A 144179-nucleotide genomic window follows, 5' to 3' on the forward strand; every position below is an offset into this window, starting at 1 on the left:
AACATAGGATTGTAAGCCAATAACTAGGTCTTTGTTTAGATCACCTATATATTTACCAATCATTTCTAAAGGATCATTAACAACAAATAGAATAGGGCGACCATCCAGTTGCCGCACGGCCTATAGCCAGATGGCAGCTGGGCGAACAGCTCGTCCCTCTGGGTGGACGGTATATGGCAATCTTTCAGCAATGCGCACTGCGCATGCCCGCAGAGTAATGCTGCAGCAAGATCTGGCACCGGCCGTGTACCTCGAACACAGCCGATGACAGATCTGTGTATTGGCCCTGATGCCAGTACCATGTGACCTGCTGTGACCAATCACAAACCTGAAAATTGGCCTGGGCAGGAAGGGGGTAAAAGTGTCCGGTATGGAGGTGGTTAAGTGGGTTCTTGTGGATTTTTGGGATCACATAGAAAGTAGGAATGTTATATGTATCAGTTTTGAGCATATCATTTTCCTCTTTAGTTAACAGGTTACCTTTATATGCCCAAATTATTTGTCAGGGTCCTGTCCACGGCAGAAGTTCTGGAAGATCTGGCATTTCTGCCAGTACCCTGCATGGCCGCAGAATCATGCATCAGCCTCAGTTTGGTACCAGATGGCCTTTATAAGGAGGCTCATCACTTCCTCAAGTTGCTGGATGATCTCTAGCTCCTTGTGCCCTGTTCCTGTTTCCTGTGACCTGTTTCCTGTGTTATTGTGACCTGTGATTTCCTGATACCGACTCAGCTTGCTCTTGGACCTGTCTACTCTATTTAACCCCTTAATTGACCTCGGCTTGGCTTACGGATACTCTCGCTCCTCCATGTATGACCTCGGCTATCCCATCTGACTACGTTTGCTCTGATTCCCACCTGGTACCTGACCTTGGCTTGAACCGGTTATCCAGTAAATGTCTAAATCCTGGAAGGGCTTGCATACCACGCACAGACGCCACCTGTCTGCAGACCTATCTCCGTGCATCAGCTGTGCTTCTAGGAGGACCACCAACCAGCACTCCTACAGGTGACCTGTGCAACTTTGGGCCTGACTCCCGCTGTCCCACTCTCAGGGGAGTCTGGAACTTAGCCACAAGAGAAGCCCTCTCTCCATTGGCCTCCATCACCAGGTACGTGATATTATTTTACGATTCAGAATATTAACTATTTTTGGAAATGGATTTTCAGATCATTTAATACAAGTTCTTAAATTGTTTAGTTGTCTTTTAATCTCATTTTCATAGTCATCACTAGAGATGAGCGAAGAAATGAAAAATTCGATTCGGCTGATTCGGCGAATTCCAGTGTGAAATTCGATTCGATGCGAATTTCTTCGCTACGAAGATGACTTATTTAAAGGGTTTCTAGGCTTCAGAGAGCCTTTAAATTAGTGCAGAACACTGTACCTTTAATTTAAATGCCCTTGGAGATGAGGAAGGAGAAGGAGAAGGATGAGAAGAAGGAGAAGGAGAAGGATGAGAAGAAGGAGAAGGAGAAGGATGAGAAGAAGGAGAAGGATGAGAAGAAGGAGAAGGATGAGAAGAAGGAGAAGGAGAAGGAGAAGGAGAAGGATGAGAAGAAGGAGAAGGATGAGAAGAAGGAGAAGGAGAAGGATGAGAAGAAGGAGAAGGATGAGAAGGAGAAGGATGAGAAGAAGAAGGATGAGAAGAAGGAGAAGGATGAGAAGAAGGAGAAGGAGAAGGATGAGAAGAAGTAGAAGGAGAAGGATGAGAAGAAAGAGAAGGATGAGAAGGAGAAGGATGAGAAGAAGAAGGATGAGAAGAAGGAGAAGGATGAGAAGAAGAAGGATGAGAAGAAGGAAAAGGATGAGAAGAAGAAGGATGAGAAGAAGGAGAAGGATGAGAAGAAGGAGAATGATGAGAAGAAGGAGAAGGATGATAAGAAGGAGAAGGAAGAGAAGAAGGAGAAGGAGAAGGATGAGAAGAAGGAGAAGGATGAGAAGAAGGAGAAGGATGAGAAGAAGGAGAAGGAGAAGGATGAGAAGAAGGAGAAGGAGAAGGATGAGAAGAAGGAGAAGGATGAGAAGAAGAAGGATGAGAAGAAGGATGAGAAGAAGGAGGAGAAGGATGAGAAGAAGAAGGATGAGAAGAAGGAGAAGGATGAGAAGAAGGAGAAGGATGAGAAGAAGGAGAAGGATGAGAAGAAGGAGAAGGATGAGAAGAAGGAGAAGGATGAGAAGAAGGAGAAGGAGAAGGATGAGAAGAAAAAGGATGAGAAGAAGGAGAAGGAGAAGGATGAGAAGAAGGAGAAGGATGAGAAGGAGAAGGAGAAGGATGAGAAGAAGGAGAAGGAGAAGGATGAGAAGAAGGAGAAGGATGAGAAGAAGGAGAAGGATGAGAAGAAGGAGAAGGAGAAGCAGAAGAAGAAGGATGAGAAGAAGGAGAAGGAGAAGGATGAGAAGAAGGAGAAGGAGAAGGATGAGAAGAAGGAGAAGGATGAGAAGAAGGATGAGCAGAAGGAGAAGGATGAGAAGAAGGAGAAGGATGAGAAGAAGGAGAAGGATGAGAAGAAGGATGAGAAGAAGGATGAGAAGAAGGAGAAGGATGAGAAGAAGGACAGTTCTGTGACAGTTTCTGTCTATTTCTGACAGTTCTGGGACATTCACTCCATACAGCGGTTTCAACCGCTGTATGGAGGGAATGTCATAGAACTGTCAGAAATAGACTATTAATGACAGTTCTGGGACTGTCCTTCAATGCAGCGGTTGAAACATTGTATGTATTTGTTTCCATAAATGGATCCATTTATGGAAACAAATACATACAATGTTTCAACCGCTGTATGGAAGGACAGTCCCACAACTGTCATTAATAGTCTATTTCTGACAGTTCCATGACATTCCCTCCATACAGCGGTTAAAACAGCTGTATGGAGTGAATGTCCCAGAACTGTCATAAATAGTCTATTTCTGACAGTTCTGGGACATTCACTCCATACAGCGGTTTCCGGCAAAAAGTGTATGTGCAGAGTTCCTCTATTCTGCAGATACACTTAGAGGAGCTCTGCAGATACACTTAGAGGAGCTCTGCACATACACTTTTTTCCGGTTTGGAATTATTCTTATTTTCATCCTACTTCTTCTTCTTCTTCTTCATCCTCATCCTCATCCTCTTCTTCTTCTGAGGATGAGGATGAGGATGAAGAAGAAGAAGAAGAAGAAGAAGTAGGATGAAAATAAGATTAATTCCAAGCCGGCAAAAAGTGTATGTGCAGAGCTCCTCTAAGTGTATCTGCAGAGCTCCTCTAAGTGTATCTGCAGAATAGAGGAACTCTGCACATACACTTTTTGCCGGCTTGGAATTATTCTTCTTTTCATCCTACTTCTTCTTCTTCTTCATCCTCAGAAGAAGAGGATGAGGATGAGGATGAAGAAGAAGAAGAAGAAGAAGAAGAAGAAGAAGAAGAAGAAGAAGTATAATGAAAAGAAGAATAATTCCATGCCGGAAAAAAGTGTATGTGCAGAGTTCCTCTATTTCTGACAGTTCTCTCACAACTTCTTCACATGTACAGTGGTTGAAACATCTGTATCCTAAATGTAAACTAATAGATACAATGTTTCAACCGCTAAACATGTGTTCCTTCTGTCAGAGAACTGTCAGAAATAGCGGAGCTCACTGCAGGGACACTTTTGCCGGCTGATCGGGAAATGTTCGATTCACGCACCCGAAGTAGGCAAAATTTCGGTTTCGACACGAATCGAATATTTCCTGAAATTCGACTCGAATTCCGGTTCGCCTAGTTCGATTCGCTCATCTCTAGTCATCACTATCCATAAGCACTACGTTACCTCCCTTATCACTTCTTTTAATGACTATTTACATGGCATTACGTAATTCACCGAGAGCAATTCTCTCATTTTTGGTTAAGTTATCGGGGCGATTTTTTCCCCAATTAATTTTCCGTAGATCTTTATGGACTAGGTCAAGAAAAAGACTAAGCCATTTTGAATCTGATTTAATATTGATACCATACTCATGAATGGGGTGATTCTTTATCTATAAATCATTCACTACTCATGTTGACGTCCCAGGATTCTTTCTTCATGTCACTCCTAAGACGTTAAAGAGATATCGGTCGATTGAGGTTGGAAACATATTGACAATTCTTCACATCTGCAAGCCATTCATGATGATGATGAGATATGATGAAGGTAATACATATTTTAGAATCTAGTCTTTTCCTCTACACAGCATCAATAACATATATTTTGAATCTGATTTAATATTGATACCATACTCATGAATGTGGTGATTCTTTATTGATAAATCATTCACTACTCATGTTGACTTCCCAGGATTCTTTCTACATGTCACTCCTATATCCAGAATTGATGACCATACAAATGAGGTGACAAGGTGTATCCTCCTACAGTCATGTCATTATTGGAGTCCAGGTTACTATATGATCGAGATTCCTGATATCTACATGCTATTCATATTTTGAAGATTTATATCCTTTATGCTAATAGGAGGACATCTTCTTCATTGAAAACAGATCATAAGATATTCTCTCTTTATACATGTCCGATCACGGACTTTACTGGGGTATAAATCTTACTATATATCTTAGTATCCATTTATGATCTCTTTTTTCATTCAATTAATATGCTTATGTTATTTATTTTAGATTTAGCAATATATTGCCATTAACAGATGTCGCTCCCTAAAGATATATCAGCCGGTTGAGGCTGGAAACATATTGACAATTCTTCATATCTGCAAGCCATTCATGATGATGATGATGATGAAGGAAATACATGTTTTAGATTCTAAAGTCTTTTCCTCTATAGATCATCAACAACATGTATTTTGAATCTGATTTAATATTGATACCATACTAATGAATGTGGTGAATCTTTATTTATAAATCATTCACTACTCATGTTGACTTCCCAGGATTCTTTCTATATGTCACTCCTATATCCAGAATTGATGACCATACAAATGAGGTGACGACATGTATCCTCCTACAGTCATGTCATTATTGGAAGTCAGCGAGGAACACTAATTGTGAAAGCAGAATCACAGATCATATTGGAAGTAGACTTTCCATACACACTACAACCCCTCCTAGATGAAGATCTTTTTTTATTCATATCCTTCAGTTTCCCAGCCATGCACTTCATCACCATGATTCAGCTAAGTGTACACGCAGGACGTGTTTTTGTTTTTAACTCACTGTTTTGATTGACTATGTGTTCACCATGTCATATGCCCACCTTTTCAGAGGATGCTAGTGATTATAATAAAGAAATGATTTGCATCTATTACTGATGTGTTTGTTTACATTGGATGTAAAATACCATCTTTTTTTGCAGTTTGCTCTAGTCAACTGCTTACCTTTTCTTACTGCGATGCACCCCACCTATAAACTGGTCCTGCAGACAGAAGGTTTTTTGATGCGGCTTTATGGTGCCTGCAAGGACCTGAAACCTGATTTGATTTGTAATTTTATGTTTTGTTATTTCAAATTTTGTATGTCATTTATAATAAATGTTTTTTCTTTTTTTTGGTGAGCTATAGAATGGTGGAGTTGGGATGATGGTCAGATGGTGGAGTTGGGATGATGGTCAGATGGTGGAGTTGGGATGATGGTCAGATGGTGGAGTTGGGATGATGGTCTATCCTGGTCAAGAAAATGAAGAAGATATGAGAGATCACATGAGTGTGCAAACGCGAGTGGTTTTCTTTCTTTTTGGTGAGCTATAGAATGGTGGAGTTGGGATGATGGTCAGATGGTGGAGTTGGGATGATGGTCAGATGGTGGAGTTGGGATGATGGTCTATCCTGGTCGAGAAAATGAAGAAGATATGAGAGATCACATGAGTGTACAAACGCGAGTGGTTTTCTTTATTTTTGGTGAGCTATAGAATGGTGGAGTTGGGATGATGGTCAGATGGTGGAGTTGGGATGATGGTCAGATGGTGGAGTTGGGATGATGGTCAGATGGTGGAGTTGGGATGATGGTCTATCCTGGTCAAGAAAATGAAGAAGATATGAGAGATCACATGAGTGTACAAACGCGAGTGGTTTTCTTTATTTTTGGTGAGCTATAGAATTGTGGAGTTGGGATGATGGTCAGATGGTGGAGTTGGGATGATGGTCAGATGGTGGAGTTGGGATGATGGTCTATCCTGGTCAAGAAAATGAAGAAGATATGAGAGATCACATGAGTGTACAAACGCAAGTGGTTTTCTTTATTTTTGGTGAGCTATAAAATGGTGGAGTTGGGATGATGGTCAGATGGTGGAGTTGGGATGATGGTCAGATGGTGGAGTTGGGATGATGGTCTATCCTGGTCAAGAAAATGAAGAAGATATGAGAGATCACATGAGTGTGCAAACGCGAGTGGTTTCCTTTCTTTTTGGTGAGCTATAGAATGGTGGAGTTGGGATGATGGTCAGATGGTGGAGTTGGGATGATGGTCAGATGGTGGAGTTGGGATGATGGTCTATCCTGGTCAAGAAAATGAAGAAGATATGAGAGATCACATGAGTGTACAAACGCGAGTGGTTTTCTTTATTTTTGGTGAGCTATAGAATGGTGGAGTTGGGATGATGGTCAGATGGTGGAGTTGGGATGATGGTCAGATGGTGGAGTTGGGATGATGGTCAGATGGGAGTTGACCTCTGATCTACCCTGGTCAAGGAAGTGAAGAAGATATGAGAGATCACATGAGTGTTCAAATGCAATCACAGAATCTGTTTAGCCAATCATACACCGATGCCTGATTTGTTCCTAGATTGCTGTGTGTAGAACATCCAAATAACGCTGATTTTGTGTCTTTTAATATTGAGGGGGTACTACTAGGGGCTTTAGCCCTCTGCTCGCAGAAAACGGGTCACAGGAGTGCAGAATGAACCTGCACTCCTGTGATTCAAAGGAGAACCAAAGCCAAAGTAGCTTTGGCTATACTTCTCCTTTAATTAAAGATTTCTGAGACTTTATGTAAAGTCTTGAACTATTGCAAGTTCTCTCAGCTGAAGACACGCAAATCCTGGAATACAATTCAAGTAACACTGTACTTCTCAATAGAGTTCTCAAATAAGAGAAATACGCATTTCTGCCACTAGACGGCACTACAGGGGAAAGGATCTAGTTTAGTCTTCTTTAATCAAAGATTTCTGAGATTTTAAACTTTACATAAAATACCGTCTTTTTTTGCAGTTTGCTCTAGTCAACTACTAACGTTTTGCTAATATTCGTTTTTTAATCCACACCTCAATATAGGGCGAGTCAGAGAAATGGGTGGTTACACCCTGTATGTTGGCATTTTCTCTTTTTGTTAATGCATCGCAGTAAGGCTGCAATAACCCACACAGTCCAAGTGTCATGAAACAACCTGCATTGAAATGATGCAAAAACAGTTCACAATATACCCGGGGGGAAGACAGCCCAACTGGGAACACTCACGGGTCCAAGGGCATGTAGAGATCAGGTTTCAGTCAAACTGACAGCGCCTGTTAGGAGGGGCAGAATGCAGCCTGGCCATCGACTGTCCTAGTGGGAAGATGTCCAGAGAAGTTGCGAGCCTTACGCTTTCCCTCCTCATCAGGAACCTTTTCCTGCCTCCAGTTTTGTCCCCACCAGGCGGGTTACCTGTCCCTACTCTACCCACTCGCAAAATATGTGCCAAGCCTGGGAGTCGGGGCCTTTAATAGGCTCTACCTGACCCAAGATAGCTTCTAGAGTCACATGGGACAGCAGCATCCAATTGGATAGCTTCCGCAATGACCCAGGGAACCATTAGCAAACCATGTTCCTCTTGACTTCCTCTCCAGCTGCAATGCCGCTGGGGAAGAGCACCACCTACAGTTGAGCAAATAGACTGCACCTGCCTACAAATTAGTTAAAGCGGAGTTCCACTTAAAAAATAAAAAATAAAAGTCAGCAGCTACAAAAACTGTAGCTGCTGACTTTTAAAATACAACCACTTACCTGCCCCTCGGTCCAGCAGTGTCCTCACCACAGCTGGTTTCACCGACTGTCTTCTCTCCCTGGCGCTGGCATTTTCAGTGTGCGCACCTGGCTGTGACAGCTTGCAGCTTTACAGCCGGGTGCCAACTGCGCATGTGCGAGAAGCACTGTGCTTTGTGAATGGCCCTGCAGTCTTCTGGGACCTGTCACATGTCTCAGAAGACTACGGGGAGGGAGGGACAACTTCCGCTTCTGATCACCTAGGTAATCGCAGTGGAAGTGGGAGCGGGTACCTGTCAAATTTGGGTACCCGCTCCCCAAAGGTGCCAATCCTTAATGGGGAGCAGGGGACAAAGGCTTCAAGTGAAACTTCCCCTTTTGGGTTGAGCTCCGCTTTAAATGATGCCTCCAGCCCCAAAACACCACCTCATTTGATCTCATACATATGCTGGTCTACAACTGCCTGGTCACTATGAGTTGACCAGACCAACTAGAGGATGTAATACCGATGTTGGGTCCCTACCATTTTCTCCAAAACACAGGATATCACCATAGGTTTCTATGGAAACAATAGACTCCAAAGCAAAAATAGATCCTCACCAGTAACAGTAGATCCCCCAGCAGCCAGCATAAATAGACCTTCCAGCACAGCCCAACACCCCTTGCCATTACATACATTCAGTGCAGGAGATGCCAGAAAAAAAAGCCCAGTCACGGTTTTGTTTTTTATGTATGGGAAAATACATTGCTGACCACAGAGGAGCTCTCAGGTCTCACTACCTCTTCCCCTCTGGCTAGAGGGACCACAGGACAGAGTTCCTCTGCCTGCAGAGACAGCATGAAGGAGGATGCCGAGTCTGCCTGGAGGAGCGCACAGAAAGCAGGTAACCCAGGAATGGATGAGGGGGAACACTGTGGGTACAGAATTATCAGATCTGACATTGGGGGGGCAATGATGTGCCCAAACCCAGAGTGACCAATTACAGATCAGCTACTGTGAGGGTTGGGTAACTGATGGAGGTTATTACTAGACTCTGCTCCTTGGACTTCACCAGAATTCTACTGATGGGTAGAATGTACTTAATATTTGGGTAGATCATATCTCACTATGAATTAGACCCTCTGTGATCCCCATCGTTTATATCATTTGGAAGGTTTTCTGTCCATGAGCTCAGAGCCTCCGTATCTAATATTCCCACAAGAGCTGGAGTAGCAGAAGGTACAACGTCTATGAAGAGTCCAAAGTTGTTCCCTTCTTAGTAAATGTGCCGTTTGTCCAGTTCCCACCAACATCTGGTAAGGTAACTAAACATGGATTCAGCAGGATATCGGGAAGAGCCACACTAACCTTATGTTTGCTATAATTTCATCCAACCGAAAATACCTTAAATGTCCTCATTGTGAAAACGGGATTTACAAAATGGATTTGTATGTGATGTCATCCAAACACCCTCACTCTTCACCTCCATCAACCCCAAGCCCTCCCTGAATCTCTGAATCCAAATATCTTACCCAAAGCACCATCGTCCAGGAAAACACAAAATTTAAACGGGATTAAACCCAACACCAGAAATGTCATATATGGCAGGTTTTTTTTAATGAGCTGGTATTGCCAATCCATCATCACCGCATCCCTATGAGATAAGTCCAAAAAGATATGAAAAGGTATGTGGGACTTCTAAGGTGCTCCCATACCCTCAGGAAAAATACTCAGGCATACAAGAATAGAATAAATATATATATACCGTATTTGCCGGCGTATAAGACGACTTTTTGACCCTTGAAAATCTTCTCAAAAGTCGGGGGTCATCTTATACGCCGGTACACGTCAGGGAGCACTTTTTAGGGGGGCCGCCGTCCCCCCCCTTCTGACGGAAGGGACACCAAGTACAGGGGCGGGCAGAGGGCTGCAGTCTCTTACCTGGCTCCCACGACGATCCATCCAGGAAGCGCTGCTCCTTCAGTCACTCCGGCCACTCCCTCACTCCTGCCGCTCGGCTCCGCCTCCTCACAGGCGGCCAATCACGGGCGAGGAGGCGGAGCCGAGTGGACCCGCAAAAATTGAGTGAGGGTAAGTGTGCAGTGCAGAGGTGCTGCTGCAACCACATATGCTGGCTGCTGCAGCACCATACTAGAACAGGAGTCAGCAAGTGTCATTGGTGTCAGTGGGAGGAATAGTGCCCCATCATTGGTGTCAATGGGAGGAATAGTGCCCCATCATTGGTATCAGTGGGAGGAATAGTGCCCCATCATTGGTATCAGTGGGAGGAATAGTGCCCCATCATTGGTATCAGTGGGGGGAATAGTGCCCCATCATTGGTGTCAGTGGGAGGAATAGTGCCCCATCATTGGTGTCAGTGGGAGGAATAGTGCCCCATCATTGGTGTCAGTGGGAGGAATAGTGCCCCATCATTGGTGTCAGTGGGAGGAATAGCGCCCCATCATCGGTGTCAGTGTGAGGAATAGTGCCCCATCATTGGTGTCAGTGGGAGGAATAGTGCCCCATCATTGGTGTCAGTGGGGGGAATAGTGCCCCATCATTGGTGTTAGTGGGAGGAATAGTGCCCCATCATTGGTATCAGTGGGAGGAATAGTGCCCCATCATTGGTGTCAGAGCAACGAATCATGCCCCATCATTGGTGTCAGTGGCAGGAATAGCACCCCATCATTGCTGTCCGTGGGAGGAATAGCGCCCCATCATTGGTATCAGTGGGAGGAATAGTGCCCCATCATTGGTATCAGTGGGAGGAATAGTGCCCCATCATTGGTGTCAGTGGGAGGAATAGTGCCCCATCATTGGTATCAGTGGGAGGAATAGTGCCCCATCATTGGTGTCAGTGGGAGAAATAGTACCCCATCATTGGTGTCAGTGGGAGGAATAGTGCCCCATCATTGGTGTCAGTGGGAGGAATAGTGCCCCATCATTGGTGTCAGTGGGAGGAATAATGCCCCATCATTGGTATCAGTGGGAGGAATAGTGCCCCATCATTGGTGTCAGTGGGAGGAAGCGTGCCCCATCATTGGTATCAGTGGGAGGGAGCGTGCCCCATCATTGGTATCAGTGGGAGGGAGCGTGCCCCATCATTGGTATCAGTGGGAGGAAGCGTGCCCCATCATTGGTATCAGTGGGAGGAATAGTGCCCCATCATTGGTATCAGTGGGAGGAATAGTGCCCCCATCATTGGTATCAGTGGGAGGGAGCGTGCCCCATCATTGGTATCAGTGGGAGGAATAGTGCCCCCATCATTGGTGTCAGTGGGAGGGAGCGTGCCCCATCATTGGTATCAGTGGGAGGAATAGTGCCCCATCATTGGTATCAGTGGGAGGGAGCGTGCCCCATCATTGGTATCAGTGGGAGGAATAGTGCCCCCATCATTGGTGTCAGTGGGAGGAATAGTGCCCCATCATTGGTATCAGTGGGAGGGAGCGTGCCCCATCATTGGTATCAGTGGGAGGAAGCGTGCCCCACCATTGGTGTCAGTGGGAGGAATAGTGCCCCATCATTGGTATCAGTGGGAGGAAGCGTGCCCCACCATTGGAATACCATACCGTATTGAAATCAAATCTGATGTTTTTTAATTTTTGGTGTGCGTTGGAAGAGGGGTAGTCTTATACGGCGAGTATAGCCCAAACACTATATTTTAACAGGAAAAGTAGGGGGTCGTCTTATACGCCGTCAAATACGGTATATATATATATACACACATATATATAACTATCAGATTTTGTTACATAGTGAAAACCATAAAAACATAAATAACAATCCTCGCCTAAAGCCATTTGGTGGCAATATCAAGCCTTCAGTATAGTGAACCCATAAACACCTTTCTCGTTGAAAGTTAATATATTGATAACATAGAGTCACTCAGTGGAGAGAAAGTAGAATTTAGGAAGGTGATACGATGGTTAAAACCAACACGTTTCGCCAAATGGACTTCTTCAGGGTTCAAAAGAGGAGGAAACACTACAAATACAGAAGGAATCATAAGACACAGTGCAAACAAATCATCATCTATATTTACATATGTTGCCAATAGTTTTTGACATCATATATTGTCAGAGGAAACAAAGTATGAATATTGACGTAGCTACAGTAGTCATATGTATGGCAGCTTATTGATCATTCCATGTGGCGGCTGCGTTAGCTTTCTTTTTTTAGTCTTTTTTCCCTCTGTTTACACCTGCTGATCTGGCCAGTAACACACCCCCTGTATTAGAGCGCCTCCACTCTGGATGAAGGAGCATAGCAGCATTGTCAGTCTGGGGGGAGGGGAGTGTTAGATGTACTAGCAAATTTAGATACGCTAGCAAAAAGAAGCCAAACTCCAGATCACACTTTATTAGCAGTTACAGCAATCAGTTTTGTTTTTTTTTTTGAATAATTTTACATAAAAAAATAAAATCCGATCATTGCATAAGCAGTGGGAAATGGTTTGTCTCATTCCTGTAACTGATACAATCTGCAGGAGAGATTGTTTTTTTGAAAAACAAAAGACCTCCTTATCCAAGTCCAACCACTCCACCAAGGCACTCCAACCCGAATATTAGCCAAGGTTCTTTTAGCTAACCAGCCTCTTTCAGTCCAAACCCTTTACTCAACTCAAACACCAACACTCAGGGGCAGACTGACAACTCATGGGGCCCCCGGGCAATAGGGGATCATGGGGCCCCTGTGTCCTTGCCCAAACTCAAAAAAGCCTATGAAAAAGGTACCAGGGGCATCTCATGGGGCCCCCTACTGACCCCAGGCCCTTGGGCAGTGCCAAAGTTTCCAAATGGTCAGTCCACCCCTGCACACTATATTGCCAAAAGCCTTTCCACACACATCACCTTTAATGGCCTCCCAGTCTTAGTCCGTAGGGTTCAATATTGAGTTGCCCCGCCCTTTCCACACACATGACCTTTAATAGCCCCCCAGTCTTAGTCCGTAGGGTTCAATATTGAGTTGCCCCGCCCTCTCCACGCACATGACCTTTAATGGCCCCCCCAGTCTTAGTCCGTAGGGTTCAGTATTGAGTTGGCCCCGCCCTTCCCACACACATGACCTTTAATGGCCTCCCAATCTTAGTCCGTAGGGATCAATATGGAGTTGGCCCCACCCTTTGCAGCTATAAGAGCTTCAACTCTTCTGGGAACCACAAGGTTTAGGAGGGTGTCTATGGGAAAGTTGGACCATTCTTCCAGAAACACATTTGTCAGGTCAGGCACTGATGTCGGGGGAGGAGGCCTGGCTCGCAGTCTCCGCTCTAATTCATCCCAAAGGTGTTCTATGGGGTTGAGGTCAGGACTCTGTGCAGGACAGTCAAGTTCCTCCACCCCAAACTGGCTCCTCCATGTCTTTATGAACATTGCTTTGTGCACTGGTGCGCAGGTCATGTTGGAACAGGAAGGGGCCATCCCCAAACTCTTCCCACAAAGTTGTGAGCAGGAAATTGTCCCAAATTTTGCCTTAAGAATTCCCTTCACTGGAACTAGGGGAGCAAGCCCAACCCCTGAAAAACACCCCCACACCATAATCCCCCCTCCACCAAACTTTACAATTGGCACAATGCAGTCAGGCAAGTTCAATTCTCCTGGCCACCGCCAAACCCAGACACATCTATCAGATTGCCAGACAGAGAAGCTTGATTGGTCACTCAAGGAAACATGTCTCCACTGCTCTAGAGTCCAGTGGTGGCGTGCTTTACACCATGGCATCCGACGCTTTGCATTGTACTTGGTGATGGAAGGCTTGGATGCAGCTGCTCGGCCATGGAAACCCATTCCATGAAGCTCTCTACACACTGTTGTTGGGCTCATCTGAAGGCCACACCAAGTTTGGAGGTCTTTATCTATTGACTCTGCAGCCAGTTTGCAACTTCTGCGCACTGTGCGCTTCAGCATGCACTGACCCCGCCCTGTCATGTGACGTGGCCTACCACTTGGTGGCTGAGTTGCTGTTGTTCCCAGTTGCTTCCACTTTGTTATAATCCCACTAACAGTTGAGCGTGGAATATTTAGTAGCCAGGAAATGTCACGGATGGACTTATTGCCCAGGTGGCCACCTATCACGGGACCACGCTTGGAGTCACTGAGCTCCTGAGAGCGACCCATTCTTTCACCAATGTTTGTAGAAGCAGTCTGCATGCCTAGGGGCTTGATTGTATACACCTGTGTCCATGGAGGGGATTGGAACACCTGAATCACATGATATGGAGGGGATTGGAACACCTGAATGACATGATATGGAGGGGATTGGAATACCTGAATCACAAGATATGGAGGGGATTGAAACACCCGAATCACATGATTGGGAGTGGATTGCAACACCCGGATACCTTGATATGGAGGGGATTGGAACACCCGAATCACATGATATGGAGGGGATTGGAGCACCTGAATCACATGATATGGAGGGGATTGGAATACCTGAATCACAAGATATGGAGGGGATTGGAGCACCGGAATCACATGATATGGAGGGGATTGGAGCACCGGAATCACATGACATGGAGGGGATTGGAACACCTGAATCACATGATATGGAGGGGATTGGAGCACCTGAATCACATGATTTGGAGGGCAGAGACAATACCTTTGGCAATATAGTGTATATTTAGCATCTGACCCAAAGCAAGGCATGATTACTCACTACAAACTTACACGGCCTAATCTCCCCAGCCAAGTTGTCTGCCTTATCCAAACCACTGAACTGTCCCAAATGCTCTCATCAGCCAAGACATCCTCACAAATCCAACCTCAAGCAAATCTCATCCGTCAAATACTCATTCCCTATAACCATGTTGATACAATGGAATGCCATTGTAAAGACTGCAAGCAAAGCTCATTAAATCCTTCTCATTGCTCCATGCAGATGTCATTACTATGTCCTTCTCATTGCTCCATGCAGAGGTCATTACTATGTCCTTCTCATTGCTCCATGCAGAGGTCATTACTATGTCCTTCTCATTGCTCCATGCAGAGGTCATTACTATGTCCTTCTCATTGCTCCATGTAGAGGTCATTACTATGTCCTTCTCATTGCTCCATGCAGAGGTCATTACTATGTCCTTCTCATTGCTCCATGCAGAGGTCATTACTATGTACTTCTCATTGCTCCATGCAGAGGTCATTACTATGTCTTTCTCATTGCTCCATGCAGAGGTCATTACTATGTCCTTCTCATTGCTCCATGCAGAGGTCATTACTATGTACTTCTCATTGCTCCATGCAGAGGTCATTACTATGTCCTTCTCATTGCTCCATGCAGAGGTCATTACTATGTCCTTCTCAATGCTCCATGCAGAGGTCATTACTATGTCCTTCTCATTGCTCCATGCAGAGGTCATTACTATGTCCTTCTCATTGCTCCATGCAGAGGTCATTACTATGTCTTTCTCATTGCTCCATGCAGAGGTCATTACTATGTCCTTCTCATTGCTCCATGCAGAGGTCATTACTATGTACTTCTCATTGCTCCATGCAGAGGTCATTACTATGTCCTTCTCATTGCTCCATGCAGAGGTCATTACTATGTCCTTCTCATTGCTCCATGCAGAGGTCATTACTATGTCCTTCTCATTGCTCCATGCAGAGGTCATTACTATGTCCTTCTCATTGCTCCATGCAGAGGTCATTACTATGTCCTTCTCATTGCTCCATGCAGAGGTCATTACTATGTCCTTCTCATTGCTCCATGCAGAGGTCATTACTATGTCTTTCTCATTGCTCCATGCAGAGGTCATTACTAGTCTTTCTCATTGCTCCACGCAGAGGTCATTACTATGTCTTTCTCATTGCTCCATGCAGAGGTCATTACTATGTCCTTCTCATTGCTCCATGCAGAGGTCATTACTATGTCCTTCTCATTGCTCCATGCAGAGGTCATTACTATGTCCTTCTCATTGCTCCATGCAGAGGCCATTACTATGTCTTTCTCATTGCTCCATGCAGAGGTCATTACTATGTCCTTCTCATTGCTCCATGCAGAGGTCATTACTAGTCTTTCTCATTGCTCCATGCAGAGGTCATTACTATGTCTTTCTCATTGCTCCATGCAGAGGTCATTACTAGTCTTTCTCATTGCTCCATGCAGAGGCCATTACTATGTCTTTCTCATTGCTCCATGCAGAGGTCATTACTATGTCCTTCTCATTGCTCCATGCAGAGGCCATTACTATGTCTTTCTCATTGCTCCATGCAGAGGTCATTACTATGTCCTTCTCAATGCTCCATGCAGAGGTCATTACTATGTCTTTCTCATTGCTCCATGCAGAGGTCATTACTATGTCCTTCTCATTGCTCCATGCAGAGGTCATTACTATGTCCTTCTCATTGCTCCATGCAGAGGTCATTACTATGTCCTTCTCAATGCTCCATGCAGAGGTCATTACTATGTCCTTCTCATTGCTCCATGCAGAGGTCATTACTATGTCCTTCTCAATGCTCCATGCAGAGGTCATTACTATGTCCTTCTCAATGCTCCATGCAGAGGTCATTACTATGTCCTTCTCATTGCTCCACCTATTTGAGACATCATATGTATGTGGATTTTGGTAGTGTTGAGTATTCCTGCAAAAAACCACTACTGCCCGTCTCTGTGAAATATTTCCACACAAGGCAGATCTTCATATTGGGCTCAACTCACTAAAGGTTATCTCATGAGTTAACTCCGTCACCTGACCACATATTTCATGCGATACTGAAAATGTCAATTCACTATTGCTAGTATGCGGTATTTACAGAAAATAGCAAAAATACAGCATAAAAACACCTTAAAGCGGAGCTCCACCCAAAAGGGGAAGTTCCACTTTAATGCCTTGCCCCCCGCTCCCAATTAAGGAGTGGCACCTTTGGGGAGCGGGTACATGAATTTGACAGGTACCCGCTCCCACTTCCGCTGCCGATCACCTAGGTGATCGGAAGTGGAAGTTGTCCTCCCTCCCTGTAGTCTTGATGGGTCCCAGAAGACTACGGGGCGATTCACAAAGCGCAGCGCTTCTCCTGCATGCACAGTGGGCATCCAGCTGTGAATGCCGGAAGCTGTCACAGTCGGGTGCCCTCACTGAAGACGGCCGGTGAAACCAATGGTGGTGAGGACACCGCTGGACCGAGGGACAGGTAAATGACTGTATATTCAAAGTCAGCAGCTACAGTTTTTGTATCTGCTGACTTTTTTTTTTTTTTTTAGGTGGAACTTGTCAATTCACAAAAGGAAAAAAATAATTAAATGCATGCGGTAATTAAGTAGTGGTCCAGGCATGCGGTATGTACTGGTAACTGTCATGGGTTGTTCCCCACTGACAGGTGAATGTAAAAAAAAAAAAAAATTGCCGGCAATTAAAAAATAATTTAAAAAACAGCGTGGGGTTCCCCCCGCCCCCATCCATACCAAGCCCTTCAAGTCTGATATGGGTTTTGAGTGGAACCCGCACGCAATTTGTTTTTAAAAAAATGGTGCGGGGTCTCGCCAAAATCCATACCAGAACTTTATCCGAGCATTCAGATCGGTAGTTCAGGAAAGGGGGGGGGACAAGCCAGCGCTCGGTGGGAAGGGGGATTCCCCGCAAAGCACCCTGCCCCATGATGATGGGGACAAGGGCCTCTTCCCCACAACCGTGGCCGGTGGTTGTAGCTGTCTGTGGATATGGGGCTTATCAGAACCTTGAAGCCCACTTTAACAAAAGGGCCCCCAGATCCCACCCCCCCGTAATATTTTTTTTCATTGCTGGCAATTTTTTTTTTACATTCAGCTATCAGTATGGAACCCCGCTGACAGCTGAAACATTAACGCATGGTTGTCACTACTAAAATAGCACATGGATTCCTAAAATAACTCATGCGGTATTTAAGTAGCGTTTTTTTGTGAATTCAAACTTTAAAAACAATAAATTTTGTGCAGTATTGTGCCGCGTACTCAGACGCAGTAAGATACCACTTAGTGAATTGTGCCCACTGTCTGCGGTTGCTAACTGCTCCCAGCTAATGTTTCAAATACTGTCAGTGGAGGGGATGGAGAGATCCATTGAATAACATATACTGTATATACTCATCAGAATGTATCATGACCACCATTGATAATTCAATGTTCTCTGTGTTTTTCCAGGACCTTCTTCTGAGCATGTTGCCCCTGATTTACCCAGCTGCCACCAGGAGGCTCCGAAGGAATCTCATTTTGTGCATGTGGCCCCCGCATCATACAGTGATAAGCATGTGGCCCCTGGATCATCCTGCAGCAATTGCCTGGTCCCTGCACTGCTCATGGCTTTGCTGTTGATGTGTGCCGCTCTGCAGTCCGTACTGATATTTCTCAAAGTCTCAGGTAAAGGACTCCTCGGGGGTGGGGCTCACGCATATACTGACTAAATCTGAAAGATGCTATTGGGTGAAAACCAAAGATGGCTGTCAATATAATTTAATCGGGGGGATTCGATTCCGTTTAGCTCCTACGGCTCATTCCAGCAATGAATCATTTTCCTACGAACTCCTTTTCTGGTTGTACACTTCTAACTGCACCTATTGGAGAGTCCAAGTTTCTTGACTCGATGGAGAGAGGATTATCAAAGATACTTTTGTGCAAATTTGGTTGGTGCTTAATGGTAATCTCAACTGGTATTGACAGAGGTCAACCATGCATGAGGCTGGGACACCCAGGAACAGCCCAAGTAGGTTGGTCCTGCACAGCAGACCAGCAGACCCAATGAGCTCATATGGCTCATTCCAGCAATGAATCATTTTCCTATGAACTCCTTTTCTGGTTGTACACTTCTAACTGCACCTATTGGGGAGTCCAAGTTTCTTGACTCGATGGAGAGAGGATTATCAAAGATACTTTTGTGCAAATTTGGTTGGTGCTTAATGGTAATCTCAACTGGTATTGACAGAGGTCAACCATGCATGAGGCTGGGACACCCAGGAACAACCCAAGTAGGTTGGTCCTGCACAGCAGACCAGCAGACCCAATGAGCTCCTATGGCTCATTCCAGCAATGAATCATTTTCCTATGAACTCCTTTTCTGGTTGTACACTTCTAACTGCACCTATTGGAGAGTCCAAGTTTCTTGACTCGATGGAGAGAGGATTATCAAAGATACTTTTGTGCAAATTTGGTTGGTGCTTAATGGTAATCTCAACTGGTATTGACAGAGGTCAACCATGCATGAGGCAGGGACACCCAGGAACAACCCAAGTAGGTTGGTCCTGCACAGCAGACCAGCAGACCCAGTAGTACCGGAGGGCTTTGTACAACGCAGAAAACAAACAAAACATCTGCTTGACCGAACTACTAACTAAACCTACTAACATTAGCTTGGCCGGGCATTTCTAACAAACAGGTTTTGATTTTTCTGTAAGAACTCTCTTGCTGCCTCGATACAAGTAGCGGTAGGGGGTCTCTCACATACTAAACTCTGGTATCGGATGTTTCTGGTGAGTCTGCTGAGAACTTTCTGGACCTTATGGGGTTGTACTAGGTTAGCATAGTATTTTTGGAGGGGCTTCCTCTGTCTGGATCGGTGTTCCCTCTGATCCCATAGAGATCCTGTGACTTTACCCAAGCCTCCTGGGTTAAAGGTTCTGATTTAGGCAGAGTGGTTAAAAGTTGTTCTGTAGAGCAGCCTTTCTCAACCAGGGTGCCCAGGCCCCCCCCTGGGGTGCCTTGAAGTTTCTTCAGGGCTGCCTTGGCAAAATGTCTAAAAATTGCCCAAAACTTGTATACAAGCCAGCGGGTGGACAGGTCTGCCTTTAGTTAACCACTTCCCATCCGGCTGTTGTATATAAATGGCCAGACGGTGGCAGTGCAGGGTCAGGTGGACATTTATATACGGCCTCCCCGCACCCTGCTTGTGCGCGCTCCCTGAGATCCGGTGCCCGCTGTGTCCTCCAGACACAGTGGAACACCGATCGTCGGACGGGACCTCTGTGTGAGGTCCCGATCATGTGATCACTGATTGACCAATCAGTGATCACATGCAGAGTAGTAAGCAAGATGTCACTTCTGACCAGGGGCGGACTGACCATTCGAGTACTCAGGCACTGCCCGAGAGCCCGTGGGTCAGTAGGGGGCCCTATGAGATGCCCCTGGTACCTTTCATTGGCTTTTTCATAGGATTTTTTGGTTGTGAGCAAGGACACAGGGGCCCCATGATCCCTTATTATTGCCCGGGGGCCCCATGAGTTGTCAGTCCACCCCTGCTTCTGACATCATTGCTTACTACGTGTGAAATCTGTGAATGATCACAGAAGTCACATGGTACAGGGCCATTCACAACAGCATTGTACCATGTGAAAAGGTGTGACCAATCACAGCTCACACAGTATTTCTCAGTGGCTGCAAGAATGCAGCCAGAGAGGAGAAATGATTGCTTTTACAGTCTTTATGGGTGTAAAAACAATCAGTGTAAAATAAAAAAAATAAAAAAATCTTCATCGCCCCCACAAGTAGTACATAAAAAAAAATAATAATAATATAAAAAAATAAAATAAAAATGTAAAAAACATTTTTTGAAAAATTATCTTTTTAGTAAAAAAAAATTAACCAAAAATTATAACTGAATAATTTTGGCCAAGATTTATGAAGAAAGATTATTTAGTTTTATTATGTAGTATTATGTAGTTCTCAATGGTTGCAGGAATGCAGCCAGAGAGAAGGAGAAATTATTGATTTTACATCCTTTATGGGTGTAAAAGCAATCAGTGAAAAAAAAATCTTCATCACCCCCCACAAGTAGTAAAGTGTCACCATGGTGACATTGTACTGCTAGGGTGGCAGTATGTAAAACAACAAAAAAAACAAAAATAATATAAAAAAATTAAAAAAAATTTAAAAAAATTTAAAAATTATAATTTTTGGTTATAAACTAATTTGGGTTATTTTTTTTTTACTAAAAGATAATGGGATACATTTTGGCAAAGATTTATGATGAAATACTATTTATTTGCAAAATTTTATAAGAAAAACACTTTTTTCAAAATTTTTGGACATTTCATTTACATAGCAAAAAAAATAAAAATCCCAGCGGTGAATAAATACCACCAAAATAAAACTTTATCTGTCTCAAAAAAAATGGTAAAACATTCATATGGGTACATTGTCATTCAAAGTGTTATAGCACTGAAAGCTGAAAATTGGCCTGGTCAGGAAGGGGGTGAAAGTGTCCGGACAGGAAGGGGGGGGAGTGTCCGGACTGGAAGGGGAAAGTGTCCAGACTGGAAGGGGGTGAAAGTGTCCGGACTGGAAGGGGAAAGTGTCCAGACTGGAAGGGGGTGAAAGTGTCCAGACTGGAAGGGGGGGAAAGTGTCCGGACTGGAAGGGGGTGAAAGTGTCCGGACTGGAAGGGGGGGGAGTGTCCGGACAGGAAGGGGGGGAGTGTCCGGACTGGAAGGGGGGGGGAGTGTCCGGACTGGAAGGGGGGGGGAAAGTGTCCACACTGGAAGGGGGGGAAGTGTCCGGACTGGAAGGGGGGAAGTGTCCGGACTGGAAGGGGCTGAAAGTGTCCAGACTGGAAGGGGGGGAAAGTGTTCAGACTGGAAGGGGGGGAAAGTGTCCAGACTGGAAGGGGTGAAAGTGTCCGGACTGGAAGGGGGGGAAAGTGTCCGGACTGGAAGGGGGTGAAAGTGTCCGGACAGGAAGGGGGGGAAAGTGTCCGGACTGGAAGGGGGTAAAACTGTCTGGACTGGAAGGGGGGGAAGTGTTCGGACTGGAAGGGGGTGAAAGTGTCCGGACAGGAAGGGGGGGAAAGTGTCCAGACTGGAAGGGGGGGAAGTGTTCGGACTGGAAGGGGGGGAAGTGTCCAGACTGGAAGGGGGGGAAAGTGTCCAGACTGGAAGGGGGGAAAGTGTCCGGACAGGAAGGGGGGGGGAAGTGTCCGGACAGGAAGGGGGGGAAAGTGTCCGGACTGGAAGATGGGAAAGTGTCCGGACTGGAAGTGGTTAATAAATCACCTCTAACGTTGGGGGTCCTACATGCGTGGATGTTGCTGCATTATAAAGACTATTAGAATAGTTTCTCACATTTTAGAATGGGGTGCCTCTACACTGTCCATAATTTTTAAAGGGTGCCTCGGGACTACCCATCATTTTTAAAGGGTGCCTTGACTGAAAAAAGGTTGGGAAACACTATTGTGGAGACTAATATTAGGATCTGGAGACCAGGTAAGGTGTGGACCTAGGAATGGAGCTCTAAAAACCTCTGCACTACAGGACCCAGAAAGAACTTGTTAAGATTCTGAGAAAACAAAACATTTGTTTTCTCCATATCAGTGAAAAACCCTGGAGCCCCTCACCATGTGTAGTTGAGAAATCTAGGGGACACATATGTAGTGCTCAACGGCCTGCTGTTTGGGTCCCAAGGTTCCATGGTTAGCATGCTAGCAGCCAGGAACACAGTCATAGTTAGGCATGTGCAATTTGTTTCGGTCTGAATCTAAATTTGGATAAATTTTTGGTTATTCAAAATCTCAATAACAAGAGTAACTAAAATTTTTTTTTTAGTTTTTTTCTAACGAATTTCAAATTCGAATCGGTCAAAAATGTATTGACCAATCCAAATTCTGTGTTATTAACCACTTCCCAACCGTGCTATAGCCAAAAGACGGCTGAAGTATGGTCAGCTAGTTCTGGAAAGGCGTCCGTGGACGTCCTCCCAGAACCACACCCCCGCACACCCCCAGCTGATCACAGGTCCAAGTAAAGGGCCAATCAGAGCTGCCTTTTACCATGTGACCAGCTGTGTCCAATCACAGCTGATCACAGTGTAAATAGGAAATGCCAGTTATCGGCAGTCCTCTCCTCACATTGACAGTGCTTGAGGAGAGGAGAGCCAATAAGCCGGATTTCTCAGGGGGAAATCTATACTGATCATCAGTGCCCTGATGATCAGTGTAGCTCCATTGGTGCCTATCAGTGCAGCCAATAGTGCCCATCTGTGCTGGCTTTCAGTGCCCATCTATGCTGGCTATCAGTGCCCATCTGTGCTGGCTTTTAGAGCCCATCTGTGCTGGCTATCAGTGCCCATCTGTGCTGGTGTTCAGTGCCCACCTGTGCTGGCTTTTAGAGCCCATCTGTGCTGGCTATCAGTGCCCATCTGTGCTGGTGTTCAGTGCCCATCTATGCTGGCTATCAGTGCCCATCTGTGCTGGCTTTTAGAGCCCATCTCTGCTGGCTATCAGTGCCCATCTGTGCTGGTGTTCAGTGCCCATCTGTGCTGGCTTTTAGAGCCCATCTGTGCTGGCTATCAGTGCCCATCTGTGCTGGCTTTTAGTGACCATCTGTGCTGGCTATCAGTGCCCATCTGTGCTGGCTTTTAGAGCCCATCTGTGCTGGCTATCAGTGCCCATCTGTGCTGGTGTTCAGTGCCCATCTGTGCTGGCTTTTAGTGCCCATCTGTGCTGGCTATCAGTGCCCATCTGTGCTGGCTATCAGTGCCCATCTGTGCTGGCTTTTACAGCCCATCTGTGCTGGCTATCAGTGCCCATCTGTGCTGGTGTTCAGTGCCCACCTGTGCTGGCTATCAGTGTCTCCTCAGTGATGCCTGTCAGTACCCATCAGTGCCACTTATCAGTGCAGCCTCATTAGTGCCTCCTCAATAGTGCCCATCATTGCAGGCTATCAGTGCCCATCAGTGCAGCCTCATCAGCACACATCAGTGAGAAAAATCACTTATTTACAAAACTTTATAACAGAAATTACGAAAATAGTTTTTTTTCAAAGTTTTTGGTCTTTTTTTGTTTGTTTAGCAAAAAATAAACATCCCAGTGATGATTAAATACCACCAAAAGAAAGCTCTATTTGTCAAAAAAATTATAAAAATTTAGTTTGGGCACAGTGTTGCATGACTGCACAATTGTCATTCAAAGTTTGAGAGTGCTGAAAATTATCCTGGGCAGGAAGGGGTTAAGGAAAGGGCTGAGAAACCGGCCGCTGGGTCCATAACAACCTATGATTTATCAGCTGTCAGTGATTTTCCTCTGACAACTGAATGTAAAATAAAAGAATTGCCGGCAATAATTAAGAAAAAAAAATGTTGTGGGGTCCCCCCCACTATCCAAACTGGGCCCTTCTGGTCTAGAATGGCTTTTAAAGGGAACCCCATGCCAAAATGTTTTAGAAAATGGTGTGGGGTCCCCCCAAAATCCATACCAGACCCTTTTCTGTGCATGCTTCCCGGCAGGTCAGGAAAGGGGGGATGAGCTAGCGCCCCCTCCCCTCCTTAACCATACCAGGCCACATGCTCTCAAATTGGGGGTGCTTTGGGGTAGGGAATGCTCCCCTCCAAAGCATCTTGTCCCCATGTTGAGGAGGACAAGGGTCTCTTCCCCACACCCTGGGCTGTGGTTGTGGGGGTTTGCTGGCATGGGGCTTATCAGAATCTGGAAGCCCCCTTTAACATGGGAGCCCCCAGATCCCCCATGTGGATGATTATGGGGTACTAATCATTCAACAAAAAAGTGTAAGAAGTGAAAAAAGGCCAGTTTCTGACAAATCCTTTATTAAAAAATATCCCCCGAAGCAGATCCAATGTCATTGATGATGAAGGCCAGCGCCGTCAACCTGAAAAAACAAAAACAAATGCTCCGCCCTCCACAAAGGCCCTACTGTCTGCCAAACAGAACAAAAAAAACACTCCTCTCTACAAAGGTCTGCCAGCTCTGCCGTTTGACAGTTCTAAAATAACAGAGGGGCGGGCCACCCAATGTTGGTGCCAGGTGACCCCACCCCCTTGGGATGTCATCGACTCAGTATGCCCCCAGTGGATGACATAACAAGGGGGTGATGTCATTGGCACCGCCCCTTTTTTATTTAAGAACTGTCAAACGGCGGAGCTGGCAGGCCTTTGTAGAGAGGAGTGTTTTTTTGTTCTGTTTTTCTGGGTCGGTGGCTGCGGTCATCGTCATTGGCATTGGATCTACTTCCAGGGACATTTATTTTTTAAAGGATTTGTCAAAAACTTTTTTTTTTTTTCACTTCTTACACTTTTTTGGTGAATGATTAGGGGTACTATGCATCCACTAATCATTCACATGGGGGGCGGGAATTGGGGGTCCCATTAAGGGGGCTTTTAGATTCCAATAAGCTCCCCACCCGCAGACCCTCACAACCACAGGGTTGTGGGGAACAGACCCTTGTCCCCAACAACATGGGGAAAAGGTGCTTTGGGGGGGAGCCCCCCCAACCCTAAAGCACCCCCAACCCTAAAGCACCCCCCCATGTTGAGGGCATGTGGCCTGGTATGGCGCTCGCTCACCCCCCCCCCCCCCTTTTCTGACCTTCCAGGCTGCATGCTCAGATAGGGTTTTTTTTTTATAATTTTATGGATAGTGGGGGGGGGGGAGGGGGAACCCCATGCCATTGTTTTTCCTAATTGTTCATTGCCGGCAATTTTTTTTTAACATTCAGCTGTCGGTTGTTAAGGACGCGGCGACCAGCTTCCCGGCCCTTTCCTTAACAACCAGCTATTCTTCTCTCTTCTGGAATTCGGATCAGTTGATACATTTTCAAACAATTTGACTTTGAATCATTCCGAAAATTTGAAATTCGTTTGAAAATGAATAAATGAAACAAATTCTGAAACAAAACAAAACGAATTCTGAAACATATCCATTGCACAAAATTAGTAACGTAACAAATCTATCCAAAATAAAACATATTTTTCCATTCTGCGCAGGTCTAGTCACAGTCACTCTTCCAGCTCAATGATACCTCTAGGGGTATACTTTTTCAGGGTTTATTGAAGAACTTGAACTTAGATGGGTGCAGGGTCACCATGGGATATTCCAGAAACGTTAAGCAGAAGCTTGAGGACACTAATCTTCCTCCTAGCGATTCTGGGCACAGTACTTGCAGCAGCACATAATGGACTGAGCTACAATGGGACATCATGAACAATGTCCTCTTTTAAGCATCAGCTGACTCTGGTGCGTAGGGGATATCAGCAGACAGTTACTGGGATCTCACACTCCGATCTGTGCTGACTAATGTCCTTGGATAGTTGGATGCCTCCTTCCAATATCTTCCAGACACCTCTGCTGTCAATTCTTCAGACCAGATCCCAAAAAGAAGTCCCTCAGTCAGCTCCAGCAAAGATTAGTAGGATAGACCCCCCCAACCAGCATAGCTGGGACCTCGATGAGCATTAGAAAAACACAGCTGTACTGTCGAGAAGGGCAGTGGCCCTTCAAGCTGGGATACCCTCCTCCTAGAGAAGAACCCCTCTATTCTAGGCACCAAACTATTTATGTTAATTCCCAGCCACCATCTGGGCACCACTCCCCAGGGATTGGCTTGGATTGCATGAATATTATCAAAATATAGCCCATTAATTTCTAGGATAATCACAAGCAGCCCAACGTATTACAGTGGAGCTAAGAACTAAATTTACCCAGCACCTATCTTGGAGGGAACTAAACATTACATTTTGCACAATCCTGCCCAGGGGCGGACTGAGAACTCATGGGGCCCCTGGGTAATAGGGGATCATGGGGCCCCTGTGTCCTTGCCCAAACTCAAAAAAGCCTATGAAAAAGGTACCAGGGGCATCTCATGGGGCCCCCTACTAACCCGGGCCCTCGGGCAGTGCCCGAGTTTCCAAATGGTCATTCCGCCCCTGGTCCTGCCATCCAGTGCCTCACACTAGATACACAGACTCAGAAAATTGAACCCTTGGTGCTGTATTCTTCCTCATTTACTCACTCTTAGTTTGAATTAGCTTTATGGCTAGTCCAGGTACTTATTGGAGACGCTCCCAAACAGGAAAGGACTGGGTTGGGCAGAATTTGCTCCCGGGGCCAGTATTGTTAACATTTGTTGGGTTGTGGCCTTTATAGTTCACTATTTAGACATCAATCGCAGTGGGACCCACAATCAGGGACATTTCTGTCCTCACCATGAAGGGGCCAAATGGTTGTAGTTGCTGCTTTGCAAAAAAGGAGGTTTTCCTTCACAGTCTAAAATGTTGGTTTTGCTTCCCGTCATACACTTTGTTCTTCTTTTCAGTGAAGTAGGCAGATAAAATGATGGTGATTAGTTGCTGCATGGAGCTTGGGCAAAAAATAGTACAGGAAAAGGCAGAGACAGGACAATGCTGAAAGAATAAAACAATTGATGGAAAAGATGATGAGATGAGCCTAAAAGTTGAACAATGGACTAAACTCTGAAATATAAAGTGTGTCAATGTTTTCTTAACAGCATTATATGTTTCCATTTACCAAGTGCCCATAGCTGCTCCTTACCATAGTTACATAGTTAGTCTGGCTGAAAAAAAGACAAAAGTCCATCCAGTTCGACTATTAAAAAAAAATATATATAATCCTATACCCACAGTTGATCCAGAGGAAGGCAAAAAAACCAGCAAAGCACGATCCAATCTGCTCCTGCTGGGGAAAAAATTCCTCCCTGATCCCCCGAGAGGTGATTGGATATTCCCTAGATCTACTTTTCCATTATTGTGTACTGTCTGCAGATACTGCACAGGGGAAGATGGATTTGTCACCAGTAACTTCTCCAATCTACAAAGAAGTGCATCAAAGGCAGAACTTGGGAAATGTCTCAAATACCTCATTGAGACAATCAGACTAAACTAGGCAAAGCAGAAAAATGTAACTCTAACATTTCTGACTGATATTATCAGCATCTGCTGAGGATTCCTGCTGGACTTTGATGAGAGGCCAGGAAAGTTAGAGATCAGTATCAGAAGATTGTTCTACAATGTCCTCATCACCCTCCCCTCCCATCACCAGAAGGCATCCTCTCTTCCTATCACCTACCAGAAATCATCCTCTCTTCCTGTCACCTACCAGAAATCATCCTCTCTTCCTATCACCTACCAGAAATCATCCTCTCTTCCTATCACCTACCAGAAATCATCATCTCTTCCTATCACCTACCAGAAATCATCCTCTCTGCCTATCACCTACCAGAAATCATCCTCTCTTCCTGTCACCTACCAGAAATCATCATCTCTTCCTATCACCTACCAGAAATCATTCTCTCTGCCTATCACCTACCAGAAATCATTCTCTCTGCCTATCACCTACCAGAAATCATCCTCTCTTCCCATCACCTACCAGAAATCATTCTCTCTTCCTGTCACCTACCAGAAATCATCCTCTCTTCCTGTCACCTACCAGAAATCATCCTCTCTTCCTATCACCTACCAGAAATCATCCTCTCTTCCTATCACCTACCAGAAATCATCATCTCTTCCTATCACCTACCAGAAATCATCCTCTCTGCCTATCACCTACCAGAAATCATCCTCTCTTCCTGTCACCTACCAGAAATCATCCTCTCTTCCTATCACCTACCAGAAATCATCATCTCTTCCTATCACCTACCAGAAATCATCCTCTCTTCCTGTCACCTACCAGAAATCATCCTCTCTTCCTATCACCTACCAGAAATCATCCTCTCTTCCTGTCACCTACCAGAAATCATTCTCTCTGCCTATCACCTACCAGAAATCATTCTCTCTGCCTATCACCTACCAGAAATCATCCTCTCTTCCCATCACCTACCAGAAATCATTCTCTCTGCCTATCACCTACCAGAAATCATCCTCTCTGCCTATCACCTACCAGAAATCATTCTCTCTGCCTATCACCTACCAGAAATCATTCTCTCTGCCTATCACCTACCAGAAATCATTCTCTCTGCCTATCACCTACCAGAAATCATCATCTCTTCCTATCACCTACCAGAAATCATTCTCTCTGCCTATCACCTACCAGAAATCATTCTCTCTGCCTATCACCTACCAGAAATCATCCTCTCTTCCCATCACCTACCAGAAATCATTCTCTCTGCCTATCACCTACCAGAAATCATCCTCTCTTCCTGTCACCTACCAGAAATCATTCTCTCTGCCTATCACCTACCAGAAATCATTCTCTCTTCCTATCACCTACCAGAAATCATTCTCTCTTCCTATCACCTACCAGAAATCATTCTCTCTTCCTATCACCTACCAGAAATCATTCTCTCTTCCTATCACCTACCAGAAATCATTCTCTCTGCCTATCACCTACCAGAAATCATTCTCTCTTCCTATCACCTACCAGAAATCATTCTCTCTTCCTATCACCTACCAGAAATCATTCTCTCTGCCTATCACCTACCAGAAATCATTCTCTCTTCCTATCACCTACCAGAAATCATTCTCTCTGCCTATCACCTACCAGAAATCATTCTCTCTTCCTATCACCTACCAGAAATCATTCTCTCTGCCTATCACCTACCAGAAATCATTCTCTCTTCCCATCACAAACCAGAAATTGTTGTCCCTTCCCACCACCAACCTGAAGTCCTCCTTGCTTCCCATCATAAACCAGAAATTGTCCTCCCTTTCCATCATCAAGAAAATATCCTTACTTGCCATCAGCAATAAGAAATTGTCCTCCCTCCTCGTTCTTAATCAGAAATTGTCCTCCCTTCCTATCACCATCCAGAAATAATTCTTACTTTCCATCATCATCCAGAAATCATCATCCCTTCCCATCACCATCCTCTTATCCCATCACCATCCAGAAATCATCCTCCCATCCCATCGCAGTCCAGAAATCATCCTCCCATCCCATCACGGCCCAGAAATCATCCTCCCATCCCATCACCATCCAGAAATCATCCTCCCATCCCATCACCATCCAGAAATCATCCTCCCATCCCATCACCATCCAGAAATCATCCTCCCATCCCATCATCATCCAGAAATCATCCTCCCATCCCATCACCATCCAGAAATCATCTTCCCATCCAATCACCATCCAGAAATCATTATCCCTTCCTATCACCATCCAGAAATTATGTTCCTTTCCCACCACCATCCAGAAATCATCCTTCCTTCCCACTACCATCTAGAAAACGCCCTCCCTTCCCTTCTCCATCCAGAAATTATCCTTGCTACCCATAACCATCCAGAAATCATCCTCCCATCTCATCATCATCCAGAAATCATCCTCCCATCTCATCATCATCCAGAAATCATCCTCCCATCCCATCACCATTCAGAAATCGTCCTCCCATCTCATCCAGAAATCATCCTCCCATTCCATCACCATCCAGAAATCATCCTCCCATCATCATCCAGAAATCATCCTCTCTTCCCATCACCATCCAGAAATCATTATCCCATCTCATCATTATCCAGAAATCATCCTCCCTTCCCATCACTGTCCAGAAATCATCCGCCAATCCCATCACCATCCAGAAATTATCCTCCCATCCCATCACCATCCAGAAAGCATCCTCCATTCCCATCGCCAACCAGAAATCATTCTCCCATCCCATCACCATCCAGAAATCATCCTGCCATCCCATCACCATCCAGAAATCATTATCCCTTCCTATCACCATCCAGAAATTATGTTCCTTTCCCATCACCATCCAGAAAAAATCCTCCCTTCCCATCACCATCCAGAAATCATCCTCCCTTCCCATGACCATCAGGAAATAATTCTTGCTTCCCATCAGCAAAACAAAAAAGTTCTCCTTTCCCATCATCAACATCAAGAAAACATCCTTCCTTCCCACTATCATCTTGAAAACGCCCTCCCTTCCCTTCTCCATCCAGAAATCATCCTCCCATCCCATCACCATCCAGAAATCATCCTCCCATCCCATCGCCATCCAGAAATCATCCTCCCATCCCATCACCATCCAGAAATCATCCTCCCATCCCATCACCATCCAGAAATCATCCTCCCTTTCCATCACCAACCAGAAATCATGCTCCCATCCCATCATCAACCCCAAATCATCCTTCCTACCCACATGCAGCACTAGGATGACATGTTCCTCCTCCTCAATGAAGGAGCCAGATAAAGTGATGGCAATTAGCTGCTGGATGGAGCTTGTGCAAAGATAAGTGCAGGAAAAGGCAGAGATAGGACAATGCTGAAAGAAAAACACAATTAATGGAGAAGATAATGAGATGAGCCTCAAATGTGAGCAAATGGAGTAATCTCCGAAAACTCATGGGGCCCCCGGGCAATAGGGGATCATGGGGCTCCTGTGTCCTCACCCACACTCAAACCACACTAAAAAAAGCCTAGGAAAAAGCCTATGAAAGGTACCAGGGGCATCTCACGGGGCCCCCTACTGCCCCGGGGCCCTCCGAACTGTAAATTAGGCCAATGATTTCAGAATAGCATTGTGTTTTTAGTAAACCATGTGTCCAGAGCGGCTCATTATTGTGTATTGTCTTTAGGTACAAGGGGAGGTGGATTTGTCACCAGTAACTTCTCTGACCTACAAAGAAATACTTTGAAGCAAGAACTGGAGAAATGGCTGGAATTCCTCCTGGAGAACAATCAGACAAAACCAGGTAAAGTGGCAAAATGTAACCCTAACATTTCTGGCTGGCATTAGCAGCCTCTGCTGAGGATGAGTGCTGAGGACTCTTAGAGATCAGTATCGGAAGATCGTTCTACAATGTCCCCATCATCCTCCATTCCCATCACCAACCAGAAATTGTCCTCCTATCCAGGACTGGGACAAAAAATAGGACGGGAATCAGATTCTTCTTTTGGCAAAAGTGTGTGGGATCTGAGAGTACTTCACACTCTGCCAGTAGATCACAAAATCTTGGTAGCATCTTCACATAATGTTCCTCACCAGTAGTCTCATCTCATACCGTTTAGTGGTCAATAACCACAATCCTACCCAGGGCAGACATCAGACATTTTGGAGCCCCTTACGTTAGGCCTGGGCCCCCCAGGCCTGACCACCAACATTCCCAGGGCCCACCCACTGGATAATCCACTGAATCCACCCACTGGCCATCCCACGTGTCTTTCAGTGCACCCACTTGTACTTTAACACTCTTACAACTTAATATATGAAATTGATAGTTGTATTCCAAGTCATCGGTGCACTCAAAATTTAACAATAAGGAATTATATTTTGGGCAAAGAGCAGCAAAGAGAAAGCCTCGTATATTCAAGAAAGAGATAGCAAAAACCAGAAAAGAGAAATCCTCATATATTCAGCAAAGAGACAACTTCAAATATTCAGCAAAAAGACATCCCCTTTATAATAAGCAAAGAGATATCCCCTATATATTCAGCAAAAGATGGCCCAATCCATCAAAGAGATAGCCCAATCCAGCAAAGAAACAATCCCATATATCCAGCAAAGAGACATCCCCAAATATTCAGCAAAAAGACATCCCCTTTATAACAAGCAAAGACACATCCCCTATATATTCAGCAAATAATGGCCCAGTCCATCAAAGAGATAGCCCAATCCAGCTAAGAAACAACCCCATATATCCAGCAAAGAGACATCTTCAAATATTCAGCAAAAATACATCCCCTTTATAATAAGCAAAGAGATATCCCCTATATATTCAGCAAAAGATGGCCCAATCCATCAAAGAGACAGCCTCATATATCAAGCAAAGAAACATCCCCAAATATTCAGCAAAGAGACAAAGCCTATATTTTCAGCAAAGAGACAGCCAAATCAAGCAAAGAGACAGCCCCATATTTACATCAAAGACACATCACCATATATTCAGCAAAGAGATGGCCCAATCCAGCAAAGAGACATCCCAATTCTGCAAAGAGAGATCTACATATAGCAAAGCAACAGCCCAATGCAGCAAACAGACTTTCTCATATAGGAAAGAGATGTCCCAATCTAGCAAAGAGACAGCCCCATCTGTCAGAGAGACATCCCATATAGCAAAGAGGCAGCCCAATCCAGCAAACAGACACCCCCATATAGCAAAGAGACATCCTCATATAGAAAATAGAGGAACCAATCCAGCAAAGATACAGTCCAGTCCTGCAAATAAACATCCTCATATAGCAAAGATACATCCCAATATAGTAAAGAGACAGCATAATCCAGCAAAGAGACAGCCCAATCTAGCAAAGAGACATTCCCATACAGCAAAGAGACAGCCCAATCCAGCAAAGAGACATCCCCATATAATAAAGAGACAGCACAATCCAGCAAAGAGACTGCCCGATCTAGCAAAGAGACATTCCCATATAGCAAAGAGGCAGCCCAATCCAGCAAAGAGAAATTCCCGTGTAGCAAAAAGACATCCCCATATAGCAAAGACACAGCCCAATCCAGCAAAGAGACAGTCTAATCCAGAAAAGAGACAGCCTAGTCCACTAAATAAACATCACTATATAGCAAAGAGACAGCCCCATATAGCATCCATTAATGCACCCCTCAATAGAGGTCTCTGCATCAGTGCACCCCTCATTAGAGGTCTCTGCATCAGTGCACCCCTCATTAGAGGTGTCTCTATCAGTGCACCCCTCATTAGAGGTCTCTGCATCAGTGCACCCCTCATTAGAGGTGTCTCTATCAGTGCACCCCTCATTAGAGGTCTCTGCATCAGTGCACCCCTCATTAGAGGTGTCTCTATCAGTGTCCCCCTCATTAGAGGTTGCCCATGAGTGTCCTCCACGTTGAATTCCTTTAGTCCGCCCTTACTGAGAGCTAGATGGGAATAGCCTAAATTTCATGGGTGGGATTTAGAGGGTGGGACTCGGTGGGTGGGATTTGGTGAGCTCGGGAACACAGTGGGGGTTTTTTTATATTCAGTGTGCCTAGTGCAGTTCTGTCTGAGTCTTCAGCCACACCTAAAGCAGGAGGAGAGGTGAGGCACAGGCAGCAGCCAGGTCTGGAGGAGGAAGTTCTGTTCTCCTCCACTGGATGATGGGGTGGCCCAACCACCAGGGTGGTGGGACTGCATCGGCAGAGCTGCAGGTAAGGCAAAAGAAGAATCATTCAAGTTTAAAACACTTCCCCAAATTACCCCTACTAGAACAAATCTTACATCTGCACCCCCCAAATTCCCCCTCCAAGCAAAAATCCCCCCACCCACCAGAGTTCCTTTCTTAGCACAAGTACCCTCCAAATCCCCCCAACTAGAAGTAATCATCTTCTCCCTCCCCCTCCTAGGACATTGTACACACACACATGTTAGATTAACACATTTAACCCTTTGATTGCCCCGTCACACAGCGAGTGCTATTAGTAGTGTCAGAGTATAGTATTTTCTACTGATCACTGTGACATCAGATAGCGTCAGGGTCAGTTAGCGCCCCTCCCATCCTGGGTCAGTAAGCGCGCCTCCCATCCTGGGTCAGTAAGAGCCCCTCCCATCCTGGGTCAGCTAGCAATAGATTGCCCGCACATCATCGCACTCACGCTATAGTTCGCTGATCACCGCCATTACTAGTATAGTGTTTGTTTGGATTAATATATTGATCAGGAACAGAATTATACCAGTGCTTCCTTAGTATAGTGTCCCCAAATACGCAGTGTTAGCAGGATCAGCCCCGCTCCCTGCCAGCGCTAGCGTTTAGCCCCTCTGCTATTATTCCCTATTACAGGACGGTCTCTCCTGTGTCCGGCTGTCTCTCCATCATTACTGACTGTCTCTATTATTCCATATTACAGGACGGTCTCTCCTGTGTCCGGCTGTCTCTCCATCATTACTGACTGTCTCTATTATTCCATATTACAGGACGGTCTCTCCTGTGTCCGGCTGTCTCTCCATCATTACTGACTGTCTCTATTATTCCATATTACAGGACGGTCTCTCCTGTGTCCGGCTGTCTCTCCATCATTACTGACTGTCTCTATTATTCCATATTACAGGACGGTCTCTCCTGTGTCCGGCTGTCTCTCCATCATTACTGACTGTCTCTATTATTCCATATTACAGGACGGTCTCTCCTGTGTCCGGCTGTCTCTCCATCATTACTGACTGTCTCTATTATTCCATATTACAGGACGGTCTCTCCTGTGTCCGGCTGTCTCTCCATCATTACTGACTGTCTCTATTATTCCATATTACAGGACGGTCTCTCCTGTGTCCGGCTGTCTCTCCATCATTACTGACTGTCTCAATTATTCCATATTACGGGACGGTCTCTCCTGTGTCCGGCTGTCTCTTCATCATTACTGACTGTCTCTGTTATTCCATATTACAGGACGGTCTCTCCTGTGTCCGGCTTTCTCTCCGTCATTACTGACTGTCTCTGTTATTCCATATTACAGGACGGTCTCTCCTGTGTCCGGCTGTCTCTCCGTCATTACTGACTGTCTATTATTCCATATTACAGGACGGTCTCTCCTGTGTCCGGCTGTCTCTCCGTCATTACTGACTGTCTATTATTCCATATTACAGGACGGTCTCTCCTGTGTCCGGCTGTCTCTCCATCATTACTGACTGTCTCTATTATTCTATATTACAGGACGGTCTCTCCTGTGTCCGGCTGTCTCTCCATCATTACTGACTGTCTCTATTACTCCATATTACAGGATGCTCTCTTCTGTGTCCGGCTGTCTCTCCATCATTACTGACTGTCTCTATTATTCCATATTACAGGACGGTCTCTCCTGTGTCCGGCTGTCTCTCCATCATTACTGACTGTCTCTATTATTCCATATTACAGGACGGTCTCTCCTGTGTCCGGCTGTCTCTCCATCATTACTGACTGTCTCTATCATTCCATATTACAGGACGGTCTCTCCTGTGTCCGGCTGTCTCTCCATCATTACTGACTGTCTCTATTATTCCATATTACAGGACGGTCTCTCCTGTGTCCGGCTGTCCCTCCATCATTACTGACTGTCTCTATCATTCCATATTATAGGACGGTCTCACCTGTGTCTGGCTGTCTCTCCATCATTACTGACTGTCTCTATCATTCCATATTACAGGACGGTCTCTCCTGTGTCCGGCTGTCTCTCCATCATTACTGACTGTCTATTATTCCATATTACAGGACGGTCTCTCCTGTTTCCGGCTGTCTCTCCATCATTACTGACTGTCTCTATTATTCCATATTACAGGACGGTCTCTCCTGTGTCCGGCTGTCTATTCATCATTACTGACTGTCTCTATTATTCCATATTACGGGACGGTCTCTCCTGTGTCCGGCTGTCTCTCCATCATTACTGACTGTCTCTATCATTCCATATTACAAGACGGTCTCTCCTGTGTCCGGCCGTCTCTCCATCATTACTGACTGTCTCTATTATTCCATATTACGGGACGGTCTCTCCTGTGTCCGGCCGTCTCTCCATCATTACTGACTGTCTCTGTTATTCCATATTACAGGACGGTCTCTCCTGTGTCTGGCTGTCTCTCCATCATTACTGACTGTCTCTGTTATTCCATATTACAGGACGGTCTCTCCTGTGTCCGGCTGTCTCTCCATCATTACTGACTGTCTCTATCATTCCATATTACAGGACGGTCTCTCCTGTGTCTGGCTGTCTCTCCATCATTACTGACTGTCTCTATCATTCCATATTACAGGACGGTCTCTCCTGTGTCCGGCTGTCTCTCCATCATTACTGACTGTCTCTATCATTCCATATTACAGGACGGTCTCTCCTGTGTCCGGCTGTCTCTCCATCATTACTGACTGTCTCTATCATTCCATATTACAGGATGGTGTCTTAGATGTCCTGATCTCTGGATCCCCATCCATGATAAATGTTATTTCTTCTCTGAGAACAAGATGACATATCTACTTAGCAATGAAGACTGTGCAGAACGTGGCTCCAGACTGGCCATGGTGAAGGAGAAGACCATACGGGTCAGTATGAGGGTCACCTGGTGTTAGGGGTGGACATCAGCTGGTGGTCCATATATTGGGATGCTTTATTGGAGACACTCTCCCTCTTAGTTGAGTTTTGCTCAGACAATTCTGCAATGGGGTCCCAGCTATTGACGAGGAGACCCAAAACTCAAGTGATTTCAGTAACTTTGACTGCTGAATCCACATCTAAAAAGTGAAGCTATTTATTGTACAAACGTGCAGGGAGAGCAGCAGGCAATAGAGTATTGTGTTCAAAATGAAATCCAGTTACTGTTCTGTGGGACGCTGTTGTCTGGAGCCTTTGGGAGATGATAGAAATATAGTTAATGTTCTGCTGTGTATTGTGTTATCCAGAAACTGGTGACCATCACAGGAAAGGAATTCTGGGTTGGATTAATCCAATTTTACAGACATGGTGGAGTGTGGACAGGAAAATGGACAGACGGCAGCATGGAGTAAGTATCACTGGACGTTCTTCAACATTAATTAGCAGACACACCACTCTTCAGTAGAAGTATCTCTGTATGATGTCATGCTTCCTCCTCCTTCCTCCTCCTTCCTCTTTCTGGTTAGCACTTCCACCTGGCAGCACTAGGGTTGTTGGTTCAAATCTCAACCACGGCAGGACCTGTCTAGAGTTTGCATGTTCTCTCTGTACCTGCGTGGGTTTTTCTCCCACGTTCCAAAGACCTGCTGGGAAGTTAATTGCCTCCGGTGTAAATTGGACCCGGAATGTGTATGTATGAATGTGAGTTAGGGACCTTAAATTGTACACCCCTTGAGGATCAGGGACTCATGTGAGTGTACAATATATTGTCAGCCCCTGTGGTGTTGAGCGCTTGTAGATAGTCACTTGGAGTTCCCCAGGGCGTGGAGTCAAAGCCCCAGCTTGCTTCTTCACCAGAGCCCCTGATGGTGGGGTTGGACTTGCAGCAAGCTGGGACCAGGTCACGGCCCCCGGGTATGCCTAGCTGAGGATGAGGAGACCGCTCGCAGGAGCAGAGTACAATGGGAGGAGACAAAATGAATCTGATAGACTAGCTGAGGTCAGGACGGGTGGAAAACAAGCACAGTCAGAGAACGAAGCCAGGGTCAGTACACGAGTAGTCAATGCAGGATACAGGAGATAGCAACACACAGGAGCTCCGACAACTAGGAAGTTGCTCAGGCAAAGTGGCCTAGACTGAGCATGTCTTATATAGGCAGGAAAACAAGGAGGTGGGACAGGAAGTGATGGAAGGGAAGGAAATAAAACCCAGAGGACAGCAGACGACACCCATAGGTGAGCACAGACAAACACGTGAAAGGGATCAGGAACAGCACTGCAGCAAGGAGGTAAGAATACATAGAAACTGCAGGCCAACTTGTGACATATATGTAAAGCACTGTGTAAATTGACGGCGCTGTATAAGTACCTGAAATAATAAAGATTTGTATACACTCTGGCTGGATGACAGAACAGCTTTTCTCTTTACTGAACCCTGACAGACTATGAGAAACCAATTAGTAAGTACACATAAGTGGTGTCTTGTTAGCAGCCCAGGGCAGGACAAATGGAGGAGCTCTTGTGGTCACTCCCTTAGGGCATCTCATATAGAAGACGTTCTTTGGCATCTTTCATATGGGACCTCCCCACTTTGGAAACTTTCTTATGGTATTTCTTCTATGGAAGCTCTCTTACATGGTGGCTCTCTGATGGTAGCTTCCTATGACAGTCTTCTGTTGGCACCTCTCCTACAGCAGTTCTCAGTAGGACAGTTTCTGGCACTAGTAACTCATCTGTAGCACTCATGTGACCTCATTCACCTGTAATAGGACTGAACACGTCTGATGTCTGTCGCTCCGATTGGGTGATTCCATCAGAGCACTGCTTCCTCACAACTGGGACACAAGACCAAGGTATTATAGCTGGACATCGCACCCAAAACTAGGCAACACCAGCTTAGGTGAAGAACTGGATCATCTTTATTGAACAGGAACACAGGCTTTTATATAACATAAACACACAACTCATATGGTGTTGTAGTGGCGCTAAATAAACATGTGAAGTGACTACCACAAAATAAATGTGACCAGAAACGTATGAAACATCCACGATTGACGTGCTAAAAAATTAATTTAAATTAAAGTGATCCAAAGTTCATAAAAAGCATCATAAAGTGATCCAGAGTCCATAAAAAGCATCATAACGTGATCCAGAGTCCATAAAAAGCATCATAAAGTGATCCAGAGTTCATAAAAAGCATCATAAAGTGATCCAAAGTCCATAAAAAGCATCATAACGTGATCTAGAGTCCATAAAAAGCATCATAACGTGATCCAGAGTCCATAAAAAGCATCATAAAGTGATCCAGAGTCCATAAAAAGCATCATAAAGTGATCCAGAGTCCATAAAAAGCATCATAACGTGATCTAGAGTCCATAAAAAGCATCATAACGTGATCCAGAGTCCATAAAAAGCATCATAACGTGATCTAGAGTCCATAAAAAGCATCATAACGTGATCTAGAGTCCATAAAAAGCATCATAACGTGATCCAGAGTCCATAAAAAGCATCATAACGTGATCTAGAGTCCATAAAAAGCATCATAAAGTGATCCAGAGTCCATAAAAAGCATCATAAAGTGATCCAGAGTCCATAAAAAGCATCATAACGTGATCTAGAGTCCATAAAAAGCATCATAACGTGATCCAGAGTCCATAAAAAGCATCATAACGTGATCTAGAGTTCATAAAAAGCATCATAAAGTGATCCAAAGTCCATAAAAAGCATCATAAAGTGATCCAGAGTCCATGAACTCAATTCTTCTCCTTCACCACGTGCTTTAGACTGATAACCGAGTGCTTCACAGAAATCCCCCACATGGACGTACACTCACCACAGATAATTGCCTTCCACTCGTGGTTGGCAAACAAGCTTCCTGGGATAATCTTCCCAATTATAGATGACGCTTATATATTGCATAAGAAAGAGACTCCACTGCCTCGAGATCAACCATGTAAAACATACACAGAAAGACGCTCCAATGGTATAGTAAAACCCAGATTCTTTGATTTAGCGAATGGACATTACTCACAGCAAACTAATAAAACAATCCCAAACCATTTGACAATGGATAAGCCTGAAGCGATCATAGACCAGGTGCTCTCACCACCTCCGGTTTGTTTTTATCTGACGCCGTCACTTCCGGTCATGGTCCACGTCACTTCCAGTCGCCGCACCATCACGCCATGACGCGTTTCATCACTGCCAACTTATTCATAGGGGCCCAGAAGTGACGTGGACCATGACCGGAAGTGACGTGACGGCGTCAGATACCAACAAATCGGAGGTGGTGAGAGCACCTGGTCTATGATCGCTTCAGGCTTATCCATGGTCAAATGGTTTGGGCTTGTTTTATTAGTTTGCTGTGAGTAATGTCCATTCACTAAATCAAAGAATCTGGGTTTTACTATACCATTGGAGCGTCTTTCTGTGTATGTTTTACATGGTTGATCTCGAGGCAGTGGAGTCTCTTTCTTATGCAATATATAAGCGTCATCTATAATTGGGAAGATTATCCCAGGAAGCTTGTTTGCCAACCACGAGTGGAAGGCAATTATCTGTGGTGAGTGTACATCCATGTGGGGGATTTCTGTGAAGCACTCGGTTATCAGTCTAAAGCACGTGGTGAAGGAGAACAATTGAGTTCATGGACTCTGGATCACTTTATGATGCTTTTTATGGACTCTGGATCACTTTATGATGCTTTTTATGGACTCTGGATCACTTTATTTTAAATTAATTTTTTAGCACGCCAATCACGGATGTTTCATTCGTTTTTGGTCACATTTATTTTGTGGTATTCACTTCACATTTTTATTTAGCGCCACTACAACACCATATGAGTTGTGTGTTTATTTCATTTATTATGGTTTATATAAAGTGTCAGCTTTTCACATATTGATCACATTTAGCGTAATATAATAGGTGTTGATAATTGTCACGATTGTATTATCACATTTGTTTCTCTTTATTCTTACAGGTTTTTATATACTTTAGAAATAGGGGCAGTCCCCACATGAGTAATAAAACAAATATTATTATTATTACATTAGGATAAACATCCCACACTGATTAGATAACGAGGTCAAGTTGACACCAGTCTACCCCATCATATAGGAACCTCGAGGGGGACTCCCCAACAGACAGAAACAATAGGTGACTCAATTAACCAATGGGAGCAAAGACACAATGGTAACACCAGGGGCGGACTGACAACTCATGGGGCCCCCGGGCAATAGGAAATCATGGGGCCCCTGTGTCCTCACCCACACTCAAACCACACCCAAAAAAGCCTATGAAAGGTACCAGGGGCATCTCATGGGGCCCCCTACTGACCCCGGGCCCTCGGGCAGTGCCCGAGTTCCTAAATGGTCAGTCCGCCCCTGGGTAACACACATCACCCCTTAATAAACAGAGTCCTCAGCATCAGGTTGTTTTGAGCTGATTAATCAGGGAGTCCACCCAGACAGTCCGGAGCCTACATGGGAATACACAAAGTACATTACACGTTCTGTATTTGAGGTGTTTGCTTTCATCATAAGACAACACTCGTACTCTCAATATTCCACCAGTCTGAAAAAGTGGCATTCCTCCATAGATTACTTGAGGGGGATTACTGACAAATATTTCTGTCCCAAGTGGAGGAGCTTCTCCAACCCAGTCTGCAGGAGGGCCCCATATTTCCTTTGACCATTAACCTATACAAGATGAATATTACACCTTTCCATCTGTTCCAGAAGGGAAGCTGTATTGTCTTTACTCAGAGGAGTAATCCAAGCCTCGCTCTCAGCATTCATCAAATGGTTGTCTATCATTAGAGAATGATCTGCTCTCTCCATCGGCCATATTACGTGGATAGAAGGCTAGCCCCTGTCCTGGTTGGGTCTGTCACAGTGTCCTCTATGGTTCCTCATCACCAGAGACTCAAGTATAGCAGCCTGTTTGTGTGCCAAACCCAACTACATATGTGGAGGCTCCTGGACATACTCTATTTCCTCTTGATCTCCTCTATCTCCCCCCATTACTATGCATCATCAATGCTTGTGGGACTTCTCTCATCAGATTCTATCTCCGATCTAGAACTATCACTGAAGGGATTGGAAGCTGTGCCAAGCTGGGATCTCATCTGACACTGGAGAACTGTTTTACCGAACTGATCTATATCTGTGAGAGAAGCTGTGTGACCGCACTGATCTGAGGAACGCTGTGTGACCGCACTGATCTGAGGAACGCTGTGTGACCCCGCTGATCTGAGGAATGCTGTGTGACCCCGCTGATCTGAGGAACGCTGGGTGACCCCGCTGATCTGAGGAACGCTGGGTGAATGTTCTGGTCATTGTATGAATATTATGAATTGTATATAAAATAGAGGCAAAGTCATAGTTTTATGTTGCTGTTTCATATTTGTTTCTGTATTTGTTGAGTAATAAAATAATTGATACCAATAAACGTATACTGATTCTTGTAGGATTAAAGGATTAGGACACTTTTCTTACGCCATCCTCAGCTGCTAATAAGTTAGTATACATTTTTGTCCGACTCGCTGGAGATGGTGCCGAACACATTGGACACCTTCATCTGTTATTGTGCTCTACTGGGATTCCAATGCATCCCTGAATCTTTAGGATGGAATGGGCAGCCTCCGGTTATCCCTGCCGTCAATTTATTCATTGCTATACAATAAATTCTCCAACATGGAGACCCTCATAGGTTAGAGTTAGGACTAAACTATAGAGAGGGGCCATATCAGGGCCATAACATGGGACCTCTGCTGTGTCTGGCAATGTCTCTTCTTGCTGAGCCACCTGAAATGCTGGACAACTTACTGGACAATTCCTTGAATGATCCTGCTTTGACCTTGTTTGTTGTGAAGCTTGAACCCTTTGCTCCTCCCATGAACTTCCTGATTTTGATCAAGTCTCTGCACTTCCTTTTTGCCAGATTATTGTGCTCTCTCCAGCCAATATCTCACTCGTGTCTCTCCTGCTGCCATCCAAAACTTTGCTATCACTCATTACTGATCTTTGGCTTGTTCCTCAACTAGACTTCTGCTTGATTCCAACCTGCAATTACTTGTTACCAACTTTCGCCTTGTTTACTGACTATGCTCCTGTTTGATCCCTACCTGCTATTGCTAGTGGACCCTGGCTTGCTCCACCATCAGGAACTCTGGTGAACTATGCTCCTGTTTGATCCCTATCTGCTCCCTCATTTCCACCCCCTCTCTTCTCCCTTCACCCCTCTCCACCCATCTCATTTTCTAACTCCTCTATCTTATCTTCTCCTCTTCCCATCCTTCCACTTTTCTCATGGCATGTCATGGTCAGAAATCAGGCTCAGAGACCAGTAGCTATAGCAGTTGAGGGACCCCCACCGACCAGCAGGATTGGCATGCAAGCAGGTCACACCAATAAAGTCGCACCCGAAGGGCAGAGTCTAAGTACTAACCAGCCGTTAGTTAGTTAGTACTTAGTTAGTTAGTTAGTACTTAGACTCTGCCCTTCGGGTGCGACTTTATGTTGGTTATGTGTTATAGAAGACACTGGTAGTGATAAGCAGAATTATGACTTTACTTGTGTGGCTTAAGTTACAAACATACAGAGCACATTTCATCAGACATATTACAGACTCATTACTTCCTGAAGAGATGATAGAGAGACAGAGAACCATGAAGTCTTACACATACACAAACTGATAACCTTAGTGTACAGTGCCATCTACTGGTCAAGTGATATTAACATACAAATACAGTATATAGTACATGCTGTTGCATTCCCAACACCCCTTCTCAACGGCATGTGCATAATTATATGACTTTTAGTCTCTTTTGTAGAAAACAATAACGTTCCCTTGTTTTTGGATAATCTGGTTCCATTGGTGTTTTCGCTTCCTTTGCATCTTGCATGTGAAACTGTTCTAACATTTCTGTAATTTTCTGACTTTGGTTAAGAAGATAGCTTCCATCCTCTTCCCGCTCTATTTGAATTCCTAGGTAGTGAGTAATGTTCCCCAACTCTTTAATTTCAAAATTTTGTTTCAGTTTGTGAACTATTTGGTCATAGTCCCCTTCTTGTTCAAAACACGTCAAGATGTCATCGACGTATATTAGGATGTATGTCCATTTGTTTCCGATGGTTTTGCGACCAGGAGGGAGTTCTGTTAGTGACCAAGTTTTATTTTCTTGAAGTGATTTTATTTCTTCTTCAGCTGCTTTTCTCCACTGATCGGCTTCCCTTCTCGGCAAAGTTTCTATGTCTTCCCAGGATGTTGGCTCCTGTGTTTGATGTGTTTTAGCAGCGTATGATAACCTGCGGGGTGGGATCCCTTTTGTCATTCGTGAGGATCTTCTGATTTCTTGTTGTTCAGTGGATTCTATTGGCTCGTTGATTGTAAGTTCCACTTCTTGTTCTGGCTCTTGTCCTGCTTCGCATGGGTCAGTGTCTCTTGCCGATTCAGCGTGTAAATCCTCTCCACATTTTTCAAGAATTGTATTATCTGGTGCTTTACTTTCATCAAAATAAACACTGCGGCTTACTGTGACCTTGTTGGTCTTTGGACAAAGGATTCTATATCCCTTCCTCTGCTCACTGTAGCCCACCAGAATGCCTTCTATGGCTTTGTTCTCCAACTTGGAGCGTTTCTGACTTGGAATGTGGGCATATGCTTTACAGCCAAACACTTTGATGTGTCCTACGTTAGGTTTTGATCCATTCCACAGTTCATATGGTGTACTCTCAATAGCTTTTGATGGGAGCCTGTTTTGTAGGTATGTTGCAGTCATTATTGCTTCTCCCCAGTATTTGTTAGGTAAGGCAGCGTCCGTAATCATACATCTGGTCATTTCTACAAGAGTGCGATTCTTTCTTTCCGCTACACCGTTTTGCTCAGGAGTGTATGGTACGGTTGTTTGGTGTATAATACCTTGTTTCTTTAGGTATGATTCCATCTCTTTATACATATATTCCCCTCCATTGTCAGTGCGTATTATTCCAGGTTTCCTTTGGAACTTGTTGCTTGTCATAGCTACAAACTCTTGAAGTTTTTCTAATGTCTCACTTTTGTGCTTCATTAGATACCTTATTGTGTACCGGGAATAATCATCAATGAAAGTCAGTAAATATCTGTTCCCGCCAGGTGTGATGGTTTTCATTGGTCCTCACACATCACTGTGTATCAGTTCCATGGGTTTAATGGTTTTACTCTGACTGGTCTGTGGAAGAGAGGTTCGGGTGGCCTTTGCTTTGATGCAACACGTGCACTTGCTGAGTGTGTGGCAAGGCAATATTTTCATGTCTTCTGATAGACCTCTCTTTGCAAAGTCCTTTATAGCTTCTGGGTTTCGATGCCCCAATCTTCTATGCCACAGGTGGATGCACTTGTCATGTGGGTTATGAGTTGCCACATTAGCCTTCTCACTTTCAGTGATGAGTTTGTACAGATGTTCATTTAATCTTCCTCTTGCTAGAATTTGCTTTCCATTTTGAATTGTGCATTCATTACCTCTGAACTGGACAGTGAGTCCATTGCTTACAAGGGTTTTTACTGATAGGAGGCTTCCTTCTAGGCTTGGAACATATAGAACATTCTTTACAAGGATGCTCTGCTTGCCCCCTGATGGCGTTTTGCAGTTCAGAAATCCCTGACCTTTACCTTCTGCTGTAATACTTTTCCCATTTGCTAGGAAGACTTTATCTTTTACACTAAAATCAATTTCTGTGAAGAATGTCTCGTCACTTGTCATGTGACTTGTTGCCCCTGAATCAATGTACCATCCATGTGAGGTACTATTCTGAGTCACTTTAAAAGTACCACTCCATGACGCACTTTCATTTTCTTTCATGACCGCTTTAGCTCTTTCTCTTGTGGGTAGCTCCCGCTTTCGCTGCTCAGCTTTCCAGATTGAACAGTTCTTTTTCAGGTGACCGGCCTTTTTGCAGCGAAAACATACCCTGGTTTCTTTGCTTTGTCTTATGCCTTCCTGCACCTTCAGAGCTGCCTCTGGTCTCTCATTCTCTTCACTATGCAAATTTTCCTTTCTTCTGCTGTATTCATCAATTAATTTTCCCTTAACATATTCTAGCGTCAGTTCAGTTTCCGGTCTAGTTTCTAGAGCATTTATAAGGGCACTGTATGATTCTGGAAGGCTGCATAGCAGTAGTGCCACAACATGGTTGCCTTTTATTTCTTCACCTATTGCACCCAGCTTGTCCACAATTTCTAGCATAGCATTTACATGTTCACCCATTTCCTGCCCTTTTTCCAGCCTCATCTTATACAGTTTGCGTAGCAGATATAGTTTACTGTTTAGGTTTGCACGTTCATGCAGTGTTTGTAATGCAGTCCACATACCTTTAGCTGTGTGTTCTTTCCTTATATGAATGAGATGATTGTCCTCCACTAACAGGCTTATGACTGCTTTTGCTTGCCTGTTTCTCCTGTCCCATTCTTCCGGGTTGTCATTGGGTCTGTCCCATTCTTCCGGGTTGTCATTGGGTCTGTCCCATTCTTCCGGGTTGTCATTGGGTCTGTCCCATTCTTCCGGGTTGTCATTGGGTCTGTCCCATTCTTCCGGGTTGTCATTGGGTCTGTCCCATTCTTCCGGGTTGTCATTGGGTCTGTCCCATTCTTCCGGGTTGTCAATGGGTCTGTCCCATTCTTCTGGGTTGTCATTGGGTCTGTGTGTATCTAGTACCGGCCACAAGTCATCTTTGGATAACAGCATTTCAAGCTTAAACTTCCATAGCTGGTAGTTGGTGTTGTTGAGCTTTGCTATTGTAAACTTCATATCTGAAGCACTTGCCATCTTTCAGTGAATTGGATACAGCTCTTGTTTCCTCACACAGGATTTGATAGGATTTTAAATGCAGCACTTACTTGCTTGTAGTTTTCCTTTTTCCAGTGTCTGGAGCTGGGCCCATAACATGTTGGTTATGTGTTAGAGAAGACACTGGTAGTGATAAGCAGAATTATGACTTTACTTGTGTGGCTTAAGTTACAAACATACAGAGCACATTTCATCAGACATATTACAGACTCATTACTTCCTGAAGAGATGATAGAGAGAGAGACAGAGAACCATGAAGTCTTACACATACACAAACTGATAACCTTAGTGTCATCTACTGGTCAAGTGATATTAACATATAAATACAGTATATAGTACATGCTGTTGCATTCCCAACACTTTATTGGTGTGACCTGCTTGCATGCCAATCCTGCTGGTCGGTGGGGGTCCCTCAACTGCTATAGCTACTGGTCTCTGAGCCTGACTTCTGACCATGACAGGCCATGAGAAAAGTGGAAGGAAGAGGAGAAGATAAGATAGAGCAGTTAGAAAATGAGATGGGTGGAGAGGGGTGAAGGGAGAAGAGAGGGGGTGGAAATGAGGGAAGGGGTGTATTGGAATTAGTGACAAGAGCAGAGGAAGCAAGAGGGAGGGAAAGAAGGTTGGAAATATTGAGGTGGTAAGGGAAAAGGAGGAGAGAGAGATGGAGAAGAGTAAAAGGGTAGTGAGAGGACTCAGAGGAGAGAAGAGGTGTGTCATGTACCTGATAGGAGACTGAAGAGACCAGGTTAGCCTCTTTAGTATCTCCGGCCAGAACACCATTGGAAGTGAAACAGATAGTGCAGAGGGACAGGAGGATCACAAGTGTCTGTAGATGTTGGTGGCAGAACCTTGGTCTGAAGATGCTCAGAAGATCAAGCAGAACATCTGGCTCAGCACCACAAATAGAACCAGCGACCATTAGAGGGGAACTCTGATTTCACTGCAGATTCAAAAGTGGAGTCCATTAATGCTCTCAGTGAGCTTGCAACAGGAACACACAGGAATTACTGGAGCTGGTGCTGAATGCAGCCAGTGCAGGTGCTCAGTAACAGTGTGGAGCAGAAGGGTAGACACATAGGAAGCCAAGATCAGCAGCAAACCAGCAGCAAGGTACAGAATCAAATCAGGGTCATAGATGGAGCCGAGGACAGGAACTTGTATGGAAAGTTACAGACCACCCAGAGTTGACAAATATAGCAGGAGAGAAGGACACTCACACAGAGACTTCAGATCTCAGCCCACTTCTTGTAACCAATCCAGTAAGTTCCTTTACTTTTATTATTTTTAAACCATTGAACTCCATACTGTCTGATTCCTTTCCACCCAGTCATGTAGGCCCTGTGCTTAATCCACTTCCCTCATATCTCCAGAGCTGTTATTAGTAAATCAGCCCCATTGCCTCTAATAGGTCATATTCTTGTTCTTGCTGTCCTCATACATAGCTGACCACAGTGTGCAGACACAGAGGAGCTCTCAGGTTTCACTACCTCTTCTCCTTCAGATGCAGAGATCACAGAACATCATATGAGAGCAGAGACAACATGGAGGAGGATGCCGAGTCTGCCCTGAGGAGAGCTCAGAAAGCAGGTAACCTGGGGAGGGATGTGGGAGAACACCGTGGGTACTGGGGGCCCACAACTGTATTCTATGATAGGGGACAATGATGTGCTGAACCTAAAAGTGGCCAAACATAGATCAGCTACTGGAAGATTTGGGTAGTTGACGAAGGGTATTGCTGAACTCAATCATCTCTGATTCTTGTACTGTACGATCCTAAATAATGTATGATTACCTCATGGGGCACTACAGAAGGGGAACTTAGAGAGCTTTGTCAGGAACGTGTGTAGAGATGTCTTGGAGAACTGTTCCTTTGTTACCTTTAACTACTTTAGTGAAAGAACTTTGTTGTTCAGTTTAACTGCCTAGTCTGAACTCAGTAAAGGGTTTCATGCATGGCATATCAAAGAACAGGGCGTATTCCGGGGGATAAGAAAAGTTAAAGAAGACACAGAACAGAGGTCTAACGAGCAAAGAGCTGTCCTTAGGAGGCTATACCGCCATTACTAATGAATACCGCACTTGTTTCATGCTTAAGCCAACCAACCAGGAAACAGGTGACATGGCTAAAGAGACGTAGACATTGGTAGTGAAGGGATTTGATGCTTGCCCCCTTTCCTGGCGACCAGTTCCCCAAACACTGGGACTGACTTTCAGACACAGAGTACCTAGGGACCTAGCTTGAGAGTCTCGAGAGTTGTGCTGAGGCTTTGAGAGGAGAACAAGCATGGGTTTATAGAAGTATGCTTCCTGTATCCAATTATATACATAGGAGGTGCAGCGCTAAAACAAATTCTTAAATAGATTTTTCCATATAACAAAAATTCCAATCCAGAGCTTTTATATAGAGAGATAAAAAATGAATCAGCCAAGACCTGACAGATATCCAGTATCCACCTAGCAAGGAGTTGGAAGTAGAATAGCAGTTGTTGCAATTTGGATTCAGAGCCTTGTCTGGAAACCTGGTTGCCTGTCTGAGACTGCATCCCTGGGTGACATTTATTCATGTGTGTCTGTAAGCTTTATATTGAAGGAATATATTCAGTCCAGTGGTCGCTTCCAGGAAGCACACAGCGTATATTGACCTTTCCTTTGGAGGAAAAGTACAATCCAGCCAAGACCCGACAGATATCTGATAGGTGCCCAGGAAACCACCAAAGGGAGAAATCCTTCACCAACATCAATCACACCGTCCCTTACCAGATGGTATTGACCCCCAAAGGAAAGGTCAATATCCGATAGGTGCCCAGAAAACCACCAGAGGGAGAAATCCTTCACCAACACTAATCACACTGCCCCTTACCAGATGGTATTGACCCCCAAAGGAAAGGTCAATACCCGATAGGTGCCCAGGAAACCACCAGAGGGAGAAATCCTTCACCAACACCAATCACACTGCCCCCTATAAGATGGTATTGACCCCCAAAGGAAAGGTCAATATCTGATAGGTGCCCAGAAAACCACCAAAGGGAGAAATCCTTCACCAAAAACAATCACACTGCCCCTTACCAGATGGTATTGACCCCCAAAGGAAAGGTCAATATCCAATAGGTGCCCAGGAAACCACCAAAGAGAGAAATCGTTCACCAACAACAATCACACTGTCCCTTACCAGATGGTATTGACCCCCAAAGGAAAGGTCAATATCCGATAGGTGCCCAGGAAACCACCAAAGGGAGAAATCCTTCACCAACATCAATCACACTGTCCCTTACCAGATGGTATTGACCCCCAAAGGAAAGGTCAATATCCGATAGGTGCCCAGGAAACCACCAGAGGGAGAAATCCTTCACCAACACCAATCACACTGCCCCCTATAAGATGGTATTGACCCCCAAAGGAAAGGTCAATATCTGATAGGTGCCCAGAAAACCACCAAAGGGAGAAATCCTTCACCAACACCAATCACACTGCCCCCTATAAGATGGTATTGACCCCCAAAGGAAAGGTCAATATCTGATAGGTGCCCAGAAAACCACCAAAGGGAGAAATCCTTCACCAACACCAATCACACTGCCCCTTACCAGATGGTATTGACCCCCAAAGGAAAGGTCAATATGCGCTGTGTACTTCCTGGAAGTGACAACTGGACTGAATATATTCCTTAAGGATCCTGGTCTTCAATATAAAGCTGTAGATACACCTGAATAAATGTTATGCGGGGATGCAGTCTCAGACAGGCAACCAGGTCTTCAGACAGGGCTCTGAATCCAAATGGCAGCAACTGCTATTCCCGGAAGGAGGTGGCTATCGGGTATCTGTCAGGTCTTGGCTGATGAATTTTTTATCTCTATATATAAAAGTTCCGGATTGGACTATTTGTTATATGGAAAAATCTATTGAACAATTAGTTTTAGAGCTGCACCTCCTATATATATATATAAGTATTGTAACCTGCAATACTGTGCTAGCTGCTTATGTAGGGTATAAGTACTGAGCTTGAACGGACCAGAGTGCGATATAGTATATTTTTTATTGTTCCTGTATCCAATAGCAACATGTGGATCATGGTCACTGGGAGTGAGGAGATGGGACTGCTGTATTATTGGAGACCGGTACAAGCTATGCGGTACTGGCTTAGAAATGCTGAACACCTGCAGAGGGGCAAAGTCTAACAGAAGTGTGCCCATAGTGCATACGTGTACAAAGTGTAGGAGTTTGGCCATGGATTGCAAAGAGTCAACAGTGCTCTCTTGGAGGAGTCTCGCTTCTCATTTAGAGCACTGCTTTAACATGGATTTCATGTGACCACAACTTCTGCCACCACTGAGGGCACAAGTGAGATCTCTCTTTCAGTTCCCCAACTGAAGACCTGCCCACAATTAACTATCCCAAATGCTTTCACCAGCCATGATATCCTCACAAACCCAACCTAAGCTGATCAATCAACCAAATCTCATCCTTCAACTACTCATTCCCTACAACCATGTCAAAGCAATGGAATGCCATTGTAAAGACTGACAGCAAAGCTCATTATTAAATCCTTCTCATTGCTCCATGCACAGTCCATCATTATATCCTCATTGTTCCATGCACAGTCCATCACCATATCCTCATTGTTCCATGCACAGTCCATTATATCCTCATTGTTCCATGCACAGTCCATCATTATATCCTCATTGTTCCATGCACAGTCCATCATTATATCCTCGTTGTTCCATGCACAGTCCATCACCATATCCTCATTGTTCCATGCACAGTCCATCACCATATCCTCATTGTTCCATGCGCAGTCCATTATATCCTCATTGTTCCATGCACAGTCCATCATTATATCCTCGTTGTTCCATGCGCAGTCCATCATTATATCCTCATTGTTCCATGCACAGTCCATCACCATATCCTCATTGTTCCATGAACAGTCCATCATTATATCCTCATTGTTCCATGCACAGTCCATTATATCCTCATTGTTCCATGCACAGTCCATCATTATATCCTCCTTGTTCCATGCACAGTCCATCATTATATCCTCATTGTTCCATGCACAGTCCATCATTATATCCTCATTGTTCCATGCACAGTCCATCATTATATCCTCATTGTTCCATGCACAGTCCATCATTATATCCTCATTGTTCCATGTACAGTCCATCATTATATCCTCATTGTTCCATGCACAGTCCATCATTATATCCTCATTGTTCCATGCACAGTCCATCACCATATCCTCATTGTTCCATGCACAGTCCATCATTATATCCTCATTGTTCCATGCCCAGTCCATCACCATATCCTCATTGTTCCATGCACAGTCCATCATTATATCCTCATTGTTCCATGCACAGTCCATCACCATATCCTCATTGTTCCATGCACAGTCCATTATATCCTCATTGTTCCATGCACAGTCCATCATTATATCCTCATTGTTCCATGCGCAGTCCATCATTATATCCTCATTGTTCCATGCACAGTCCATCATTATATCCTCATTGTTCCATGCGCAGTCCATCATTATATCCTCGTTGTTCCATGTACAGTCCATCATTATATCCTCATTGTTCCATGCGCAGTCCATCATTATATCCTCATTGTTCCATGCACAGTCCATCATTATATCCTCATTGTTCCATGCACAGTCCACCATTATATCCTCATTGTTCCATGCGCAGTCCATCATTATATCCTCATTGTTCCATGCGCAGTCCATCATTATATCCTCATTGTTCCATGCACAGTCCATTATATCCTCATTGTTCCATACACAGTCCATCATTATATCCTCGTTGTTCCATGCGCAGTCCATCATTATATCCTCATTGTTCCATGCGCAGTCCATCATTATATCCTCATTGTTCCATGTACAGTCCATCATTATATCCTCATTGTTCCATGCACAGTCCATCATTATATCCTCATTGTTCCATGCACAGTCCATCACCATATCCTCATTGTTCCATGCACAGTCCATTATATCCTCATTGTTCCATGCACAGTCCATCATTATATCCTCATTGTTCCATGCGCAGTCCATCATTATATCCTCATTGTTCCATGCACAGTCCATCATTATATCCTCATTGTTCCATACACAGTCCATCATTATATCCTCATTGTTCCATGCGCAGTCCATCATTATATCCTCGTTGTTCCATGTACAGTCCATCATTATATCCTCATTGTTCCATGCGCAGTCCATCATTATATCCTCATTGTTCCATGCACAGTCCATCATTATATCCTCATTGTTCCATGCACAGTCCACCATTATATCCTCATTGTTCCATGCGCAGTCCATCATTATATCCTCATTGTTCCATGCGCAGTCCATCATTATATCCTCATTGTTCCATGCACAGTCCACCATTATATCCTCATTGTTCCATGCGCAGTCCATCATTATATCCTCATTGTTCCATGCGCAGTCCATCATTATATCCTCATTGTTCCATGCACAGTCCATTATATCCTCATTGTTCCATACACAGTCCATCATTATATCCTCATTGTTCCATGCGCAGTCCATCATTATATCCTCATTGTTCCATGCACAGTCCATTATATCCTCATTGTTCCATACACAGTCCATCATTATATCCTCGTTGTTCCATGCGCAGTCCATCATTATATCCTCATTGTTCCATGCACAGTCCATCACCATATCCTCATTGTTCCATGCACAGTCCATTATATCCTCATTGTTCCATGCGCAGTCCATCATTATATCCTCATTGTTCCATGCGCAGTCCATCATTATATCCTCATTGTTCCATGTACAGTCCATCATTATATCCTCATTGTTCCATGCACAGTCCATCATTATATCCTCATTGTTCCATGCTCAGTCCATCATTATATCCTCGTTGTTCCATGCGCAGTCCATCATTATATCCTCATTGTTCCATGCAGAGTTCCTTACTATACCCTTCTCATGGTTCCACCTATTTGAGACATTTGGATCTTGGTGGTGTGGCGTATTCCTGGAAATGACCACTACTGCCCATCTTTGTGAAATACTTCCACACAAGGCAGGTCTCCGTATTGTATGTCCTTGTTCATTGCTTCCAACTGACATTAACAATGCTATAAATAGAGGATCTGGAGAGATCCATAACCTAACAAACACACTCATCGGAATGCACCATGACCATACATTACGTCTGGAGGAAAATACATTTCATCTCCAAACACGGAAAGGTTTCTTCACAGTAAGAGCTGTGAGAATGTGGAATAGACTCCCTCCAGAGTTGGTTGTGGCCAGCTCAGTGGATTGCTGTAGGAAAGTCCTGGATTCTTTCTTGGATACACAGAATATAACTGGATATAACATTTATATGGAAAGCTGATCCAGGGAATATCCGATTGCCTCTCGGGGGGTCAGGAAGGAATTTTTTTTCCCTGCAGCAGCAAATTGGATCATACTTTGCTGGGTTTTTTTCGCTTTCCTCTGGATCAACTGTGGGTGTAGGATTGTAACTTTTTGCTTTTTTAAAGAGGATTGGAACCCCTTTGAGCACTTATTAGATACACGGGGAGATGGGAAGCACGGGATTTTTACAATATATAAGATTCTCACAGGATTAAGCACGACTATAAGGCCACCATTTATAGAGAATTGAGAAAGGGATTTAGGAGTAATAATTGATGAGGGAAAACAAAAGAAAATGTATAGATTAATTCACGGGAATGTAAACATGAAGGAAGTTGAAATGAACTATAAATGTTTGGTAATATGGTATATCACACCGAATGTAGGACATAGAATACGTAGAGACAATTCACCTTTATGTTGGTGATGATGTGTGGTTAGAGGTACAATATTTCACTTATGGTGGGAGTGTCACAAAATCCAAGATTACTGGGAGGGTATAGTACGTATAATACAGGAAATAACAGAGGTCAGTACCCCAAAGGATCCAGAGACTTGGCTTCTCTATGGTATGCAGCGAAGGGATTGATACCCAAGTTTTGGAGGGAACAACAGGTGCCGAAGGTAAAGGATTGGGTAGAAAGGGTGGAGAAGATATATAGAATGGAGGAACTTTACCACATGGAGGAAGATACAATGGAGATTTTCAGTACAAGGTGGGAAAAGTGGGAAAAATTTAACCACATGCTGCCCAGCCACTGTAGAAATACATTGGCAGGGCGGCACGGCTGGGCAAAACCACGTTTTAAATCGTGTGTTTGCAAAACAAGTAGGAGGCGCGCGAGAGGCGCGCCACCGCCCTACCTGTCCTGCTGATCATGGCCGCGGATGTCAGTCGCCGGGTCACAGCCGGTCGTTACCGATTAGTGGCTATCACTGACAGAGAGCAGAGCTGCAGTAGCTCTACTCTCTGTCAGTTCCCTGTCAGTTCCTGACATGCTGAGCCGGAGAGAAGAGTTTATCTCACATACACACCCCCGCCCCCTAGTAAAACACTCCCTTCACACAGTTAACCCTTTCAGTAAATAAAAATGTTAACCCCTTCCTCCCCAGTGCCATTAGTACAGTGTCAGTGGGGTTTTTTTTGCACTGATCAGTGTATTGGTGTCACTGGGGATGTCAGTGACCCCAAGTCAGTTCCCCCCCAGTGTCAGAATGTCCGCCACAGTCCCGCAATCCCGCCATAAGTCGCTGATCGCCGCCATTATTAGTATAAATAAAAATTAAAAATCCCAGTATCTTTCCCGCCATTTGTAAACGCTATAACTTTCATGTAAACCAATTAATTTACACATATTGGGTTTTTTTTTTTAGCAAAGACATGTCGCAGAATGCATTTTGCCAGAAATTTATGACGAATGTTGATTTTTAATTTTTTTTTACTGGACATGTTTTATAGCAAAAAGTCCAAAATATTGTTTTTTTTTCTCAAAAATTACAGCCTTTTTTTTTATAGCACAAAAAATAAAAACCGCACAGGCGATCAAATACCACCAAAAGAAAGCTCAATTTGTGGGGAAAAAAGGATGTAAATTTCTTTTATGTACCGTATTGCATGACCGCGCAATTGTCCATTAAACTAGCACAGCGCTGTATAGCAAAAAAATGGTGTAAATTGCAGTATCTCTCCCATAGTTTGTAGTCTCTATAACTGTCACACAAAGCAATCAATATACACTTATTGGGATTTTTTTTTACCAAAAACATGGAGCAGAATACATTTTGGCCTAAATTTATAACCAACTTTGAGTTTACTATATATTTCTTATAGCTGAAATTAAAAAATATTGTTTTTCTTCAACATTTTTGGTCTTTTTTTGTTTATAGCGTGAAAAATAAAAAGCGCACAGGTGATCAAATACCACCGAAAGAAAGCTCTATTCGTGTGAAAAAAAGGATGTAAATTTCGTTTGGGTGCAGCGTTGCATGACCGCGCAATTATCAGTTGAATTAGTGCAGCGCCGAGTAGCAAAAAGAGGCGTGGTCATTAAGGGGGGTAAATCCTCAGGAGGGCGAGGGGTTAAAAAGTCAAGTTTATACGTAGAATATGTGAAATAGAGAAAAGAAGTCATAGGGGACAAAAACAATATAATATCAGTATAACTCCAGGAACAGAATCTTTAGAATGAGGGGGAAAGTGCACAATCAAGGGGGATTTGGAGGGGAGGGGGGAGGGGTAAAAGATTACCAAGATTAATATTATATTTTGATAATGTTAGACAAATTTGAGTAACTTATTTTGTCTATTTTACTAACTTTTGTATATCCAAAATGGTCATTTGAAAAGTATTAATAAAATATTTAAATGATAAAAAAATAACTTTTTTTCTTTTTTAATGGTTGAACTGGATGGACTTTTGTCTTTTTTCAGCCAGGCTAACTATGTACCGTATTTGCCGGCGTATAAGACGACTTTTTGACCCTTGAAAATCTTCTCAAAAGTCGGGGGTCGTCTTATACGCCGGTACACATGTTAGGGGGGCTGCGGCATTAAGTACAGGGGTTTGCAGGGGCTGACGTCTCTTACCTGGATCCAGTCCCACGACGATCCGGTCCAGGAAGCGCGGCGTCTCCTTCAGTTCGGCCACTGGATGTTCGTGCGGCTGCGCGGCTCCGCCTCCTCACCGGTGATTGGCCGCCAGAACTGTAGCTCAGGAAAGGCACACAGGCGGCCAATCACCGGCGAGGGGGCGGAGCCGAGCGGCCCCGCGAAAATTGAGTGCCGGAGCAGCAGGTAAGTGCTCTGTGTAGAAGTGCTGCTGCAACCACATATGCTGGCTGCAGCAGCACCGTACTAGAACAGGGTCAGCAAGTGTCAGTGGGAGGAATACTATTCCTCCCACTGATACCAACGATGGGGCACTATTCCTCCCACTGACACCAATGATGGGGCACTATTCCTCCCACTGATACCAACGATGGGGCACTATTCCTCCCACTGACACCAATGATGGGGCACTATTCCTCCCACTGATACCAACGATGGGGCACTATTCCTCCCACTGATACCAATGATGGGGCACTATTCCTCCCACTGATACCAATGATGGGGCACTATTCCTCCCACTGACACCAACGATGGGGCACTATTCCTCCCCCCCACTGACACCAACGATGGGGCACTATTCCCCCCCCCCACTGACACCAACGATGGGGCACTATTCCTCCCCCCACTGACACCAATGATGGGACACCATTCCTCCCACTGACACCAATGATGGGGCACTATTCCTGCCACTGATACCAATGATGGGGCACCTATTCCCCCCACTGATACCAATGATGGGGCACTATTCCTCCCACTGATGCCAATGATGGGGCACCATTCCTGCCACTGATACCAATGATGGGGCACCTATTCCCCCCACTGACACCAATGATGGGGCACTATTCCTCCCACTGACATCAATGATGGGGCACTATTCCTCCCACTGACACCAATGATGGGGCATTATTCCTCCCACTGACACCAATGATGGGGCACTATTCCTCCCACTGATACCAATGATGGGGCACTATTCCTCCCACTGACACCAATGATGGGGCACTATTCCTCCCACTGACACCAATGATGGGGCACTATTCCTCCCACTGATACCAATGATGGGGCACCTATTCCTCCCACTGGTGTGCATTGGAAGAGGGGTAGTCTTATACGGCGAGTATAGCCCAAACACTACATTTTAGCAGGAAAAGTAGGGGGGTCGTCTTATACGCCGGCAAATACGGTAACTATATAACCATCATTCACGGTTCTTTGTTCTCCGTGTATTTCCAGGAACTGTTTCTGAGCATGTGGCCCCTGATTTATCCAGCTGCAACCAGGAGGCTCCAAATTCATTTCATTGTGTGCATGTGGCCCCTGGACCATCCTGCAGTATTTACCGAGTCCCTGCGCTGCTCATGGCATTGCTGTTGACGTGTGCTGTTCTGCAGTTAGTACTGATATTTCTCAAAGTCTCAGGTAAAGGACTCCTCAGGGGTGGGGCCATTACATACGGTATACTGCCATTGGCTTAAAGCTCCTTGGGCTGTAAATAGATCTTGATTCAATTGATTGCTGCTGGCTCTCCAGTACATTTCAGAGGTGATCATTCAGTTTCTCACACACCCTTTTCGGATTGCGCACTTCTAATTGAACCTATGTTGGTGTCCAAGTTTTTCGATCTGATCTGAAGAGTTTTAACAAAGGTCATTTTTTTGCAAATTTGCTGGAATTTTGAGAATGGCTGGTGCTTAATGGCAATCTCATCAGGTAGTGGCAGAGGTGAACCATGCAGGAGACAGGGACACCCAAGGACATTTCAGGTAGGTTAGTCCTGCACTTTACTCCAGTGACACAGCAATCTAACACAGGTTCAGTGCAGGACATCTTCGTACAACAAGTCCATAACAGAACAAACAAAACATCTGCTCATCTGAGCTATTAAAAAAGCTCACAAAAATTTGGATAGGTATTTCTGAAAACACCCTTTGATTTTTTGACAATTACCTCTCACCCCCTAAATCTGAGTATCAGACAGGGGCATACCTACAGGGGTTGCAGGGGTCACAATTGCGACCCGGTCTTATGCTCCAGGGAGCACTGTGCGGCTCCCCTGTACACCTGGATAGGAGGAACCAACGTCCTTCCTTTTTCTCCTGCAGTCACGGAAAGCCTGCTTCTCCTCCTCTCCCTCCCAAAGGCATTCAGTAGCTGCAGGGGGAAAATGGAGGGGGTTGCCTCTTTTATATTCCACCCTGCTGCCCCTCCTATCCAGGCTCCGCTGCCACCGGGCCCCTGTGTGCTCTCCTGGTCCCCCTCACCCCCCTGCATTGCTCCCAGCTTCCCCCCTTCCCTCCTTCACTGGCTGCTGGGGGTGGATACTTTCAGGGAGGAGAGCAGGAGATGGGCCAGTAAATATGTAATTTGACACTCCCTTCCTTTTCTGAATGGACAAAGTCAGTGATCGGTACTGATCACTGACTCCGTCCATTCATAACTGAAACATAGTAAACTGTATTTACTATGCTTCAGTTTGTGAATGGAGGGGAAGCTCTGTACAGAGTTATTCCTGTCCATTCATTCTGTGCAGCTGAGGCTGCAGAGAAGGCGATTGAGGGCTGTGTCCTCAATCTCTTTTCTCTGTCTTAAAGGTGAAAAATCAGAAGCCCGTTTAGACCCCAGATATTTCACCAAAGCCCTCCAACAGGGCGCCTAAAACTTTTTTTTAAAATTGTAAAAAATAAATTTGTAAAAAAAAAACCCAAAATGCTAAAAAAATTTAATTCAAATATAAAACTACTGGCATCAGTGGGTGGCAGAACTATCAGAGTCACAAATATTGCACTTGCACCCGGACTCTGGCATTCCGCCACTGTAGGGGGGGGGCCCTAAGGCTTTTGTGGGTTAAATGATCTGATTCTAGAGTGGTTATAAGCTACTTTGCTAAGGCTACCAGGTATGATGTGGACCTGGAAATGGAGGCTTTTCCCACCCAAAGCTCTATAAAGCCCCTTCACTCCAGGACCAGTGAACTTGTTGAGATCTGATTTTTTTTTCAAATCTTTGAGCCTTTTACCTTGTGTAGGTGAGAAACCTAGCTGGCATACACTATATACATTGAGCACAGACCTGTCAGTGACTGTTTTTCAATGGATACACAAATCTGTACAATTAAATCCTTGGTTCATATAGTTCTTCATCATTTACTCACTTTTACTTATTCCAGGTTTGTGTTAGCTTAATGGCCAGTCTATTCCTGAGGATCCAGGAGATGCTGCCACACAGGGAAGGACAGGACTGGGGGCATTTGCTATCTGGGTTAGTATAATTATGACATGTTGGGTTGGTAGCTCTTTAGTAGAGGAACATCATCATTCCAACATCACTCACAATAGGACCCATAACCAGTGAGACATATGGGGAGACTTGTTAAAGGAAAGTCCTCAAGCACTGACTTCCTTTGCTACACTAGAATGTCATGAGAGTGAATGCCCAGGGAGTGGCCAGAGTTACTCTTTAACAATATTGTGTACTATTTTCAGGTATAAGAGAAGATGGATTGGTCACAAGTAACTTCAATTTACAAAGACGTCTGTCAAAGGAAGAACTGGAAAAATGTTTCAAATTCCTCCTTGAGACCAAACAGGCAAAACTAGGTAACATAGCAAGATTTACATTTAACATTTCTGACTGAAGTTTGTAGCATCTGGTAATGATTCCTACTGGACTCTAGTGAGGACGGAGGATTGTTAGAGATCAGTATCAGAAAATTGTTCCACAATGTCCTCAACATCCTTTGCTCCTGTCTCCAACCAAAAATCATCCTCACATCCCATCAGCAACCAGAAATCATGCTCCCTTCCCATCCTCAACCAGAAATCACCCTCCCCTCCCATCATCAACCAGAAATGATTCTCCATTCCCATCATCAACCAGAAATGATTCTCCCTTCCCATCATCAACCAGAAATGATTCTCCATTCCCATCATCAACCAGAAATGATTCTCCATTCCCATCATCAACCAGAAATGATTCTCCCTTACCATCTCTGAATGGTAATTGCCCCTCCTCCTCATAACCATGCAATAATTGAACTTCCTCCCATTCACCAATCATAATTCATCCTCCCATCCCATCACCAATCCTAAATTGATATTATTTCTCATCATGAACCAGATACTGTCCTCCCATCATATGACCAACAAAAAAATAATCCTCTCTTCCTATCACCATCCAGAAATCATCCTCTTTTCCATCACATCCAGAAATGGTCCTCCCAACCCATTACCAACCAAAAACCATCCTCCCTTCCCATCCTCAACCAGAAATCTCCCTCCCTTCCCATCCTCAACCAGAAATCACCCTGCCTTCCCATCCTCAACCAGAAATCACCCTCCTTCTCATCCTCAACCAGAAATCACCCTCCCTTCCCATCCTCAACCGAAAATCACCCTCCCTTCCCATCGCCATCCAGAAATCAACCTCTTCCAACTACTGTACCATCCAGAATTTCTCCCCACTTCCCATCACCATCCAGAAGATTGTCCCCCCTTCTCACCACCACCCAGAAAACGTTCTATCTTACCATCAGCATCCAGGAAATTGTCCCCTCTTCCCATTACCATCTAGAAATAGTCCTCTCTTCCCATCACCATCCAGAAATCATCCTCTCTTCCCATTACTAACCAGAAATTGTCTTCCCTTCCTATCAACCGGAAATCATCCTCCCTTCCCATCACCAACCAGAAATAGTCCTCTCTTCTCATCACCATCCAGAAATCATCCTCCCTTCCCATCACCAACCAGAAATAGTCCTCTCTTCCCATCACCATCCAGAAATCATCCTCTCTTCCCATCACCAACCAAAAATTGTCTTCCCTTCCCATCATCAACTAGAAATCATCCTTCTCCTCATCATCAACCAGTAATTGTCTTCCCTTCACATCGTAAACCAGAAATAATTCCCTCTTCCCATCTTTTCATCACCATCCAAAAAATAGTTCTCTCTTCCCATAACCACCCAGAAATCATCCATTCTTCCCATCACCATCCAGAAATCATCCTCTCTTCCCAACACCATCCAGAAATCATCCTCCCTTCCCACCACCAACCAGAAATAGTCCTCTCTTCCCAACACCATCCAGAAATCATCCATTCTTCCCATCACCATCCAGAAATCATCCTCTCTTCCCATCACCATCCAGAAATCATCCTCTCTTCCCATCACCATCCAGAAATCATCCTCTCTTCTCATCACCATCCAGAAATCATCCTCTCTTCCCATCACCATCCAGAAATCATCCTCCCATCCCATCACCATCCAGAAATCATCCTCCCATCCCATCACCATCCAGAAATTTTCCTCTCTTCCCATCACCATCCAGAAATCATCCTCTCTTCCCATCACCATCCAGAAATTGTCCTCTTTAACCATCACCATCCAGAAATCATCCTCTCTTCTCATCACCATCCAGAAATCATCCTCTCTTCTCATCACCATCCAGAAATCATCCTCTGTTCTCATCACCATCCAGAAATCATCCTCCCATCCCATCACCATCCAGAAATTTTCCTCTCTTCCCATCACCATCCAGAAATTGCTCTCCCTTCCCATCACCATCCAGAAATTGTCCTCTCTTCCCATCAACATCCAGAAATTGTCCTCTCTAACCATCACCATCCAGACTGAAAGACCAGATGCTTAACCTCCCTGGCGGTCTGATTATTTCAGATTTTTGGTGCTGAATGCGGTACATTTTTTTGCTTGGAAATATGTAGTTTTTTTATTGTAGGCTGTAATTCTTAGGAATAACTCACTGAAATCTGTCTGAACAAGAGTCTAGTAAACATCCCGGGGAGGATAAAACTTGAAACACGAAATCATAAATTATAATGTAATAAATAATCATAAAAAATAATAATATAATAATAATAAATTTAACTCAATAATATAATCAAACCAGAAACACTGAAATGTGAAATAGAGCGCCAAGTTCGCACGTCGCTGAGCAAAGTCGCAGAATCGTTTTCAGTGTCTGATGAGGAATTTCCCCCACCAATCATTATCACTCAATTCTGCAAGTGGTTCTGATTTACTATCGCTGTTCTCTAGCCGGTCTAAAACCGCGTCTGACCTAAAGGGACGCTTTTTGGACGCCATAGACATTTCTCAGTTTCCAGGCGGAAAGGGCGGTAAAAATGCAGGCAGGGCGCCGGACAAAGCACTCGGGACAAAATGTATGTGAAATGGTTTGAAACAGCAATGTTTTGCTAAGTAATATTTGTTTACAAAAAAATGACAGTTTTTAAAATTTTTAATTTGCCGCTTGTTCCGACCCCCATACTTCCCGACGTCACAGGGACCGGAACACAGAAGCCGGATGCCGGCATCGGCCGGAGGAGATGGTCGGGGACGCTGCAGGGGACACAACACGGGAGCGAAGGACAAGGTAAGCGCTACAGGGAATCCCTGAGCAACGCCGCATGGTAAGCACAAATGTTGCTCGGGGATACCACTTTTGGTATTGAAATTTCTCCCCGAGCTACACTCGGGAATACCGCCAGGTATATCCATAAGACCGACAGACAAAGATACCTTGGGTCAAAAAAGCAAACAGAAATACAGTGGGGCAAAAAAGTATTTAGTCCCCACCAATTGTGCAAGTTCTCCCACTTACAGAGATGAGAGAGGCCTGTAATTGGCATCATAGGGAGACCTCAACTATGAGAGACAAAATGAGAAAACAAATCCAGACAATCACATTGGCTGATCTGGAAAGAATTTATTTGCAAATTATGGTGGAAAATAAGTATTTGGTCACCTACAAACAAGCAAGATTTCTGGCTCTCACAGACCTGGACCTTCTTCTTTAAGAGGCTCCTCTGTCCTGCACTCATTACCTGTATCAATGGCACCTGTTTGAACTTGTTATCAGTATAAAAGACACCTGTCCACAACCTCAAACAGTCACACTCCAAACTCCACTATGGTGAAGACCAAAGAGCTGTCGAAGGACACCAGAAACAAAATTGTAGACCTGCACCAGGCTGGGAAGACTGAATCCGCAATAGGCAAGCAGCTTGGTGTGAACAAATCAACTGTGGGAGCAATAATTAGAAAATGGAAGACATACAAGACCACTGATAATCTCCCTCTATCTGGGGCTCCACCCCGTGGGGTCAAAATGATCACAAGAACGGTGAGCAAAACTCCCAGGACCACACGGGGGGACCTAGTGAATGACCTGCAGAGAGCTGGGACCAACGTAACAAAGGCTACCATCAGTAACACACTACGCCGCCAGGGACTCAGATCCTGCAGTGCCAGACGTCTCCCCCTGCTTAATCCAGTACATGTCCGGGGCCCGTCTGAAGTTTGCTAGAGATCATTTGGATGATCCAGAAGAGGATTGGGAGAATGTCATATGGTCAGATGAAACCAAAATAGAACTGTTTGGTAGAAACACAACTCGTCGTGTTTGGAGGAGAGAGAATGCAGAGTTGCATCCAAAGAACACCATACCTACTGTGAAGCATGGGGGTGGCAACATCATGCTTTGGGGCTGTTTCTCCGCAAAGGGACCAGGACGACTGATCCATGTACAGGACAGAATGAATGGAGCCATGTATCATGAGATTTTGAGTGCAAACCTCCTTCCATCAGCAAGGGCATTGAAGATGAAACGTGGCTGGGTCTTCCAACATGACAATGATCCCAAACATACCGCCCGGGCAACGAAGGAGTGGCTTCATAAGAAGCATTTCAAGGTCCTGGAGTGGCCTAGCCAGTCTCCAGATCTCAACCCCATAGAAAACCTTTGGAGGGAGTTGAAAGTCCGTGTTGCCCAGCGACAGCCCCCAAAACATCACTGCTCTAGAGGAGATCTGCATGGAGGATGGGCCATCATACCAGCAACAGTTGTATAGGTAAAAGACACACAGTGAGCGCTCTCAAAGAAACAGCAGATGAACATCCAGGATAAACGCATATAAAAATCCTCAATAAAACATATACATATAAAATGCAGCGCTGTAAAACGATCAAATCATGCAAATCAACACAATAATAGTCCTGAAAAGGTGCTCAATAATTCCCAGTGCCAATGGAAAGAATGCAAACTAACCAGAAGCGTATTTAAAATACGCATGTGTGTAAGAAATCCTGGAGATTCCCCTCCCTTCCTCTGGTCAGAAAATGGATATGTGCTGAAATGGATGACGATAACGCCCTCTTGTGGAAAAGCGAAATCCTGCAGGCCAGGAAGCTCCCAGGATAGGATATTCCTCTTCAATGGCACCAGGGCTGGGATTGAAATCACTCTGTGGCTGTGAAATTGGGAGAGGGACCCCTCACAGAGAACACAGAGAGATACTCATAGTGTAGTATATTACTTCAATTTATTTAAAAAAAACAAGTAAAAAGCATGTAATCAGGTGGCAAGTGAAAGTGACCCACTGACCCTCTTAAAATTAAAGGTGGCCGCCGGGCCTCCACATGGCACCGGCGGCGTAGTGTCAATGATGTCCACAGGCTCCCTCTGATGCGTTTCGTGCGCACGCACTTCTTCTGAGGTAGAGCAAGTTTGCTAGAGAGCATTTGGATGATCCAGAAGAGGATTGGGAGAATGTCATATGGTCAGATGAAACCAAAATAGAACTGTTTGGTAGAAACACAACTCGTCGTGTTTGGAGGAGAGAGAATGCTGAGTTGCATCCAAAGAACACCATACCTACTGTGAAGCATGGGGGTGGCAACATCATGCTTTGGGGCTGTTTCTCCGCAAAGGGACCAGGACGACTGATCCATGTACAGGACAGAATGAATGGGGCCATGTATCGTGAGATTTTGAGTGCAAACCTCCTTCCATCAGCAAGGGCATTGAAGATGAAACGTGGCTGGGTCTTCCAACATGACAATGATCCCAAACATACCGCCCGGGCAACGAAGGAGTGGCTTCGTAAGAAGCATTTCAAGGTCCTGGAGTGGCCTAGCCAGTCTCCAGATCTCAACCCCATAGAAAACCTTTGGAGGGAGTTGAAAGTCCGTGTTGCCCAGCGACAGCCCCAAAACATCACTGCTCTAGAGGAGATCTGCATGGAGGAGGAGATCTGCATTGAGGATGGGCCAACATACCAGCAACAGTGTGTGCCAACCTTGTGAAGACTTCCAGGAAACGTCTGACCTCTGTCATTGCCAACAAAGGATATATAACAAAGTATTGACATGAACTTTTCATATTGACCAAATACTTATTTTCCACCATAATTTGCAAATAAATTCTTTCCAAATCAGCCAATGTGATTGTCTGGATTTGTTTTCTCATTTTGTCTCTCATAGTTGAGGTCTCCCTATGATGCCAATTACAGGCCTCTCTCATCTTTGTAAGTGGGAGAACTTGCACCATTGGTGGTGACTAAATACTTTTTTGCCCCACTGTACCTGCAGAAAGAAGAGGCGACATACTTATCATTCTGGCCGCCTACACTTATCCTAGCCCCCAGTACATACAGTGCCAGTGGAAGGAACTACTGATTGTGATAAGGAAAAGGATATTCACCTCATTTGGCCCATCGAATACTTGTGATGGATAGATTAGCAGTATTTCAGCACATGGACGCCCAATATAAAACGTTTATTGCCTCTGGTTTTGCCTGTATGCTCCTTTGACCTTGAAGTGATAAAGATTTTTTTTTGCCTGAATATCTATGGATTTGGTTACTCAGTGATACCGCACTCTCTATTCCATATCACAGGAAATTCATCTAGATGTCCACATCTTTGGATCAACATTCATGATAAATGTTATTTCTTCTCTGAGGACCAAAAATACCATGAAGACAGCATTAAAGACTGCACAGAACGTGACTCCAGATTGGCTCTGGCAAAGGAGGAGAGCATGCGGGTCAGTGTCAAATGGGGTGTGAGATGGAGAACAGTTTGTGGCATATATACTGTATATTTTTAGTTCTAGTAATATTATTGATATCTCAAAATTTTATTTGCCTCGTGATTCTGACCCTGGTTCAGCTATGGGATTAGAAGCAGCAGCATCAGAACCATAGCAGGAATAATCCCCCCTGCAGCTGTAATGGGGGTCCCAGGGATGGGGTTTCAGTCGATGTCTTAGATCTGGTGGAAGAAAAGCTCCTCTTGTTTTGCTGCACAGATTCAGCGCTGCAGCAATCCACAAGAAGGAAGCTGAGTCTCACACCAGGCCTGGCGCCATCACAATAATTCCAACAGATTGACTACAGTTTGACACTTTGGGGTTTATTTACTAAAGCTGGAGAGTCCAAAATCAGACTCCCTTCTGCATAGAAACCAATCAGCTTCTAACCTCAGCTTGTTCAATGAAGCTTTGGCAATGAAACCTGGAAGCTGATTGGTTTCTATGCAGAAGGGAGTCTGATTTTGGACTCTCCAGCTTTAGTAAATAAACCCCTAAGTGTCAGGATCTCAAGTAGGACATGGGCCTTAGACTACAGCTTTAAATTGATGTCACCGAAGTTTGGTTAGTTGTCACCGTTGTCGGGATCATTGAAGCATGAACCTTACACTACAATGGCCTTTTATACTGTGTAAAGAGGGATTTATCATAGGCTATCTGGGGTCCATTAAAAATGTTCAAATTCTAGATACATCTCTGGAAAGAAAGTGTCCTCCAGGTCACACAACACAGCCAGGTGGAAAATTTTGTTGAGTTCTGCTACAATCTGAATGGCATAGGCCAGTGGTCGGCAAGCCGCGGCTCGCGAGCCACATGCGGCTCTTTACAAACTTCAATGCGGCTCTTCTGTGTGCCGGGCGCCCGCTCCCCTCCCTCCTCTCGGGCGGCCGGCTGCCCCCTCCCCTCCCCTCCCTCCTCTCGGGCGGCCGCCCCAAAAGTCAGGATTCTGTAGCTGTCAGGATGTAGGCGGGGCAGCCAGGATGTAGGCGGGGCAGCGTGACGAACTCCTCTCCTCTCACAGTCCGCCCTGAAGACCAGAACGGCGCGGGAACACGGCGAGAGGAACGCGCGGAGCAAAGGTAAGTGAATTGACACAGGGGGGACTTACTATATGGGGGATGAATTACTATATGGGGAATGAATTACTATATGGGGGACTTACTATATGGGGGATGTATTACTATGGGGGATGAATTACTATATGGGGGGATGAATTACTATATGGGGGATGAATTACTATATGGGGGATGAATTACTATATGGGGGATGAATTACTATAGGGGGGATGAATTACTATATGGGGGATGAATTACTATAGGGGGGATGAATTACTATATGGGGGATGAATTACTATATGGAGGATGAATTACTATGGGGGATGAATTACTATGGGGGATGAATTACTATATGGGGAATGAATTACTATGGGGGATGAATTACTATATGGGGGATGAATTACTATATGGGGGATGAATTACTATGGGGGATGAATTACTATATGGGGGATGAATTACTATGGGGGATGAATTACTATGGGGGATGAATTACTATGGGGGGTGAATTACTATATGGGAGATGTATTTTCAGTTTTAAAAAAGTGGCTCTCAAAATAAATTTCAATTGTGGTTTTGGCGAGATTTGGCTCAGTTGAAAAAAAAGGTTGCCCACCACTGGCATAGGCCGATTGTACATGAACTCCTGAAGCCATGGAATGGCCCCATTCAGAAAGCCTAGGCGCTGCAGCTCCCCATAGATAGAAATGGCAGTGTGGTGTACTGGTGTGGTGTATTTAAGGTGGCATTTCTCAGGGGGGTAAGCACTGCCCTTCAGAAGAAGGGACAGAAAAAGGGACACACACTGCCTGGGGATCTGGTGGGTTCCAAGAGAGGCTGCAGGTTTCATGATGTTGTATGCACAGCCAGGCTCACTCCTGGGGATGTATAGAGCTGTGAACGTGAGTGTCTTTCTCTCTCTCGCCATGGGGGATGGTGGCTGGTGTATGGTGGGCAGTGGTAGGGGAAGGCTCTCTCGGAAGGGAGGAAGGGGTGTATTTACCACAGGGCATTTGCCTAAGGTGGCATTTCTCAGAAGAAGGGACGGAAGAAGGGACATACGTGGCATGGGGACCTGGTGGGTTCTGAGAGAGGCTGCGGGCTTCATGATGGTGTATGCACAGCCCGACTCTCGTTCCCGGGGATGTCCAGAGCTGTGAAGGTGAATGTCTTTCTCTCTCTCGCCATGGGGGATGGTGGCTGGTGTATGGGGGGCAGTGGTAGTGGAAGGCTCCCTCGGGTAGGAGGCAGGGGTGTATTTACCACAAGGCATTTGCCTAGGGTGGCATTTCTCAGAAGAAGGCACGGAAGAAGGGACACATGTGGCATGGAGACCTGGTGGGTTCTGAGAGAGGCTGCGGGCTTCATGATGGTGTATGCACAGCCCGACTCCCGTTCCCGGGGATGTTCGGAGCTGTGAAGGTAATTGTCTTTCTCTCTATCACCTTGGAGGATGGTGGCTGGTGTATGGGGGGCAGTGTTAGGGGAAGGCTCTCTCGGGTGGGAGACAGGGGTGTATTTATCACAAGGCATTTGCCTAGGGTGACCTTTCTCAGGGGGACAGCACTGCCCCTCAGAAGAAGGGATAGATGAAAGGACACACGCGGCATGGGGACCTGGTGGGTTCCAAGAGAGGCTGCGGGCTTCATGACAGTGTATGCACAGCCTGACTCTCATTCCCCGGGATGTACAGAGCTGTGAAGGTGAGTGTCTTTCTCTCTCTCGCCATGGGGGATGGTGGCTGGTGTATGGGGGGCAGTGGTAGGGGAAGGCTCTCTCGGGTGGGAGGCAGGTGTATTTACCGCAAGGCATTTGCCTAGGGTGCCATTCCTCAGGGGGGGCAGCACTGCCCCTCAGAAGAAGAGACAGAAGAAGAGACACAGGCAGCATGGGAACCTGGTGGGTTCCAAGAGAGGCTGCGGGTTTCATGACGGTGTATGCACAGCCCGACTCTCGTTCCCGGGAATGTCCAGAGCTGTGAAGGTGAATGTCTTTCTCTCACTCGCCATTGGGATGGTGGCTGGTGTATGGTGGGCAGTGGTAGTGGAAGGCTCTCTCTGGTGGGAGTCAGGGGTGTTGTTGGTCAATATCAGGCTCTCTCTGTGGGGGGGGGCAATTTTTGTGTTGCCTAGGGCAGCACAAAACCTAAATACATCACTGAGTATATGCATATGAGGTATGTAAAAAATAAATGACAAACTCTTCTAAGCTCAAGTGTGAAGCCTCTAATGAGCGTAGATGGTAAATATTCCACTGGAAGGGTCCCAGGCACCACATACAAACAAGCTTTGCAGCAGTCTATGCAGGCAGGGAAGGTGCAAAGCTGCACAGTATAAGAAACAAAGGAGGGCATACCAGCCTAATCACAGTATACATCCTAGGTTGGCTCAGATGACATCCAATAAACTCAACGCATGTAGCGCCTTCGTCTAGTCAGGCTACAAGGTCACATTTCGTTTTTGGCTGCACTGTAGTGCGTGGAGCAATGACTGAATTCTGTGATCTGTACAGGGTTTCTTGAGATGGACTTTGATTTGTTTGGCCTGTTTTTGGAAGACGTTTCAAGAGCACAGAGCAGGGAGATTCAGACTATCATCTGAATATTCATCATCCCCCAGCCAATCCCTAAAAGGAAGATTCAGAAGGTGGCTGGGGAAATGTGCAGAAGGCCTAAGCAGATTGTCTTTCCTCTCCAAGGAAGGTTTTGGTATCCTGGAGGGGGCAGCTGCCCCTGGGAGAGAGAGATACTGAGACAAGAGATTGCAGTCTGGGCCTCAGCATGGGCAAGACTCACCATTTAGGACCACATCAAGGAAAATCCTGATATGGAATCTAAAAGGACCACATGTCAATGACTTTATGTGTCTTCATGTATATGCTGTACAAGAGCAAATTATTTAAAATTCATCATCAGACAAGACCCAGACATCGGCCCTAATTTTGGACGCATCTCATAAAGAATTTCCTCCATATTATTGGGCAATGCTGGAAGACTCCAAGGGAAGGCAAATGTAACATAAGTCCTCTATATACTGTAGGTGACTGGCTTGGAAAGTGTTGGAAAATTGAGCCCCTTCCCAATTGGCAACCATAGCCCACTCACCGGGGCCACTATTAGTCACAGAGGAATGCTCCATGCGACATAGACTGCTGTTGCTTGACAAGAGAGACTCCAGCTTAAACACAGTCCAATTGCCCACATTTACTTCATAATAAAGGGACAAAATAGACACCTTCTATCATTTATATTTCCAGCTGGAACACTGTTGTCTGGGGCCAGTAGAAGGTGCTGGGAGTACAGATGATCAGATGGTGAATAATCTGCTGTGTATTGTATTCTCCAGAGAATGGTGACCATCACAGGAAAGGAATTCTGGATCGGATTAACACAATATAACACCCATGATGCAACGTGGGCAGGGAGATGGGCAGACGACACTACGGAGTAAGTAACACTTAGCATTTAGTAAATATCCTCAAAACATATTTTGGTTTTCAAAACAGAACTAAGAAATACAACATCTAAATAGGTCTCTTCCATTGTTTCTGGGGAGAAGATCTCACTTGGACAATGCACGCGTCCCATTCATATCATCAAACCAGATTGGGTGATCCAGGATTCAGTGTCGATCAGTGGGATGTGCTTGATGCTGATTCCCATCACCTGCACCTGGTGTTCCTCAATAGACTAGGCTAGATGTCTAGGACCAGGCTAGTTGTCTAGGACCAGGCTAGGTGTCTAGGACCAGGCTAGGTTCTAGGACCATGCTAGGTGTCTGGGACCAGGCTAGGTGTCTAGGACCAGGCTAGGTGACTAGGACCAGGCTAGGTGACTCGGACCAGGCTAGGTGTCTAGGACCTGGCTAGGTGTCTAGGACCAGGCTAGGTGTCTAGGACTTGGCTAGGTGTCTAGGACCTCGCTAGGTATCTAGGACCAGGCTAGGTGTCCATGACCAGGCTAGGTGTCTAGGACTAGGCTAGGTGTCTAGGACTTGGCTAGGTGTCTAGGACCAGGCTAGGTGTCTAAAAGCAGGCTAGGTGTCCATGACCAGGCTAGGTGTCTAGGACTAGGCTAGGTGTCTAGGACCAGGCTAGGTGTCTAGGACCAGGCTAGGTGTCTAGGATTAGGCTAGGTGTCTAGGATCAGGCTAGGTGTCTAGGACTAGGCTAGGTGTCTAGGACCAGGCTAGGTGTCTAGGACTAGGCTAGGTGTCTAGGACCTGGCTAGGACTTGGCTAGGTGTCCATGACCAGGCTAGGTGTCTAGGACTAGGCTAGGTGTCCATGACCAGTTTAGGTGTCTAGGACTAGGCTAGGTGTCTAGGACCTGGCTAGGTGTCTAGGACCAGGCTAGGTGTCTAGGACTAGGCTAGGTGTCCATGACCAGGCTAGGTGTCTAGGACCAGGCTAGGTGTCCATGACCAGGCTAGGTGTCCATGACCAGGCTATGTGTCTAGGACTAGGCTAGGTGTCCATGACCAGGCTAGGTGTCTAGGACTAGGCTAGGTGTCTAGGACCAGGCTAGGTGTATAGTACTTGGCTAGGTGTCTAGGACTAGGCTAGATGTCTAGGACCAGGCTAGGTGTCTAGGACTTGGCTAGATGTCTAGGACCAGGCTAGGTGTCTAGGACCAGGCTAGGTGTCTAGGACCAGGCTAGGTGTCTAGGACCTGGCTAGGTGTCTAGGACCAGGCTAGGTGTCTAGGACTAGGCTAGGTGTCCATGACCAGGCTAGGTGTCTAGGACCAGGCTAGGTGTCCATGACCAGGCTAGGTGTCCATGACCAGGCTATGTGTCTAGGACTAGGCTAGGTGTCCATGACCAGGCTAGGTGTCTAGGACTAGGCTAGGTGTCTAGGACCAGGCTAGGTGTATAGTACTTGGCTAGGTGTCTAGGACTAGGCTAGATGTCTAGGACCAGGCTAGGTGTCTAGGACTTGGCTAGATGTCTAGGACCAGGCTAGGTGTCTAGGACCAGGCTAGGTGTCTAGGACCAGGCTAGGTGTCTAGGACTTGGCTAGGTGTCTAGTAAATGTAGTTCTCCTGGATGATGATGATGATTATTATTATTAATAATAATAATAATCTTCCTCTAATAATAATAATAGTAAAACAGTTTTATTATTATTACATCATCAAAATTATCATCATCATCATAAAAATAATATATTTTTTCTGCTTCTTCTACTTCTTTGTATTGTTAACAATAATATTAATAATAATGTTGCTGTTGTCGCTATTATTATTATTATTATTATTATTATTTATGTAATTTTATCTTCCATCCAGAAATGTCACCGATGGAACGGGAAGCTGTGCCAAGGTCGGATCGCGCCTTAGCTGGGAGAACTGTTATACTGCCCTGAGGTGGATCTGTGAAAGAGATGCTGAATGATTGCCCTGATCTGTGACAGAGACCATGTGTGACCGCTCTGGTCTGTTAGAACTGAGTGATTGAACGGATTTGAGGAATGCTGTGCGAAGGTTCTGCTCACTGGGTGATGATGCTGTGAACGGATCTGAGGAATGCTGTGTGAAGGTTCCGCTCGCTGGGTGATGATGCTGTGAATGGATCTGAGGAATGCTGTTTAAAGGTTCCGGTCACTGGGTGATGATGCTGTGAACGGATCTGAGGAATGCTGTTTAAAGGTTCCGGTCACTGGGTGATGATGCTGTGAATGGATCTGAGGAATGCTGTGTGAAGGTTCTGCTCGCTGGGTGATGATGCTGTGAACGGATCTGAGGAATGCTGTGCGAAGGTTCCGCTCGCTGGGTGATGATGCTGTGAACAAATCTGAGGAATGCTGTGTGAAGGTTCCGCTCGCTGGGTGATGATGCTGTGAACGGATCTGAGGAATGCTGTGCGAAGGTTCTGCTCACTGGGTGATGATGCTGTGAACGGATCTGAGGAATGCTGTGTGAAGGTTCCACTCGCTGGGTGATGATGCTGTGAATGGATCTGAGGAATGCTGTGTGAAGGTTCCACTCGCTGGGTGATGATGCTGTGAACGGATCTGAGGAATGCTGTGTGAAGGTTCCACTCGCTGGGTGATGATGCTGTGAATGGATCTGAGGAATGCTGTGTGAAGGTTCCAGTCACTGGGTGATGATGCTGTGAATGGATCTGAGGAATGCTGTGTGAAGGTTCCGGTCACTGGGTGATGATGCTGTGAATGGATCTGAGGAATGCTGTGCGAAGGTTCCACTCGCTGGGTGATGATGCTGTGAATGGATCTGAGGAATGCTGTGTGAAGGTTCTGCTCGCTGGGTGATGATGCTGTGAACGGATCTGAGGAATTCTGTGCGAAGGTTCCGCTCGCTGGGTGATGATGCTGTGAACAAATCTGAGGAATGCTGTGTGAAGGTTCCGCTCGCTGGGTGATGATGCTGTGAACGGATCTGAGGAATGCTGTGCGAAGGTTCTGCTCACTGGGTGATGATGCTGTGAACGGATCTGAGGAATGCTGTGTGAAGGTTCCACTCGCTGGGTGATGATGCTGTGAATGGATCTGAGGAATGCTGTGTGAAGGTTCCACTCGCTGGGTGATGATGCTGTGAACGGATCTGAGGAATGCTGTGTGAAGGTTCCACTCGCTGGGTGATGATGCTGTGAATGGATCTGAGGAATGCTGTGTGAAGGTTCCGGTCACTGGGTGATGATGCTGTGAATGGATCTGAGGAATGCTGTGTGAAGGTTCCGGTCACTGGGTGATGATGCTGTGAATGGATCTGAGGAATGCTGTGTGAAGGTTCCAGTCACTGGGTGATGATGCTGTGAATGGATCTGAGGAATGTTGTGCGAAGGTTCCGGTCACTGCGTGATGATACTGTGAACGGATCTGAGGAATGCTGTGTGAAGGTTCCACTCGCTGGGTGATGATGCTGTGAATGGATCTGAGGAATGTTGTGTGAAGGTTCCGGTCACTGGGTGATGATGCTGAATTGTATATAGAATACTATTGGAGCCATGGCTGTATTTGTACATTTTCTGAGTGATACAATCATTGATACTGATATGTGAAGACTGATTACTGCAATAATAAAGGAAGTCTCCTCCCAGCCAAGACTGTTTGTAATATGAGCTCCACAGAGGAGAGCAGAGCTGGGGAAGGCAGTTTTCTGACCCTACAGGTCTTAGAGTGCAAGAACTCCAGGGTTCAAACTCCGTAAAATGTTTAGGGGAGGTCCAAGCTGCAAGACCATGAGGCAGGTGAGATCCAAGCTGCAAGACCATGAGGCAGGGGAGGTCCAAGCTGAAAGGCCATGAGGCAGGGGAGATCCAAGCTGCAAGACCATGAGGCAGGGGAGATCCAAGCTGCAAGACCATGAGGCAGGGGAGGTCCAAGTTACAAGACAATGAGGCAGGGGAGGTCCAAGTTACAAGACAATGAGGCAGGGGAGGTCCAAGTTACAAGACAATGAGGCAGGGGAGGTCCAAGTTACAAGACAATGAGGCAGGGGAGGTCCAAGCTACAAGACAATGAGGCAGGGGAGGTCCAAGTTACAAGACAATGAGGCAGGGGAGGTCCAAGTTACAAGACAATGAGGCAGGGGAGGTCCAAGCTACAAGACCAAGAGGCAGGGGAGGTCAAAACTGCAAAACCATGAGGCATTGGAGGTCCAAGCTGCAAGACCATGAGACAGGGAAGGTCCAAGTTACAAGACAATGAGGCAGGGGAGGTCCAAGCTACAAGACCAAGAGGAAGGGGAGGTCAAAACTGTAAGACCATGAGGCATTGGAGGTCCAAGCTGCAAGACCATGAGGCAGGGGAGGTCCAAGCTGCAAGACCATGAGGCAGGGGAGGTCCAAGCTACAAGACCATAAGGCAGGGGTGGTCCAAGCTACAAGACCATAACATAGGGGAGGTCCAAACTGCAAGACCATGAGGCAAGGGAGGTCCAAGCTGAAAGACCATGAGGCAGGGGAGGTCCAAGCTGCAAGACCATGAGGCAGGGGAGGTCCAAGCTACAAGACCATAAGGCAGGGGTGGTCCAAGCTACAAGACCAATACATAGGGGAGGTCCAAGCTGCAAGACCACGAGGCAGGGGAGGTCCAAACTGCAAGGCCATGAGGCAAGGGAGGTCCAAGCTGAAAGACCATGAGTTAGGGGAGGTCCAAGCTGCAAGACCATGAGGCAGGTGAGGTCCAAGCTGCAAGACCATAAGTTAGGGCAGGTCCAAGCTGCAAGACCATGAGGCAGGGGAGGTCCAAGCTGCAAGACCATGAGGCAGGTGAGGTCCAAGCTACAAGACCATGAGTCAGTCTCCAGATTCTACAAGTGGAATGGAGGTGATGTTGCCCTGACAAAATTTCCCCTTTGCTTTTGAAATCTTCGATATATCAAGAAAGGCAAAGACTGCAAACTCCTTTCATTAAAGGAGACTTCTGAAGAGGTCAGGCTATTTGTTGGAAAAACAAAAAATCTCCAGGTAAGGCAACATTCCCAGCTCATTGGTCTCATGGTATGATTCTTGCTTTGGGTGTGAAAGATCCTGGATTCAAATCCCAGATGAGCCCACAAGGCAATGTTTTTCATCCCTGTGGAACCCGTCACCAAAGAGTTGGTTTTACTGTCACTTGCAGGTAGCGGTCATCGCGTAACCCTTTCTCAGGGCAGTCAGTCCAGCTACATTCAGATGGTTTTCCCCTTTTTTTGACAAAACACTTCAAATGGAGCCTGCGGCCTTCTTTCAACACATCTGGTGACAATGTACGTGGCATAAAGCTGGAATTGCATCCATAGCTTGACCCTTAGTATTGCCATGTTCAGTTTCTACAAAGATCCTGCTGCCTTCTCTGAGCTTGCTGCCAACAATTTGAGTTGCATTCAGTTGAAATTGCACCCAAAGCTTAGCCCTTAGTGCTACCATGCTGACTTTCCACATGAAGTGCAAGAGGTGCTGACCAGCCCCGTTCACTGCTGGGACTTTTTAACCGCCTCCCGCCCACCATATAGTGTAAAGAGGGACACAAGGTGGTTCTCTCAATCTGTGAGGAGTCATATGACGTCCTCCCGTTCTCACCTCACATGCGCTGCTCAGGGAGTGTGCAGCGTGGCGATCGTCAGTGCGCTGTGTCCCTCGGACACAGCAGATCACCGATCCACGGAAAGCCGAAGATGTTGGCTCGGTCATGTGATCAGCTGTGTCCAATCACAGCTGATCACATGTAAACAGGGAAATGCCGGTTATCAGCATTTCTCTCCTCTCGAGCTGTCACACTGACAGAGGAGAGGAGAGCTGGCATTCGGTTTTCCTTGGAAGGGACATGTACACTGATCATCAGGGCACTGATGATCAGTGTGCCCTGATGATCAGTGTGGCCCCAGAAGTGCCACCTGCCAGTGCTCATCAGTGCCACATCAATGCCACATATCAGTGCCCATCTGAGCTGCCTTTCAGTGTCACCCATCAGTGCAAGTCAGTGACGCCAATCAGTGCCACCTATCAGTGCTGTCAATCAGTGCCACCTATCAGTGCCAGTCAGTGCTGCCTATCAGTGCCAGTCAGTGCCGTCTAACAGTGCCAGTCAGTGCCACCTAACAGTGCCAGTCAGTGCTGCCTATCAGTGCCAGTCAGTGACGCCTATCAGTGCCGCCTATCAGTGCCATATATCAGTGCTGCCTTTCAGTGCCCATCAGTGATGCCTGTCAATGCTCATCAGTGCCACCTACCAGTGCCTCCTCATCAGTGCCTCCTCATCAGTGCCGCCTATCAGTGTCCATCAGTGCTGCCTATCAGTGCCAGTCAGTGCCGCCTATCAGTGCCGCCTATCAGTGCCATATATCAGTGCTGCCTTTCAGTGCCCATCAGTGATGCCTGTCAATGCTCATCAGTGCCACCTACCAGTGCCTGCTCATCAGTGCCTCCTCATCAGTGCCGCCTATCAGTGTCCATCAGTGCAGCCTATCAGTGCCCATCACTGCAGCCTCATTAGCTCACATCAGTGAAGGAGAAAAATCACTTATTTACAAACTTTTAATTAAAAACTAAGAAAAAATGTTTTTTCGGACCAGCCCGTGTTTAGCCTACGATTCGGCATTCTAAAGAGAGGTGCGGTTTAGATGGTGGACGGAATCCCTGCCAGGAAGCATGCTTGCAGTAGCCAAAAGTGTGTAAAGGCTCTTGCATCTCCAAAGTGCGGAACAGATACTTCTGAGAAAATTGACAAACTGTGCCTCTTGGTTTCTTCCTCTTCTTTCTTTTTCTTTTCATTCATTTCTTCATTTTTTTTTTTCTTGATTCTTTTCTTGGCATCCAGAGCATGAACTCGGCTCAGTGATTGGCTTCCTTTTGGTCCAGAGTATTTATTGGGTTCAGTGCTGGGCTTATTGGAATCGAGGGTATTAACTGGGCTCAGTGATGGGCTTTCTTGGGGTTCAAAAGATGTACTTGGTTCAGTGCTGGGTTTACTTTGGGTTCAGGGGGTAAACTAGGCTCATTACTGGGTTTACTTGGGCCCGAGAGGGAACTTGACTGAGTGCTGAGTTTTCTTGGCATCCAGTGAATAAACTGGGCTCAATGATGGGCTTTCTTGGGGTCCAAAGGATTTACTGAGTTCAGTGCTGGGCTTACTTGCAGGCCAGGGTATTAATTGGGCTCAGTAATGGGATTTCTTGGGGTCCAGAAGATGTACTGGGCTCAGTGCTGGGTGCACTTTGGGTCCATGGGGTAAACTGGGCTCATTACTGGGTTTACTTGGGGCCCAGAGGGAACTTGACTCAGTGCTGGGCTTACTTGGCATCCAGAGCATGAACTGGGCTTAGTGATTGGCTTCCTTTGGGTCTAGAGGATTTATTCAGTGCTGGGCTTATTTGGAGTCAAGGGTATTAACTGGGCTCAGTGATGGGCTTCCTTGGGGTTCAGAAGATGTACTTGGCTCAGTGCTGGGTTTACTTTGAGCTCAGGGGGTAAATTGGGCCCATTACTGGGCTTTCTTGGGGTCCAGAGGATGTACTGGGATCAGTGCTGGGTTTACTTGGGGCCCAGAGGGAACTTGACTTAGTGATGGGTTTACTTGGCATCCAGCGCATGAACTGGGCTCAGTGATGGGTTTCCTTGGGATCCAGAGGATAAATTGGGCTTAGTGATGGGCTTACTTGGGGTCCAGAGGATGTACTGGGCTCAGTGCTAGGGTTTACTTTGAGCTCAGGGGGTAAATTGGGCCCATTACTGGGCTTTCTTGGGGTCCAGAGGATGTACTGGGATCAGTGCTGGGTTTACTTGGGGCCCAGAGGGAACTTGACTTAGTGATGGGTTTACTTGGCATCCAGCGCATGAACTGGGCTCAGTGATGGGTTTCCTTGGGGTCCAGAGGATAAATTGGGCTTAGTGATGGGCTTACTTGGGGTCCAGAGGATGTACTGGACTCAGTGCTGGGTTTACTTTGGTTCTGGTGAAAACAGGGCTCAGTGCTGGGTTTCCTTGGGGCCCAGAGGGAACTTGACTCAGTGCTGGGTTAACTTGGCATCCAGAGCATGAACTGGGTTCAGTGATGGTCTTTCTTGGGGTCCAGAGGATTTATTGGGTTCAGTGCTGGGCTTACTTGGAGTCAAAGGTAATAATTGGGCATCCAGAACATGAACTGGGCTCAGTGATGGGCTTCCTTTGGGCTCAGAATATGGACAAGGCTCTGTGATACGCTTTCTTGGGGTCCAGGGGTTTCAGTGGGCTCAGTGGCTTTCCTGGGGTTCAGATGATGGAACTGGACTCTTGTGCTGAGTGTGACAGCAATACCTCCAGGTATGGGGTGGGTATCACGGACACTGTGTCCTCTTCCTGGTCGGAGAAGATTGGTACGTTTCTGCTCTTTAGGACTGAAGATCAGCGGGCACTGGGCATTTGGGTCTGCGATAGCCTGGTCAGGGTGCATTCTGGGTATTACTGTCACTCTTCATCTTTAGAAAATAGTTCTACCGGATATCCAAAATTCACTGACTTCCTGCCATGAGCGAGGAATACCCACACTCCTCCCACCATACAAAGAGGAGGGCAGGAAGGGGGCTCAGCCATGTCAACCCATCCTATTCGGAGGAGGAAGTGACATCACTGCCATGGCTCTATTATTCCTATTGATTCCAATGGGGTTCAAGTCTTGCTGATAGCGGACCCGGGGCAGCCTGGCTCACCCTACAGACAACATATCATGTCTATGATGTATGTACCGTGTACTGTGCTGTCCGGTCATGTGACAATACCGCCTCCGGAACAATGGAAATTGTCGACTTTTCAACAAACTTTAATAGGAAAACATTAGATGGGGATTCATGTACAGCACAGGTGATGGAGACAGACGTGGTCACATGACACAGAACACTGATACAATGTATTCATTCTGAATTATATGAATGAAAGTGCAGAAACGTCACATGGAAAACGGAACCCCAACATTTACCACCATGTTCCAGATTAGGGGCCAATCATCAGAACCTCCTCGGGGCATATTCAGGGGGGACCTGTCATACACTATATTGCCACAAGTATTGGGCCCGCCCTCCAAGTCATGTGATATAGGAGTACCAATACCCTCCATATCATGTGATTCAGGTGTTCCAATCCCCTCCCAACCATGTAATTCAGGTGTTCCAATCCCCTCCATATCATGTGATTCAGGTGTTCCAATCCCCTCCATATCATGTGATTCAGGTGTTCCAATCCCCTTCATATCATGTGATTCAGGTGTTCCAATCCCTCCAAGTCATGTGATATAGGAGTACCAATACCCTCCATATCATGTGATTCAGGTGTTCCAATCCCCTCCCAACCCTGTAATTCAGGTGTTCCAATCCCCTCCATATCATGTGATTCAGGTGTTCCAATCCCCTCCCAATCATGTGATTCAGGTGTTCCAATTCCCTCCATATCATGTGATTCAGGTGTTCCAATCCCCTTCATATCATGTGATTCAGGTGTTCCAATCCCTCCAAGTCATGTGATTCAGGTGTTCCAATCCCCTCCCAGTCATGTGATTCAGGTGTTCCATGCCCCTCCATATCATGTGATTCAGGTGTTCCAATCCCCTTCATATCATGTGATTCAGGTGTTCCAATCCCCTCCCAGTCATGTGATTCAGGTGTTCCAATCCCCTCCATATCATGTGATGCAGTTGTTCCAATCCCCTCCCAATCATGTGATTCAAGCGTTCCAATCCCCTCCATATCATGTGATTCAGGAGTTCCAATCCCCTCCATATCATGTGATTCAGGTGTTCCAATCCCCTCCATATCATGTGATTCAGGTGTTACAATCCCCTCCCAATCTTGTGATTCAGGTGTTCCAATCCCCTCCATATCATGTGATTCAGGTGTTCCAATCCCTTCCATATCATGTGATTCAGGTGTTCCAATCCCTTCCAAATCATGTGATTCAGGTGTCCCCGCCCTTCATATCATGTGATTTAGATGTTCCAATACCCACCCAATCATATGGTTCAGGTGTTCCAATCCCCTCCATATCATGTGATTCAGGTGTTCCAATCCCCTCCATATCATGTGATTCAGGTGTTCCAATCCCCTCCATGGACACAGGTGTATACAATCACGCCCCTAGGCATGCAGACGGCTTCTACAAACATTGGTGAAAGAATGGGTCGCTCTCAGGAGCTCAGTGACTCCAAGCGTGGTCCCGTGATAGTGGCCACCTGGGCAATAAGTCCATCCATGACATTTCCTGGCTACTAAATATTCCACGCTCAACTGTTAGTGGGATTATAACAAAGTGGAAGCAACTGGGAACAACAGCCACTCAGCCACCAAGTGGTAGGCCACGTCACATGACAGGGCGGGGTCAGCGCATGCTGAAGCGCACAGTGCGCAGAAGTCTCCAACTGTCTGCAGAGTCAATAGCTAAAGACCTCCAAACTTGGTGTGGCCTTCAGATGAGCCCAACAACAGTGCGTAGAGAGCTTCATGGAATGGGTTTCCATGGCCGAGCAGCTGCATCCAAGCCTTCCATCACCAAGTGCAATGCAAAGCGTCGGATGCCGTGGTGTAAAGCACGCCGCCACTGGACTCTAGAGCAGAGGAGGCGTGTTCTCTGGAGTAATCAATCATGCTTCTCTGTCTGGCAATCCAATGGATGTGTCTGGGTTTGGCGGTGGCCAGGAGATCGGTACTTGCCTGACTGCATTGTGCCAAGTGTAAAGTTTGGTGGAGGGGGGATAATGGTGTGTAGTTGTTTTTCAGGGGTTGGGCTTGGCCCCCTAGTTCCAGTGAAGGGAACTCTTACGGCGACATTTTGGACAATTTCATGCCCCCAACTTTGTGGGAGGAGTTTGGGGATGGCCCCTTCCTGTTCCAACATGACTGCCCACCAGTGCACAAAGCAAGGTCCATAAAGACATGGAGGAGCCAGATTGGGGTGGAGGAACTTGACTGTCCTGCACAGAGTCCTGACCTCAACCCCATAGAACACCTTTGGGATGAATTAGAGCAGAGACTGCAAGCCAGGCCTCTTCCCCCGACATCAGTGCCTGACCTGACAAATGTGCTTCTGGAAGAATGGTCCAACCTTCCCATAGACACCCTCCTAAACCTTGTGGACGGCCTTTCCAGAAGAGTTGAAGCTGTTATAGCTGCAAAGGGCGGGGCCAACTCAATATTGAACCCTACGGACTAAGACTGGGGGGCCATTAAAGTTCATGTGTGTGGAAAGGGCGGGGCAAACTCAATATTGAACCCTACGGACTAAGACTGGGAGGCCATTAAAGGTCATGTGCTTGGAAAGGGCGGGGCAAACTCAATATTGAACCCTACGGACTAAGACTGGGGGGCCATTAAAGGTCATGTGCGTGGAAAGGGCGGGGCCAACTCAATATTGAACCCTAGGGACTAAGACTGGGGGGCCATTAAAGGTCATGTGGGTGGAAAGGGCGGGGCCAACTCAATATTGAACCCTACAGACCAAGACTGGGGGGCCATTGCAATTCATGTGCGTGGAAAGGGCGGAGACCCAATACTTTCTGTGATATAGTGTATATAAACCTCCTATACCCTGAGACTGGGGTTCTCGTTGCTGATAGTGTGTGTGACGTCATCATGCTGGGATCAGTGGCGCTCTCTGTGGCCCTCACACAATCGATGTCTATGACTCATGCCAGGGTTAAGTATATTGCTAAGTTATTTGAAATCGATCAATGCACTGTGAGGAAAATATTATAAAAGCGGCGCAGATTTCAAATGACAACCAGAAGATGGAAGTCTCCAAACCCCCCCCCCCCCAAATTTTTTGCAGGCAAGAGGGGTGTCAGTAGTGATTGGCGGGTGTTATATATCCTGGGGGAGGGGTGTCAGTAGTGATTGGCGGGTGTTATATATCCTGGGGGGGGAGGGGTGTCAGTAGTGATTGGTGGGTATTATATAGCCCGGGGGGAGGGGTATCAGTAGTGATTGGTGGGTGTTATATATCCCGGGGGAGGGGTGTCAGTAGTGATTGGTGGGTGTTATATATCCCGGGGGAGGGGTATCAGTAGTGATTGGTGGGTTTTATATATCCTGGGGGGGAGGGGTGTCAGTAGTGATTGGCGGGTGTTATACATCCCGGGGGGAGGTGTGTCAGTAGTGATTGGTGGGTGTTATATATCCCGGGGGAGGGGTGTCAGTAGTGATTGGTGGGTGTTATATATCCCGGGGGAGGGGTGTCAGTAGTGATTGGCGGGTGTTATATATCCCGGGGGGAGGGGTGTCAGTAGTGATTGGTGGGTGTTATATATCCCGGGAGGAGGGGTGTCAGTAGTGATTGGCGGGTGTTATATATCCTGGGTGGGAGGGGTGTCAGTAGTGATTGGTGGGTATAATATATCCCGGGGGGAGGGGTATCAGTAGTGATTGGTGGGTGTTATATATCTAGGGGGGAGGGGTGTCAGTAGTGATTGGCGGGTGTTATATATCCTGGGGGGGAGGGGTGTCAGTAGTGATTGGTGGGTATAATATATCCCGGGGGGAGGGGTATCAGTAGTGATTGGCGGGTGTTATATATCCCGGGGGGAGGGGTGTCAGTAGTGATTGGTGGGTGTTAGATATCCCGGGGGGAGGGGATGTCAGTAGTGATTGGTGGGTGTTATATATCCCGGAGGGAGGGATCAGTAGCAGATAAAACTAAGGTTGGTGGCACAGCATTGGTCATACCAGGTGAAGTTGTTTCCTGGTGAGATGAGGGTACACAAGTTGCTGTTGGGGTCACTAGGCTCCCCGTCCCCCCAGTTCATGTAGTCGGTGGGTTTTCCATCCATCCAGTACAGGTACCCCCACACTTTGTGCCTGCGGAGGCCGATCCATAGTCCGCTCCCCAACGCTCCGGCCTGCTTTATCATGGTGACCACGTGGTTCTGACTGGTGTCATCCCGGATACTGAGCAGGTTGGTGTAGTGTTGGCGGCAGTAGCGTAGGGCGTCCCACCAACTAAGGGGCGTGGTCATCAAGTAGATGTCAGCCAATCCATCTGCAGGAGGAGGACAGACGTGTTAGAGGAGGTCAGGAAGTGGGAATTCACATACATGATAAGCTGCAACTCCAACATGAATTCAGGCCAACCCGGGACAACACGGCCTCGGTGCCCAATGATGATCTTCTTATCGCCTGCCAGCAGCCTCCCCTCCATCTTTTTATATTCCACCCTCCAGGACCCTCTGAACCCCCCCCCCCCTCTCCCAATCCCTTCATCTCCTCCAACCCTTCCATAGACCTCTGCCATAGCACAGCAGAACCTCCTTCCATGTAGGTGCAAACTATGGAGATTTTACGGGGGTAAAGTGTACAATCCTTCACAAAGTCTGGTATGGATTTTATGGGGAACACTCTGTACATTGCATAGTGTGCAATGTACAGAGTGCAGGGTCCATAGTGTGTAATGTACAGAGTGCAGGGTCCATAGTGTGCAATGTACAGAGTGCAGGGTCCATAGTGTGTAATGTACAGAGTGCAGGGTCCATAGTGTGCAATGTACAGAGTGCAGGGTCCATAGTGTGTAATGTACAGAGTGCAGGGTCCATAGTGTGTAATGTACAGAGTGCAGGGTCCATAGTGTGTAATGTACAGAGTGCAGGGTCCGTAGTGTGCAATGTACAGAGTGCAGGGTCCATAGTGTGTAATGTACAGAGTGCAGGGTCCATAGTGTGCAATGTACAGAGTGCAGGGTCCATAGTGTGTAATGTACAGAGTGCAGGGTCCATAGTGTGTAATGTACAGAGTGCAGGGTCCATAGTGTGTAATGTACAGAGTGCAGGGTCCATAGTGTGCAATGTACAGAGTGCAGGGTCCATAGTGTGCAATGTACAGAGTGCAGGGTCCATAGTGTGCAATGTACAGAATGCAGGGTCCATAGTGTGCAATGTACAGAATGCAGGGTCCATAGTGTGTAATGTACAGAATGCAGGGTCCATAGTGTGTAATGTACAGAGTGCAGGGTCCATAGTGTGTAATGTACAGAATGCAGGGTCCATAGTGTGTAATGTACAGAGTGCAGGGTCCATAGTGTGCAATGTACAGAGTGCAGGGTCCATAGTGTGCAATGTACAGAGTGCAGGGTCCATAGTGTGTAATGTACAGAATGCAGGGTCCATAGTGTGTAATGTACAGAGTGCAGGGTCCATAGTGTGCAATGTACAGAGTGCAGGGTCCATAGTGTGCAATGTACAGAGTGCAGGGTCCATAGTGTGTAATGTACAGAGTGCAGGGTCCATAGTGTGCAATGTACAGAGTGCAGGGTCCATAGTGTGCAATGTACAGAGTGCAGGGTCCATAGTGTGCAATGTACAGAGTGCAGGGTCCATAGTGTGCAATGTACAGAGTGCAGGGTCCATAGTGTGTAATGTACAGAGTGCAGGGTCCATAGTGTGCAATGTACAGAGTGCAGGGTCCATAGTGTGCAATGTACAGAGTGCAGGGTCCATAGTGTGTAATGTACAGAGTGCAGGGTCCATAGTGTGCAATGTACAGAGTGCAGGGTCCGTAGTGTGTAATGTACAGAGTGCAGGGTCCATAGTGTGCAATGTACAGAGTGCAGGGTCCGTAGTGTGCAATGTACAGAGTGCAGGGTCCATAGTGTGTAATGTACAGAGTGCAGGGTCCGTAGTGTGCAATGTACAGAGTGCAGGGTCCATAGTGTATAATGTACAGAGTGCAGGGTCCGTAGTGTGCAATGTACAGAATGCAGGGTCCATAGTGTGCAATGTACAGAATGGAGGGTCCATAGTTTATAATGTACCCAGCCCCATTAATTTGGTTAACAAGGGGGCGGGGACAAGCAGTTGAGATTGTTGTGTAAATAGGGTGACAAGGCCTTATATGGGCAATGACCTCACGGGGTATACCCAGCTCTTTGGTTACACTCAGTGGAGGGGACCAGAGCTGTCATTCCTGGCCGGTGTAGTAATGGGTTCGGATGTTTTTTATCTTTCTGTGAGTAGAGGGTGTCGCTCACCTTGATTGATTGCGATGGGCATTGCTGGATGACTTACCTTCAGTTACATTCACGATGAATTCACATTGTGCGACTTTTATATTTTATTTATTAATACCGGAAATGTCAGACAGTGCGGTGTGTGTAATTACTACGTGCGGTACATGGTTCCGTAATTCATTGAGGTACATAGTACGCCTTACCCATTCACATGGGGGGCTGTTATCAGGGGATTCCCTTTATTTTTAAAGGGGCTTTTATATTCCAATAACCCCCCCCACCCTCGAGCATCCACCATCACCAGGCCAGGGTTGTGGGTAAGTGGCCCTTGTTCTCATTAACATGGGTACAATGTGATTTGCTGGGGGATCCCCCATGCTAAGGACATGTGGCCTGGCAAGGTTCAGGAAGGACACTTTCTCATCCTCCCCTTTATTGGGCAGCCAGTCTGCCTGCTCAGATAAGGGTCTTGTAAGGACTTCATGGGAGTATACTTTTTTCTTTTTTGCGTGGGGCATCCCATAAAATCCACACCAGACTGGGAGGATCTGGTACTTAATATAGGTTCAACGCTACATTTTGTTTCTCTTGTTTTCTTTGTACCCCTTTGTCACGGTCCACCCACATGCCACGCCCACAGCGATTAGCTAACCGAGGCGCGCACGTGCAGCCATGACTTGGGGTAAGAGGGAATAAGGGGACTTAACTTTGAATATATCTACGTATATAAGACCAGTCGTGATATACTTTCACAGCCCGCACTACCTCTTGGCCACCACCGGAGGGAGACTCCACTCCAATCCAGCTGGCTAACAACACACTGGCAGATATAAATCTTACATACAATCTGGTGCACTGATTAGAGTTGAGGAGCAGCTTAGTAATTACACCCTTCTAGAGTCCTTCCAGCTATCCTACAGTTAGAACCCTGGTTTTAATCACTCTTCCACTGTCCACACACCCCCACACCAGACATACCACAAACGGTAGTTTGCCACCACCCAACAGTTTATCCACAAAACGGTCTGTTGGGACACCCCACACACACAGATCTCCATCTGGCCGATCTGTTACCTTTACAATCTGCACGCAATCTGCCAACACGCAGTGCAATTGCATACAGATTGGCAATGAACTTGACCGAGCGTATGAAGGCACTAAAATACGATACAATCTAATCCAATCTAATCTCTTAGAAAATATGAGCCCGAGCTTAAATACACAGAAGTCACTTATTAATTTTAAGATTTAATATCCCAAAAGTGGGCAGTGCAAAAAATATGTACAAAGTATGAAAAGTTACAGAAAATACAAAAAATACAAGAAGACACACAAACTCACTATAAAATGAAAGGGAATAAAAAACAGAAATAAAACTTTTACTGAGATCTATCCTTTGACTGGAGCAAGTCAGAGAGTCCACAATCCGTCAGTCAAATAGAACCGGCTCCATACGAATCACAATGTCCCAATGTCCAGGTCCTCAATTTATGGGGATATGGACATAGGCGGGACATTAGTTCTTGGCCAACTGACCCTGGGGGGTGTTCCTGTACCCGCCCACAGGATGTTCTGGGTGCTGAACTGCCCAAAGTCAATTGGACCAAGACCGGCTTGAATCACCAAGTCGGAGATTGAATTTCCGACACCAGCGCATCAGTCCGATCGCGACAGTACCAATCACTGTTCCGCTATCGCACTCCAGTGCCACCTAACCATATCCTGCATTTTTCTGACATTCTACATAGGCCACAAATACAGTTTTTACATGCCAATGTAGCCTACAGAGTGCCCAATCAGAAGGAAGTATTTTCATCTCTCTGCAACTAATACTTTAGCTTTTATGAGGGATGAAACATACCCCTTTGATCTATGTATATACTTTAGAGCTCCCCAGACAGATCGGGGGCCCCCTGGTGTCATGAAGCCAAATGTCTGTGTTTTTCTTTTAACTTCAGGAAGATGGCAAAGTCTGATTATGTATAGGTGACAAAATTTTATTAGCACCCAGGTGCCACTTCCAGCCTGAGGAAGCTCTGTCCTTTTCAGATGCTAATGGGTGACCATATGCCTTAATTCTGAACACATCTTTAATTACAAGGAATGAACTAAATTTACGATTACATATTGGTACAGGTCACATATTATCTACTCAAATCTGTACATTTATGTCACACCCTTCCTACCTTGGAAGTTCTTGGTGGTCAGACTGGTGACAGCAGTGGTGGTGGTGGGAGTGGTCGTCTCAGGTAGACTGGTGGTGGAACCGGTTGACGAATGTAGACTAGTGGTGGAACCGGTTGACGAATGTAGACTAGTGGTGGAACCGGTTGACGAATGTAGACTGGTGGTGGAAATGGTTAATGAATGTAGACTGGTGGTAGGAGTGGTAGATGTATGTGGACTGGTGGTGGTAATGGTAGATGTAAGTGGACTGGTGGTGGGAATGGTAGATGTATGTAGACTGGTGGTGGGAGTGGTAGATGTATGTGGACTGGTGGTGGGAGTGGTAGATGTATGTGGACTGGTGGTGGGAGCGGTAGATGTATGTGGACTGGTGGTGGGAGTGGTAGATGTATGTAGACTGGTGGTGGGAGCGGTAGATGTATGTGGATTGGTGGTGGGAGCGGTAGATGTATGTAGACTGGTGGTGGGAGCGGTAGATGTATGTGGACTGGTGGTGGGAGCGGTAGATGTATGTAGACTCTTGGTGGGAGCGGTAGATGTATATGGACTGGTGGTGGGAGCGGTAGATGTATGTGGACCAGGGGTGGACTGACCATTTTGAAACTCGGTCACTTCCCCAGGGCCCTGTAGGAAGCCCCTTGAGCTGCTCCTGGTACCTTTCTTAGGCTTTTTTGGGTGTGGTTTGAATGTGGGTGAGGACATAGGGGCCGCATGATCCCCTATTGCCCGGGGGCCCCATGAGTTGTCAGTCCGCCCCTGATGTGGACTGGTGGTGGGAATGGTAGATGTATGTGGACTGGTGGCGGGAATGGTAGATGTATGTGGACTGGTGGTGGAAATGGTAGATGTAAGTGGACTGGTGGTGGGAGCGGTCATCTCATCTAGTGGGCTCTGGCAGTCACAGCTCAAACCACTGCCATAGAAGTTGAAGGAGCTGGAGATGTTCCCAGCTTGGGACGCTGAAGTTGTGGCACCTGCAGAGAACAGAAATTCACAGATTAATGGAACATCTCATCCATTTCTAGAATAATTCCTCCTGGGTTAGGGCTGCACCAGATGTGCTCCTATCAGTACTGTAGTCTGGTGTCAGAAACCATGGGGCCCCATACAGCCAACCTGACAGCCCCCCTCCCCCCCCGAAAAAAAAAAGTTTACTATGCTTCAGTTATGAGTTAACACAGCGAATGACTGGTACCAATCACTTATTGTGTTCATTCAGGAATGAAAGGGGCTAGTAAAAGTGACCCTTCCCCCACTCTCCATCCTGAAGGATCCTTTTGTGTGCTTGCAGATGCTGGTGGCAAGAAGAGAAGGGAATCTGGATGCACTGCTGGAGTGAAGGCACACAGGGGGGCTCTGGGTAGCAGGGGGGCAATTACTGGAACAAAATCATGTGCCTGGGCCCCTCAGATGGCTTGGGCCCTGTACAGTAGGACCAGTGGTACTCCATTATCCATGGCCCTGACTGTACAGGTATCAGCCAAATCATAATGTGCAACTTGAATTTTGCTTTGTGAATAACAGAGAAGTTAAAATGCTGATAAAAAGGTAAACGGGAGTAACAGGCATAAGACAGAGTATACCAGGCAATGCATCTATTGTCGCACGGGGCTGCCCAGGTGTAATTCCCACAAATGTCAGTAGGGGGCAGCACAATACAGATCTGAGTACATGAACCCCAGCACAGTTCAGCCTAGTGCAAACACAGTTGTCTGCAGTCTCCTGGGGGGTGGGGGGTGGTAACACATCTCTGACAAGGAAGCTGGCGGAAGTAGGTACCCTGATGATCAGCTAAAGGGATCTCCAGACAAGCTCCACCCAAAGAGATTTGTGCAGGGCTGTCCTAATGAACAGACACCCCTGGGAGCTGCCCAGATGCACGGGAGGCCCCTGCAGTTACCTCCCCAGCAGGAGGAATGGCATGTGGACAGAGCGGGTTATCAGTGCAGTGGGTAGGGGAAACTACTGGAACTGATCTTCCATGTGGCTCTTCCCGCAGCAGCTGAAATCTGGCATCACCTCCTCCCTCTCGGAATGGAGAGCCACACAGAAGATCAGTTCCAGTATATTCCCCCACCTGCCAAACTCATCACTTGCTCTGTCCACATGCCATTCCCCCTGCTGCCCAGGCCCCCACTGTGTGCCCCCTGCCGTGTGCCTGCCATGCAATGTGCTCACCCCTCTGCAGCTCTGCCAGCTTCCCTCTGCTCCTGCCGGCTTCTGCGTGGGGACAGGACATCTTCAAATGGGGCCTAAGTGCATTACTCTGCCCCAAGGCCTATGATGCTATTAAGATGGCACTGGATCTGTGGACTGGTTCCATCTACAGTGATCTCCATACAGGCTCCATTCACAGGGCTCTCCAGAGGACTCACCTACAGGGATCTCCAAACGGGCTCCATTCACAGGGCTCTCCAGAGGACTGACCTACAGGGATCTCCATACAGGCTCCACTCACAGGGCTCTCTAGACAGGACTGACCTACAGGGATCTCTGGACAGGTTCTACATACAGGGATTTCCAAACAGGTTCTACCTACAGGGATCTTCACACAGGTTCCACCCACAGGAATCTCTGGACTGACTCCACTCACAGAGACCTCTGGAACAGATCCACCCACAGACATTTCTGGACAAGCTCTACTCACAGAGATCTCTGGACCAGCTCCACCTACAGAGATCTTTGGACTGGCTCCACTCACAGGTATCTCCAGACAGGCTCCATCCACAGGGATCTCTGCACAGGCTCCACTCAGGGATCTCTAGACTGGCTCCACCCACAGGTATCTCTGGACCAGCTCCACCCACAGGGATCTTTGGACCTGCTTCACCTACAGGTATCTCTAGACAGGCTCTACCCACAGTCATCTCTGGAAAAGCACCACTCACAGGGACCTCTTGATCGGATCCACTCACAGATATTTCTGTAAAGGCTCCACCCACAGGCATCTCTGGACTGGTTCCACCCATAGGTATCTCCAAACAGGCTCCACCCACAAGGCTCTCTGGACAGGCTCCACTCACAGGATCTCTGGACCGGCTCCACCCACAGGGATCTTTGGGCCAGCTCCACCCACAAGGATCTCTGGGACAACTCCACCAACAGGGATCTCTGGACAGGCTCCACAAACAGGGATTTTTGGACCGGCTCCACGAACAGAGATCCCTGGACCAGCTTCACCCACAGGTATCTCCAGATAGGCTTCATCCACAGGCATCTTTGGAGAGGTTCCACCCACAGGGATCTCTAGACCACTTCCACCTATAGGGATCTCTGGACCAGCTCCACCCACAGGGATCTCTGGACCAGCTCCACCCACAGGGATCTTTGGACCTGATTCACCCACAGGTATCTCTAGACAGGCTCAACCCACAGGGTTCTCTGTGCAGGTTCCACATACAGGGATTTCCAGACAGGTTCTACCTATTGTGATCTCTAGACAGGCTCCACCCACAGGGATCTCTGGACCAGCTCCACTCACATGGATTGCTGGACCGGCTCCATCCACATGTATTTCCAGACAGGTTCCACTCACAGGCTTCTCCAGACAGGTTCCACCTGCAGGGATCTATGGATAGTATTCACCCAAATGGATCTTTGGACAGAATGCCCAGGTAGTAGCTGAAATCCCATGCTCTCATGCTGTTATCTGATGCCCAGTGAAAGAGCCCCTCCCCCACCTGTTGACATCTAACATACCTAGTCACTGCTGTCTTATCAGGCACAGCCTCTCTGAGCAACTGATGTCTGGAAATAATAGAACATGTATCCCCTGGGCATGTGCAGGAATAGCAAAATAAAGAGAAGTATTACTGTCAGGAATGGACTTGCCAATAGTGGTGGGACTCACCTGCCTTCTGGGCTGCAGTACCAGGGCTGGCCAGCGGGTGCTCTCAACAACCAGAGGTTCACTTCGGCAATTAGCCATCACCTGGGGCTGATTGCAGGTGTATTTAAGGGATGGCCAGACCTGCAGTCTGTACCTTGGTGTGTGTTTTTCCATGGGCCCCTGTATCTTGTAACCTGCATTCCTGTTCCTGTTTCTGCCTGACTTGTTGCCGACCCTGCCTGATCCTGACCTCTGCTGACTCCTCCTGTTTTGAACCCTGGCTTGTGACCCTGACCATTCTCTCCGCCTGCTCCTCCTGTACCTACCTGCCCGATAGTTATCGACCCGGCCTGCCTAACTACGTTGTGCTCTACATGTGTATGTACCTGTGTATCTGTATCAGTTTAGGTTTGGGTTTGTTTCACCTTGTTGTATGTATTTGTGTTAGCTTGGGGTTTGGTGCACTGCGTTTATGTTGGTATTGTTAGTCTTTAATAAAGCGTCTTATTTATACCATATCTGAAGCTTGCGTTTCCCTGTGTCAGTCCACACACTTCTGGTCACACCCGGAGCCCTGACAATTACCAGTAAAGCTGTAGGACATGACCCAGACATCTTCATTTGAAAGTTGTTGAACATAGTGAGATCCCGAGGAGATGGTCACCATCGCCCAGGAGTAATCCAGTGTCTTGAAATCATTGTCATTCCAAGCGGTTGTCGGCGGGAGTGAGATTCCATCTACCACTATGCTTGACTTTTGGCTACTAATGGGAACTACAAGCAAGTTGGTTGTAAAACCAGGGGGAGCGTGGACCACCTGGGAAGTCTCAAGCATGGTGGTGGCCATCACATTGGACATGAAGGGATTCAGGAATGCTAGACGTCCATAACAGATAAGCATGACCATCACATCCTGATCAGCCTTTATCCAGAGCGCACTTGTATTGATCGCTTGCACAAAAGTGTCTCCTTTCAACATTTTTGTAGAGGAAATGATCACAGAGCCATTATACACATCCAGATTTGTGCTTTGAGAAGCCATCACCAGGATTTCATCACTCCTCCATAACTGTAAAAATCTGGGGGGCACTGCAAACAATCTCCCCCATCTAGTTATGGGGAGTAGCTGCTCAAAGGTGTTGCCAAAGATATACGTATTGAAATATCTAGAAGTATTCCTAAAGCCTTGATGGCCACTCAGAACAGCTATAGGTTTATCTGCTTGTATGAAGGATCCTGAGAGGTCACCACCAGGCAGTTGAAACTGGGCACTTTGGTAGGGCAAGAGTTGGAAGCTTGCTGGATTTCCAGATGATAAGGACTTCCCATGGAATGTGACTGAGCCTCCAGATAATGTCACTGTGATAGAGGTCTCCTGGTCCAGGCTTAGTACCGCAAATTGAGCATTGCTCTGCACATGTGAGAAAGGTGTGATGACATAGTATTCTATATCTAGAAGATCCACTGGGTAGACATACGACCAATCATAGTCATTAGCCCCCCAGAACTTGGAGATAACAGATATACTGCTATTGGATGAAATCACAATGACTCTTTCAGAGGAGATAGAACTGCCACTGAGCATGACACTGGTTGGAATAGTGAGGTTCACCATTTGTCCCTGCTGGAGGGTAAAGCTCTGGAAGAAGTCGGATCCCGGTATTGTCACACTGACCGAAGCACAACAGTCAATCCCATGTAAGACCAGCCCAAGCTGAGTGCCTGCTGATGGAGAAGCTTCCATGAAAGAAGTGACAAACTGAGTGCCACTGAAGAGAGACGATGACCCTATAGAGGAGACAAAGAGCGGGACCATACATTAGTGACTGCACACAGATCATACTGTAAGTTACAGAGGGAACAGGCCAAATGAAAGAGGTCCACCCAAATGAGCAGCTTCTTCCAACACTTCTATAGCAGTACGAATGAGATTTAGGGGCTGCACAGCTGCTTACTATGAGAGGTTTCCACCATCCTTGGTGTTACTTATCTGCATACTTCCAATATGATGAGCGAGAAAGCAATGAAGCCACATATAGAAGCCCCCATATATCTCTCATGACCAGTGCACATGAAGTCCTTACTTAGGTTGTCCTCTCCCCGGAGATCCGCTCTGAATATAGAATCTCATAATACATAAACACCGTTGTAAAATATCGTATTGTCTCGATATTTTATTAACTTGTATTGATGAGAAATGTTCAGATCGAAAGTCCTTCCACTTCTTGCAGAAACTCAAAAAGATGATTTAATAATAATGTTGCATAAAATTAGAAATAAAATATTGGAATACAGAATGTTTAAATAATGTCCAAAAAATATACCGTATTTGCTGGCGTATAAGACGACCCCCTACTTTTCCTGTTAAAATATAGGGTTTGGGCTATACTCGCGGTATAAGACTACCCCTCTTCCAACACACACCAAAAATTAAAAAACATCAGATTTGATTTCAATATGGTATGGTATTCCAATGATGGGGCACGCTTCCTCCCACTGATACCAATGATGGGGCACTATTCCTCCCACTGACACCAATGATGGGGCGCTATTCCTCCCACTGATACCAATGATGGGCACTATTCCTCCCACTGATACCAATGATGGGGCACTATTCCTCCCACTGACACCAGTGATGGGGCACTATTCCTCCCACTGATACCAATGATGGGGCACGCTTCCTCCCACTGATACCAATGATGGGCACGCTTCCTCACTCTGACACCAATGATGGGGCACTATTCCTCCCACTGACACCAATGATGGGGCACTATTCCTCCCACTGACACCAATGATGGGGCACGCTTCCTCACTCTGACACCAATGATGGGGCACTATTCCTCCCACTGACACCAATGATGGGGCACTATTCCTCCCATTGACACCAATGATGGTGCCCCATCGCGCAGAGAAGACACCACAGAAACACTTGGGCAAACCCCTATACCCTTTTCAAAGGATACAAATTGATCATATCCAGATGCCAAAGAGTGGGCGGTTGAGTACGCCCTAGTGGTGGTGGACATGTTTTCCAGTTGGCCAGAGGCCTTTGCTGTAACTAACAGGACTGCTAAAACAACTGCGAAGAAACTCCCCACTGAGGTTGTATGCAGATATGGACTTCCAGAGGTGATAGAGAGTGACCAGGGCCCCGCCTTCACAGCTTCAGTAACCAAAGAAATATGGGCGGCATTAGGAGTCACTCTGGCGTTCCATACCCCCTATCACCCCCAAAGTAGTGGGAAAGTAGAAAGAATGCTAAAAGTAGCCCAAGAGACTGGCATGAGTTGGCCAGACAGTCTGCTTATTGCCCTATTTAGTGTCAGATACACACCAATAGAGAACACTCCCTATCCCCTTATGAGATTTTGTTTAGCTCAGCCCCCAGACTTGGTTGTTATTTTCCACAACAGTTGCAATTACAATTTGATGTGTTAACTGATTATATGACTGTATTATCACGTGAATTAACCCGTATCTATGTCCAAGTGTTTTCTCCATTCCAGATTCTGAGTCAGATACAGGAATTCACAGCCTATTACCCGGAGATTTATGAGGAAACATTCCCTTGAGCCAAGATATGATGGTCCCTTCCAAGTTCTGCTCACCACAGCCCCTTCTGACAAGGTGGCCGGGAAGAACACTTGGATACACGCCTCCCACTGCAAGAAAGTCCCAAACCCTGAGGAAAAGGCGACATCTACACCATGACAACTATGTTGTATATCCTTTTTCTTATAAGTCTGACAGAGGCTCAACAGGTGGATATCACCGAAATAGGTGACACCACTATATTTTGGTACAACTCATCCAACACTCATGTAGTTATTTTCACCTTTGATTTCTGTAGTATAGATCCCATGTGGTGCTATGACCATAATTTATATGATCTTGACACAATGAGCATGTTCTGATAGCAGTGACCAGGTATACATATGTGTCATGGATGATTACTGGGGACCAAAAGATTAGAATCAGATTGGAAGGGATTTGGACTGGTGAGTATGCTCTTGCAAAGGTCATTATGCCTCTCCACATCCTAGCAGAGAATACCCCTGACCCAATGCCTGGTCGTAGGAGGAAGCGAAAAGCTCCTTCTGGTAGTTTTGACCCACATGTGTATATAGATGCTATTGGAGTCCCAAGGGGGGTGCCTAATACATTTAAAGCCAGAGACCAAGTAAAGCAGGCTTCGAATCCCTGATTCCCATGGTAACTGTTAATAAAAATGTAGATTAGATAAATTACATATACTACAACCAACAGAGGTTTGTGAATTACACCAGGGATGCCCTTTAAGGAATCGTTGACCAGCTAGCCCCTACATCCTACATGACATTCCAGAATAGGATGGCTCTGGACATGATTTTAGCAGAAAAAGGAGGTGTCTGTAAAATGATAGAAGGAACCGGAACATGTTGTACATATATTCCTGACAATACTGGCCCGAATGGTAAGGTTACTCTGTCTATAAAGAAATTGGAAGATCTGTCATTGAGTTGAAAAAGAATTCAGGGATCACAGACTTGTGAGATCAATATTTCAGTTGGATGAGTGGGTGGCAAAAGATACTTGCCCAAATAGGGGTAACTGTACTAATAATTCTGATTCTCCTGGCCCTGGTTGTATGCTGTGTTATACCATGTGTGAGGAAATTGATGAGCAAAGCTGTAGACAACAGAACACCTACCTTCCTGAACCAGGAGCAAGAGGATCCCCACACGATAGATGAAGAAAAACCTTATACCCCATTACGGTCCCTCCCCGCCAATAGTAATCTCACAATTTTGTAGGGATAGCATCTGACTTCCTTATGTACAAAGTCTGTGGCAAGGGGGGTGATGAAATAGTCATCACCTGTCTAACGTACAGCATAAAAGAGTTTCAAGGTACATAAGGACAGATGAGCGAGGTTTTATAGGGACAGATGAGCGAGGTCTTATAGGGACAGATGAGCGAGGTCTTATAGGGACAGATGAGCGAGGTCTTATAGGGACAGATGAGCGAGGTCTTATAGGGACAGATGAGCCAGGTCTTATAGGGACAGATGAGCGAGGTCTTATAGGGACAGATGAGCGAGGTCTTATAGTGACAGAGCAAAATAGTCATTTTAAGGGGGGACTGTGATGGATTTGGTAAAATGCCTATTTCGTTTCCTATTGAATATATATATATATATACGCTATTTCTATAAGTTTTATAAATATTTACTTTTATACTTTAATACATATGTTGTGTGAATATTTTCTGCCTGCTGGGCTTTGTGGTACTATAAGAAATCCTTGCTTAAGAAATGTCTGCTCACACACACAGACCCCCTCCCATCGTGTGATTTGGGAAACAAAGGAATGTTTTTCTTCTCTATATGATAAGACTGAAGAAGATCACACCTATACCATGACGGAGATTGTTTTCGTGTAAAGTGACCAATCAAAGACTAATATAATGCTTGTACTGTTGTCACATGACTCTCGCATCATTCTGCATATATAAGTTCACTTTCTCATTATAATAAACTAGAAGCATTCATAGACTGAACTTGTGTGTCAGCGTGAGTCTCTTCCAATGTGCGCACATTCCAAAGCTAGCGTCATAAATTAGGACAGGAACAGATAAGCACTGGAGGATTAAGTCCTCGACTAAAACACTTTCACAGCCCAAACTACCTCTGGCCACCACTAGAGGGAGACTCCACTCCAATCCAGCTGGCTGACCACACACACTGGCAGATACAAATCTTACATACAATTTGGTGCACTAATTAGGGTTGAGGAGCAGCTTAGCAATCACACACCCTTCTAGGATTCCTCCAGCTATCCTACAGCTAGAACCCCAGTGTTAATCACTGTTCCACTGTCCACACCCCCCACACCAGACACACCACAAACGGCAGCCTGCCACCACCCAACAATATATCCGCAGAACGGTCTGCTGGAGCACCCCACACACACAGATCTCCTTCTGGCAGACCTGTCACCCTTACAATCTGCACGCAATCTGCCAACATGCAGTGCAATTGCATACAGATTGGTAATGAGCTTGACCGAGCATAAAAAGACACTAACATACAGTGGGGATGGAAAGTTTAGGCACCCCAGCTAAAAATTTGTATTAATGTGCATAAAGCAGCCAAGGAAAGATGGAAAAATCTCCAAAAGGCATCAAATTACAGATTAGACATTCTTATAATATGTCAACAAAAGTTAGATTTTATTTCCATCATTTACACTTTCAAAATAACAGAAAACAAAAAAATGGCGTCTGCAAAAGTTTGGGCCCCCTGCAGAGTTAATATCTTGTACTGCCCCCTTTGGCAAGTATCACAGCTTGTAAACGCTTTTTGTACCCAGCCAAGAGTCTTTCAGTTCTTGTTTGAGGTATCTTTGCCCATTCTTCCTTACAAAAGTCTTCCAGTTCTTTGAGATTTCTGGGCTGTCTGTCACGCACGGCTCTTTTAAGGTCTATGTAACGGAACCGGAACCCAGACCGCACTGAGTTTTTCCGTTATAGCGCAGCTTCCCTGTCCGAACACCATCCACGGACCACAGCCTTGAAATCCCTCAGGAAACAGACAGCACCCAGCTCTTAAAACAGAAAGCCAACTCTTTATTTTAACACAAAACACAGAATATATACAGAGGGCGGGGAAACACAACCAGGAACAGGAAATACATCATCAGCCCGCCCTATCAGTGGGAAGGGCTACAGGGAACCACCCCAACCAACCCAAGACACAGAACAATGGGATGAAACACATGGCAAAGGATATTGACCAACCCCCACACTAATACACAAACAGTACATCCCATAATAGTTGGCTGGACAGGAAGACACAGAACAATGGGGGGTAGCACATGGCAAACAGACAATGGACAGCCATGTGGCCTAGACAAAGGAACACACACTATACACAAGACTCAGACATTCACATACACACCCTGTACCCCTTAACAGGCACAGGGTGGGTTAAACATAATGGGAATTTGGGAAGATGACACAGAGGTCCCCCCACCCCCAAAAGTCACTCCTGTCACAGTCTATCCATAGATTTTCAATTATGTTGAGGTCAGGAGATTGTGAAGGCCATGGCAAAACCTTCAGTTTACGCCTCGTGATGTAATCCCCCGTGGATTTCAAGGTGTGTTTAGGATCATTATCCATTTGTAGAAGCCATCCTCTCTTTAACTTCAGCTTTTTCACAGATGGCATCAAGTTACCATCCAAAATTGGCAGAAATTTTATTGAATCCATTTTTCCTTCTACTTGTGAGATGTTCCCTGTGCCACTGGCTGCAACACAACCCCACAGCATGATTGATCCAACCCCATGCTTCACAGTTGGACAGAGGTTCTCTTCATTAAATTCTGTGCCCCTTCTTCTCCAAACGCACCTTTGCTCATTCCGGCCAAAAAGTTCAATTTTAACCTCATCGGTCCACAGAACTTGTTTCCAAAATGCATCAGGCTTGTCTATATGTTCGTTTGCAAAGTTCAAACGATGATTTTTGTGGTGAGGACGTAGAAGAGGTTTTCTTCTGATGACTCTTCCATGAAGACCATATTTGTACAAGTATCTCTTTATAGTGGAATAGTGTACCACAACTCCAGTATCTGCCAGATCTTTCTGGAGGGATCGTCCAGTCAAACGTGGGTTTTGAATTGTTTTTCTCACAATCCTGCGAGCTGTTCTGTCTGATATTTTTCTTGGTCTTCCAGATCTTGCTTTAACTTCCACTGTTCCTGATGACTGCCATTTCTTAATTACATTCCGAACAGAGGATATTGACATCTGAAAACGCTTTGCTATCTTCTTATAGCCTTCTCCAGCTTTGTGAGCGTCAACTATTTTCAGTTTCAGTTTTCTAGACAACTGCTTAGAAGAACCCATGGTGCTGATTGTTGGGGCAAGGTCAGATGAGTCTGGGCATTTAAAACCTTTGAGATTGACATCACCTGGTCTGCCCAGACGATGATTGAGAACAATCCATGACACTGGCAGGTCTCAGCTTGGCAAAGGGGGCAGTGCATGCTATAAATTCTGCAGGGTGCCCAAACTTTTGCAGACGCCATTTTTTTGTTTTCTGTTATTTTGAAAGTGTAAATGATGGAAATAAAATCTAACTTTTGTTGACATATTATAAGAATGTCTAATCTGTAATTTGATGCCTTTTGGAGGTTTTTCCATCTTTCCTTGGCTTCTTTATGCACATTAATACAAATTTTTAGCTGGGGTGCCCAAACTTTCGATCCCCACTGTACAATACAATCTAATCTCTCCAATCTAATCTCTCTGGAGATATGAGCCCGAGCTTAAATACACAGAAGTCACTTATTAATTTTATGATTTAATATCCCGAAAGTGGGCAGTGAATAAAATATGTACAAAGTATAAAAAGTTACAAAAAATACAAGAAGACACACATGACTATTCACTATAAAATAAAAGGGAATAAAAAACAGAAATAAAACTTTTACCAAGCGTTACCCTGCAACTGGAGCAAGTCAGAGAAAGTCCACAATCTGCCAGTCAATAGAACTGGCTCCATACGAATCACAACGTCCATATCCCAGGTCCTCAATCTATGGGAATATGGATGTAGGCTGGACATTAGCCCTTGGCCAATCGACTCTGGGGGGTGTTCCTGTACCAGCTTCCTGTGGGTGTTGTTACTGAAAGCAGTGTGTGTGAGTGCTCTGAGGCTCGTGGAGGCCTCATCTGGGCCTGGGACTCAATTTTTGGGCCTAGGCCCCTTGCTCCATGGAGGAGCCCGGCCGTGATCCAGGTGGGGGTCCCCCCCCAGAGTCATTGAGTACCGGTCCTGGCCTATCACCCATTGAGGACCTGGGAAAAGGCCCCAAAAGGAATGAGTCATATGCCTCTTACCGAGGCCATGTTGCGGCTCATGTGGCCCGGATTGGAAGAGAGGAGGAGAAATTGACCAGAATGAAGGGAGACCTAAAGAGGTTCAAGGACAACTTTGAGAGGGCCAGGAGCGCCAAGAGGCAGGCGATGAGTCCTGAATTGGAGTCCATGGAGCTGGCAGTACGCAAGCAGGACAGCTTGGTATCCTCCCTAAAGGCAGTGAGTGGGATCTTTCGTGCAAAGTATAGCAACGAGGATCGCCCGTTGCGGTCTCTGGCAGCTGCAAGAGGACAGACCGGTGAGGAAGAATCTTTGGGAGACCTGTCAGATCCCCCCGGTGAGACAAGTGAACCCGCTACTGGCAGTCTACAGTAAGCTGGGGAGTGTGTGTCAGTTGTGGAAAGTAAGGAGCTGGGATCCATCCTGCCTCAGCAGCAGCAGCAATAGCCAGATTGGGGATCCCTGGAGGAACCAGAGGAAGGTGCCAGCATGATACAATTTATATCGGAGTTGGAATCCCCCTTGGGAGGCAGGAATTTCTCCTTTTTGTCAGAGGATAACGAGGACAGGGAGGAGGACATTTGGACGAAAGAAGTAAAGCCTAAGAAGAAGGAGAAGTCGGTGTTCGTGTACCTGGAAAAAATTCCCAGCTCGCTAGTAAAGAAAGCACAGGAGTCCGGGGGGGATAGTGGTGGAGCCGCAGGGAAAATCCCACCCTACGGCAAGGACTGTGAGTAATGTGGACGTTACTGATGATGGTATGATTTGTGTCACGGATCGCAAGATCGCCGCCACCAACATGCGACAATCTCACGATCACGACGTTCAATATGTCACAACCGCGGCGTCAGACCCCAGACCTTCTCACCAAACTCGTGACCGAGGGACTAGCCAATCTAACACCGCGATGTGACGTGTGTAACAATGCCACACCCAGCTGCACCCTGCACAACGATTTTCCAGCTAATGGACTACAATCTGAGCCTGCAGTCTGAATGCGCTTTTTACTGGTTCAGGTTAATTACGCAACTAACCCTTTCACACTGCCACCACCTCCTTTTTGTACAGAGAAAGAGGAAACTCGGGATTCAGCTAATACACTATAATGAGTGAAATATTTGTCTGTATAAAATGGTCTGCAGGCCGGTTATACAAAGGTTAAAACAAACAGTAGCATTCTCCTAAAAGGCAGAGATTTGTAAATTGCAATTAAAAGCTATAGAAACAGTTCAACACTTTCAGAAAGGAAGATTTATTACTAAAAGGTCAAACAGGGTGCAATAAAAATATTTACAGAACAAAGATGTGACTAAGATATATATATTTACACACAAAGAACCATAGCACAGCAAAGAGATAACAGGGAGAAGTTAAAGGGTTAAGTTACTTGCCATTTAAGCCTTTGATGTAAGCAGATCCAAGTTGCAGAGTGAAAGGGTCTCCCCAGCTAGTATTAATGTTAAAATGGGAGATGAGTTTTACTTAATTTTTAGGCCTGCTAGCCTGTGTTTTAAAGTCCCCCAGCAGGGTGGTGGCTCTGAGTAACTGACCAATACTCTGTTTAGGGAGGGATTGGAAGACGGAACCAAAATTAGAACCAGCATCTTTCATAATTCATATTCTGGCCTATAACTTCCCAGCTGCGCCAGCGACAATCTCTCCGCGGGTATTTTATTATGCATATAAGTCTAGGGATCATGTAGATATGAATTATGAAATCATACGTTACACGGTGTACGAGTTCTATGTTTTGGCTCCCCTGAGCGTGCGAAACGAGTGGAGTGACCTACTAAACAATTCGCCTGCCCATCACCCATCCGATGAGATGTCTGGCGTTTATGTATGTCTCTCATATTCCAAGATATGAGATGTAGGATAAACATTGATTTGAGGAATGTTCATTTAATTCTGTCACCTATGCTGCTAGGTTTTATGAGGTTAAAACCTCTTTCAATTCCTGGGAGAGTTGCCTTATCTCTGTTACGAGATGAGAAATTACACAGGTTCTTGGGCAGAGCGGCTCTGTCTCTCTTGGGAACATTGGCCTTATGCTGGCCTAGGTGAGGAAGGCTACACTTTCGCAGACTGCTCGGCACCGAACTAGGGAAGCCTTGCCCTGCTGACCCATAACCAGCACACACACATCTGTCACTGTGCCTCTCAGGAAGGGAGGGGGGAAGGAATGAGAAATGGATACCCTTAGCAGGACTGAAACCAAAATGGTTGTACCACGTCCATCTCGGATGCGCGTTTTTGCGACAATTTGTGTTGAATCTCCTGCAGAGGATATGGAGGTAACGGTCTCGGCCGGCACTAGGCAAGCGTTAAGGTCTGTCACGGCTTCCCCTGTAGTAACCGTCCCGGCTGGTACCTTGCCAGCAGGAAAATTTGAATGTGTCACGGCTCCCTCAGCATTAATTACCTCAGACGGTAGTATGCCAGTATTAGGACCTGTCACGGCTCCCCCTGCACTAACGGTCCCAGCCGGAACTATGCAGGTGCTAGGACCTGTCACGGCTCCCCCTGCATTAACAGTCCCGGCCAGTGGCATGCCGATTGGACCTTTTGAACCTGTCACAACTCCCCCTGCATTTGTTGACCAAACTGGTGCCTTGTCAGCGGTGGGACCTGTTACGGCTCCCCCTGCATCTGCCGCCCTGACCGGTATCTTGCCGGTGATGGGACCTGTTACATTCCCCCCTGCATCGAATGCTCCAGCTGGTGCTGTGCCCATGCTAGAACCTGTTGTGGCTTCCCCTAAACCAATGATCCCGGCCGGTGTTGTGCCCATGCTAGGACCTGTTGTGGCTTCCCCTAAACCAATGATCCCGGCCGGTGTTGTGCCAGCGGGAACATTTGAGTTAGCCATGTCCTTTTCTGCACTTACTGTCCCGGCCGGCGGTGGGACTTTCCACAGCTCCCCCTGTATCTGCCGTCCCAACTGACTCATTGCCAGGGGTGGGACCTGTCACGGCTCCTGCATTGATTGCCCTGGACGATGCGTTGCCGGAGCTGGTAAGATTAAGAAACGTCCACCTCGATTATCTTAATGGCAGTTCACGCTCCGTTAAAGGTGGCAACCATTAATGTTGCCAGCCTAAAATCTGTAAGTGCTAGGAGTACAGCCTTATTTCTGCTCAGTGGGATGGAAGCTGACATTTTATTTTTGCAAGAGACCCGGTTGTGTAGTTTGGCCGTTGTCCATCTGGCTAAGAGGGAATGGAGGCACGGTCCCTCCTTTTGGTCTCTTGCGGCTGAGCCTTACAGCGGAGTTGTGGTGCTTTTTTCTGGCATGGTAACATGCCGGGGGGGTCATCGAGGTGGAGATTGGAAGGTGTTTGGTCCTAGACGTCCTTGTGAGGAGGAAAGAGCTAAGGCTCATTAATATCTATAATCCCCAGACTAAGTGGGATAGGAAATGCCTCTTCAGAAAGATTAGGCCTTTCCTTTTTACGTCCCGGCAGATTGTCTTTGGAGGAGATTTTAACACATTCACTAGGCCCAAGGACAGGAAAGGCTCCAATGACAGGCTGGGATATGACAGCATTTTTTTAAATGCAATAGTCAGGGAAGCAGATCTGGAGGATGCCTTAATTAAGCGCAACCCGGACAGCACGGGCTTCACATATAGGAGAGGTAGATGTGAGAGTAGGATAGATAGGTTTTTTTTTTAAAGGGGGACTCTGCCTTCTCGGCACCTGTGTGTCAGGCGGTGGAGCTCTCTGATCACCTTATGTTAACTGTGTCTTTGAATGTTTCAGATACGCCGCTGAAGGGAAGGGGTATCTGGAGAATGAATTCGGCCCTGCTGGACGATGAGGAGGTGAGACGATCCTTTGAGGAATTTTTTCAGGCTCAGGAAACTATCCTGGATTTCTGCAACAGTAAGTCGGAGTGGTGGGAGCTTACTAAAGTGCGGATCAGCAGGTTTTTCAAGGCCATAGGTAAGAAGAAACAGCTTGATAAGTATATTGCCTACCAGCAGCTGCGGAGGAAGCTTGATCGCTTTGTCTCTAGCGGTGGAGATTTTGGGGCCATCTCGGAGGTGAAGCTCCTTCTCAGAAGGTACCAGTACGACGGCACGCTTCTTTGGCTCTGGAGAGGGATTATGGGAAGTACCATTCATCTGACCCTTACCAGAACTGCAAGCAAAGCTCAGCGATTAAGGCGGTCACCAGCCTAAGAGACAGTACGGGAGCCCTGACAAAATCCAGGTCAGGGATCTTGGAGGTCTCGAGGTCCTTTTATAAGGAACTTTTGGGGAAGAGGCACCTCGACTGGGCAGGGGTGTTAAGCTTTCTGGATACCACATCAGGTCTGGAAGGGAACATCTTGCTTGCAAGCTTGACAGGTGAGATCACAGCAGAAGAGGTGGCCAAAGCCATAGATAGTGTCAGGAATTAGGGTATGACCAGAGGTTTGTGGACTGACGCAGGGAAACGCAGGCTTCAGATATGTTATAAACAATATAATTTATTAATACTAACAATACAAAACGCAGTGCAATACTAAACATAAACACAGTGCAAACAAACCAAACCAACCACCCACAGATAACAATACATACAATGCAAGCGTAGTCAGGCAGGCCGGGTCAATAACAATCGGGCAGGTAGGAACAGGAGGAGCAGGCAGAGAGTAGTCAGGTCACGAGCCGGGTACAGCAACTAACGGGCAGGTAGGTACAGGGGGTCAGGCAGAGAATGGTCAGGGTCACAAGCCAGGGATCAAACAGGAGAAGTAAACAGAGGTCAGGATCAGGCAGGGTCGGCAACAAGTCAGGCAGAAACAGGAACAGGAATGCAGGTAACAAGATACAGGGGCCCATGGAAAAACACACACCAAGGCCCTGACTGTGAGTCTGGCCATTCCTTAAATACAACCCCCACAATCAGCTTCAGGTGTTTGGCTGACTGCAGGGTTGAGTCTCTGATTGCTGAGAGCACCCGCTGGCCAGCCCTGGTACTGCAGCCCACAAAGCAGGTGAGTCCCACCATTATTGGCAAATCCATTCCTGACAGATAGTCTGGCCATTAAAAAGACACCAGGACCAGACGGTTTGACAGCAGAATTTTTTAAGATCTTTAAATCTAGCTTGGCACCTCAGGTTTTCAACTGCTGTCTGGAGGAGGGCTCGCTCCCTCCCTCCATGAGACAATTTGCTGTGATCTTACTGTCAAAAGGTAAGGATCCTTCGATGATCAGGAATTGGTGCCCCATTAACCTTCTCAATGTCGATAGAAAGATTCTGGCTAAGATCTTGTTCTGGCGCCTGTCGTCAGTGGCAGACAAGTTACTCTCGGGCCAGCAGCACTGTTCGGTCTAGGGCAGGAGCACATTTACAGTGGTGTTATCTGTCCAGGAGGCTCTGGAGTGTTACAGGGCTGATGGTTGTGGAAAGTATTTGCTAGCATTGGACCAGGCAAAGGCCTTTGATCGAGTTGATCATGAGTACCTCTGGCATCTTCTTGACAGGTATGGCTTGGAGGGGAGGTTTATTGGTTGGCTTAAAACTTTGTATAAAGAGGCGGAGAGCTTCATGCTGGTGAATGGTTGGGTTGGGCGGCCCTTTGGGGTTGGCTCTAAGGGGCGCCAGGGGTGTCCTCTGAGTCCCTTGCTCTATGCTTTTGCTATTGACCCCTTCGTCAGAAGGCTAGATGGTGAAGCGTTGGGTGGGGTGCTGGTGGGCATCTTTGGGGGGCTGCCATTGAGGGTCATGGCTTATGCCGATGACGTTTCTGTCTTTGTCTCCGGGACCGAAGAGGCGCAGGAGGTGGTCTCGGCGATAGAGCAGTTTTCCGAGGCATCTGGCTCCAAAGTCAACCAGGATAAATGTGAAGATTTCTGGATGGGTAGGGAAGGTGAGAGCTTTCCACTTCCAGACACCTTCCCAAAGCCTCAGAGAAAGATCAAAATTTTAGGCATTGTATTCGGCCCAGATGATTACAGCAAATTAAAATGGGAGGTCTAGCTGACCAATGCCGAGGTCAAAGTAAGATGCTGGAAGGGGTGGCGGCTCTCCTTAAGGGAAAGGGTCGATTTGATCAAGACTTACCTGGTCCCCATCTTTTTGTATGTTAGTTTTGTTTGTTTCTTGCCAGAGTCTCTCTATATGAGGGTCTACAGTTGTTTCTTCCAGATGTTATGGGGGAACAGACTGAACCTTGTTAAGAGGAATGTACCTACCTATCTAGGCGGGAGGGTGGCCTAGGCATGGTTAACCCAATTGTTTTTTTCCCTCTGATGTTCTTGAAACATAGGTTTGGTAACATGCTTGCAGAGAGACTGCCTGCATGGGTAAGCCTATTTCGGGCCTGGTTTAGTCCTTTTCTGAGCTATTGGGAGAGTGACGGTCTAGTGAGAAGCCTGAGTGTCAGACATGGCGAGCTCCCGACTTATGTTGCTTCATGCCTGAAATTACTTAGGCGGTGGTGTGTGATGGCAGAGGAGGTCAGGTCCCTCTCTAGGAAATTCCTGGGTGAGAGGATTGTGGTTACTGCCTTTCACACGCCACTGGCCTTAAAGAATTGCCCAGGCCATAATATGAGGGAGGGTTTACGCTTGATTAATTTGGAACGGATACCCTTGAAATTTAGGGACCAGGCCTGGCTCACGTTTCATGGCAGACTCTATGTAAGGGGGAACATGAAGTGCCGTTCTCTGGATGACCGTGGTTGTCCGACAAAGTGTGGGGGTGAAGTGGGAAGTATGGACAACTTCTTGCTTCAGTGCCCCTTTAATGTAGAGGTATATAAATAGGTGTTGGGGGTCTGGATATCCTCTTCCTGCACTGCATGTCCTATGCAGAGTTGGTATATGGAGCATTAGAAAGCCATGCTGGTTATGATTTTGCCACTCTTTTTTTAGTTTGTCTAGTGGTCTGTTACTTCACGTGGAATGCACGGTGTCAGGTTTCCCTTCGACAGAAAGTCCTTCCGGTCCAGGTGGTGGTGCGTGACATTCTTGGTGAGGTTGGGAAAATTCGGGGTCTTGAGAGACACAGGTGGCGGCGAAGGGCTTGGATAAAGGCGTGGAGGAATACCAGGCCTGTAGCTGCCATCTGTTGATCTCGGGTGTTGGTATCTTTCCTGTTTTCTTTGGTTTCCTTTTCACTCCCTTAGGTTTTGATGAAGAAATACTGTTTTGAAGAAAGGCTACAAGTGCCTGAAGTTCAGGTTTCTTAACCTTGTTGTAATCTGTTATATCCTATAGTATAAGTTTTTGTTTTGTTTAAAATGGCCATAAAAGCCTCTTTTCTTTGCTTGAATACGATGTCTTGCATAAAGTTTTTTCTTGATGCTTTGCATAGGCCATGAAAGCCTAAAAGTAACTTGGCTAAATATCTATGCATTATAATTTTCTGGGCCGTAAAGGTCAGAGGATGTTCTTTCTCTGTTCTTTCTTTTGTTGATGTTATGTTCTTTTTTGGAGGAATAACCTGTTATGCTATGTTCAGTTAAAAACCAGAAATTATGGTATATTTATTTATTTATCTATTTATGTATTTTTTACTTTTGTAAGAAAAATTTGAATGCTGGTTGAAGGATTTTACAATAAAAAAATTTCTGTACCCGCCCACAGGACATTCTGGCTACTGAAATGCCCAAAGTCGATTGGACCAGGAACGGTTTGAATCACCAAGTCATGGATTGAATTTCCAACACCAACGCATCAGTCCGATCACGACAGTACCAATCACTATTCAGCTGTCGCCATCAGGCGCCATATAACCGTTTTTTGCATTTCTTTGGGATCCTACATAGTCTACAGATACAGTTTTACATGCAGATGTAGCCTACAGTGTGTCCAATCAGAAGGAAGTATTTTCATCTCTCTGCAACTAATATTTTAGCTTTTATGAGAGATTAAATATATTCCTTTGATCTACTGATATAATTTGTAGCTCGCAGACAGATCGGAGCCCTCCTGGTCTCATGCAGCCGAAATGTCTGGTGTTCCTCTTTTAAACCTCAGGAAGGTGGCAAAGTCTGATTATATATATAGACAAATCTTATTGGCACTTAGGTGTCACTTCCAGCCTAGAAGCTGCTCTGTCTTTTCAGATGCTAATGAGTGACCACATGTCTCTGAATACCTATGACTGAATATATGATTGAATAATTCTTTAATAACAGGAATGAAACTAAATTTACAAATTACATATTGCTACTGATCACATCTCAGTCCAATCACTTGAATCCCACATCTACGTTACACCGAGCATCAGAATGGGGAAGAAAGGGGACTGGAAAGTGGAAAGTGACTTTGGTATGGTTATTGGTGCCAGACGGGCTGGTCTGAATATTTAAAAAAACTGCTGATCTACTGGGATTTTCCCACACAACCATCCCTAGGGTTTACAGAGAATGGTCCGAAAAAGAGAAAATATCCAGTGAGTGGCAGTTGTGTGGAGGAAAATGCCTTGTTGAGGTCAGAGGAGAATGGGTAGACTGGTTCCAAATTATAGAAAGACAACAGAAACTCCAATAACTCCTCGTTACTCGCAAGGTGTGCAGAATACCATCTCTGAATGCACAACACGTCCAACCTTGAAGCAGATGGGCTACAGCAGCAGAAGACCAAACCGGGCGCCACTCCTGTTAGTTAAGAACAGGAAACAGAGGCTACAATTTGCACAGGCTCACCAAAAATGATCTACTGGGATTGTCCCACACAACCATCTCTACAGTTTACAGAGAATGGTCCAAAAAAGAGAAAATATCCAGTGAGTGGCAGCTAAGTGGAGGAAAATGCCTTGTTGGTGTCAGAGGAGAATGGGCAGTCTGGTTCCAGTTGATAGAAAGGCAACATTAACTCCAATAACCACTCGTTACACCCAAGGTGTGCAGAATACCATCTCTGAACGCACAACATGTCCAACCTTGAAGCAGATGGGCTACAGCAGCAGAAGACCACACCAGGTGCCACTCCTGTTAGTTAAGAACAGGAAACGGAGGCTACGATTTGCAAAGGCTCACCAAAATTGGACAATAGAAGATTGGAAGAACATTGCCTGGTCTGAGGAGTCTGGATTTCAGCTGCAACATGTAGATGGTAGGGTCAGAATTTGAGAAACTGCACAAAAATATGACTAGTTATGGACTCAACCAGAATGAGGGATTTGTGTATATATTTGCGTAAATAGTGATTCAAAAAGGAAATGGCGGTCAATGGCGCACAAACACTTCTTTCTTGACAAAAACACAAGAAATCATAACACACTCCACAGGTCCCAGGTACAGATCCCCAAAGGGGAACACCCACTAGTAATAGATTAGTTAATAAGGATGACTCTCCTCATAGGCAGCGACATTTGTCCCAAAAGACAAAATAGGCAAAATTATAGATAAAAAGGATCCTGGAAGGAAAGTATGATCTTGTGTCCAATGCATAATAACCTGACTAAGATCACCAGGAAATACCAGACACTGGACCTCTCGTATGGGGATTTGAAACAAGGTGAATGTGAACCAGGGGAAGACATAATGAGCCAAGTGGATCTCCCTCTTGCACTAAAACATGAAAAGATATATGAAGTTGTAACAACATCCAGTCCCAAACACAGCGACCACATGTAGTCCAGAGGAGGATATTGATATTATGTATGTGAGAGCCTGCAACTCCCTCAGACACCTGGCGGTGGGGCACTATCCAAAGGAGATTAGCAGGCCAAGATAACCCCCCTCATACATGACATGATATAGGCGTCCTCAGTCCGGGACTCAGCTAAAAAAAAATTCTGATGTATGTTTGGTAATCTTGGAAGTAGATATGCTCCAACTTTGGTTGGATGGGGTTGAAAACAGTAGATGGAGAATGCACTCCCTTTGTAAGGTACAATATTCAGTGGCCAAGATATCTCCTGCAGGCTTGACAGAGTAGAGCAATAAACATATGTGCAGTCCATTGAGTGTAGGAGACTTGAGGAGTGTAGGTGACTTGTGTAGGAGACTTGAGGAGTGTAGGTGACTTGAGTGTAGATGACTTGAGTGTAGGTGACTTGAGTGTAGATGACTTGAGTGTAGGTGACTTGAGGAGTGTAGGTGACTTGAGTGTAGGAGACTTGAGTGTAGGAGACTTGAGGAGTGTAGGTGACTTGAGTGTAGGAGACTTGAGGAGTGTAGGTGACTTGAGTGTAGGTGACTTGAGGAATGTAGGTGACTTGAGGAATGTAGGTGACTTGAGTGTAGGAGACTTGAGGAGTGTAGGTGACTTGAGTGTAGGTGACTTGAGGAGTGTAGGTGACTTGAGTGTAGGTGACTTAAGGAGTGTAGGTGACTTGAGTGTAGGAGACTTGAGTGTAGGAGACTTGAGGAGTGTAGGTGACTTGAGTGTAGGTGACTTGACTGTAGGTGACTTGAGGAATGTAGGTGACTTGAGTGTAGGTGACTTGAGGAGTGTAGGTGACTTGAGTGTAGGTGACTTGAGGAGTGTAGGTGACTTGAGTGTAGGTGACTTGAGGAATGTAGGTGACTTGAGGAATGTAGGTGACTTGAGTGTAGGTGACTTGAGGAGTGTAGGTGACTTGAGTGTAGGTGACTTGAGGAATGTAGGTGACTTGAGGAATGTAGGTGACTTGAGTGTAGGTGACTTGAGGAGTGTAGGTGACTTGAGTGTAGGAGACTTGAGGAATGTAGGTGACTTGAGTGTAGGTGACTTGAGTGTAGGTGACTTGAGGAGTGTAGGTGACTTGAGTGTAGGTGACTTGAGGAGTGTAGGTGACTTGAGTGTAGGTGACTTGAGGAATGTAGGTGACTTGAGGAATGTAGGTGACTTGAGTGTAGGTGACTTGAGGAGTGTAGGTGACTTGAGTGTAGGTGACTTGAGGAATGTAGGTGACTTGAGGAATGTAGGTGACTTGAGTGTAGGTGACTTGAGGAGTGTAGGTGACTTGAGTGTAGGAGACTTGAGGAATGTAGGTGACTTGAGTGTAGGTGACTTGAGTGTAGGTGACTTGAGGAATGTAGGTGACTTGAGTGTAGGTGACTTGAGGAGTGTAGGTGACTTGAGTGTAGGTGACTTGAGGAGTGTAGGTGACTTGAGTGTAGGTGACTTGAGGAGTGTAGGTGACTTGAGTGTAGGTGACTTGAGGAATGTAGGTGACTTGAGGAATGTAGGTGACTTGAGGAATGTAGGTGACTTGAGTGTAGGTGACTTGAGGAGTGTAGGTGACTTGAGTGTAGGTGACTTGAGGAATGTAGGTGACTTGAGGAATGTAGGTGACTTGAGTGTAGGTGACTTGAGGAGTGTAGGTGACTTGAGTGTAGGAGACTTGAGGAATGTAGGTGACTTGAGTGTAGGTGACTTGAGTGTAGGAGACTTGAGGAATGTAGGTGACTTGAGTGTAGGTGACTTGAGTGTAGGAGACTTGAGGAGTGTAGGTGACTTGAGTGTAGGTGACTTGAGTGTAGGTGACTTGAGGAATGTAGGTGACTTGAGTGTAGTTGACTTGAGTGTAGGTGACTTGAGTGTAGGTGACTTGAGGAATGTAGGTGACTTGAGTGTAGGTGACTTGAGGAATGTAGGTGACTTGAGTGTAGTTGACTTGAGTGTAGGTGACTTGAGTGTAGGAGACTTGAGGAGTGTAGGTGACTTGAGTGTAGGTGACTTGAGTGTAGGTGACTTGAGGAATGTAGGTGACTTGAGTGTAGGTGACTTGAGGAATGTAGGTGACTTGAGTGTAGGTGACTTGAGTGTAGGTGACTTGAGTGTAGGTGACTTGAGGAATGTAGGTGACTTGAGTGTAGGTGACTTGAGGAATGTAGGTGACTTGAGTGTAGGAGAAAACAATAATATAAACACTGGTGAAGCGCTAGTACTAAACATGTAAATGGCATCTAAAATACATATAAACAGCAACAAATATAATGCATAAAAATTGTAGAAAACCTACAAAGTGCAAATCCACTCGAATCAAATAAGGTGCTGCAAAAAGTGGAGTAGGTAAACCTATATTTATAAACGTGATCCCTTTCCAAAGGGAAAAAGATTAAACAAATCAACCCCCCCCCCCCCCCCGTGCACACAGGGGACTAATGGTGGATGTATGAGTGACCCCTCAGGGGGTAAAGACACAACAGCTGTGACTAATACAGTGTTTAAATAGTGGAATCTCAGCCAAATAACATAATAAATGCACATGCAAAAAAACATGCATAAATATACATGTCCAGACAACCTGGACATGTATGTGTGACCTGGAATTATTAGTGGACAAGTACCCTGTGGAACAACTTGGTCTGGCGGTGGTATCGTGGTGGGAGTCATAAAGCGATCTGGCCCTTGTGGTCACTGCTTGGAGGTGAGGGGGCATTTCTGCCATTCAGGATTCCTGTCACCTTGTTTGAAGATCACCCATCCCGAGCACCTACATGTTTTGTCTGCAATCCTTTGGGATTTTATATATTGCATATAGACACCTGTGTGTTGAACATAGTGTTGTCTGGACATGTATGTTTATGCATGTTTTTTTGCATGTGCATTTATTATGTTATTTGGCTGAGATTCCACTATTTAAACATTGTATTAGTCACAGCTGTTGTGTCTTTACCCCCTGAGGGGTCACTCATACATCCACCATTAGTCCCCTGTGTGGACGGGGGGGGGGGGGGGGGGTTGATTTGTTCAATCTCTTTCCCTTTGGAAAGGGATCACGTTTATAAATATAGGTTTACCTACTCCACTTTTTGCAGCACCTTATTTGATTCGAGTGGATTTGCACTTTGTAGGTTCACTACACTTTTATGCATTATATTTGTTGCTGTTTATATGTATTTTATATGCCATTTACATGTTTAGTACTAGCGCTTCACCAGTGTTTATATTATTGTTTTTTACCTAATGAAGTCAGGTCAGGTGACAGCAGCTCTCTTGTAGTTCTCTCCATTTAAAGCACAGGAGGTCTTATTCACTTTTGAGTGTGAATGTTTTTGTGTTTAACTTTGTTTTTGTCAATAAAGAAGTGTTTGTGCGCCATTTCCTTTTTGAATCACTATTTACACATATATATACAAATCCCTCATTGCGGTTGAGTCCATAGCTAGTCATGTTTTCATGCAGTTTTTCAATAGTTTGGTATCTAGAGACTCACGATTTAATCCTTATTTCTTTGATTACGCATATAGGTACCTCAAGGCTTTTTTGGAGGTTTTGCAGAGTCAGAATTTGGTGTAAACAACATGAAAGCATGGATCCATCCTGCCTTGTATCAATGGTTCAGACTGGTGGTGGTGTCATGGTGTGGTGGATCCATCCTCCCTTGTATCAATGGTTCAGGCTGGTGGTGGTGTCATGGTGTGGTGGATCCATCCTGCCTTGTATCAATGGTTCAGACTGGTGGTGGTGGTGTCATGGCGTGGTGGATCCATCCTGTCTTGTAACTATGGTTCAGGCTGGTGGTGGTGGTGTCAAGGTGTGGTGGATCCATCCTGCCTTGTATCAGCGGTTCAGGCTGGGGGTGGTGGTGGTGTCATGGTGGGGTGGATCTATCCTGCCTTGTATCAGCGGTTCAGGCTGGGGGTGGTGGTGGTGTCATGGTGGGGTGGATCTATCCTGCCTTGTATCAGCGGTTCAGGCTGGGGGTGGTGGTGGTGTCATGGCATGGTGATCCATTCTGCCTTGTATTTACGGTTCATGGATGTGCAGCCAACAAATCCGCAGCAACTGGTTGATGCCATCATGTCCATATGGAGCAAAACCTCTGAGGAATGTTTCCAACACCTTGTTGAAGAATGAAGACAGTTCTGTAGGCAAAAGGGGGTCCAACTCGGTACTAACAAGGTGGACCCAATAAAATGGCCGGTGAGTGTAGATAAATGTATTTTGGGTACAGCAATGCATGACCGTGCAAATGCCAGTTAAAATAGCGCAGTGCTGAATAGCAAAACATGGCCCGGTCACAAAGGGATTAAAACTTTACAAGGCTTAGGTGGTTAAAAAGGATGGCGGGTCATGCAGGAAGGGGATCAGATAAATCAGCAATACCAATAGGATATCCTTATGGGCCCAGCTCTATTTTCCTCTCTCCCTGATCTCTGGAGCTCCCAGCGATGGGCCGGTGCTGAGTAGGAAGGACAGTTTATAGTATGAAGCTCCGTCTATAACCAATCATGGCTCATCATTCATGACCAATACGGAATATGACAAACTGATACCAAGACATAGAAAATGGAAACAATGTAACAACCCGCATCGTCACTGACAATATGATGAGATGTGTATCTCATCTATACAGCGCGGAGCCGTACTGTCAGTGACGATGCGGGTTGTTACATTGTTTCCATTTTCTATGTCTTGGAATCAGTTTGTCATATTTCATATTGGTCATGAATGATGAGCCATGATTGGTGGGTTGTGGGAATGGACCGGGCTCTGTAATACATCTTCTCATTATCTCCAGTGACAGAACTTCATGCAAATCTGCAGCCAGCTCGGTATAGTGTGTACACATCATTATGGAAATCAGAAAGGAGAGAAAACACAGAGACTCCAATCATCATCATTATCCTATGTACATTGTGCTATGGGGGGGAGGGGCAGAGGACACCTCAATGGGTATACAGCAAGAAGACCGTATGCAGTACGGGGGAGATACATCTATGGATATATAGAATATATAACCTGCAGATCCGTGTTCATACAGGAGGCGTGCTATAGATTTGTGTCTATGTGAGGAGTTCTATAGATTTGTGTCTATATGTGAGGAGTTCTATAGATTGGTGTCTATATGTGAGGAGTTCTATAGATTTGTGTCTATATGTGAGGAGTTCTATAGATTTGTCTATACAGGAGAAACATTCCATAGATGTCTATACAGGGAGGATGTGATAGATCTGAGTCTAGAAGCATGTACAGGAAAGACATTCTATATATATCTGTCTGTGAGAGGCCTTCTACACATATTAGTCCATACAGGGGAGGCCTCCTATACATCTACGTCCATACAATGGAGGCCTTCATGGATCTGAGACCATACAGAGCAAGTCTTCTATGGATCTAGGTCTATACAGAAGAAATCTATATATCTGCGTCCATACAATGGAGGCCTTCATGAATCGGAGTCCACACAGAGCAAGTCTTCTATGGGTCTAGGTCTATACAGAAGAAATCTATAGATCTGAATCCATAAAGGAAAGCCCTCCTATCGATCGGAATATATATAAGGGAGAACTCTTATAGATCTGAGACCATACAGGAAATCCCTCTTATTGATCTGAGCCCAAACAGGGGAGATCTCGTATAGAGTTGAGTCCATACGGGGGAGACTCCCTATAGATCTGAGTCCATACAGGGGAGGACTACTATAGATCTGAATCCATACAGGAAAGGCCTCCTATCGATCTGAGTCCAAACGGGGGAGATCTCATATAGAATTGAGTCCATACAGGGGAGACTCCCTAGGGATCTGGGTGCATACAAGGGATGCCTACTATAGATCGGAGTCCACATGGGGGCTTCTATAGATATGGATCCATACAGGAGTGGCCTCCTATAAATCTAAGTCTATAATGGAGAGGTCTTCCATAGATCTTGCTCTATACAGAAGAAATCCCCTATAGATTGGAGTCCATACAGGGGAGGCCTCCTACAGATTAGAGTAAAAAAAGGGGAGGCATGCTATAGATACATGGAGATCATATCCCCCCTTATGTATTATACATGGAGATCATATCCCCCCCTTATGTATTATACATGGAGATCATATCCCCCCTTATGTATTATACATGGAGATCATATCCCCCCTTATGTATTATACATGGAGATCATATCCCCCCTTATGTATTACACATGGAGATCCTATCCCCCCTTATGTATTATACATGGAGATCACATCCCCCTTATGTATTATACATGGAGATCACATCCCCCTTATGTATTATACATGGAGATCATATCCCCCCTTATGTATTATACATGGAGATCATATCCCCCTTATGTATTATACATGGAGATCACATCCCCCTTATGTATTATACATGGAGATCATATCCCACTTATGTATTATACATGGAGATCATATCCCCCTTATGTATTATACATGGAGATCATATCCCCCCTTATGTATTATACATGGAGATCACATCCCCCCTTATGTATTATACATGGAGATCACATCCCCCTTATGTATTATACATGGAGATCATATCCCCCCTTATGTATTATACATGGAGATCACATCCCCCCTTATGTATTATACATGGAGATCACATCCCCCCTTATGTATTATACATGGAGATCATATCCCCCCCTTATGTATTATACATGGTGATCATATCCCCCTTATGTATTATACATGGTGATCATATCCCCCCCTTATGTATTATACATGGAGATCATATCCCCCCTTATGTATTATACATGGAGATCATATCCCCCTTATGTATTATACATGGAGATCATATCCCCCCTTATGTATTATACATGGAGATCATATCCCCCTTATGTATTATACATGGAGATCATATCCCCCCTTATGTATTATACATGGAGATCATATCCCCCCTTATGTATTAAACATGGAGATCATATCCCCCCCCCTTATGTATTATACATGGAGATCATATCCCCCCCTTATGTATTATACATGGAGATCATATTCCCCTTATGTATTATACATGGATATCATATCCCCCTTATGTATTATACATGGTGATCATATCCCCCTTATGTATTATACATGGTGATCATATCCCCCTTATGTATTATACATGGAGATCATATCCCCCCTTATGTATTATACATGGAGATCATATCCCCCCTTATGTATTATACATGGTGATCATATCCCCCCCCTTATGTATTATACATGGAGATCATATCCCCCGTTATGTATTATACATGGAGATCATATCCCCCCTTATGTATTATACATGGAGATCATATCCCCCCTTATGTATTATACATGGTGATCATACCCCCCCCTTATGTATTATACATGGAGATCATATCCCCCCTTATGTATTATACATGGAGATCATATCCCCCCTTATGTATTATACATGGAGATCATATCCCCCCTTATGTATTATACATGGTGATCATACCCCCCCCTTATGTATTATACATGGATCTCATATCCCCCTTATGTATTATACATGGAGATCATATCCCCCTTATGTATTATACATGTAGATCATATCCCCCCTTATGTATTATACATGGAGATCATATCTCCCCCTTATGTATTATACATGGAGATCATATCCCCCCTTATGTATTATACATGGAGATCATATCCCCCCTTATGTATTATACATGGAGATCATATCCCCCCCTTATGTATTATACATGGAGATCATATCCCCCTTATGTATTATACATGGAGATCATATCCCCCCTTATGTATTATACATGGTGATCATATCCCCCTTATGTATTATACATGGAGATCATATTCCCCCCTTATGTATTATACATGGAGATCATATCCCCCCCTTATGTATTATACATGGAGATCATATCCCCCTTATGTATTATACATGGAGATCACATCCCCCCTTATGTATTATACATGGAGATCACATCCCCCCTTATGTATTATACATGGAGATCATATTCCCCCTTATGTATTATACATGGAGATCATATTCCCCCTTATGTATTATACATGGAGATCATATCCCCCCTTATGTATTATACATGGAGATCATATCCCCCCCTTATGTATTATACATGGTGATCATATCCCCCTTATGTATTATACATGGAGATCATATCCCCCCCTTATGTATTATACATGGAGATCATATCCCCCCTTATGTATTATACATGGAGATCCTATCCCCCTTATGTATTATACATGGAGATCATATCCCCCTTATGTATTATGCATGGAGATCATATCCCCCCTTATGTATTATACATGGTGATCATATCCCCCCTTATGTATTATACATGGTGATCATATCCCCCCTTATGTATTATACATGGAGATCATATCCCCCTTATGTATTATGCATGGAGATCATATCCCCCCTTATGTATTATACATGGTGATCATATCCCCCCCTTATGTATTATACATGGAGATCATATCCCCCCTTATGTATTATACATGGAGATCATATCCCCCCCCCTTATGTATTATACATGGAGATCATATCCCCCTTATGTATTATACATGGAGATCATATCCCCCTTATGTATTATACATGGAGATCATATCCCCCCCCCTTATGTATTATACATGGAGATCATATCCCCCCTTATGTATTATACATGGAGATCATATCCCCCCTTATGTATTATACATGGAGATCATATCCCCCCCTTATGTATTATACATGGAGATCATATCCCCCTTATGTATTATACATGGAGATCATATTCCCCCTTATGTATTATACATGGAGATCATATCCCCCCGTTATGTATTATACATGGAGATCATATCCCCCCCTTATGTATTATACATGGTGATCATATCCCCCTTATGTATTATACATGGTGATCATATCCCCCCCTTATGTATTATACATGGTGATCACATCCCCCCCTTATGTATTATACATGGAGATCATATCCCCCCTTATGTATTATACATGGAGATCATATCCCCCTTATGTATTATACATGGAGATCATATCCCCCCTTATGTATTATACATGGAGATAATATCCCCCTTATGTATTATACATGGAGATCATATCCCCCCTTATGTATTATACATGGAGATCATATCCCCCTTATGTATTATACATGGAGATCATATCCCCCCTTATGTATTATACATGGAGATCATATCCCCCCTTATGTATTATACATGGTGATCATATCCCCCCTTATGTATTATACATGGAGATCATATCCCCCTTATGTATTATACATGGAGATCATATCCCCCCCTTATGTATTATACATGGAGACCATATCCCCCCTTATGTATTATACATGGAGATCATATCCCCCCTTATGTATTATACATGGAGATCATATCCCCCCTTATGTATTATACATGGAGATCATATCCCCCCTTAATCTCCTCTTCTCAGTTGAGAATACATTCAGTTCCTCTAATCTCTCCTCATAGCTGATCTCCTCCATGCCTCGTATCAGTTTGGTTGCCCTTCTCTGTACTTTCTCCAGTTCCCCAATGTTCTTTTTGTGAATTGGATCCCAAAACTGAATTGCATATTCCAGATGAGGTTTTACTAATGATTTGTACCCGGGGGGGGGGGGGTGATATATCTCTCTGGAGTTTATACCTCTCCTAATACAAGAGAGGATTTTCTCACTGTAGAACCCGCAGCTTGGCATTGCTGCCATTATCAAGCTTGTGATCTACCAGAACTCCCAGATCCTTCTCCACCATTGACCCTCCCAGTTGTACCCCCCCCCCCCAGTATGTATGATGCATGCATATTATTAGCCCCCACGTGCAGACCTTACATTTATCAACATTAAACCTCATTGGCCCCATAGTCCCCCAATTACAAAGAGCATTGAGGTCGGATGTAAGTTGGAGACATCCTGTAAGGACGTTATTCCCCGGCACAGCTTAGTGTCATCTGCAAAGACTGGAATGGGATTTATAATCTCACACCCCATATTGTTTATAAATAGATTAAATATACAGTGCAGGAAATGCGTATTCTCTCCCCTGCTGATGTTGAATGTTCGCCCCTCACACAGAAATGATCGGTCTAACAATGGAATGTTCGCCCCTCACACAGAAACGATCGGTCTAACAATGGAATGTTCGGTGTAACACTGAGAGACAGAATACAACAACAAATTCAGCAGAAATGCGTCTAACAAATGATGACTGATCTGCATGTTCATGAGGGAAAGAAGGATTTGATCCCCTATCATTCAGCAGGATTTCTGGCTCCCAGGTGTCTCTCATACAGGTAACAAGCTGAGATTAGAAGCAGTCTCTTAAAGGGAGTGCTGCTAATCTCATTGTGTTACCTGTATAAAAGACACCTGTCCACAGGAGCCATCAAACCATCAGATTCCAAACTCTCCACCATGGCAAAGACCAAAGAGCTGTCCAAGGATGTCAGGGACAAGATGGTAGACCTACACAAGGCTGGACTGGGCTACCAAACTATGGCCAAGCAGCTTGGTGAGAAGGTGACAACAGTTGGTGCAATCATTCACAAATGGAAGAAACACAAAACAAGTGTCAGTCTCCCTAGGTCTGGTGCACCATGCAAGATCTCATCTCGTGGAGTGTCAATGATCATGAGAACAGTGAGGAATCATCCCAGAACTACACGTGAGGATCTTGTCAATGATCTCCAGGCAGCTGGGACCACAGTCACCAAGAAAACAATTGGTAACACACTACGCCGACAAGGACTGAAATCCTGCAGTGCCTGCAAGGTCCCTCTGCTCAAGAAAGCACATGTCCAGGCCCGTCTGAAGTCTGCCACTGAACATCTGAATGATGCAGAGGAGGACTGGTGGGAAGTGTCAGATGAGACCAAAATCCAGCTCTTTGGCATCAACTCACCATGTTTGGAGGAAGAAGAATTCTGCCTATGACCCCAAAAACACCATCCCAACTGTCAGACATGATGGTGGAAACATTCTGCTTTGGGGGTGTTGTTCTGCTAAGGGGACAGGACAACTGCACCGTATCAAAGGGACGATGGACGGGGCAATGTACCCTCAAATCTTGGGTGAGAACCTTCTTCCCTCAGCCAGGGCATTGAAAATGGGTGGTGAATGGGTGTTCCAGCATGACAGTGACCCAAAACACACGGCCAAGGCAACAAAGGAGCGGCTCAAGAAGAAGCACATTAAGGTCCTGGAGTGGCCTAGCCAGTCTCCACACCTTCATCCGATGGAAAATCTGTGGAGGGAGCTGAAAGTTCGAGTTGCCAAACGTCAGCCACCAAACCTTAATGACTTGGAGAAGAAGAGGAGTGGGCCAAAATCCCTCCTGAAATGTGTGCAAACCTGGTGGCCAACTCCAGGAAACTTCTGACCTCTATGATTGCCAACAAGGGATTTGCCACCAAGTACCAAGTCATGTTTTGTGAAGGGGATCAAATCCTTCTTTCCCTCATGAACATGCAGATCCGTCATCATTTGTTAGACATACATTTCTGCTGAATTTGTTGTTGTATTCTGTCTCTCAGTGTTACACCGAACATTCCATTTTTATACCGATCATTTTTGTGAAAGGGCAAACATTCAACATCAGCAGGGGAGCAAATACCCATTTCCTTCACTGTAGATCTGAATCCATACAGGAGGGGCCTTCTATAGATCTAAGTCCATACAAGGGAGACCTCCTATAGATCTGAGTCCCTACAGTGGAGGCCTACTATACATCTGAACCTATACAGGTGAGTAATACTGATGATTTGAGTCCACATAGGGGGCCTCCTATAGATCTGGATCCATACAGGGGGGCCTCCTATAGCTCTAAGTTTATACCAGAGAGGCCTCCTATAGATCTGAGTCTTTACAGAAGTCTCCCAAAGATCTGAACCTATACAAAAAAGGACTTCTATAGATCTAAGTACATACAAGATAGGCATCCTATAGATCTGGGTTCATACAGGGGGGACCGCCTATAGATCTGGGGTCATACAGGGGGGACCTCCTATAGATCTGGGGTCATACAGTGGGGACAGGCTATAGATCTGGGGTCATACAGGGGGGGACTTCCTATATATCTGGGGTCATACAGTGGGTACCTCCTATAGATCTGGGGTCATACAGGGGGGACCTCCTATAGATCTGAAGTCATACAGGGGTGGCCCATTAACCACAGCATCCATAACATGCTTTCATCACCCGCAGCACCCATAATATGTTCCCATCACCCGCAGCACCCATAATTTGCCCCCTTCACTAATAGTATCTATAACATGATCCCCTAAACAGAATACCCATCACATGACCCAACCACCTACATTACCTATCAGAGGACCCCATCATCCACAGCACCCACCAAATGACCCCACACATACCATACACATCACATGACCCCGCATGCACCCTAGAAATATCCCCTGTATCAATGATCCCCAAAGCCATACAGAACAGACACCCCAAAAGCCTTCCAATTATTGGTGCGGAGGAGGGGGGGGGTACCTTGTATTGGTGGTGCCAGCTGGAGGCACAGCAGAGTGAGGAGGCAGGCAGAGCTCAGCATAGTGACACCTGACAGTCAGAGGTGACAATGACAGGAGACTGAGGGATATCTGTATATACAGAGCTTACCTGTATACTGCGTCATCACAAATGCCCCGCCTCTTGCGCAACCGTGACAGTAATCTCTATGTATAGGTCTCCTAAAGGGTGATAATAATATCATTTTTGCATACATTTTAGTTTTACAGACTGTAGGTGCAGCTTTCATTTCCATGTTTTATAGCCGTCCATAAATATTTGTTGATGATTCCATCTCCAGCCTCTCCAGCGTCTCTAGGTTGTCCAGCGTCTCCAGGATGTCCCATTGGTGTCCATTTACCACTTCTCTACCGGACCAATTCTGACATCTCCCTCCTACATGTCAAATCATCATTTATTATTGCCTGAAAATGAAGAACACCCAAACACTGTATATATATTTAGTGGGTATAAAAAGTCTACACGCCCCTCTTAAAATGTCAGGTTTCTGTGATGTAAAAAAAAGGAGAATGATAAATCATTTCAGGACCCCGCATTCACTATATCCGCTCTCCCCGGACCCCGCATTCACTGTATCTGCTCTCCCCGGACCCCGCATTCACTGTATCCGCTCTCCCCGGACCCCGCATTCACTGTATCCGCTCTCCCCGGACCCCGCATTCACTGTATCCGCTCTCCCCGGACCCCGCATTCAGTGTATCCGCTCTCCCCGGACCCCGCATTCACTATACCCGCCCTCCCCGGACCCCGCATTCACTATACCCGCTCTCCCCGGACCCCGCATTCACTATATCCGCTCTCCCCGGACCCCGCATTCACTATATCCGCTCTCCCCGGACCCCGCATTCTCTATATTCGCTCTCCCCGGACCCCTCATTCCCTATATCCGCTCTCCCCGGACCCCGCATTCACTATATCCACTCTCCTGTGGTCAGATACATTGCTTTGACCAATAACAATGGTGCAGAGCGCAGCGAATTGTGAGGTGCGGTGGGCGAACAGACCGCCGAATACCCGTACCATTTGTGTGTTCATTGAACACATGAACGGCCCATGTTTGAGTCAAAAATGTAGCCCAACATTAGCCACTAGGATCGCTTTTACATTACAGAGTATTGACTGCTGAAAAAAAAAGAGATACCGGGATGATGACTGTAGCTTCTGGCATCATCCCGGTATCTCCACTCAAAGTCCAGGGTGTCATGTGATGTCCTACAGGCAGGAAGTGGTTAAATGATTAATGTGATGTGTATTATGTTTGTATTATTTGTATCACTCCTCAAATGCACTGTATTGCCCAAAGTATTGCCCCCGCCCTCCATATCATGTGATTCAGGTGTAACAATCCCCTCCATATCATGTGATTCAGGTGTTCCAATCCCCTCCATGGACACAGGTGTATACCATCAAGCCCCTAGGCATGCAGACGGCTTCTACAAACATTGGTGAAAGAATGGGTCGCTCTCAGGAGCTCAGTGACTCCAAGCGTGGTCCCGTGATAGGTGGCCACCTGTGCAATAAGTCCATCCGTGACATTTCCTGGCTACTAAATATTCCACGCTCAACTGTTAGTGGGATTATAACAAAGTGGAAGCAACTGGGAACAACAGCCACTCAGCCACCAAGTGGTAGGCCACGTCACACGACAGAGTGGGGTCAGCGCATGCTGAAGCGCACAGTGCGCAGAAGTCGCCGACTGTCTGCAGAGTCAATAGCTAAAGACCTCCAAACTTGGTGTGGCCTTCAGATGAGCCCAACAACAGTGTGTAGAGAGCTTCATGGAATGGGTTTCCATGGCCGAGCAGCTGCATCCAAGCCTTCCATCACCAAGTGCAATGCAAAGCGTCGGATGCCGTGGTGTAAAGCACGCCGCCACTGGACTGAATCCTGACCTCAACCCCATAGAACACCATTGGGATGAATAAGAGTGGAGACTGCAAGCCAGGCCTCCTCCCCCGACATCAGTGCCTGACCTGACAAATGTGCTTCTGGAAGAATGGTCCAACCTTCCCATAGACACCCTCCTAAACCTTGTGGACGGCCTTCCCAGAAGAGTTGAAGCTGTTATAGCTGCAAAGGGCGGAGCCAACTCAATATTGAACCCTACGGACTAAGACTGGGAGGCTTTAAAGTTCATGTGCGTGGAAAGGCAGACGGCCCAATACTTGGGGCAATATAGTGTGTGTGTGTACAGTGGGGCAAAAAAGTATTTAGTCCCCACCAATTGTACAAGTTCTCCCACTTACAGAGATGAGAGAGGCCTGTAATTGGCATCATAGGGAGACCTCAACTATGAGAGACAAAATGAGAAAACAAATCCAGACAATCACATTGGCTGATTTAGAAAGAATTTGTGTAAGGGACCGCCCGGCGGTACCACTAGCACTCCACTGAATAGGCGTCCCCAGCGCACGGAATCTAAGTCCCAGAGTGCTTGTTCACCAGGGCCCCTGGTGGTGGGGATGGACTTGGAGCACCCCGAGACCAGGTCTTGGCTACTGGGTACGTCCGTCAGTGGTAGTGGTATGCGCCGAGGGCTCCCACGGGAAAGAGTCTGATATGAGGAGGTCTGCAGACCTCACCTTAAGGGATGGATGGATGGTTGAGCAAGGTCAGACAGGCCGAGTCGGTAACAGAGAGGACGGTAAGGTACAAGGCAGCGGGCAGAGAATAGTCGGGTCACACGCCAGGTCAGCAACAGCAGGTCAGATCCAATAGGGGGCATCCAGGAGAGAGGTCAGGCAAAGCAAGGGTCAGGACAGGAGAATATAGCAAGGTCAGGTACAATCCGGGTCAAAAACTTACAGGGCACAGGTTCGCAGATTCACAGGATGCAGGAAAGACCAGAAGGCACTGAATGACAGTTCAGGGCCGTTTAAATATCGCGCCCTGAGCTGCCATTGGTGCCCAGCGGGCGGCCGCAGCTTCTACTGCGCATGCGCGAACTCGAACGCCACGGCCGGCCCGGACCTAGTGCCCGCGTCCCTGCACAGGGCGGCGCACTGCGCCTGTGCCGGGACCATCGCTGCGGGGATCATGGAGATCCCTGACAATTTGTTTGCAAATTATGGTGGAAAATTAGTATTTGGTCACCTACAAACAAGCAAGATTTCTGGCTCTCACAGACCTGGACCTTCTTCTTTAAGAGGCTCCTCTGTCCTGCACTCATTACCTGTATCAATGGCACCTGTTTGAACTTGTTATCAGTATAAAAGACACCTGTCCACAACCTCAAACAGTCACACTCCAAACTCCACTATGGTGAAGACCGAAGAGCTGTCGAAGGACACCAGAAACAAAATTGTAGACCTGCACCAGGCTGGGAAGACTGAATCTGCAATAGGCAAGCAGCTTGGTGTGAACAAATCAACTGTGGGAGCCATAATTAGAAAATGGAAGACATACAAGACCACTGATAGTCTCCCTCGATCTGGGGCTCCACGCAAGATCTCACCCCGGTCAAAATGATCACAGGAACGGTGAGCAAAAATCCCAGGACCACACAGGGGGACCTAGTGAATGACCTGCAGAGAGCTGGGACCAACGTAACAAAGGCTACCATCAGTAACACACTACGCCGTCAGGGACTCAGATCCTGCAGTGCCAGACGTGTCCCCCTGCTTAAGCCAGTACATGTCGGGGCCCCTCTGAAGTTTGCTAGAGAGCATTTGGATGATCCAGAAGAGGATTGGGAGAATGTCATATGGTCAGATGAAACCAAAATAGAACTGTTTGGTAGAAACACAACTCGTCGTGTTTGGAGGAGAGAGAATGCTGAGTTGCATCCAAAGAACACCATACCTACTGTGAAGCATGGGGGTGGCAGCATCATGCTTTGGGGCTGTTTCTCCGCAAAGGGACCAGAACGACTGATCCATGTACAGGACAGAATGAATGGGGCCATGTATCGTGAGATTTTGAGTGCAAACCTCCTTCCATCAGCAAGGGCATTGAAGATGAAACGTGGCTGGGTCTTCCAACATGACAATGATCCCAAACATACCGCCCGGGCAACGAAGGAGTGGCTTCGTAAGAAGCATTTCAAGGTCCTGGAGTGGCCTAGCCAGTCTCCAGATCTCAACCCCATAGAAAACCTTTGGAGGGAGTTGAAAGTCCGTGTTGCCCAGCGACAGCCCCAAAACATCACTGCTCTAGAGGAGATCTGCATGGAGGATGGGCCAACATACCAGCAACAGTGTGTGCCAACCTTGTGAAGACTTACAGGAAACGTCTGACCTCTGTCATTGCCAACAAAGGATATATAACAAAGTATTGACATGAACTTTTCATATTCAAATACTTATTTTCCACCATAAATTGCAAATAAATTCTTTCCAGATCAGCCAATGGGATTGTCTGGATTTGTTTTCTCATTTTGTCTCTCATAGTTGAGATCTCCCTATGATGCCAATTACAGGCCTCTCTCATCTTTGTAAGTGGGAGAACTTGTACAATTGGTGGGGACTAAATACTTTTTTGCCCCACTGTATGTATTAAATACTGTATACTAGGAGAGGATGGTCTGGAGCAGATGGTGTGAGGACCAGAAATACCTGTTTATACATTGGAGGGTTGATGAGGGTCACCCTGGACATGGACCTTCATATGTATTCTGCTACATACAGCCCTCCACCATTGTAAAACTAAGATAAGACTCTTTACTGTGTGGGAAAAAACAAACATGATAAATATCTGATGAGTACTGTCACGATCGTGGCGTCAGACCCCAGACCTTCTCACCCAAACTTGTGACTGAAGGACTAGCCTATCTAAAACCGCGATGTGACGTGCGTAACAATGCCACACCCAGCACATTGATTTTCCAGCTAATGGGCCACAATCGATGTACCGGCAGCCTGGGCGATTGTTACTGGGTCAGGTTAATTACGCAATTAACCCTTCATACTGCCACCACCTCCTTTTTGTACAGAGAAAGAAGAAACTCAGCGTTATCAGCTATGACACTATAATGAGATAATCATCTGTATAAAACGGTCATAACACAGAGGTTTAAACAAACAGTAGCGCCTCTTTAGAGGCAGGGATTCGTAAATTGCAATACAGATCTTTAGACACAGTTCAACACTTTCAGAAAGAAAGATTTATTACTAAAAAGGTCAAACGGGTGCAATAAAAATATTTACAGTAAATTACCTGAAATTACCTAGTGCTATTATTTCCAAAAATTATATAGATCAAAAATACATACAGCACCCTATATTATTCAAATCAATAATTGTGCTGAAATATCAGTGTATCAAAATAAATAAATAAACACAAAAGTCCTCTTTCAATTATGTTCAAAAAATTAGGAATGCCGCTCCCAAGGTCCACATGCAAAGTGATCTTAGTATGCGCTCGCCTTATGTTGTGCCTAAGATTATAGGCAAAAAACGCTTTTTGTCCTCATAGGACTGATGAGACCATATTCCTCCTATGTGAAATTCCTCCAAATATTAAATGGACAGTTGTAATTTGATTTTATTCCACCTGGGGTCTCTCCAATGAGTAAGTATGCTGTGTAAAGGACATGGATGGATGGATGGATGGATATCTCCCTTTTCCCCTCCAGGGGTCTCCTTCCTCCTCTCCTAGCCTCTTTCTGTTGTATTTCAAGTGGATGTTACAAGAGACAAATACAAAGCATGGTGCCTTATCCTTTTTAAATATATAGTTTATTACAAATCGATATTCCACTCACATATATGTATTTTTTTCATGTGCTGAAATGGTGAGAGCATAGCCTGCAGCGTCTGCTATAATCTCCGTGCTGATCCGAGACAACGTCGTGACGTCAGAGCCCCTTCCCGCCGACGTCACACAAATATGCGGCTTCACGGAACTGGGCTTTTTTCCGTGGGGCCGCATATTTGCGTACCTGTCTTTGTGTCACTGAGAGCACCGGGTCCCATTCTAATGATCGGGACCCGGGACTCCCGATCCCGGGTCACATGATCGCTGTGATAGCCTCCGATTGGCTATCACAGTGATCAGTCACTGTGCAGTCCGTCCCCCTTGTGTTTTTTCTCTCTCTATGAATGGAGAAGAGAGATACATTGTATCTCTCGAACTCCTGGCAGAGAGAGAAAAAAAATGTTTGCAAAAAAAAAAAAGAAGATAAATAAATAGTAAAAAATAAAAGAGAAAATAAAGAAAAATACCTAGATCAAGGTTTGATCTTGTTCACTGCCAGGGTTAGTGTTTAGGTCAGGGTCAAGGTCAATGGTCGGGGTCAAAGGTCAGGAATTAAAAAAAAAATTGGTGTCAGTGTGGTTTAGGTAAAAAAAAAAAAAGACAAAAACAAAATGCGCACTCTTGTTTCTGGGCTGTACTACGGGTACAAACAACAAAAAACACACATATATGGTATCGCTGCCATTGTCAAGAGCTGGAGTATTTATTTTGGGTTGTTCTTTGGTGGTAGGTTATGGTCGTAACAAGAAACACACAGATAAATTTAAAAAAAAAGGATTTTTTTTACTATTTTGGGCCAGTTTTCCTTTGATAATAAAAAAAAAAAAAATCAGGAGATATCCATTACCATTTACCACCAAATAAAAGCCCAATTTGTCCTGAAAAAATCGCAGTATAATCCACCCGGATGTACAAAGTAGTTGTGGTGATATTGACGGTTTTACTATCACATGTCAACATTGCAGAATTGTGCTTAGGCATTTAGATTTGTTTTACCCTCAGGCATGAAGGGGTTAATATTTGGTACAGAAGCCTTTGTCTGCAATTACAGAGGTCAGACGTCTCCTGTAGTCCTTGGCCAGGTTTGCACTGCAACAGGGATTTTGGCCCCCTCCTCCACACCGATCTCCTCTAGATCTGTCAGGTTTCGGGGCTGTCGCTGAGTAACACGGAGTTTCAGCTCCCTCCAAAGATGTTCTATTGGATTTAGGTGTGGAGACTGGCTAGGCCACTCCAGAACCTTGATATGCTTCTTACGGAGCCACTCCTTGGTTCTCCTGGCTGTGTGCTTTGGGTCGTTGTCATGTTGGAAGACCCAGCCACGACCCATCTTCAATGCTCTGACTGAGGGAAGGAGATTGTTGCTGAAAATCTCACCATAAATGGCCCCATTCATCCTCTCCTTAATACAGTGCAGTCGTCCTGTCCCCTTCGCAGAAAAGCACCCCCAAAGCATGATGTTACCACCTCCATGCTTCATAGTAGGGATGGTGTTCTTGGGATGCAACTCGTCCTTTTTCCTCCAAACACGACGAGTGAAGTTTAGACCATGCCTCCTCTAGATCATCCAGATGGTCATTGGCAACCTTCAGACGGGCCTGGACATGTGATGACTGGAGCAGGGGAACCTTCAGACGGGCCTGGACATGTGATGACTGGAGCAGGGGAACCTTCAGACGGGCCTGGACATGTGATGACTGGAGCAGGGGAACCTTCAGACGGGCCTGGACATGTGATGACTGGAGCAGGGGAACCTTCAGACGGGCCTGGACATGTGATGACTTGAGCAGGGGAACCTTCAGACGGGCCTGGACATGTGATGACTGGAGCAGGGGAACCTTCCGTGCAATGCATGATTGGAAACCATGATGGCGTAGTGTTCTACCGACAGTGACCTGTGAAACTGTGGTCCCAGCTCTCTTCATGTCATTGACCAGCTCCTCCCTTGTAGTTCTGGGCTGATTCCTCACCTTTCTTATCATCAGTGATACCCCACGAGGTGACATCTTGCATGGAGCCCCAGTCCGAGGGAGACTGACAGTCGTCTTTAGCCTCTTCCATTTTCTAACAATTGCTCCAACAGTTGATCTATTTTCACCAAGCTGCTTGGCAATTGCCCCGTAGCCCTTTCCAGCCTTGTGGAGGTCCACAATTTTGTCTCTGGTGCCAATTGACAGCTCTTTGGTCTTGCCCATGGTAGTAGTTGGTGTCTGAATGACTGTGGGGTGGACAGGTGTCTGTAAAGAGCTCAGACAGGAGCTACTAAGTGAGATGAATGAGTGGAGTAGAGGGGGACTTTGTAAAGGCGCAGTAACAGGTCTTTGAGAGCCAGAATTCTTGCTGTTTCTTAGGTGTTCAAATACTTCTGTTCAGCCGTGCGAGACAAATACATTCTTTACAAATCATACAATGTGATCTCCTGAATTGTTTTTTAATTCTGTCTCTCAGAGTGGGAATCCCCTGCAATGTGAATGTCAGACCCTCCATGATGGAGAAGTGGGAGAACTTGCAAAATCGCAGGGGGTTCAAATACTTCTGTTCCTCACTGTATGTCCCGGAGGGAGGGGTGTCAGTAGTGATTGGCGGGTGTTATGTATCCCGGGGGGAGGGGTGTCAGTAGTGACTGGCGGGTGTTATGTATCCCGGGGGGAGGGGTGTCAGTAGTGATTGGCGGGTGTTATATATCCCGGGGGGAGGGGTGTCAGTAGTGATTGGCGGGTGTTATGTATCCCAGGGGGAGGGGTGTCAGTAGTGATTGGCGGGTGTTATGTATCCCGGGGGGAGGGGTGTCAGTAGTGATTGGCGGGTGTTATGTATCCCGGGGGGGAGGGGTGTCAGTAGTGATTGGCGGGTGTTATATACCCCAGGGGGAGGGGTGTCAGTAGTGATTGGTGGGTATTATATATCCCGGGGGGAGGGGTGTCAGTAGTGATTGGCGGGTGTTATATACCCCAGGGGGAGGGGTGTCAGTAGTGATTGGTGGGTATTATATATCCCGGGGGGAGGGGTGTCAGTAGTGATTGGCGGGTGTTATGTATCCCAGGGGGAGGGGTGTCAGTAGTGATTGGCGGGTGTTATATATCCCGGGGGGAGGGGTGTCAGTAGTGATTGGTGGGTGTTATATATCCCGGGGAGGGGTGTCAGTAGTGATTGGCGGGTGTTATATACCCCAGGGGGAGGGGTGTCAGTAGTGATTGGTGGGTATTATATATCCCGGGGGGAGGGGTGTCAGTAGTGATTGGCGGGTGTTATATATCCCGGGGGAGGGGTGTCAGTAGTGATTGGTGGGTATTATATATCCCGGGGGGAGGGGTGTCAGTAGTGATTGGTGGGTAATATATATCCTTGGGGGAGGGGTGTCAGTAGTGATTGGTGGGTATTATATATCCCGGGGGGAGGGGTGTCAGTAGTGATTGGTGGGTGTTATATATCCCGGGGAGGGGTGTCAGTAGTGATTGGCGGGTGTTATATACCCCAGGGGGAGGGGTGTCAGTAGTGATTGGTGGGTATTATATATCCCGGGGGGAGGGGTGTCAGTAGTGATTGGCGGGTGTTATATATCCCGGGGGAGGGGTGTCAGTAGTGATTGGTGGGTATTATATATCCCGGGGGGAGGGGTGTCAGTAGTGATTGGTGGGTAATATATATCCTTGGGGGAGGGGTGTCAGTAGTGATTGGCGGGGTGTTATATATCCTGGGGGAGGGGTGTCAGTAGTGATTGGTGGGTGTTATATATCCCGGAGGAAGGGATCAGTAGCAGATAAAACTAAGGTTGGTGGCACAGCATTGGTCATACCAGGTGAAGTTGTTTCCTGGTGAGATGAGGGTACACAAGTTGCTGTTGGGGTCACTAGGCTCCCCGTCCCCCCAGTTCATGTAGTCGGTGGGTTTCCCATCCATCCAGTACAGGTACCCCCACACTTTGTGCCTGCGGAGGCCGATCCATAGTCCGCTCCCCAACGCTCCGGCCTGCTTTATCATGGTGACCACGTGGTTCTGACTGGTGTCATCCCGGATACTGAGCAGGTCGGTGTAGTATTGGCGGCAGTAGCGTAGGGCGTCCCACCAACTAAGGGGCGTGGTCATCAAGTAGATGTCAGCCAATCCATCTGCAGGAGGAGGACAGACGTGTTAGAGGAGGTCAGGAAGTGGGAATTCACATACATGATAAGCTGCAACTCCAACATGAATTCAGGCCAACCCGGGACAACACGGCCTCGGTGCCCAATGATGATCTTCTTATCGCCTCCCATCAGCCTCCCCTCCATCTTTTCATATTTCACCCTCCAGGACCATCTGAAACCCCCCCCCCCCTCTCCCAATCCCTTCATCTCCTCCAACCCTTCCATAGACCTCTGCCATAGCACAGCAGAACCTCCTTCCATGTAGGTGCAAACTATGGAGATTTTACTGGGGTAAAGTGTACAATCCTTCACAAAGTCTGGTATGGATTTTATGGGGAACACTCTGTACATTGCATAGTGTGTAATGTACAGAGTGCAGGGTCCGTAGTGTGCAATGTACAGAGTGCAGGGTCCATAGTGTGTAATGTACAGAGTGCAGGGTCCATAGTATGTAATGTACAGAGTGCAGGGTCCATAGTATGTAATGTACAGAGTGCAGGGTCCATAGTGTGTAATGTACAGAGTGCAGGGTCCATAGTGTGTAATGTACAGAGTGCAGGGTCCATAGTGTGTAATGTACAGAGTGCAGGGTCCATAGTGTGTAATGTACAGAGTGCAGGGTCCATAGTGTGCAATGTACAGAGTGCAGGGTCCATAGTGTGCGATGTACAGAGTGCAGGGTCCATAGTGTGCAATGTACAGAGTGCAGGGTCCATAGTGTGCGATGTACAGAGTGCAGGGTCCATAGTGTGTAATGTACAGAGTGCAGGGTCCATAGTGTGTAATGTACAGAGTGCAGGGTCCATAGTGTGCGATGTACAGAGTGCAGGGTCCATAGTGTGCAATGTACAGAGTGCAGGGTCCATAGTGTGTAATGTACAGAGTGCAGGGTCCATAGTATGTAATGTACAGAGTGCAGGGTCCATAGTATGTAATGTACAGAGGTGCAGGGTCCATAGAGTAATGCCCGTAGCGAAAAAAGGAAAGGAAAATTAGCGCAGGGCAGGCATGACTAGGCCTAGAGTGGGAAGGAGAGTAAGAAAGGGTTAATGATGTGCCAGGGGGGTGTGGAAAAGGATAGATGGGTGTGCTGGTTGGTGGAGAGAGAGCGTGGGTGGGCTCTGCCGCACCTTAGGGTGGGGTGTCCCAGGGGGGGGAGGCATCATTTCGGACCTGGACGTTGGTGAGTGAGATTCATTCCCTCCCAACACCAGCATTTGTTAGGGCCTTTTCCCTGGGGGTCTCGTTGCGGTCTTTGGGGGGCTGTCATGGATGGCTTGGTGGCCCAGCTGCGTGCGGCGGCAGCCTCTCATGGGATGGACTGGCTGCAGAGCCGGGTTTCTGCCTTTCTGCAGGACCCGGGCGTGTCCCTGGACCCGGGCTTCTCGCTGGGCCCGGGCTCATCACCAGAGGGAGAGGGGCGGGTGCGCCCACGTGCTCGGGGGTCTCGGCCTCCGGAGCGCTGTAGTCCGGGCTCCCCCTCCCCCAGAGCTCAGCGCCGGGTGCCTGCCTTCATGCAGGACCCGGGTTTGTCCCAGGACCCGGGTCTTTCACAGGACCCGGCCTCATCACCAGCGGGAGGGGGGCGGGTGCGCCCACGTGCTCGGAGGTCTCGGCCTCCGGAGCGCTTTAGTCCGGGCTCCCCCTCCCCCAGAGTTCAGCGCCACACAGGGAGCCCCGTTCGGGACCCTCCGGCCCCGCTGGCAGGGCGCTCCACTGCCTCTGCTCGCGGGGAGGCCGGGAGGAATCCCCGGCAACGGCGGAGCTCGGTGGGCGGGGTCTCGCGGGGAGGAAGCCCCTCCCCCCCGCCCGCGCGGCTGAGGAAGCAGGATGTCGCCGGCTCCTCCACTGACCAGGTGCCTGTCAGGGAGGGAGCCCAATGAGGGAGACGCAGCGCTGCGGCTGCCGGGCTGTCCCCTGCTGCGGCCGGCAGGCCCCATGGGAAGCGTGGAGCGGCGGCTCCGAAGAGCCTCAGGCTGGATGGAAGTGCTGCCGGGGGCGTGTCTGGTCGGACCCCAGGGACGTCGATGGGCGTGGCTGGTGCCGGGAGGCGGAGCCAGCAGAGGCACAGCGCTCGAGGATCCGTGGCTCCTGGGACTGGGAGGCCATCCGGCCGTCGAGGGGAGGACGTGAGATCGGAGGGCGAGCTGTCGGAACCCGATGCGGGGGCGACAGCTGGCCGCTCGGCATCGCTGGACGTGGGTCGCACGGCTGATGGGGCGTCTCCTGGGCAGCCTGGTGAGTTACCTTTTTCTTTTTCTTCTGCGCTAGGGGACCTGTTGGGGGGCGGGGCCTCGGCGGTGCGGGAGGTCGGCGTTCCCGATTCGGGTCGCGGGGGGGGGCTCTGCGATTTGATTTCAGGTTTGCGTACCTTGTTGCAGCGCCTTGAGCGGGGCGGTAGTGGGGTCCCTGGGCCTGCTGCGGCGTGGCTCCCGCCGGCTGGTGGGGACGGTTTACAAGTCCGAGTGCAGGACGGGGGGGCCGTGCGGAGATCGGGGGTTTCTCCTCCCTCTGGTTCTGGGCCTGCGGTGGTTGCGGCGGAATCTGATGCTTTGGGTTCCACGGCTTTGGATGGGGGTGCGGGGGTGTCCGGAGCGGTCGGCTTGGCGGACTCGGCCAAGTGCGAGGTATACGTGTGCTTCGAGGGCCCTTTAGGTGCGCACTTGCCGTTGGAGGTTCGGGAGCGGATTTGGAGCGGGGAGTATGTGGAGATCTTCACGCTCTTGCCGTTGGAGCGTTTTCCTTTGGAGGGGTTGCGGGTTGACGAGGGCAGGCGGGAGGAAGCGGAGAAGCGGCATTTTCGCTTTATCCCGCGTACTTTTGCAAATTGGATGCAGGCGTTTGCGATCATGGCCAGTGTTATTGGGGAAAAGGCTCCTGAGCATTGCTCGGCGCTTTTTTGTTACCTTGACGCCATTAGCGAGGCTCACAGGGTTTACGGTGGGACTGCGTGGCTTCGGTATGATGAGCAGTTTCGGCAGCGGCGGGCTGTTCGCCCTTCATTGCGTTGGGACCATAAGGACATTGGTCTTTGGATGCGCCTCATGACTCCAGCGAGGCCTCCTGGTCCGTTTTTTCAGGGGGGGGCCGGTGGTTCATTCTCCCCCGGACAATCGGCCTCAAAGCGTAGGGGCTTCTGTTGGCAGTTCCAGGAAAGCGCTTGTCGTTTCGGAGGGTCCTGCCGTTTTAAGCATGAGTGTTCCGGTTGCGGCGGCTCCCATCCGTTGTCGCGCTGTTTCAAGCGGGGCAGAGGCCCTTCCGGCGAGCATGCGGGTAAGAGGGACGACACCGGTGAGGGTGGAAAGGATGCAGCCTTTCCTAGATAGATATCCTGATCGGGCAGCCGCTGTGCTGCTGGCGGCAGGTTTTTCGGAGGGTTTCCACATCCCGTGCACTTTGACTTCCGTTCCCCCCTTGGCTCGGAACTTGCGGTCGGCCTTGCGGCATGCGGAGGTTGTTTCGGTTAAGTTGCGAAAAGAAGTGGGGTTAGGTCGTATGGGCGGCCCATTTTCTTGCGCCCCGTTTTCGGATCTGGTGGTTTCCCCCTTGGGGGTGGTGCCCAAGAAGGAGCCAAATTCATTTCGGTTAATTCATCACCTGTCTTTTCCTAAAGGGGGGTCGGTGAATGACGCTATAGATCCGCAGTCCTGTTCAGTGTCTTACACGTCGTTTGACGCAGCGGTTTTCTGGGTTCGTCGTTATGGGCGTGGTTCGCTTATGGCGAAATCGGATGTTGAGTCCGCGTTTCGATTGTTGCCGGTACATCCGGACAGTTTTCGTTTCTTGGGTTGTCATTGGGAGGGCTCGTTTTACGTTGATAGGTGCCTTCCCATGGGGTGCTCCATATCTTGTGCTTTGTTTGAGCAGTTCAGTTCGTTCGTGGAGTGGGTGGTGCGGGATGTTTCCGGGGTCAATTCTGTCATCCACTATTTGGATGATTTTCTTTGCGTGGGTCCGCCAGCTTCCAGAGTGTGCGCCGTTTTGCTGGCCACTTTGCAGCACGTTGCTGAACGTTTTGGGATTCCGCTGGCTTTGGACAAGACGGAGGGCCCGGCTTCGGTCATTACTTTCCTGGGTATCGTTTTGGACTCTGATGCAATGGAGTGCCGGCTGCCTGAGGACAAGCTTTTGGCCCTGCAAGGGGAAATTGGTGGGGTGCTCGGCAAGCGAAAAATTCAACTGCGGGCCTTACAGTCGTTGTTGGGTAAACTGAACTTCGCTTGTCGCATCCTGCCAATGGGTCGGGTGTTTTGCCGCCGGTTGGCGGCGGCGACGGCAGGGATTACTTCCCCTTTACATTTTATTCGTTTGACTAGGGAGCATCGGGAGGATTTGCGGATTTGGCACACTTTTTTGACTTTGTTTAACGGACGGGCTTTGTGGATGTCTGGCCCGGTCAGCAATTTTGACTTGGACTTGTTCACGGATGCGACGGCTTCCGGGGGTTATGGGGCCTTTTTTCAGGGACGGTGGAGTGCGGCTCCGTGGCCTCCTTCCTGGGTGGCGGCGGGTTTCCTTCGTAACCTGGTTCTGTTGGAACTTTTTCCGGTGGTCTTGGCGGTTGAGGTTTGGGGTGCAGATTTTCGGAATCGGAAGGTTCGTTTTCATTGCGACAATTTGGGGGTGGTTCAGGTCATCAACCGGGTGTCGGCTGCCTCACGGCCGGTGGTTGGCCTGCTTCGCCATTTAGTGTTGCGTTGCCTGCAGCTGAATGTTTTTATCCATGCGGTGCATCTCCCTGGGGTGGACAACACTTTGGCTGACGCTTTGTCTCGTTTTCAGTGGGACAAATTCCGGGAGTTGGCGCCGGCTGCGGAGCACCGTGGGGTTCCTTGTCCCGACTGACTGTGGGAGATTGCCTTGGGGTCGTATCAGGCTGGATCTGGCGGTCGGTGAGTGAGGCGACATGGTCTGCGTACTCGTTGGTTTGGCGGGAGTGGCTGGACCTGTTACAACAGGTCGATATTGATCCCTGGGGGCCGGAGGTGCGTGTGGCATTGCTGTACTATTTGGCGAGGAATTTGGAGCGGGGGGTGTCTGCTGCGGCGGTGGATCGGCGGTTGGCTGGTTTGGCCTTCTTTTTTAAGTTACAAGGGTGTCGGGATTTTACCAAAGATTTCTGGGTGCGTCAGGCTATTCGGGGTTACCGTAGGGCTCATCGCAGTAGGGATTCTCGTCGCCCGGTGTCCTTCGAGTTGTTAGGATCTTTATTTACACATTTGCGGTTTGTTTGTTCTTCGGACTTTGAAGTGGGCTTGTTTAGGGCGGCTTTTGCGGTGGCCTTCTTTGGGGCGTTGCGTATTGGGGAGCTTGTTAGTCCATCCAAATCGGTGCTTGGGGGGTTGTTGGTGGATGATGTTGTGTGCTCGGGCGACTGGGTGGAGGTGTTCATCCGTCGGTCTAAGACGGACCGCTGGGGTCGTGGTGCGCGGGTTCGGTTTCTTGCCCTTCCAGGATCACTAGTGTGCCCGGTGCTTGCGGTTCGAGAATTTTTGTCCCGGCGTCCGGTGGGGCAGGGGTCCTTTTTGATGCATGCTGATGGGTCCCCGTTAACTCGTTTTCAATTTGTGTCGGTTTTTCGGAAATGTTTACGGGATGTTGGTTTGGATGCGTCTTTGTATGCTTCGCACTCGTTTCGGATTGGGGCTGCTACTGAGGCCGCCCGGTGGGGTTTGTCGGATGAGGCGGTAAAACGGATTGGTAGGTGGGATTCGCAGAGATTTCGCCTGTACGTTCGCCCGCATCTGCTGGGGGACTAAGGGTGGTTTCCGGGTTCTTTTGGTTGATGGGGCTGGGGGAGTTTGTCCTGTCTCTGTGATGTTGTTGGTTCTTGTGGTAGTTTTGGTTCTTTTATTTCAGATGGAGCAGTTTGCCTGGTCTGGATCCTGGGGCACTCCTACGTTTTTTGGGGGGCTCGGCGGGCGGATGTGCGGCCTAATGGCCGGCAGCTGGGATTGGCTAGGCGAGCGGCTTGTGTCCGATGGATAGGTGTGCCGGGGATGTTGTGGGGTCGTGTGGTACCTGAGGTGCGGCGTTTTGCATGCCTGGATAGACCGCCGGATGTTTTGGTGCTTCATGCGGGTGGTAACGATCTGGGGGTTCGGTCCATGCGGGAGCTGGTGCGGGATGTTAAGCTGGATTTTCTTTACTTGCGTCGGGATTATCCCGAAATGGTGTTGGTGTGGTCGGACATGGTAGCCCGCACCTCTTGGCATTTGGCGCGGTCGGTGGAGCAGCTCAATAAGGCTCGGATCAAGGTCAACAAGGAGGTGGGGCGCTTCTTTGTTCGGAATGGGGGGTTGGTGGTCCGGCACTTTGAGTTGGAGGTTGATACTTGGCGGTATCTGCGGAGTGATGGGGTTCATCTCAATGCCGTTGGCACGGATTTATGGGCTCTGGGTTTGCAGGACGGAGTTCAGAGAGCTGTTCGTTTGTGGTGGGGCACGCATGGGTAAGGGCTTACCCAGCGTGCTGTGGCGGTTGTTGGTCTTGGAGGCGGTTCTTATCTTGGAGGTACAGATAATGGTGTGGGACCCATCGGTGGTATGGTGTGCCCGGGGACATTCCAGTTAACCAAGGTTTAACTGGAAGGTGGTGGTGCTGCACTGCGGACGGTATGGTTGTCTCCGAGCTGGTTGGTTGCGGCTGGAGGCCTTTGTGTAATATGGTTGTCCGCAGGTGCATTTCATATCATTTTGGTGGGGTGCCTTCGAAGACCAACAACAACAACTCTGTATGTTTCTGTTATAAGGAATGGTTGGTGTTAAAAAATGTTTGTTAATAAAAGGCCATGTTGGCCATTTACTCCAAAAATTGGTGTCATGGTTTTTATTTAAGTATAGTAAGGGGGGAATTTGGATGACCTATCTCTGGTGCTCTAGTCAAGTAATGCCCGTAGCGAAAAAAGGAAAGGAAAATTAGCGCAGGGCAGGCATGACTAGGCCTAGAGTGGGAAGGAGAGTAAGAAAGGGTTAATGATGTGCCAGGGGGGTGTGGAAAAGGATAGATGGGTGTGCTGGTTGGTGGAGAGAGAGCGTGGGTGGGCTCTGCCGCACCTTAGGGTGGGGTGTCCCAGGGGGGGGAGGCATCATTTCGGACCTGGACGTTGGTGAGTGAGATTCCCTCCCGCCCTCCCCTGTTATAGGGAGTTTTTGTGTTACTCTCGGGGGTCAGGGGGTTGTTTCGGTCTTGGGCGGTTGTTGGTCTTGGAGGCGGTTCTTATCTTGGAGGTACAGATAATGGTGTGGGACCCATCGGTGGTATGGGATGCCCGGGGACATTCCAGTTAACCAAGGTTTAACTGGAAGGTGGTGGTGCTGCACTGCGGACGGTATGGTTGTCTCCGAGCTGGTTGGTTGCGGCTGGAGGCCTTTGTGTAATATGGTTGTCCGCAGGTGCATTTCATATCATTTTGGTGGGGTGCCTTCGAAGACCAACAACAACAACTCTGTATGTTTCTGTTATAAGGAATGGTTGGTGTTAAAAAATGTTTGTTAATAAAAGGCCATGTTGGCCATTTACTCCAAAAATTGGTGTCATGGTTTTTATTTAAGTATAGTAAGGGGGGAATTTGGATGACCTATCTCTGGTGCTCTAGTCATGTGTAATGTACAGAGTGCAGGGTCCATAGTGTGTAATGTACAGAGTGCAGGGTCCATAGTGTGTAATGTACAGAGTGCAGGGTCCATAGTATGTAATGTACAGAGTGCAGGGTCCATAGTGTGTAATGTACAGAGTGCAGGGTCCATAGTGTGTAATGTACAGAGTGCAGGGTCCATAGTGTGTAATGTACAGAGTGCAGGGTCCATAGTGTGTAATGTACAGAGTGCAGGGTCCATAGTGTGCAATGTACAGAGTGCAGGGTCCATAGTGTGTAATGTACAGAGTGCAGGGTCCATAGTATGTAATGTACAGAGTGCAGGGTCCATAGTGTGTAATGTACAGAGTGCAGGGTCCATAGTGTGTAATATACAGAGTGCAGGGTCCATAGTGTGTAATGTACAGAGTGCAGGGTCCATAGTGTGCAATGTACAGAGTGCAGGGTCCATAGTGTGCAATGTACAGAGTGCAGGGTCCATAGTGTGCAATGTACAGAGTGCAGGGTCCATAGTGTGCAATGTACAGAGTGCAGGGTCCATAGTGTGTAATGTACAGAGTGCAGGGTCCATAGTGTGTAATGTACAGAGTGCAGGGTCCAGGAGTATGTAATGTACAGAGTGCAGGGTCCATAGTGTGTAATGTACAGAGTGCAGGGTCCATAGTGTGCAATGTACAGAGTGCAGGGTCCATAGTGTGCAATGTACAGAGTGCAGGGTCCATAGTGTGCAATGTACAGAGTGCAGGGTCCATAGTGTGTAATGTACAGAGTGCAGGGTCCATAGTGTGCAATGTACAGAGTGCAGGGTCCATAGTGTGTAATGTACAGAGTGCAGGGTCCATAGTGTGCAATGTACAGAGTGCAGGGTCCATAGTGTGTAATGTACAGAGTGCAGGGTCCATAGTGTGTAATGTACAGAGTGCAGGGTCCATAGTGTGTAATGTACAGAGTGCAGGGTCCATAGTGTGTAATGTACAGAGTGCAGGGTCCAGGAGTATGTAATGTACAGAGTGCAGGGTCCATAGTGTGTAATGTACAGAGTGCAGGGTCCATAGTGTGTAATGTACAGAGTGCAGGGTCCATAGTGTGTAATGTACAGAGTGCAGGGTCCGTAGTGTGTAATGTACAGAGTGCAGGGTCCATAGTGTGTAATGTACAGAGTGCAGGGTCCATAGTGTGTAATGTACAGAGTGCAGGGTCCAGGAGTGTGCAATGTACAGAGTGCAGGGTCCATAGTGTGCAATGTACAGAGTGCAGGGTCCATAGTGTGCAATGTACAGAGTGCAGGGTCCAGGAGTGTGCAATGTACAGAGTGCAGGGTCCGTAGTGTGTAATGTACAGAGTGCAGGGTCCGTAGTGTGTAATGTACAGAGTGCAGGGTCCATAGTGTGCAATGTACAGAGTGCAGGGTCCATAGTGTGCAATGTACAGAATGGAGGGTCCATAGTGTATAATGTACAGAGTGCAGGGTCCATAGTGTGTAATGTACAGAGTGCAGGGTCCATAGTGTGTAATGTACAGAGTGCAGGGTCCGTAGTGTGTAATGTACAGAGTGCAGGGTCCGTAGTGTGTAATGTACAGAATGGAGGGTCCATAGTGTGCAATGTACCCAGCCCCATTAATTTGGTTAACAAGGGGGCGGGGACAAGCAGTTGAGATTGTTGTGTAAATAGGGTGACAAGGCCTTATATGGGCAATGACCTCACGGGGTATACCCAGCTCTTTGGTTACACTCAGTGGAGGGGACCAGAGCTGTCATTCCTGGCCGGTGTAGTAATGGGTTCGGATGTTTTTTATCTTTCTGTGAGTAGAGGGTGTCGCTCACCTTGACTGATTGCGATGGGCATCGCCGGATGACTTACCTTCAGTTACATTCACGATGAATTCACATTGTGCGACTTTTATATTTTATTTATTAATACCGGAAATGTCAGACAGTGCGGTGTGTGTAATTACTACGTGCGGTACATGGTTCCGTAATTCATTGAGGTACATAGTACGCCTTACTCATTCACATGGGGGGCTGTTATCAGGGGATTCCCTTTATTTTTAAAGGGGCTTTTATATTCCAATAACCCCCCTCCACTCACAGACCATCCGACATCACCAGGCCAGGGTTGTGGGTATGTGGCCCTTGTTCTCATTAATATGGGTACAATGTGATTTGCTGGGGGATCCCCCATCCTAAGGACATGTGGCCTGGCAAGGTTCAGGAAGGACATTTTCTCATCCTCCCCTTTATTGGGCAGCCAGTCTGCCTGCTCAGATAAGGGTCTCGTAAGGACTTCATGGGAGTATACTTTTTTCTTTTTTGCGTGGGGCATCCCATAAAATCCACACCAGACTGGGAGGATCTGGTATTTAATATAGGTTCAACGCTACATTTTGTTTCTCTTGTTTTCTTTGTACCCCTTTGTCAAGGTCCACCCACATGCCACGCCCACAGCGATTAGCTAACCGAGGCGCGCACATGCAGCCATGACTTGGGGTAAGAGGGAATAAGGGGGACTTAACTTTGAATATATCTACGTATATAAGACCGGTGCTGATATACTTTCACAGCCCGCACTACCTCTTGGCCACCACCGGGGGGAGACTCCACTCCAATCCAGCTGGCTAACAACACACTGGCAGATATAAATCTTATATACAATCTGGTGCACTGATTAGAGTTGAGGAGCCCTAGGGTCCCTCCAGCTATCCTACAGTTAGAACCCCAGTTTGAATCACTCTTCAACTGTCCATAGACCCCCACACCAGACACACCACAATAGGTAGTTTGCCACCACCCAAAAGTTTATCCACAAAACGGTCTGTTGGGACACCCCACACACACAGATCTCCGTCTGGCCGATCTATTACCTTTACAATCTGCCAACACGCAGTGCAATTGCATACAGATTGGCAATGAACTTGACCGAGCGTATGAAGGCACTAAAATACGATCCAATCTAATCCAATCTAATCTCTCCAATCTAATCTCTTAGAAGATATGAGCCCGAGCTTAAAACACAGAATTAACTTATTAATTTTATGATTTAATATCCCGAAAGTGGTCAGAGCAAAAAATATGTACAAAGTATAAAAAGTTACAGAAAATACAAAAAATACAAGAAGACACACAATTGGCTACTCACTATAAAATAAAAGGGAATAAAAAACAGAAATAAAACTTTTACCGAGATCTATCCTTTGACTGGAGCAAGTCAGAGAGTCCACAATCCGTCAGTCAAATAGAACCGGCTCCATACGAATCACAATGTCCCAATGTCCAGGTCCTCAATTTATGGGGATATGGACATAGGCGGGACATTAGTTCTTGGCCAACTGACCCTGGGGGGTGTTCCTGTACCCGCCCACAGGATGTTCTGGGTGCCGAACTGCCCAAAGTCAATTGGACCAGGAACGGTTTGAATCACCAAGTCGGAGATTGAATTTCCAACACCAGCGCATCAGTCCGATCACGACAGTACCAATCACTATCGCACTCCAGTGCCACCTAACCATATCCTGCATTTTTCTGACATTCTACATAGGCCACAAATACCGTTTTTACATGCAGATGTAGCCTACAGAGTGCCGAATCAGAAGGAAGTATTTTCATCTCTCTGCAACTAATACTTTAGCTTTTATGAGGGATGAAACATACCCCTTTGATCTATGTATATACTTTAGAGCTCCCCAGACAGATCGGGGCCCCCCTGGTGTCATGAAGCCAAAATGTCTGTGTTTTTCTTTTAACTTCAGGAAGATGGCACAGTCTGATTATGTATAGGTGACAAAATCTTATTAGCACCCGGGTGCCACTTCCAGCCTGAGGAAGCTCTGTCTCTTTTCAGATACTAATGGGTGACCATATGCCTTAATTCTGAACACATCTTTAATTAAAAGGAATGAACTAAATTTACGATTACATATTGGTACAGGTCACATATTATCTACTCAAATCTGTACATTTATGTCACACCCTTCCTACCTTGGAAGTTCTTGGTGGTCAGACTGGGGACAGCAGAGGTGGTGGTGGGAGTGGTCGTCTCAGGTAGACTGGTGGTGGAACCGGTTGATGAATGTAGACTAGTGGTGGAACCGGTTGACGAATGTAGACTGGTGGTGGGAAAGGTTGACGAATGTAGACTGGTGGTGGAACTGG

General features: G+C 46.5%; 3 protein-coding genes across 3 annotated transcripts; all 3 read left to right on the forward strand.

The window, feature by feature from the left end:
- Positions 1 to 4032: 4032 nt before the first annotated feature.
- Positions 4033 to 41734, forward strand: LOC149438524 (uncharacterized; the record flags this gene model as incomplete). Its single annotated transcript, XM_089659760.1, has 7 exons — positions 4033 to 4152; positions 8677 to 8802; positions 18003 to 18218; positions 31095 to 31211; positions 36317 to 36465; positions 36823 to 36923; positions 41594 to 41734. Coding segments are annotated over 7 exons (947 nt in total), but the record flags the coding sequence as incomplete, so codon positions are not given.
- A 6147-nt stretch (positions 41735 to 47881) lies between these two features.
- On the forward strand, positions 47882 to 72704 carry LOC149438525 (killer cell lectin-like receptor subfamily B member 1A). Its single transcript, XM_089659761.1, has 6 exons — positions 47882 to 47927; positions 57548 to 57733; positions 59797 to 59910; positions 66008 to 66156; positions 70598 to 70698; positions 72540 to 72704. Exons 1-6 carry the CDS (start codon positions 47882 to 47884, stop codon positions 72643 to 72645), a joined length of 702 nt encoding a protein of 233 aa, XP_089515887.1. The 3' UTR covers positions 72646 to 72704.
- A 62600-nt stretch (positions 72705 to 135304) lies between these two features.
- LOC149438526 (uncharacterized) lies at positions 135305 to 137277 on the forward strand. The gene has a single exon (XM_089659759.1). The coding sequence runs from the start codon at positions 135625 to 135627 to the stop codon at positions 137275 to 137277; it is 1653 nt and encodes a 550-aa protein (XP_089515885.1). The 5' UTR covers positions 135305 to 135624.
- The last annotated feature ends 6902 nt before the right edge of the window (positions 137278 to 144179 follow it).

The sequence above is a fragment of the Staurois parvus genome, unplaced genomic scaffold (genome assembly GCF_062004578.1).
Source record: "Staurois parvus isolate SC_StPar_1 unplaced genomic scaffold, SC_StPar_1.0 ptg001182l, whole genome shotgun sequence".
NCBI lineage: Eukaryota > Metazoa > Chordata > Amphibia > Anura > Ranidae > Staurois > Staurois parvus.

Excerpts from the sequence above, each read along its gene's own strand:
- LOC149438525 (XM_089659761.1), top strand. The coding sequence starts at position 47,882 with ATGGAGGAGGATGCCGAGTCTGCCCTGAGGAGAGCTCAGAAAGCAG. Across the intron at positions 47,928-57,547 it reads GAGGAGAGCTCAGAAAGCAG|GAACTGTTTCTGAGCATGTG; the intron begins GTAACCTGGGGA and ends GTGTATTTCCAG. Across the intron at positions 66,157-70,597 it reads CAAAGGAGGAGAGCATGCGG|AGAATGGTGACCATCACAGG; the intron begins GTCAGTGTCAAA and ends TGTATTCTCCAG.
- LOC149438526 (XM_089659759.1), top strand. The coding sequence starts at position 135,625 with ATGAGTGTTCCGGTTGCGGCGGCTCCCATCCGTTGTCGCGCTGTTTCA.